We start from the raw sequence: 135,063 nt of genomic DNA, 5'->3' as shown, positions 1-135,063 counted from the left end.
TGTATTTTATTCCTTTTCAAACATGTGTTTCCCCCAGGTAGGGGGAGGCAACCCCAGCCAAAAAAACAGCTCTCACCTTCCCAATAGTTCTTCTATTCCCTGGGGACTGACTCTCATTGGTCCAGACTGGGTTTATGGGCTTATCCTTGCATCAGTCTGTGTGGCTATGTTTGGCTATCCCTGGGCATATGCCTACCCCAGAGGCCAGCATTGGGGTCATCCACATGCAAGCCTTGTATACTGAGAGTAATGGAGAGATGGTTCCCCCAAAAGGAAATTGAAGTATTGTGACCTGATGCTAGGTAGGCACTACACTTCCCTGTAAATATCAAATACATCCAGGGCCCAGCCAGCGTGGCTCACTGGTTGAGCATCGACCTATGAACCTGGAGGTCACAGTTCGATTCCCGGTCAGGGCACAAGCCCGGGTTGCAGGCTCGATCCCCAGTAGTGGGTGTGCAGGGGGCAGCTGATCAATGATTCTCTCTCATCATTGGTGTTCCTATCTCTCCCTCTCCTTTTCTCTCTGAAATCAACATATATTTTTTTAAAAGATCAAATACCTCCCCTCCTTGTGCTTGAACATGACTTCCTTCCACGCATGCTTATTTTTATCACAGAGCATTCCAGGCGGCCCCTGCCTGGAGAGCAAAAGGTAGGAACTGCTCTCAGGATCACCATTGTGACCCTATTAATAAGGTGGCAGGTCTCCCATGAGGTACGTTGGTATTGGTTCGGCTGTTATAATTTGTTCTCTGTTCTCAGTCCAGACGACTTCTCTTTTGAAACTATATATCTTGACTGATTTGTAGAGCACTTCCTCCGCTTCTGGAGTAAATTATTAATCCGTTAAATTAACTGCAAACATTATCTTGCCTTTAATTTAGCCCTCCCTTTTTCCTGTAGAGAAAGCCTCCACATTGCCTCCTGTCAGACACCCCAGCAGCCCACTCTGGCTTTTCAGGGAAGGTTGACTTCACTGATGATAATGGGGAGCAAGCTTCTGACTGCATTTGCTCTCCTTGACCCCTGGCACCAATTCCTATTCAGTTGGAATATAAAAACACAGGTTTCATCCGGCTGCTGGGGCTCAGTGATTGAGCGTCCACCCACGAACCAGGAGGTCACGGTTTAATTCCCAGTCAGGGTATATGCCTGGGTTGTGAGCTCAGTCCCCAGTAGGGGACATGCAGGAGGCAGCCAATCAATGATTCTCTCTCATCATTGATGTTTCTATCTCTCTCTCTCCCTCTCCCTTCCTCTCTGAAATCAATAATAATAAAAATAAAAAACACATAGGTTTTGCCCTGGTCCATGGCTCAGTTGGTTGGAGTGTCATCCCATACACCAATAGGTTGTGGGTTCGATTCCTGGTCAGGGCACATACCCTAGATTGGGGGTTCGATCCCTGGTCAGGGTTCTTTTTTTTAATATATTTATTATTGATTCCAGAGAGGAAGGAAGAGGGAGATGGAAACATCATTGATGAGAGAGAATCATTGATTGGCTGCCTCCTGCACGCCCCCCACTGGGGATCGAGTCTGCAACCTGGGCATGTGCCCTTGACTGGAATCGAACCTGGGACCCCCTCAGTCTGCAGGCCGACACTCTATCCACTGAGCAAAACCAGCCAGGGCACTGATCAGGGTTCTTATGGGAGGCAACCGATGGGTGTTTCTCTCTCACATCCATGTTTCTCTCTCTCAAAAATCAATAAACATATCCTCGGGCGAGGAAAAAAAACAAAAATAAACCAAAAACCGGTTTTCCTCCAGGAAGGACACATCTTTTACCCTGTTCTTGCACCGGACCCATTCCCCTTATCCCTCTGGCCAGCTTTACCCCATCCTCAGACAGCCCTACCCCCACCACACTTTTGCAAGCTGCAGTCCTCAATACAGCATGTGCCAAGCCGAGCCCTTTCACGTGTGCCAGCCTGCTTCCAGCAGGACCCCTGAACTCCACTTGAGACGGGCAGTTGCAAATGTTCCCAGACACCAAGTCCACAAGCAAATAGCTTACGACTTACTGGTCCTCTGAGACTCAAGAACAGCTTAGAGCTATGGCCTCTGAATATTTTCGATCACCCTCATCAATCCACCCCTCTTGAGCATGCAACCCCACACTGTGTATATATACATACGTATCATATGCACGTACTAATCTGAACTTTATAAAACAAATATGAAATTTTAAAATAAAATGTATTTATATTAAAAGCATTATAATTATTTATTTGAAAATGCAAATGAAAGTAGAGATGACGTGGGTTTTTTAGACATTCTCAACGATGTGTCTTGTGTGCCTCTCAGGGCAAGTACCTGCAACTTTAGGGGCCATGGCCTCCATCACAGCTGTGACAAGAGGTTCTTCCGGAGCAGTGGGTTGCCATTGACCCACTGGCCGACTGAATGCAATTGCCCTGCGCGCGGCCTTTGGGAACATGTAAATCCCCTTCGACTCTGCTGCTGTTCACTGTCTTCCCGTGTCCACCCTCATCACCTTTTTGCTCATTCTTATGCCACCGATTTGCATTTCTTTTCTGTGAATCCTCTGGACCTTGCTGGTGGCGCCAAATAGTGTTGAAAAGTGGACAAGTCCACTGGTGCCACGGGTCAAGGAGAGCAAACGCAGTCAAGAGGAAGGTGGAACTAGGCCGAGCCTCGGCCCTAAGGCTACAGGGCTGGGCGCCAGGAGAAGGAACAAGGTCCGAACCCGGACCTGAGGCATCCCAGCGGTGCTAACAGCTAAGCCTGTGGCCCACTGCCCACGAGGTCGCTGCGTGTTTGGGATGAATGGGGCCCCAGTCCTGAAAGGGTGCCCCTGGTGACGATCACAGACCACTCAACCCGGCTCGCGCGCCGCCTAAGACCACACCCAGCAGCTACCAACTGCGACCAAGAAGGCAGCCAGATCCACGCTCCTGCGCCAGTGCGTCGCTACCAGATGCGTCACATCCGGTGGGAACGGCCCCAGCCTAGAGCGTTGAGCAGGCGCTGCTGAGGGGGCGGGGCCGCGGGTGGGGCGGGGCCTCGGGGAGGGGCTGGCCCCTGCGGGCCCGAGCTCGCCAGCGTCCGCCAGGCCCGGCAGGGTCTGGCGCCAGCGCTGAGCTCCTGGGTTGTGGCGGCAGGTGAGAGCCTCGGGCCGGAAAGGGCGGGAAGGAGGCGACCTCTAGCACCGGCTCTGCGCTGGCCCTGTCAGGCCAGACGGGGAAGGGCCACCGCTCCGCGTTCATGAGGCCTGGCGCGGCTGCAGGGCCTGGGAATGGCGTGAGGCCCCCTCTCCCCCCGCCGCGACCCTGGAACCCTCAGACGGATCGCGGACCTGTCAGCTGCGGGCGCGCCTCTCCTTCCGTCCCTCCCTCCCTCCCGGGTTCGCTCCTGAGCTCTGCCTGTGCCCAGTGCGACAACTTTCTAGACTCCCAGGTAGGGAGAACCCCTGGGTCAGCACTGTCATCTGCTCTAACACCAAATACTCGGCCGGTGTGGGAAAAGCTGCCGGCCTCGGGGTTCCCTTCCCTGCCTTGGGGAACCTCTGCACAAACTCTTCCGACCCTTCAAGCAGAAATGGCGTGGGACCTGGGTCAGACCCCTCTTGCAGTGACTCAAAGCCGCCCGCCGTACTGGAAGGACAGGGTCAATGGCCTGTAGCCTCCTCTCCCTTCTGAACTGATTCATGCCACCCCCGTGATTTCAGTCCCCGGTGTCTTCATCTTTTCCTTGTGGCTCCTCTCCACTTTGCTCCTCACAATACCCCCTCTGGTTTTCCTGCCTCTCTCTTCAGTGGTGGGACGCAAGGCTGGACCAAAGCCTCCAGGGTAAGTGACCCAAACTTCAGCAGAGGCCATGGCATCCCAGGGCACTAGGGTAGAGACTTTCCCATGGGTGAGCCTTGGCTTAACCTGCCTTCCACCCACGAATTCCCCTGCTCCCTAGTCTCACATGAGGGAGACCAGGGCCAAAGACTAATAGGACCTAGAGAGGCAGGTGCCTCTTCCCGGACTGGGACACTGCAGGGCATGAGGTAACCAACGGTAGTGATGAAAAACCGCTGTGTCCCCATCCTGGTTGCCCCAGTTCCAGCAGGCGATGTGACAATAGGGTGGGGCCGCCCAGATAAAGAAATGGAAGGAGGTGTACCTCCTCCTTTCACCCTGAGGCACCCCACCCCCTAGAAACACTCAAGTCCCACTGGGAGTTCCAAGCTCAGGTAGGACTGCATGTGGGCACGGGGAAGAGTCGGAGCAGAGACCCTCAGACATGATACAGCGGCTCAAATTCTAGGACTGCCAGAGGAGTGGGAGCTCTGCTGGGAGGAAAAGACCCCCCCCAGCAGCTATGTGGCCCTATCTGAGCCCCTCCTGCTTCTCCTTCCAGCAACTTCCATGAGGAGAGGGGACCTGCACCCTTCCAGACCCTCCATCACACCACTGTCAGCAGGTAGGATAGGCCAGATATCCATGGCAACACCTTTTACAACTGCATATCGGTGGCGGACATCAGCTCTTGGGGCCTTTGTCCTGATGGTCACCTGCTGTCCACACCACTTTGCCGATTGCTTTCTGCCTGATAGTTGGCACTCAGACGCCCTAACCTGCTCTCTGATGGCCTCTTGGATCTGGCCTGAGCCACTATTTCCCGTCAGCACCCTTTCTTTCCTCAGGCTTGTCTCCTTGTCACCCCTGGGCAGCCTTTCTGAGATTTTATCCTGGTTGTGCAGCTGTGTCTTTTTAAAAACATATTTTTAATTGATTTTTAGAGAGAGAGAGGAAGGGAGAGGGATAGGGAGATAGAAACATCGATGAGAGAGGAGAGCCCCCACTGGGGATCGAGCCCACAACCCGGGCATGTGCCCTGACCGGGAATACAACCGGCAATATCTTGGTTCCTGGGTCAACGCTCAACCGCTGAGCCACGCCAGCCGGGCTCTAGCTGTGTCTTGAAGCCGGTGGAAATCAGGCTAGCGGTGACAGGATTGGGAGTGGCTCTCCCGAATCCCTTGATATCAGGGCATCTTTGCAGGGTCACCGTGCTGGGGGAAAGCCCAGGGAAATCAGCAGGTCTGGGCAGGCCGACTGGGAACTCCCCATCTGTAGGTGGCCCCTGTGGGTTAGGGATGGCAAGCTTGAGGCAGTTGCGCTAGGGGATGGGGCAGCCGAATGGCACTCAAGAGCCAGCACTAGACATTGCCTTTCTGTTCCAAGGTTTGGGGCAGGGGGCCCCGCTGAGTCTCTCAGCAGTGGACTTCCAGGTCCCCCATGCTCCTGGGATCACCAGTGCTCGCCCTCACCAGCTACTTCCCTGTGTCCCTTCTCTCCTTAGGAAGAGCTCTGTCATCAAGGAAGGCCCCACCCATGGACCCTTCTCAGGACAACCCAAAGGCACCAGCGAGGCTGCTCTCCTAAGCCACAGAGGGCCTAGGCACACCATCCTCTGCCAGGAGCCATGGTGTTGACGATGAGCAGCTCCCAGCTGAGGTCTGGCCCAGGAGGGGGCAGTGGCTGCAAAGGCTCCCTAGGCATGCTCAGGGCTGCCCTGCTGCTTGCCAGCCTGTCTTGGGGGGCACAGGGAACAGCCATTGCCAACCTCAGCACAGCTCTGGGCCACCCTGGGCCACTGCCAGGGGGCCCCTACTTGAGCATTGGGGATGGCTCCGTGGTGGAGTTTGAGTTCCCAGAGGATAGTGAGGGCATTATTGTGATCTCAAGCCAGTACCCAGGCCAGGGCAATGGTCTAGGGCCCACCCCCACGCTGAGAGTTACCTCCTTGGCCACGGAGGTGCTGACCATCAAAAACGTGAGTGCCATAACCTGGGGCAGTGGGGGCGGCTTCGTGGTGGGCATCCACTCGGGCCTGCCTGGGCTAGCCCCACTCCACATCCAGCTTCTGGACCCCAAAGAATCCCCACCCACGCTGATCGAGGAGCGGAAAGATTTCTGCATCAAGGTCTCACCTGCCGAGGATGCCCCCGCCACTGTTGGCACCGACCTGGTCCACTTCTCAGAGAACCCAATACTCTACTTGCTCCTGCCTCTCATCTTTGTCAACAAGTGTTCATTCGGGTGCAAAGTGGAGCTGGAGGTCCTGAAGGGGCTCCTGCACAGCCCCCAGCCCATGCTGCTCGGCCTGCTGGGCCAGTTCCTGGTAATGCCCTTCTATGCTTTCCTCATGGCCAAGGTCTTCATGCTGCCGCAGGCCCTGGCTCTGGGCCTCATCATCACCTGCTCGTCACCTGGTGGCGGGGGGAGCTACCTCTTCAGCCTCCTCCTTGGAGGGGATGTCACCCTGGCCATCTCCATGACTTTCATCTCCACGGTGGCCGCCACTGGTTTCCTGCCACTGTCCTCAGCTGTGTACAGCCGCCTGCTCAGCATCCACGAGACACTCCACGTGCCCATCTCCAAGATCCTGGGGAGCCTGCTGTTCATCGCCATCCCCATCGTTGTAGGTGTGCTGATCAAGTCCAAGCTCCCCAAGTTCTCGCAGCTGCTGTTGCAGGTCATCAAGCCGTTTAGCTTTGTGCTGCTCCTGGGCGGCCTCTTCCTGGCCTACCGCATGGGGGTCTTCATCCTGGCGGGCGTCAGGCTGCCCATCGTGTTGGTGGGCCTCACTGTGCCCCTGGTTGGCCTCCTGGTGGGCTACTGCCTGGCCATGTGCCTGAAGCTGCCCGTGGCCCAGCGGCGGACAGTCAGCATCGAGGTAGGGGTACAGAACAGTGTGCTAGCCTTGGCCATGCTGCAGCTGTCCCTCCGCCGCCTTCAAGCTGACTACGCCTCGCAGGCCCCCTTCATTGTGGCGCTGAGCGGCACCTCGGAGATGCTGGCCTTGGTTATTGGGCACTTCATCTATAGTAGCCTGTGCCCAGTTCCCTGAGGCCCCTGGGCCAAGCTTTTGCCACCCTCCCCTCATGCCCCTACCTGACCCCCACTGCCCCAACAGTTCTTGTGTACCAAAGGCCTTTAGTTTTCATGCACTATGCACTCAGAAAAATCCAGGCTTATTTTTGTTACTGGTTTTTTTATTCTCCAGCTTTCAGTGCCAAAGAGGCCATGCTGAGTTACGTAGGCAGGCACTGCCCAGAAAATATATTTCAATAAAAGAGAGAAGCAAGCTTGGGTCTCTTCCAGTCTCTGCCCTTTGGGGCCTGAGGGTGGGGGGGTAGAAGGGTGTTGACTGAGTAGGTGTGGGCCAGGGTGGAGGACTGGCTGGGGTTACACGGTGACCTCTGTACATACTTTCTCAGCCTTTCTTCCCCACGCTTCCCTTCTGTTAGAAGTGGTGGCCCTTTGCTCTAGAATGAGCCGTGGGAGAATGAGAGCAGAGACCTGGCTCCCCGCCTGCTGCCAAGTTTACCTGGCTTCCCGCCGCCAGACTGGGAAGGAGGAGGCAGAAGGCCTGTGGCCAGTGTGGCAAGCTTGCCAAGGGGGGCCCTTTGTGGACCAGAGAGGCAGACTGGGTGACAGCAGCGACCAGCTACTCCAGCGGCTGCTAATGCGGGGCGAGCCAGGCCGTTCGCGGGGCGGGGCGAGCGGGCTCTGGCCCTCCCTCCTTCCCACCCCCAGCTCTCCACGGAGCCCACCTGGCCCATCTCGGTCCTGGCAGACCCTCCTGCACGATCGCAGCGGCGGGTTTGTCACCCGGGGCGGTCCCTGGGCGGGGAGTAAGCGGGACACCGAAGGGACTCCTCCTCCGGAGCCACGAGAGCAGGGCGGGCCGGAGGCGGGGCCAGGGCGTCGGGCGCGCCCTCTCGCTGCTTCCGGTGGCGGCGGGCGGTTCCGGCGCGCGCCCGGGGCGGCGGCGCGCGGCAGGGGGCTGGGGGTGCGTGTTGGCCTGGATGGACGCCGCTGCGGCCGCCATGCAGCTGACGGTGAAGGCGCTCCAGGGCCGTGAGTGCAGCCTGCAGGTAGCGTCCCCAGGCCCGCGATCCCCTCCGTGTCCGGGGCTCAGGGCTGGGCTGAGGGTGGGGATCGGGCGGGCGGGCAGCCGCGCTGGGGAGGCCGGGAGAGCCGCCTGCATCGGGGGCCGCGGGCTCAACCTCTGCTCCCGCCCTCGGCCTGGCCAGGTGTCGGAGGATGAGCTGGTGTCCACGCTGAAACATCTGGTCTCGGAGAAGCTGAACGTTCCTGTGCGCCAGCAGCGGCTGCTGTTCAAGGGCAAGGCCCTGGCAGGTAACGGGGAGAGGAGGTGACCGGGGAGCCCTGCATGAAATCGTGGTCGGGTGTCCAGGCCGAGCTAGGGCTGGGGCATCGGCCACTTGACTCTCGAGGCGGTGGCTGACCCCCTCCTCAGCCAGATGCCACAGCAATCCCTGAGGCCGCCCCCACGCCGTTGGTCATGACTTCATCGATCTCTTTTTGGCAGATGGGAAAAGACTCTCCGATTACAGCATCGGGCCCAATTCCAAGCTCAACCTCGTGGTCAAACCTCTGGAGAAGGTGTTACTGGAAGAAAGCGCCACGCAGAAAGTGGCCGAGGCCCCGCCCCTGCGCCCACCGGCCTGGCAGCTGATCGCCAAAGTCTTGGCCCGCCACTTCAGTGCTGCAGATGCCAGCAGGGTCCTAGATCAACTACAGAGGGTGAGAAGGGTAGCCCCAGATGCCCACTCCTGTCCCAGCTGCTCCCACCTGCCTCTGGCCTGGTGTACCCCCATTGGCACCCCCCTGAATCCTCCTGGCATTCTCTCCTCAGGATTATGAGAAGTCCCTGAGCCGCCTGACCCTGGATGACATCGAACGTTTAGCTAGCCGCTTCCTGCACCCCGAAGTCACTGAAGTTAAGGAGAAGGGGTTCTCTAAATAAGATTCACGGAGTGTGGGGATGAGCCCGGCCAGGCTGCAAGCTGCATGTAGCATTAAATGTGTTCTCATGTTGCAATTTGGCTTATAATACTAGCTGGTGGGTACCCAGGAACTTGTACCCGGCTCTTGCGAGGTGCCAGGCACCGCTGAAAGCACTTGACCTGGGTTGGCTCCTCCACCTCGAACAAAAGGTGGGACGGCCAAGACTCCTTGCAGCGAAGTGAAGGAGCTCAAACCCGAGTCCAGCCAACTTCTCTAAGTGCCTCAGGATGAGAAAGAGAAAGGGGCTGTCTGGAAGATGCCGAGGGATGGGCTTGGGCATCTGGTGTTGAGCCCACTGAGACTAAACCCTCAAGTGATTCCTTTGCAGACCTCTGGCAGGTCCAGCCTGGGTGGGAGGCCGAGTGCCAGCCAGTCCTGGGCCCCCCAGCTGCTGCAGCCAGTGTGCACACGATGAAGGAAAAGCAGCTTGGGGAGTCGGGGGTGAACATCGCCCAGCTCTGTGGTGTGACCTCAGGCAAGTCCCTGTGCCATGTTGGTCCCCAGCCATTGACTCTGCCCAGTGAAGGCCACTCCTTAAACCTCACTCAGTTTCCTTCATCCTGACTCCAGACCTGGGGCGGGGTGGGTGTCTGCAGCGGCCCTCCCCTTTATGTTCCATAAACTGAGGCCAGAAGCCAAGCAATAGCCAAGCATGGCCCAGACATGGGGTGTCCTGGCCCTTCCTGTCAAGCTCTTCCCTGGGCACCCTCTGTACTTGACTCCCACTGGACACGGGTAGTTCCTGCTCCTTAAGGATGACAGGTGACTGGCTTGAGGTGACTCAGCAAGGCAGTGCCAGAGCCAGGCCTCAGCCGGGCCCCCATGCCATGTGCTCACCCACAGAATGGAAGCGGACCCTCCCCCCACCACGTGTGCACAAGGGCTTTCACTTTGCACGCCCCTCACTGCCCAAAAGGAAACCTCGGAGTGCCAGGGAGTGGGCAGAAGCACAGCCTGGTGGCACTGGTCCTCCCACCTGCCTGGTATGTGGGCACTAGAGTTCACCTAGGCACCTGCTCCTTGGAGGAGGTCACCCAGGGCACTTGAGGCTGGAAGGAAGCCGTGTGCACAGGAGGATGGATATCCGAGCCCTGCCACCCTCCCTGCCTGAGGCCCTGGGCTGGGAAGACGGACAGAGGCCATCTGGGCAATGGATTTGAAGAGCAGATGGAAGCCCCTGGCCCCACCTGAGAGCTGGGAATATCAAACAGCAAGGCCTGCGTGGGAGCCCGTGTGATCTAGCAGCTCACGTGACAGACTTGCCAACGCTCTCCTTTATTCTGAGTCAGGAATTTTATGTTGAAATTTTCAATAGCACTAAAGGTGAATGTGAGACTTTGATCCAAAAAGGACTATTTCAGCCAGGCTGCTTTTGGTTTCCAATCATTGGTTTAACCATAAAGGAAATTGGTTTAAACAATAAAGGAAACTTACCGGTTTACAAAACTGAGAAGTCCAGGGGTATTGGCAGCAGATGAACAATTTCACCAAATACCCAGTTTCTTCCTACCTCCCCTCTGCGCTCTGCACTGTCTGCTTCATCCCAGGCTGCCGCCTCAGGAGCAAAGATGGCTGCCTGCAGCTTCCACTGAACCCCTCGTTCATAGCCAGCACCTTCTCGCCCTGTAGCATAGCTTCTTTCTCACTTGCCTCCAGCAAATAAACTCATTTTTATTGGTCAGAACTGGGTCGTGCCTCCAATCATTTTGTCCAGGGGCGGGTTGCGGTGGGTAGTGGGAAGCCAGCCCCCCTGGGCACGCATGTGCTGTGGATGGGAGAGGGAATTCTCAACAAAAGCCAGGTCCTCGGGAAGGGGAAATGGCCCCAAGTGGCAACTGTCACTGTAGGGGAGTGACACGCAGATGCACGTTTCAGACAGACCCTAGAGGTGGTCTTTGAGTTCCTTGTGCCAGTGACTCCCAGCTTGGGGGTGACAGCCATCTGGTGGTTAGGAGACATCTGGGCAGTTGGACACGGGGGTCAGGAACTCAGCAGGGCGATCAGGCAGGATGTAGAGACAGGAGTGGAGTCCAGGGTGTGTGATGGGAGCCTCAGTAAAGGAAGAGCTGATGGAGCCAGGCCCAGTCTGATTCCAGAGCCATCTGCAGCCTTCTGTGATCGTGGGTTACCTGTGGACAGGACATCCTAGAAGCTGTGAAGACGGATGAGGTGGCTTCCCAGAGAGTGTGGCGTGAAAAGGGGAGAGGACTGGGCCTTGAGGAACTTCACCAGCTGGAGATGGAGTAGAGGCCGGGAACAACCCCACATGCAAGGCCACAGGGAGAGCTAGCTCAGTGTCAGACGCCAAGAATGCCCTTCCAGAGGGCTGCCAAGAGGCAAAGTGAGGGCAGGCCAGAGCCTCCGCTGCATTAGTAACCAGAAGGTCATTGGCGCCCTGGCCACTGTGGCTAAGTGGTTAGTGTCAGCCTGTGCACAAGAGGGTCCCGGGTTCTATTCCTAGTCAAGGGCACATGCCTGGATTTCAGGGGCACATGTGGGAGGCAACCAAATGATGTGTCTCTGTCACGTCAAAGTTTCTCCCTCTCTCCTCCTCCTCCTCCTCCTCCTCCTCTTCCTCCCCCCTCCCTTCCATTCTCTAAAATCAATGGAGAAAATGTCCTAGCTCCTCGGATGAGTTTTTTTTTTTTTTGAAAAAAAGGTCATTGGCGATTTTGGGGGAAGAGGGGGGCAAGAAGCAACTACTGTATGGGGAAGGGAGGAGATGGTGACAATAACTGGGGACCCCTCATTTTAGAAGCTTGTGTATGGCAAGACAGAGATGGGCAGGTTGGGGAGGGAAGGGCAGGCAGGAAAGGGAGGAAATGCTACAGCAGATGAGTGATGGGAGGCCCAGATGGGAAGGGACCAGGAGGCTCTGGTCCAGGCCCCATGCTGTCATGAGAGGAGACGGGACTCCATGTGAGGATGGAGCAGCCACAGGCCGCACTCTGCCTTTGCCCCTAGGGCCTAGAGTCTGGGGATGGCCCCATGGACACCTGCAGGCCCCAATGCTGAGATCCTTCAATAGGTGTCAAAATGTTTACTGCAGCCCGGCGTGGCTCAGTGGTTGAGCATTGACCTATGACCCAGGAGGTTACAGTTTGTTTTTTTGTTTGTTTGTTTGTTTTTACTTTTGACATTTAAATTTATTTACTTAATTAAATTTATTATTCAGGAGAGCACACGCTGGGCCTTCATTTTTTAAAAAATATATTTTATTGGTTTTTTTACAGAGAGGGAGAGGGATAAAGAGTTAGAAACATCGATGAGAGAGAAACATCAATCAGCTGCCTCCTGCACACCCCCTACTGGGGATGTGCCCACAACCAAGGTACATGCCCTTGACTGGAATCAAACCCGGGACCCTTCAGTCCACAGGCCAACGCTCTATCCACTGAGCCAAACCGGTTAGGGCTGGGCCTTCATTTTGAGGAGTTTTATAGACTGAGCATTAGAGGAGTATCTTAGTAGAATTCATCAGCTTTATGCTCCAGGAGGTTACAGTTTGATTCCCGACCAGGGCACATGCCCGGGTTGCGGGCTTGATCTCCAGTGTGGGGTGTGTACAAGGCAGCCGATCAATGATTCTCTCTTATCATTGATGTTTCTATCTCTCTCTCCCTCTCCCTTCCTCTCTGAAATCAATTTTTTTTAAAAGCTTATACTGCCATCCCCAATTTCAATCCAGCATCACAGTTCTTTGCCACCTTCCCTTATTCCAAAGTGAGAATTTTCATTCCCGGAAGCATGGATATATTTACTCATTGGCTCTACCAGATAGAGTCTGTCTTAAAGCACACCCAAAATAGCTTCACAGTCACCTCATCGCTGCCATTGCCGACAGCAAACACCCTAAGAGTGAAGCCAGTGCCTTTTGTCCTGAGAATATATCCCATGAAGGGAGCACAGTCAGACAGCTGAGTTTAAAAGACACTTGCATCCTTGTCGCTGTGTGGTTTTGTTATAAATTGGATAAGCAATTAGACTCATTTTTCTTTTTATTCAACTTTAGCATGCGATTTTCTCACTCTTTCAAATGTATTTTTGAGCATTTAAAATATTTACAGCCTGGCCAGCATGGCTCAGTGGTTGAGCATCAACCTATGAAACAAGAGGTCACGGTTCGATTCCTGGTCAGGGCACATGCCAGGGTTGTGGGCTCTGTCCCCAGTAGGAGGCGTTTAAGGAAGCAGCCAATCAATGATTCTCTCTCATCATTGATGTTTCTATCTCTCTCTTCCTCTCCCTATCTCTCTGAAATCAATAAAAATATATTTTAAAAATTTTACAATGCTTCAAAGTCAACAGTATATTCCAAGAAATCCTATACCCATGCCAACCTCCATAGGTGACTATTTTCATCAGTTTTGAATTTCTCCTTCCTGTGTCTTTTTTCCCAATAAGTATGTGTGTGTGTGTGGGGGGGTGTGGGTGTGTCCTTTGCACTCTGCTTTTTTTTCACATAACAATGTATCCTGTAAATCATCTCATTTAAAAATATTTTTTTAATTGATTTCAGAGAGAAAGGGAGAGGGAGAGAGAGACAACAACATCAATGATAGAGAATCATTAATCGGCTGCCTCTTGCACGCCCCACATTGGGGGTCGAGTCCGCAACCCAGGCATGTGCCCTTGACCAGAATTGAACCTGGGACCCTTCATTCTGCAGGCCGATGCTCTACCCACTGAGCCAAACCAGCTAGGGCTAAATCATCTCATTTTTATTAGAGATTTTCATTCCTTTTTACTGCTGCTTAGGACTATTGAATGAATGTACCAGAGTTTATTTCACCAGTTCCCTGCTGATGATGGACATGTACGTTGTGTCCAATAACGTTATGTTACCAATTATGTTACAGGGAGTAACTTTGTGCATGTCATTTTATATTTGTGAAGTAACTGCCTACAGGGGGATTGCTGGGTCCAAGACAGTGATCAGTTTTGTGCGTATGTAATTCTTTGTTTCATTCAACAGGGAACAAATGACCTACTCTCTAAACTGCACTGAACAAGAAAGGGGCATCAAAGATGATATATTAACAATATATAAGTGAGCAAATCAAGGTTATAATTTCAGGTGATTAGAAATGCTATGCAGCAAATTTAAATGGGCAAATGTGATGAAGCATGCCTAGGGGTAGTGTTAGACTGGTGATCCAGAAGTCCTCTCGGAGGTGACATTGTACTCAATATCGTAATGACAAGAAGGAATCAGCCATGGCAAAGTTTGGGGACAGTCTTCCAAAGAGAAGAGCAAATGCAAAGGGATAGGGGCAGGTCACCCCTGGTCAGAGCAGAGAAATGGCCCCAGAGGCTGCAGAGAATGAGGAAACAGGCAGGTGGGGGGAGAGGGTGAAGGAGTTGGGAGCCAGACCACCCAGGGCTTTTATAAGCTACAACGAAGAGTTTGGATTTGATTCCAAGGGAAATGGGAAATAATTTTAAGATTTTAAGCAAAGCCCTGTCAATGTTGCTCAGTAACCACCTATGAACCAGGAGGTCACTGTTTGATACCCAGTCAGGGCACATGCTGGGTTGTTCCCATGTACCCTTTTTTTGGGTAAATATGTTTTTTAATTGATTTCAGAGAGGAAGGGAGAGGGAGTGGGAGAAACAGAAATATCAATGATGAGAGAGAATCATTGATTGGCTGCCTCCTGCACATCCCACACTGGGGATTGAGCCCACAACTTGGGCATGTGCCCTGATGGGGAATTGAACTGTGACCTCCTGGTTCACAGTTCGAGGTGCAACCACTGAGCCATGCCTGGCTGGGCAATAAAAAAAATATTTTTTAAAAAGATTTTAAGCAGAAATTTGATATGATGTGGTTTATATTAAAAATGAAGACCTAACCCTAGCTGGTTTGGCTCAGTAGATGGAGCGTTGGCCTGCAGACTGAAGGGTCCCGGGTTCGATTCCAGTCAAGGGAACATACCTGGGTTGCGGGCTCAATCCCCAGTAGGAGGCGTGCCAGAGGCAGCCGATCAATGATTCCCTCATCATTGATGTTTCTATCTCCCTCCCCCTTCCTCTCTGAAATCAATAAAAATATTTTTTTAAAAAATGAAGACCTGGTTTTGCTGTGTGGAGAATAGGCTCTAGAGGAGCAGGTGTAGAGAAAACCAGGTAGAAAGCTGTGGAAGGAGTTCAGGGAGAGGTGGTAGCTCCCACTGGAGACTAGCAATGAAGAGGGAGAGAAGTGGGGTGCTTAGGCTCTGTTGAGATCCAATAGGATTTAAGGATACAGTTCAGCTTTTTGCCCTTCCTTATGATTATAAGGAGGAAAATAGAAAACTAGCATGATCATTACTTTAAAAACTTATTTTTTATTAAAAATTCATATAATCCCTAACCGGTTTGGCTCAGTGGATAGAGTGTCGGCCTGTGGACTGAAGGGTCCCAGGTTCGATTCCGGTCAAGGGCATGTACCTTGGTTGCGGACACATCCCCAGTAGGAGGTGTGCAGGAGGCAGCTGATCCATGTTTCTCTCTCATCGATGTTTCTAACTCTCTATCCCTCTCCCTTCCTCTCTGTAAAAAATCAATAAAATATATTTAAAAAAATAAAAATTCATATAAGGTCACTGTCAAAAATGTTTGGGAAAACACAAAAAGGAAATTATCATCCACAATGCCATCAAACAGAGATAAGAAGCATTTACTTCTTGGTGTATTGCTCTAGGATTTCAATGTATGTATTGAGTAGTTTACTAAGTTGGGATTTTAGTGATTTTAGATTTGCATTCTGATTTTTCACATATGACATTAGCCCTGTTTCCACTGCCACTACTTTATGTCAGGTCCCTATCATTTCCTTCCTTGCCTCTGTGCGGGCTTTCCTGTTGGCAGGCTAAATTTTCACACTTGCCTACTTAGTGGTCTTTTTTTTTTTAACTTTTTTTATTGATTTTTTACAGAGAGGAAGGGAGAAGGATAGTTAGGAACATCCATGAGAAACATGGATCAGCTGCCTCCTGCACACCCCCTACTGGGGATGTGCCCGCAACCAAGGTACATGCCCTTGACCGGAATCGAACCTGGGACCCTTCAGTCCGCAGGCCGACGCTCTATCCACTGAGCCAAACCAGTCAGGGCTTGCTTGCCTTTTTTTAAAAAAACTTTTTTAGTGGTCTCTCTGAAAGGCAAATATGATTGACTCATCGCCCCCTGTAAAGCCACTTTGGTTTCTCCATCTACATCGGCGACGGGAGCAGGGTGCAGAGCAATAGCCCTGTGGGCTATCCGACCCCACCTCCCTCCACAAGTCACTACAAGAACGTTGAGCCACATTTCTTGGGAACATTGGGCCCAGAGAAAGGACTGGGTGGGAAACTAGCCCACGTGTCTGGTCGCCTCACACGAGGTAGCGGGGGTGGGGAGTGGGGACGGTTTGCGCAGGGGCACTGAGGTCACACGTCGCTCTAAGGGGCGGAGCATCATGAGAGAGAGCGCGTAGGCTAGGCAGCCAACGAGGTGTCTCCCAGCAGTGGCAGGGCTGGCTGGGTGGGAACCAATCTCCCGCCCAACCGAATTGCGGGCGGGCGGGGCGGGGGGGTGTCTATGCTGGAGCTCTGGGAATCCCGTTTAACTTCGCGCTTAGGGGCGGAGCTTCGTGAGGGAGTCCGCCACGGGGTCTCCCGGACTCGCGGGTGGCAGGGCCAGCTTGGTGGAATTGACCCCACAACTGGGGGCCTCACTAGGGCCTGGTTACGCAGGCCTGAGGGGCGGAGTCAGCGCGAGGGGCGGGGCCCAACGTGAAGGGGCGGAGCCTGTGGCGAACGCTGGGGGTTAGAACGACGCTCCAGAGGCGGGATCGAAGGCGGAGCTAGGCGACATGAACGCGGCAGCTTCAGGCCTCACCCGAGCCCAGGTCCGGGAAGGTGCGGGCGCCGCAGGCGTTACAACCAGCGCAGATCCACGTATTGCGCGAGCACAGCACGCCTCAGGGCGCGGGGAAGACGCCGCACTCGCGGCCGGAAAGCCGGGAAACCAACATACGTTGTATCCTACCGCGGGGGCACAGCGGAAATACGCTGCGGGCTGTCTTCGGGACGGCTGTGTAGGCTGCAGAGGGACACACCGAGCGGGGCCGAAAGGGGAGCAGAGAGAACTAGGCGCAGCTTGGGTGTGTACGGGCCAGGGGTAGTCTGGAGGGGAAGAAATGAGAGCAGGGGAATAACGGGGTGGCTGGTGGGAATTAGGCCCAGGGGTGGCCTGGAGGGGGTGAGACTAGCCAAGGTGGCCTGGGAGGGGCCCTGAGACACAAAGTCGATGTGGAGGGTGCCTTAACTGAATCTCTACCAGCGCCCTCAGTGTGCCATTCCCGTCCCCCTTGGAGGCAGACATCGCCCGTGGATCCCTGGCCCCAGATGTGGAACCTCACCGAGAAGTGGTTCGGAAGGAATTCACTGTGAATGGCAGTGTCCTAGCGGTGTAAGCTCTACAAAGGGGGCGGGGAGGAGGCGGGGCAGCAGGTGGCAGGGCCAGTCTCCACCAAGGAGTGATTTGCTGGAGACAGGGAAACACCCAAGGGTTAGGTTTGGTGCGCTCTAAGGGGTGTTGTCATGGGGACAGCAAAAGATTCCGTGTAATGCCTGAGGAGCAGAGCAAGGAAGGGAGGAGTCATCATCTCTAACTTGAATTTCTTTTTTTAAAAAAAATATATATTCCCATTGATTTCAGAAAGGGAGGGAGAGAGAGAGATAGAAGCATCAATGATGAGAGAGAATCATGGATCAGCTGCCTTTTGCATGCCCCACACTGGGAATCTACCCGGCAACCCCCGCATGTGCCCTGACCGGGAATCAAACCGTGACCTCCTGGTTCATAGGTTGATGCTCAACCACTGAGCCACAGAGGCCAGGCTGATTTTCTTTTTTCCCCTCACTTTTAGCCGCTGGAGAGCAGAAGATTCTCGTCTCCTCCGAACTTCCATCATGAACTTTCTTGACCAGCTTTCCCTAGTGATGCGGACCATGCAGCGCTTCGGGCCCCCTCTTCCCCGTTAAACCTGGGCTAGGAAAAGGGGGCTGAGGCCCAACCTTCTATCCAGTCCTGGGCAGTGGATCCTTCCTATGGCGGTGATTCCTGCAGTAGTTACCATGTTATTAGAAGACCCTCATCTTTTCCCTGTACTGGCCCTTGGACAATTGTGGTCCACTTGTTTTGTTTGGTGCTTAAGTGTCTGTCACTACAGCAAATAAACGGAGCTTCTATTCCATGTCTCAGTTTCTTTTCAACTACAGCACCTCCTAATAATCTTGTCTTTGTCCCAGGGATGGAGGGGAGGTCTGGGGATCAGATATTTCAACTCTACAAGGAAGCTAAAGACAATTTAGGAAATGGAAAATGGGTCCTGCCATTCAGTATAAACTACTGTGAACATTTTGGAATCTTTCCTTCTTTTCATAGCTGTATTTATATAGTAAACATAACAATAACATAATGTATAATATTTTGCAAGGTTAGCATTTTTACTAATATTTTTCTTTTTTATTGTTTTGTGTGCGAGAGAAACATCCATTTGTTGTTCCACTTATTTATGCATTCATTGGTTGCTTCTTGTATGTGCCCTGACCAAGGATCAAACCCACAACCTTGGCATATTGGGACAATGCTCTAACCAACTGAGCTACCTGGCCAAGGCTTTACTAATATTTTTCATCTAACATGAACTTTTCCTCTTTTTTAAAAAAATCCTCACCCTAGGATATTTTTCCATTGGTTTTTAGAGTGGAAGAGAGAAGGAAAGACAGAGAAATATTGATGTGAGAGAAACATCAATTGGTTGCCTCCTGCACATGCCCCAACCAGGGCCTGGGCTGGGGAGGAGCCTGGGGAGGTACGTGCCCAGAACCCTTTTGTCCACAAGCTGATGCTCTATCCACTGAGCCAAACCAGCTAGGGCTGAACTTTTTCTCTTTCTAAAAATTCTTCAAAAGCATTATTGAATGGAGGTATAACATACATTATAATGTAATTATTGACTAAATTATTTTCAATTTCTGTCCTATTATAGGTAATGATTCAATGGAATTTTTATTTTATTTTTAAATATATTTTTATTGATTTCAGAGAGGAAGAGAGAGACAGATAGAAACATTAATGATGAGAGAGAATCATTGATAGGCTGCCTCCAGAAATCGAAACGTGGCCTCCTGGTTCATAGATCAACACTCTACCACTGAGCCACGCTAGCCAGGTGCAATGGAATCTTTAAAAAGTGTTGTTGTTGTTGCCCTAGCTGGTTTGGCTCAATGGATAGAGCGTCAGCCTGCGGACTGAGGGGTCCCAGGTTCGATTCTAGCCAAGAGCACATGCCTGGGTTGCAGGCTCGATCCCCAGTGGGGGACATGCAGGAGGCAGCCAATCAATGATTCTCTCTCATCATTGATGTTTCTATCTCTCTCTCCCTCTCCCTTCCTCTCTAAAATCAATTATATATATATAATTTTAAAAAAGTGTTGGTTTTAGAGAGAGGAAGGGAGAGGGAACGAGGGATAGAAACATCAATGATGAGAGAGAATCATTGATCGGCTGCCTCCTGAAGGCCTCCCACTGGGGATGGAGCTAGAATCGAACCAGTGCCCTCCTGGTGCATGGGACAACATTCAAGCAACTAAGACACACCAATCAGGCTGGAATTCTTGTATATAAATCATTGCATGAATGATTGTTTCCTTAAGATAGATTCCAAGAGGTGGACTTACTGAGTTAAATATTTATGATTTATTGTATAAAGTTCTCATTCTACAGTGCAAAATTGCACTACAGAAGCCCAGTTTGGCTCAATAGATAGAGCATTGGCCCTCGGCTTGAAGGGTCCCAGGTTTGATTCTGGTCAGGGGCATGTACCTCAGTTGCAGGCTTGATCCCTGGCCCAGGTCCAGGCACGTGCGGGAGGCAACCAATTGATGTGTCTCTCACATCTCTAGTCCTCTCTCTGTCTCTCCCCCTCCCTTGCACTCTCTCTGAAAGTCAATGGAGAAAAAATCCTCGGATGAGGCCAGAATGCTGATTTTCCACATCCTTGTCACTGTTTTGTCTCCTTGGCAAAAATTTGTTTTAAATCTAGTTTTCATGAAAAGAGCAAACAGCCCCAAAATATGAAAAGCAGAGCTTTGTGGGCTGACTGGCCTTGACCCACCCAGGTCAGTGAAGTAAAGTGCTGGGACAATTGGTTTAAGCCTTTCATTGGAAAGAATGAGCTCCCTGTAAATCATATTGCAGCTCTTGCTAAACTTACTTATTTTAGCAGCTCTTTTTATAGATGCCATCAGATTGTCTGCAAGATGATCATGTTTTCTTAGAATAAAGGCGGTTTTGCTTCCTTTTTCAAGTTGGATGCCTTTCCGTTGGTTAATATCCTTTCTCGTTATGAGGTTGTATTTTGGTGCTTCTCTGCATGCCTGGTTATTTTAGATTGGATGCCAGACATGATTTTCCCTTGAGTGCTGGATATCTCTTTTTAAAATATATTTTTATTGGTTTCAGAGAGGAAGGGAGAGGGAGAGAGAGAGGGAAACATCAATGAGAGAGAATAATTGATCGGCTGCCTCCTGCACGCCCCCTACTGGCGATGGAGCCTGCAACCCAGGCATGTGTCCTTGCCCGGAATCGAACCCAGGACCCTTCAGTCTGCAGGCTGACGCTCTATCCACTGAGCCAAACCAGATAGGGCAGTGCTGGATATCTATATAGTCCTAGCTTGTGGTCGGCAAACTGCGGCTTGCGAGCCACATGCAGCTCTTTGGCCCCTTGAGTATGGCTCTTCCACAAAATACCACAGCCTGGGCGAGTCTATTTTGAAGAAGTGGCGTTAGAAGAAGTTTAAGTTTAAAAAATGTGGCTCTCAAAAGAAATTTCAATCGTTGTACTGTTGATATTTGGCTCTGTTGACTAATGAGTTTGCCGACCACTGTCCTAGACATACTTTTTTGAGCGTTGCTCTGGATGCTAAGTGACTTAGAAATAGCTGAATACTTTAGAGATTTTGTGTGTGGGCCCTTTCTGTATAGGAGTCATTTTCCCCACACTATTGAGGCAAGACCCTGCTGAGCACCCTGCCCGATGCCTCCCGAATCATGAGGTCTGCCATCCTGGCCACTGGGGACAGCCACCACCCAGTCCCTGTCCTGCGTGAGCGCTGGGCAGCCATACCTTTCACCCCTTCCGTGGTTATTGCCCAGCCTCACGCAGTCCCCTCACGCACTTGTGCTGATCAGTGGTCAGTGGGACACTCCAGGGGGACCCTCTGTGGATACGCAGGGTTCTCGCCCTCTGCCACTCTTCCCTCTGGGCCTCAACCCCCCAAACTCCAGGTGCTGAGAACTTCAGTTCCTTCTCCTAAATGCGGGGTGGCCACTGGCCTCTGCCAGGAAACCCCCTCCCCACACAGACCTGGGGCTAAGGCAGGGCACACCTCCTGTTTCTCGTCTCCCACACAGCACTGTCCTTCATTGCTTGACGCCCATTTTCTTTACAGCCTGTGTTTCATATATTGTGTCTGGTTTGGGGGGGTTCTTTCAAGTCAGTGGCAGGGTCAGGGCAGTCCCTGTTACTCCACTTGTGTGAACAGTCTGCCACTGGAGAACTTGGAGAACATTGTGAGCTGGAGGGAGAGAGGTATGTCGATGGGGATACTGCTGGTGGTCATGACGACAATGAAGCATCTCACCTGACAGCGTGCAGCTGCTGTAGTGGCTACAGGGAGGGTGTCTTTTTTTAAAAATCAGATTTTCTTTTTAAATTTGTATTTATTTCAGAGAGGAAGGGAGAGGGAGAAATAGAAACTACAATGATGAGAAAGAATCATTGATCGGCTGCCTCCTGCAGGCCCCCCACTGGGGACTGAGCCTGCAACTGGGGTATGTGCTCACGGAACCCTTCGGTCCATAGGCTGACGCTCTATCCACTGAGCCAAATCAGCTAGGGTAGGGACGGTCTCTTTCTCTTTACCTTTTTTAAAAGAAATTCTTCTTTTTTTTTTTTTAGAAATCATTCTTAAGACCTTAACTATTGATGGATAGATGAGAATTCAGCTCTTTGACACCACTATCTACTGTGCTCTCCTCTTCCTTTACCCCAAATGATTTCGTTCAATTCTTGGGGTTTCTTCTTTCCGCCCGAGGTTAGAAATCACCTCATTGGCTTAGTTTCTGCAATTTCACAATGGTGATTTTAAAAATAGATACATTTTTATTGATTTTAGAGAGGAAGGGAGAGAACTAGAAACATTGATGATGAGTCATCAATCAGCTGCCTCCTGCACTCCCCCCACTTGGGATTGAGGCCGCAACCCAGGCATGTGCCCTGACCAGGAATCAAACCATGATCTCCTGGTTCATAGGTCAGCGCTTGTGGCGAGTCGGCACGGCTATGGCATACTCAGCCCCAGGGTGCCTTATGTGTCGCACCAGCTCAGCCAGGTTTGGTGAACCTGAGTGGGGGCGGTGAAGGATTGAGAAAAAATAGACAAGAGAAGGAAAGCTGGGACTTGGTGGGACGCTGCTTCCCTGATGGGGACCCAGCAGCGCCACCTACTACAAACCGTGTCTTTATTTTATAGCCAGATGCCACGAGGCAAAGTAATGGCATGGTCAAGATGTTTATAACATTCTCCTGGGTGTTGATCCTACTCAATTACATGCACCTGATCAAGATTTGTTTCCTTGCAGCCTATATCACTTAGGCATGTGAGGCCACATGTTCGGACCATAGGTTCAAGCTTACAACTATAGCTGTTGGCTGTAATTGTGCTGGGAGGGCTGCCCTCCAAGCTGGGACTTGCACATGGCCATGAGAGGACTGTGCCCGCTCATTAGTCCGAGGCTTGAACCTGTCCAAACACTGTAGTCGCTCTCCACAAACTGAGCCACGCCGGCCGGGCCCTGGCCACTCTATTTAAAATCGCATCCCACTTTCTCTGCACCTGCATCACTGTAACAGGTGCGTGTGGCGGGGGGTTAAGAGGTAGGTAGGCGTATCGTGAAGGAGATACAACTGGGACAGTAAGGAGTTGTCAGATATGAAGGAGTTTAAGTGCAATGAAGCCACTGAAGGGTTCTGAACAGAGCAGGACAAGACCCACCTTATATCTTAACAGGATGCCAGTGCCTCTCAGGTTGAGAATAGGCCGAGGGCGGGCAAGGCAGGCACGGGGATAGTCGGGCGTCCAGGCCAGAGACAGGGCGCTTAGACCAGGCTGGGGGCAGTAGAGGTGGAAAGAAGGGAGCAGATTCTGAATGGCTCTTGAAGGTAGAGCCACCAGCACTTGCTGATGAGCTGGACATGGCCCTGGATCTCGTTAAATCCCCAGGAACCCTGCAATGTGTTACCCTTCTCCCACAAAGGCATCCTGCAGTCCCCCGCCTGCTCCCCATGTTCCCTGCCTGCTCCCCATGTTCCCCGACCACCCACCTGCCCCGAGAGAAAAGCCACACGGACTCCATTTTCCCAATGTTTAATTAGGAAAAGAATGTACATGAACAAAGGAAAACTCATGCAACAAAAGAGGAGAGAGTGGGGTTTCCGGGACCTCGAGATGGGGGCCAGATTCCTCGAAAGAGGCAAAAACACAAAGGAGTAAGGCACTGCCGCCTCGGCCCCTTGGGGCGGGCGCAGAACAGGGCAGCTAAGGATGAGGGTCCAAGGCAAGTCAGACAACACTGAGGAGGTTTGGCAGTAGGGCCAGGAGAAAGTTCTGGAGCCCCAGGCCCAGGTCAGGCCCCGGAACGTCTAGTTACAGCTCTCAGGTGCTTGGAGAGAACGGGGCCCTGTGAGGATGCACAGTCCAAGTCCCAAGAGGTTTGTAGGGGGACGCTGTGGTCCGGCTGCAGGGGACCCCTTGGCACAACCACAGTCCGAGGGCACCTTAGGGTGCATCACCCCAAGCGCTGCTGGTGCCAAGGCCATGGCAAAGGGCGAGGTGCCAAGGCTGATGGTGTCACAGGGTCAGGACAACTCAAGGAAGAGAATGAGGTTGGCAACATCCCGGGAGAGGGGGGGTATTTACAGATGGAGGCGGTGAGGTGGAGATAAATTAAATAAATAGGTGGTTGGGGGTATAAATAGTAAGGGGGGCAGGGGCTGTCACACACCTGGGCACAAGGGCAGGAGGCTGGGGGTATTGCTGCTGCTGGGGTGGGGGGCTAGGTCCTGTCACCCCCTCCCCGCCTGCAGGGCCCAAAGCAAGGCACTAATGAAGGGGGTTCGGGGGCATATTGGCCCGGTGACCTGGCCTGTGCCACCCAATCCCGGGCTCAGCCCTGAGCCCCAGGCGTGAGCCCCCCCTCGACAGGACGACGACCCAGGACCGGGAAGCCCCCTCCTCACCGGCTCCGCCACCCTTAGCTGTTGCTGGACATGAGGCTGATGATCTGTTCCAGCTTCTGGCGCAGCTTATGCTTCCGACATGAGGCGTCTCTGTCCAGGGCGGTGAGAACCTGCGGGAGGGAGGCCCAGAGCTAGGTTCCAAGTGGGAGGCGGGTTGCTCCCGGGCAAAGCCGCTGCCCTGGAGGTCTTGAGCTCTTCCCTCCCTCCTGCCTTAGCGCATCCCTCCTCACCTGCAGCCCTAGGCGCATGGGAAAGGCTCCAATCTCTCACCTCTGAACACACCCTCATCTCCTCCACCCCAGATCTGCCTCAGCTGCAGAACTTTCTCCTCCTCTCTCTCCACAGCCAGAATGCGGCCCTCCCACAAGTGGTCTGGACTTTCCGTTCCTGATCTCCCTTTCTCATCCCCTTAATTCCTCCCCCGCAAAAAAAACCTCTCTTGTTCAGGTCTCCACGATCTTGTCACCAAAGCCGGCCAACATTCTCAGGCCCTCGCTCCTTGACCATCAGCAGCACCTGACAGCTGAGCGCTCTCTCCTCCCTGACCCTCCTCCATGGGGGGCGGGGTTTCTCATACATGTTCCGGGATCAGCTCTGTACTGTTGGGGTCCGTCCCAACCGCTGGCCACCCCCTCTTCTGTCTCCGCTACCTACTCCCTTTCTTCTCTGCCACCTCTGAGTGTCCCAGGGCCTCAGAGCTCAGTGCTCGGGCCACTCCCAGCTGCCCTGGCTGAGCTCATTCAGGCTCAGGGTCTTCAGGACCATGTCCTGGCTCACAAATCCTTATCTTCAGCCAAGAATACATCCCGAGGCCCACACCTCTATGTCCCTTGCCCCTCTGCACCCACTCCCAGCTGCCCTGGCTGAGCTCATTCAGGCTCAGGGTCTTCAGGACCATGTCCTGGCTCACAAATCCTTATCTTCAGCCAAGAATACATCCCGAGGCCCACACCTCTATGTCCCTTGCCTCCTGCCACCTCCAGTCACAAATCCCACAAGCCCTAGAAAGGGCTGTCCATGCCCACCTTCTGGCCCCAATCCCCTCAGCCTGTCCCTCCCAATGCCCCTGGCCCTCAACTCTTGCCCAACCAGAACTTTGTACTCTAGCCAGTGGCTTCTCTTCTGGGTCCTTCAAATCCCAGCATCAAGGCAAATGTCATGTGTGCTGGGTCTAGGGGCCTGCTTAGGGGAGTGATCGTGAGCAATCTAACAGATAGGCTCCTGCCTGGCCGGTGTGGCTCAGTGCTTGAGCATCAACCTATGAACCAGGAGGTCCTGGATTCGATTCCTGGTCAGGGCACATGCCTGGGTTGCGGGCTCCATCCCCAATGTGGGGAGTGCAGGAGGCAGCCCATCAATGATTCTCTCTCATCTTTGGAGTTTCTATTTCTCCCTCTCCCTTCCTCTCTGAAATCAATGAAGATATCTATATATATAAAAGCCTAAGCAACCATTACGGCAGAATGACTGGTCACAATGACGCATACTGAGCAGGCAGTCAGGAGAGCAGTTAGGGGTGAGCAGGCAGGCAGGCAGGCGAGCAAGCAGACAGGCAGGCAGGCTAGTGGTTAGGGTGAGTGGTCCCAGATTGCAAGAGGGCCCAGGCCGCGCTGAGGAACCCCCTTACCCTCCATGCAAGAATTTCATGCACTGGGCCTCTAGTATTAAAATAAAAGATGGGCTGCCTGTCCCCTCTGTCCCCTCCACATCCTTGTGGCACTCCTCGACTCCCACCAAGCCCCCTGCCTTTGTCACCCCGGGAACAGCACACACCTCCTGGTGGTACTTGGTGACATAGAAGTAGAGCTCACTGAGTGCACTTAGGACACTGAAGTCGCTGGCATGGAGGCGGGACTGCTCCACGAGGTAGGCATCCATGTCCTGGTCACTGATGGATGCCATCTTTGCAATGTCCCGGTAGTACCTGTTGGGACCCTGAGGTCACACACATGGGCAGGCGGCACAAAAGTCAAAGTCCCTGCCCTGGCTGCCAGGCCAGCCTCTGGGCCTTTTTCCTGTAGTTGGCCCACCTCAGAGAAGCCAGCCCACAGAGGGGCAGCTCCTGCCTCCCTCCACCCACGGCAGCTCCCTTGGACTGCTCGGTTCCACCTCCCCACAACCTGGGGCCACAGGGCAGGGCCCACCTCTCCACCCAACTCTTGTAGTTCGGGATGTCCTTGGCATAGAGCAGCTTATTAGAGGGCGAGTCCTTGCCCAGGCGGTGCTCGGATGTGGAGCAGGAGTCCATGAAGGTCTGGGCCACCACTGACAAGCAGGCATCCGTGATGCTGCTCTTGTGGATGTCGAACACAAACTGCGGATTCTTGATCACATTCACCCAGAAGCGCAGGGGCAGGCTGCATGGACGGACACACACCCGCAGCTCCGTCGTCTCCCAGAAGCACCCTCCCAGTGCCCTTCCCCTCCATGGTTCCTGGCTGGCCAGCCCACGTCTTGCCCAGAGCAGCAAGAGTGACACGTTTAGGGTTAACAGCCTTTTCTTTAAGTTTCTGCCAGAGACATAAAGAGCTACCACATGGGGCCCGGCAGGCTTGGCTCAGGGGTTGAGCATCAACCTATGAACCTGGAGGTCATGGTTTGATTCCAGGTCAGGGCACATGCCCGGGTTGTGGGTTCGATCCCCAGTAGGGGGCGTGCAGGAGGCGGCTGATCAATGATTCTCTCTCATCATTGATGTTTCTATCTTGCTCTCCCTCTCCCTTCCTCTCTGAAACCAATAAAAATATATTTCTTAAAAAAAGAGCTACCCCATGGGCTGAGTTACCAGCATCTCCATCCCAAGCAAGGCCCTGAGGGCTAAGGGCCACTGCTGGGTACTGGCCTCACTACCCCAGTCACATGCCCTACAGAGCCCACCTCCGAATTGCGCTCACTCGCCCTCTTTGCTTGCTTCCACCTTGGATGCTGGTCCTCTCCTGCCTGGATGACCACTCCAGCTCCCATCAGTTGCCCCGACTGAGTCTTGGCAAAGCCAGCAGCCTCTTCCGACCACCCACCCCTAGAGGGGCCGGCAGCAGGAGGGAACAGGGCAGTACCAGTTGCTCTTCCAGGTGTGGCGTACGTCAGGGTCACTGATCTGGCGCTGGTCGGCCTGCTCATCGAGGAAGTCGAACATGTACTTGATGGCCAGGGGCAGGGCCGAGCCCCGGTGCGCTGTGCTGAACACCGTCTCAAAGAGGTCATCCACAAACTTCTGCAGCGTGCCCTGCAGGGGGACAGCAAACATACAGGCCATGAGGGAGCCGGGTCGGGATGTCCCCACAGCGGGATAGAGGGGGATGGACGGGGACAGAGGCTTGGCAGTGAGCAGGGTGGCCCGGGGCAGGCCCGCACCTTGGTGGCCAGCAGCCGCGTCAGGTAGATCTCGGAGACCATCTTGCTGCCACGGTCCCCCTCGCGGTGGTCGGCGTGGTCGTGGTTCTTCACCAGGTGCCACAGCTTGGTGCCCGTCTCCTGATCAGGTGTGATCATGGGTGCCCGAGAGCGGAGGCTGTCGGGGCTGCTGGCCGTGCGAAGCAGGCTCTCTGGGGCAGAGGACCAGTTGGCCCCTTAGGCAGCGGGGCCCCACCAGCCACCACTGGGCGCGCTTGCCCCACTCTGTCCTGGGGGCCCAGCAGGCTGAGGGGACCTGTATGCTCTTGCTGGCCCACCCCACTACTAAGCTCTAAGGAACTGGAGACCTTCCAATGCCAAGGCCCAGGTCACAGCCTCATAGGGCACATGGAGGCCACCACACAGGACACCTACCGTAGCGGCTGAGGGAGCGGGTAAAGGTGAAGGAGTTGGCCATGTTATAGGCGGACACTTGTTTGGGCACCAGTGCCACCAAGGAACCATCTGTCACCTGGAGACCCCAGAGAGAAAGGGGGCAGTGCAGGCAGCTGAGGAGCCCAGGGGCCCAGGTCACCCCCCGTCCAGACCCTGTGGTGTGTACAGAAAAGCTCCCGAGGCTCCCTGAGGAGGAAGGGAGCCAGGACCCTGCTCCTGTGTCATCAGGGCAGGGCCACAGCTCCCAGGTGGCCCTGGGGGTGAGCGGGGCCCCGGCCCCTCACCTGGTAGTGGGCCAGCGAGTTGACCCTCTTCCAGTCACACTCGATCTTGGTGGTGACATCCTCATCCTGGAGGATGATGCGGGCCATGCGGCCCTGGCGCCACTCTGTGGGCCACAGACAGCCCTTGAGATCCTGTCCAGTGTCCCCCGAGACCCCGGGCCCACTCCACTCAAAAGACAGAGTCCAGGGAGGGAGGAGAGGGGAGGCCTCACCCAGGTCCATGTCCTCGGCCTTGGGACGCTGGGAGTAGGGGATGCCCTTGTACACGGCATCCAGCAGCTTGTCTTTGGCCTGGGTGATGCTGTCGCAGTTGAGAACCTTCACGGGGACCTGAGCGCTGCCCTCACTCTCCGGGCACACGCAGTACAGGGTCTGTGGGCGAGGAGAAGTGCAGGGTGGGTCCTGGGCTTCCCCCCACACCCAGAGCCCCACCCACCAGGCCCCCCATTCACCAGCGTCTTGTAGTCAATCTGCTGCCGAATGAGCTTATCCTCACTCAGGGAGTAGCGCGCCTCGCCTGTGATGGCGTCGATGGGGCCCTTCTCCATCTGCTGCTTGATGGCACAGTAGAGCAGGAAGAGCGGCTCCCCAGCGCACTCCTGCAGTGAGAGGCGGGCACGTGGCTGCCTGTCCCATCGCCAGCTGCCTCCCCACCTCCCCTGCCCGCAGCCCTCCTGCCCAGTGCACCTTCAGAAACTTATGCAGCAGGAACGTGAACCAGTTGGTAAGCATCTTCTCAGCCACTGACTCCGTCCTAGGGCGCAAAGGTTACTGGGGCCCCAGCCGGGCAGGGGATGGGGCGGTTCAGGGGGCAGGCTGGCGGAGGATAGGGCTGGGGTTGGGTCGTACCTGCGCAGCAACAGCTTTGGATGGTTCTTGCTCTCAAGGTTTTTCTCGATGAGGTCTGCCAGCAGTTGCTTGAGCAGCCCCGTGGCGTAATCGAGGCGGCTCTGTAAGGCCACCATGGTGAGCGAAGCCACGGTGCCGCGGTCCCGCATGGAGAAGCTACTCTGGGCCTCCAACGTGTGAATGAAGGTGAGCACGAAGGCGCGGCTGTGTAGCAGCTGCCCGAACAGGCGCAGAGCCTTCTCGACATTAGGGGGCGTCTGTGAGGGACAGGGGGCGTCAGACAGTGGCGCAGTGGCCCTGGGGATGGCAGGGCGCAGGCAGGCCAGGTAGGGGCTCACATCCAGCTCCTTGAGCACTGGGTGGGCCTCGATGCCTGGGAAGAGCACGCGCACAGCATAGGTCCGGTAGTCCAGGAACGGGATCTGCACCACGTCCATGTGGTTCGTCAGCTCGTTGATGTCTGTCTGCAGCTCGGCAAAGGCTGGGAGGGGCAGGGAGGAAGAGTGAGCAGACCAAGAGGAGGCCGGTACCCCGCACCCCCACCCCGCACTGCAACCCCACTCCAGGCACCTTCCTTGCATTCCAGAGCCACGCGGGACTCCAAGTTGTCCATCTGGAGCTGGAGCCGCTTGAGCGTGCGGTCTGCATCCTGAGTCTTGCGCTTGTAGGCGACCAGCACAGCGGTGATGGCCAGCAGCAAGAGCCCGCCCCCGGCCGCCAGCCCCACCATGGCCGGCAGGGTCAGCGCCCGCTCGGCTGTGATGTGTAGGGTGCCCAGCCAGAACTCCAGGCCACCCACCAGCACCTGCGGGAAGAGGCTCACCATGAGCTGACCCCCACAACCGCCCCCACAGGCCCCTGGTGGCCTTCCCACCCCCTACCCACCATGACAGGCTGCCGGCCCGTCTGGCTGGGTGAGTCACACAGGAGTTGCGTGTCCGAGACGGTGAGTGCACATGGCTGGCCCCCAATCAGCACGGTGTAGTTGAGGCGGGAGCTGCCCGCTGCCGCGGGGATCAGGTTTTTGCCCTGTGTGTGGAGGGCACAGTCAGCCAGGGCCCCCCCCCTGCTCCACCCCTCCCAGCCCCTGCGCCCCACCAGCACCTTCAACACCACGTGGGAGCCAGGTTTGACATCCAGGACGCCGGAGGGCCCAAGTGGCTCAAAGCTGGGGTCAGGGTAGTAGGTGAAGGAGGACCGGTTGAGGGAGCGGGCTGTCTGTACGTGGTCCAGCAGGAAGCCAAACTCATCAGGGTGCTCGCCCTGTGCCCGTGGCTGGGGCCGCCCTGGGAAGATGCCAGGGGCCTTACACAGCATGGCAGTGTCGTTGATAACCTGGCACGTCTGTGTGGACAAAGGCAGGCAGTCCAGCACATGAGACCATGCATGGCAGGGGCAGGGGCGGGGCGAGGGCAGCTGGCACTCACATTGGTGGTCTCGATGCCTCGGTACTTGGCCCGGACCCGGGGCTCTTGGACTGTCAGCAGGTGGGTCCCACTGACAGTGATGGCAGTGCTTCCGCTGGGGACAGGGAGGAGGGGCCTCAGACTCTGTCCCCCAATGCCCCCAGCCCAGCCCTGGAGAGCTATGAAGGCTGCAGTGGGAGCCTGGGGCCTCCCACACCTCAGGTCACTGGGCAGGTGCCAGGTGCTCTGTGTCAGGAGGACCCTGCCCCCTCTGCCAATAAGGGCTCAGATTTAACATAGTTTTATTATTTATTTCAGAGTGGGAGGGAGAGGGAGAAAGAGAAACATCAATGATGAGAGAGAATCATTGATTGGCTGCCTCCTGCGTGTCCCTTACTAGGGACCAAGCCCACAATCCAGACGTGTGCCCTGACTGGGAATCAAACCGTGACCTCCTGGTTCATAGGTCGATGCTCAACCACTGAGTCAGGCCAGCCTGGCTAAGGGCTCCAGCTTAGAGGAGGTGTAATTTGATGCCCAAGGGCCCAGCCATCAGGTAAGGCCCCAGGACAGGAGCTTGGGACTCGTTCTCTCTAGGATCTTACTTGATTATACTCCAGGTGGGCTCAAGGCGAGTGACAGTAGGGTCCTGGGTGTAGGTGTAGAGAACTCCGGGGCTGGAGATGTTAGCACGGTCAATGGCCAGGGTGATGGGGGCCTGGCTGGGGCCCAGGGTGGAAATGGGCGAGATACACACGATTGCTTCGGCATCCCTCCTACAGGGCAAGTGGAGAGCTTTGAGTAAGGGCTACTTACAGGGCCCTCACCGGGCAACCAAATGCCCATCCCAAGACTGGCAGGGCCCTACCCACCTCACAAACTGGCACTCGCCATCTCTCACGATCACTGTGACAGTGCTGCCGGCATCTAGAGAACTTCCAGAGATGGTGAGCCTCGTGCCCCCAGAAGCCGGGCCCCGACTGGGATGCACACGGTCGAATGTCGGGGTCTGTGGGAGAAGCAGCCCTGAGGGGAGGGAGGAGGCAGCCCAGTGCGGGTCGCGCGCCCTCAGAAGGGGTGGGTGTGGGAAGGGCCGGGCAGTTCACACACCACAAAGCTGTAGAACTGCTCTGATTGCGTGCGGAAGTCAGCAGAACAGTCGCCTACACACAGCTCCACGGGCCCCGGCGGTGGGCTGGGCACCAGCGACTCCTCCATCTCGCACACTATCCTAGGGGACAGAGAAGGTCAGGGCCAGCCTCGAAGCCAGCAGCCTGGGTCCCTGCCCAGCCACACTCACCTCTCGGCACTGATGTACTCAGCGGGAATGGAATTGCAACGCACACCGGCCACCCGAAGGCCTACCTCTCGGTAGGTGAGGCCTAGGTTCTCACCCTCGATGGTGACTCGGGTGCCTCCCTCCTTGGGCCCCATGAGTGGGTGAATCTGAAGAGCAGGACAGGAGGTGAGAGGGCGAGCCAGACCACTGGGTGCCTCGTATGCGGAATATGTGGGAGGCTAACCTGGGTGATGCGGGGGTGGCTACAGCGGGTGCCCTTCTGGCTTGGGTGCATCCAGTTGGTCTTGGGGGCTGGACAGTGGGCACGCAGCTGGCACCTGTGCTCCGAGACGCACCAGCCACAGTTGAAGCGGGGGTCGGCCTTGAGGCAGAGGCCGCAGCTGGGTCGCTGTGCCCAGCATTTATACAGGATAGCTGCGGATACAGGGGGCACTGCTGGGGGAGGCTATGGGGAGCCAGGGCCACTAAGGGTCCCCCTATTAGACCTGGCCCTAGCTTGTGCCAATTCTGCCCCAGGAGGCAAGCTCCTCCGCCCCACCTTTTTTTTTTTTTTAATACATTTTTATTGATTTCAGAGAGGAAGGGAGAGGGAGAGAGAGAGAGAGAGAGAGGAACATCAATGATGAGAATCATTGATCAGCTGCCTCCTGCACACCCCCCACTGGGGATCAAGCCCACAACCTGGGCATGTGCCCTTGACCAGGAATTGAACCGGGACCTCCTGGTTCATAGGTCGATGCTCAACCAGTGAGCCCACGCTGGTCAGGAACCTATGCCCCATCTTGCCCCTCACCTCGGAAGGTGGCAGGCTTGTCGATAGGGAAATCTCCATCCCAGACCACAGAGAAGTCCAGCTCGATGTCACCATACTCGTCACCTTCATAGGAGTACTGGGGGAGAGGGACCGCACGACCCCTCAGAAGGTGCCCTGCCACAGCTACCTCCCAGGCCGGTCAGTGAGCTGGGCACAGGCCAGGGAGAGGGGGTGCACAGGCCGGGGGAGTGGGGCACAGGTGGGGGTGCGGGGCACAGGCCGGGGGGGGGGCAGGGCACGGGGCCTCACCGAGGCGTTCTGGCACTGCACGCTGCTGCTGTTGAAGCGCACGGCGGGCACGCGCTGCTGCCGCCCCTGGACCCGGACCACACACTCATAGTTCTTCTGGCCTGACTGTGGCTGCGGCAGGTTCTTGGCCCGCAGAGTAAGGGGTTGCATGACACCCACTGGGATCAGGAGGTCCCCGCTGGGAAGGATCTCAGGGCAGCCCTTGGGGAGGAGGGAGAACGCCCATCAGCCACACACCAACTGCTGCCATCCTGGCCCAGCAGGGCACCGGCCCCGCATTGAGGAGGCTCCAAGGAACCAAGGAGAATCAAAGGCAGAGAAGCCAGAGGCCAGCCCACACGGAGCCCAGCCCCCTCGCGCGCGGCACCCGCCTCACCTCGGGGCTGTGGACCCTGCCCTCCTGGAAGGAGCACTCGTGGGGGTGGCTGGTACACACGTGGCGGTACTTACACCAGTGGCAGGGGTAAGGGCTGCCAACGCAGGACATGCACCTGGGGGCAGGGGGCGGAGAGAAAGGCTTCAGAAACAACAGAGAAGGCCAGGCTGCCCCCTCGCCACCCCTCCTAGGGGACATAGGGGAAACCGAAGGAAGAAGGCGCCAGGGCCCATCTGAGGCCTGCACAGCGCAGCAAGGGATGAAGCGACGTGGGGGCAGAGGTCAGCAAGGCCACTACTCACGACTGATGGACGCTGCAGTTGTAAAAGACAAAGTCGGTCCCGGCGAACCGCACACCTGTCTCCTTGGAGAGCAGCTGCAGCCGCACAGTGCGCGTGGCCCCTGCAGCAAGGCCAAGGGTGGCCGTGAGCCAGCCGGGGACAGAGAGTGCCCCCTCCCGAGCAGCCCAGCCACTGACCATGCCCCCTGGTGAGAGCCCGGAGTTCCTGGAGAGAGGGTGAGGGGCAGCGCAACTCCCCGGAGGGCAGCAGTACGGCCTCATTCTCCGCCACCTCCTCGAAGGCACAGCTCACGCCTGCGCTGAGGTCTGGCACATTGCGCATGGCCACGGTCAGCTGCGGAAGGCAGGGGACTCAGCAGGAGGCACCCCTCAACACGCACCTGGATTGGCCCCCACGCCCCACCCCACACCCCACTTGCTCGCCACTCCACTTACCTGCACCCCGGGCGATGTCACTGACACGTTGTTGGGCCGGACCCGCACCTGGACACACTTGCTCAGCTCTTCTGCAAAGCCATGTGGGGCTGAGGCGCCCGGACAGGCCCCTTCTCGACAGCATCTGCGTGGGGTCAGCCAGAGCCCATACCGCATCTGCCCTGGGAGGGCTCTGTCCAAGGCTCACTGGGAGCCTGGGGGAAAAGGGGACAGCTGGCCCAGCCCACAGTACCTTGGCCCATGGGGTGGAGATTCTGCTTGTTAGCTGGAGAGAGTGGAAGGGGAGGAAGGGGGAGGCCACAAGGGCCGGCCTGGGAGACGTGAACATGCGGGCAAGGGCAGGTACCGCCCTCCCCAACCAACATGCCTGGTGGCTTCTCCCAGGAGCAGAGCCTCCCTGAGCCATCGTCACCACCCAGCCCCACCCGGTCTCCCTCACCTGTGCTGCAGCACACACCAGCCACAGTGTGGGTCCCTGGAGCCCAGGCAGGCTGCGCAGCTCGAGTACTGCTCGCACGTCTCCACTGGGAGCTGGCTCACCTGGGGACAACCTTGTCAGCACCCGCCCCGCCCCCACACAGCCACCCGCCACCACCGCCTCGGGCCCACCTGCTTCTCACTCAGGAGGTAGATGTGCTGGTGGTCGGGGCTGAAGAGCAGGTCTCGGAGTATGGGGCTGCCGTCCACCACGGGCACTGTCTCGTACAGGTGGGCGTCCTGGGAGCCATCAACTCGGACCTGGGGCCACAAGACCAGGGAAGAGGGACGACAAGCCAGTCTGAGGCCACAGCAGCACCCCATGCACCCCCGGGCATCCTCCTCTAGGGCCAGGGACTTCCCAAGTTGTGGCTGAGCTGAAGCCAGGGCCTGGCTCAGCACTTGAACTTCCCCTGACCCCTTGATCCCCAGGGGCTGGGGATGGAGGGCTCAAAAGCCAGCCCCTGGAGGTCCTCGGGGGTGACTCAGCCAGCCAGAAAGCACTCCCAGGAGATAGAGACAGAGATATTATTGATGTCCAGGGATGGGGTACAGGGGTGACATCCAAAGGGGAAGAGGTTTTTAGGGTGATGACAATGTCTTGGAATGAGATGGTGGTGAGGGGTGGTTAGGGTTGCACAACTCTGCGAACTTACTAAAAGCCCTGGAATGTATGCTTTAAGTGGGGGAAGTGTATGGGATGGGAATTATACCCCAAGGGAGCAGGCTCACCCGAGACCTCAGCAGCTCCCTTCAAAAGCTTTCCCCCAGCCACCGACACCTCCCCTGTCCCCCTGGGGATAGCTCTGCAATTGCCTGGCAAACAGGATGAGGAGCGGAAGCCGCCCTGACTCCTGTCCCTTTAGAACACGCCAGAGGTCCCAGGGACTCATCTCCCCATGTCCCACCAGCCCCGGTCCCAGAACAGCAGCAACTGAGGCCCCGCTGCACAAGAACGGACAGGAGGGCAAAGACGATTACGTCCACATTCATTTGACTAAGGACCTAGCAACGATGGCTAAACCACAGCCACCTGCTCTCCTGGCAGGGACGCCCCAAGATAGGTCTGGTCTCTGTTCCCACAGCCATAGCAAGCAGGCGATTCAGGCCAAAGCTAGCATGGGTGCTGGTAGGGGTGGATGGCTGTGGGGGTTGCCCATGGATCCTGGCCAGGCTCCTGGGGCGCAGCCTGGGAAGTCCCCCTTCCCCTACGGGCTGTGTACTGTCCAGGGTCTCACAGGGCTCTTCTGCACATTCTTGTCCCTACCCCTCATCCCAGATCTCAGTCTGCCCCCATGTCTACATGCCAAGGGGGCCAGGGTGTACCTTCTTCAGACTGCCACTGCGCGTGCCAATGAAGACCACGGAGTGCTGGTGGTAGGTGTAGGCGGCCACACTAGCCATGCCATCAGTGCTGTCCGCCAGCAGGGGAAGCCCCTCGATCACGTGCAGGCCACCCAGCGGCTGGTTCAACACCAGCCCGCAGAAATTCCCATTTATCTGCATGGGCTGGGAAAACAGCAGGAATGCGTGTGAGAGTCGAAGCTTTGGCGGGGGGGGGGGGGGGGGGGTCAGCAGTTGGACAGAGGCCACGAGACCCCACATTAGGGAAGGGAGCAGGATCTGCAAGTTGTTCCCCACCAGCTAAGACCAACCCCTTGCCCTGGACCCCACAGGAAACTGGGGACTGAGGAGGTACTCATGCAGGAAGGAGATGGAGGAGGGAGACGGACGGTGGAAGGAGAGGGTGCAGGAGCAGGAACGTAGAGCGAGGCCTGGGCCTGCAAGGAGGTCATGGTTCAATTCCCGGTTAGGACACATACCCGGGTTGCAGGCTTGATCCCCAGGGTAGGGTATACAGGAAGCAGCCAATCAATGATTCTCTCTCATCATTGATGTTTCTGTCTCTCTCTCCCTCTCCCTTCCTGTCTGAAATCAATAAAAATGTGTGTATATATATATATATATATATATATATATATATATATAAAAGATGGGACAGGCTGGCAGACGTTTGCTAACTCAGTGAGGGACACCGAGGAGATGGAGCAAGAAGCAGCAAACTGGGGATGGGTAGAGGGGCAGGAAAAGGGGGGCGTGATCCACAAGCAGAGAGTGGCCGCCAAGAGAGCCGGTGAGAAGGCAGGCAAGGGGAGGAGGAGGAGGAGGAGCAGCAGATGCAGGGAGAGGACGAGAGAGGACAAGCGTCCCTGAGAGGGAGAAGCGGATGTGCCAGGGCTGAAGCCTGCTGTGCTCACAGTGTTGATGCAGGGCAGCTCCTTGTTGAGCAGCCAGGGCAGGGCCAGTGTGCCCTCCCCCCGATAGCATGACTGGATGCGGCGCCGGATGTGAGCATTGATGGTGCTGAGGGTGAAGAGGCAGAGCACGGTCTGCCGGGGCGGGCTGGCCCGGTTCTTCTGGCCCTGTGAGAAGATGGTGAAGAGGACGTCCTCGTCAGCCGGCACACCCAGGGCCTGGGCCAGCAGCAGGCCGGGCTTGGCCAGGTGCGCACTCTGCACCAAGCGGTACTCCACGCCGCGCCAGGAGCAGCCGATGGGAAACTCCACGTAGGAGTAGAACTCCGAGTCCCCAGCGCACATGCGCACGATCTTGGACGTGAAGAATTTCTCGCCCGCTGTGTCCAGCAGCGTCTGCTGGGTGTCCAGCTGCAGCGTCAAGAAATACACGAAGGAGGCGCTCACGAAGCCGTAGATGTAATAGATGTCAAAGGCGGGGTACAAGGACAGGGTGTCCGAGGGGATCTTGATCTGCGAGGAGACAAACTCATCCTGGTACACCTGGAGAGCAGGTCGAGGAGAAAGTGTGGAGTGAGACCTGGCTCTGTCACCTACCTCCCAAACTTTGGCCTCTCAGCTCCTAAACATGGCTCCCCTGGGGCTTCCCTCATGACCTCCCCTGCCCCACACAGTCATAGGAGCCCAGACCAGCCCCATCCTGTGCCTCAGCCCATCCTCCTGTCTTTAGGAGCTTGTCCCCTCTAGGACCTGGGCTCTCCTGGAGGTGGAGTCAGGACAGAGTGAAGGCAGGAGGGACACAGGTGCTGGCTCTCGAGGAGCAGGAGGAGAGGCGAGGGGAGGAGGGTGAACAGACAGGCAGGCTCACCCACCAGACTAAACATGTCGGCACTGTCCTCGTCGCTGATGAGCTTGCGGGAGCTCAGGGTGGGGAAGTACTCAGACTTGCCGTCCACGGCGGTGCCTACAAACAGCTTGCTGGGCCCCTGACCCTGCTCCACGATGACCCCGGCCATGGAGTCGGGCTCCTGGGCCCCCGAGAGGTAGTGCTCCTTGCGGTGGTGGGGCTCGCCCAGCTTGAAGAGGTCATCCAGGCGCAGAAACTGGCAGATGCCTTGCCAGATGCTGCCGCAGGCCACCAAGCGGCGGGCAGCGTAGTCTATGAGAAGCAGCTTGTTCACGTTGTCCACGGGCGCCAGGCGGTGGGTGCACACACGCATACTGGGGGGTGGGTAGCAGCGAGCATTGTCCTCGACGGGCCCCGTGACGTGGGCCCGCAGCTCAGTCAGGTTGGGGGCCAGCTTGAAGACTCGGTTCACTGCCCCCACAAATACCTCCCCGGTCACCCGGTGCACAGCCAGGTGGGTGAGTGTGGTGTCTGTCACTGAGAAGGCAGTGAAGGGCCTGCTGCCACCCAAGGCCCCCCCCATGGCAAGGAGGAGCAGCGGGAGGAGGCAGACAGTGGGCATGGCCGGCGGCTGCGCTCCCGGAAAGAGCCTGAGGAGAGATGGGGAGTACCAAGTAAGAGGCCCCTGGCCCAGGCTGCAAACTCTCTTTCTGCCTCGGGACCCCAGCAGGGTAAGCTCCATGCCACAGTGGGTGGGAGTCACTCATTCACCCACCACCATGCCAGAGCCAGAGCCCCAGGTGGTGACCTCGGCTGGGAGAGGAGGGGCCTCCAGCAGGGCGAGTGAGTGAGCAGTGAGCGCAGGCAGGCTTGGGGGCCATCAATCATCCCCCACCCCCCCAACCCTCTACCCCTGGAAAGGAGCCAGGAGGCCTCGCCTCAACTGGGCCACACCCAAGGGGGCAGCAGAGCCAGATGCTGGGAAAGGCAAGGCGGGAGGCCCTCCTGGAATGAGACCCGAACACCAGATCCCAGAGCTGAGGGCGGCTAGCCACACACAAGAGCCACAGTAGGCAAACCCCAGGCCACAGAGACGCCCCACGCCCAAGTTGGGGGAAGGGGAAAGGCAGGGAGAGAACAATCACAAGCGGGGGGAGGGTAGGGAGTGGGGGGGAACACCACTCCAGAGTGGCATTGCCACCAGGGGCCTCAGGACAGAGGTCTGGGGCATCAAGGCCTAAGATTGGACCCCGTACCACCACCACACTCCCACTCCTGGCCCCAGCTGCCTCCTCACCCCGAGGGCCTCTCTCAGCCGGCTGTCCAGGAGCCTGCTGTCTGGCCTACCGATCGCAACACAAAGCCAAGTCTCGCCTGCTCTCCCCCCCCCTCCCCAACCAGGCACCACCGAGACAGACATAAGTCAGGCTCTGCTCAGGCACAGCCAGATGGCCCAGGCAGCCCTGTGCGGCTCTCCTTCCAGATCCAGAGGTTAGCTGGAGAAGGAGAGGTGCCAGGGGGCCCAAGGAACCCCATGGAAAGGGATCATAGTCCCCAAATAGAGACTTTGGGGAAATGGGGTACGGGCTGTAAGGACAGTACCCAGCTTGCCTGGGTCTTCACCCCCAGGCCACACCCAGCTCTCCTGCCAAATCCAGGTGGCAAAGATTGCACAGCAGTGTCATAGCAGCCAACGGGGCAGCCAACAAGGCAGGGCTTAGCGCTACCCTCTCAGTGCCCAAGCCCAAGGGAGATGCAAGGTACCCAGCTTCAGGGAGGGGGAGGGCCGGGGATGTGTGTGCCAGGAACCAAACCAAGGAGGTGCAGAAGAGAGAACAGAAAAAAAATGCATTTGCTAGAACAAGGAGCAGGCCCAGCTTGAAACTGCAAAGTTTCAGCTCAGACTGATCACCTTTCCAGGGCTCTTTTGTCAGGTCGGCATCCTAGACCCCTAATGCAACAGCCAGAGAAGAAAGAAAGGCCAGAGAGAAGAGAGGCAGCAGCGCACCCTCACCTCCTCCACACCCCGCAGGAACACAAGCATAGGAATGGGGGCCGGGACAGGTCAGGAGGAAGACCTGGAGAGGCAGGATTTGCATCCCAAGCACCCCATTCCAACTTCCACCTGTAAGTGGGAGCCTGGGGCGTCACACGCACGCACACCCCTCTGCTACAGCCCAGGCAGCAGTGCCCGAGGAGGAGACCGCCCCTTGCAGAGACATGGCTCCAGCGCCCGTTCCCCAGTGCCCCAATGCCCCCACCGTGCTGTTCGCCAGGCTCGCCCTGCCCCCACCAGGGGCACCCCTCGGCCGACCCACGGGGACCCTAGTGGATGGAGGCGCCACAGCAGTCCTTGGAGAGGCCGCTCCTCCGCCACAAAGGGTCCCCATTGGGCAGGGGGGCTGGGCTCGGCGTGGCCGTCCCTACTGGAGCGGGGCATGGAGGACCAGTCAGGCCTGCGCCCAAGGAGCAGGAGGAAAGGCAGGGCCCCACCCCCTCAAGGCCGACGGAACCCTCGGGCTGCCCGAACCCCGGGCCGCGGAGCAGGCTGCCCCCCACGGGCGGCGGGGGATGGCGGCCACCTACCTGCCGTCCGCCGCCGCCTCTGGCTCCGGGTGGCCGCCCACCAGCCACGTGGACGGGTCCCCGAGCCCCACACCGGCTCCGATGGCGCGCCCCCGCCGCCGCGCCCCGCGCCGTGCGCCCTCTGCCCCAACCCGACCACCGCAGCCACCGCCGCCGCCGCCGCCGCCCACACACTGGGCAGGCCCCCGGCCGCCGGGGCCTTTTAAACCCGGACCGTACCACCGCGCTGGGCGGGGGCGCCCAGGGAGGGCCGGGCAGCGGGGCGCATGGGCCGGGGCCGCTCCTCTCCGGGGTCGGGGGAAGGCTCAGCGCACAGCCTGGGCCTCGTGAGCTGCAGGGATCCCCGCCCGACGAGCTGACCCCCCCACACTCGCACAATGGCCGCGTCCGCAGCGCGCGCCTCTCTTCCCCCCCCCCACCCCCGCTCCTCCCCACCCGCTGCCTCGGGCAACCCTGGGACCCGCGCGCGCCCACGCCACACCCCCTCGGGCCCGGGGCGTGCGCACGGCTGACTCGGGGACGCGCCGGCCCCGCCCCGCCCCGCCACGGCGCCCGGAGACGCACTGGGGTCACCTGCTGCCTCACCTGCTCCCTGACCCCTCAGGTGCACACCTGGCTTAGGACACGCTCCCCGCAACGGTCCATAACCTGGAGGGCCTGTGACTAATAATATGCAGAAGGCCAGCACAAGGACTCGAGGGCTGTCACCATTTATACTTGGCCCCTTCCCCAGCGGGGTGGGGGGGGAATCTGGGGATTTCATTCCCTTGCCCCCCCCCCTTTTTTCTTTTTAAACAGATTTGAGATATAATTCATCTATCATATAAGTCACACATTAAAAATGTGACAGTCTCCTGGTCGAAGGTTGAGATTTCTCTCTTCCAACATGGCTCAAGACAACTCTCCAAAGACAATGAATGGTAGAGGAAGCCACACCGAATCCACAGGAGATCAATTGAAAATTTTCATCAAAGCCCCAAGGGCGTGGCTCAGTGGTTGAGCGTTGACCTATAAACCAGGAAGTCACTGTTCTATTTCCAGTCACAGCTCTATTCCCAGTCAAGGCACATGCCAGGGTTGTGGGCTGGATCCCCAGTGTGGGGCGTGCAGGAGGCAGCCTATCAGTGATTCTCTCTCATCATTGACGTTTCTCTCTCTCTCTCTCTCTCTCTCTCTCTCTCTCTCTCTCTCTCCCCCTCTCCCTTCCTCTCTAATATATATATATATATATATATATATATATATATATATATATATATATATATATATATTTTAATCCTCATCAAAGCATTTAACCAAAAACCTTACCCAGCTTGCTTTAGAAATCAACACTGAAGAGTCCAGAATCCAGATTTGGTTTTAGAATCGAGCTAGGCACCGAATCCAGAGAAGATCACAACCTGAGGAGGACTTAGAAACAAGACTCAGAGGAGAGAAGGTAGACAGTGTTGACCAGCTACACTTCCTCCCAATTACACACCCTCAGCATGGCACTGCCAGCAACCTGTGTCCCAGGATTGATTCCAACAACTTGCTAAGGAAGTTGGGGTTCCAGAGTCAAGAGTCCAAATTTGGTTTCAAAATCGAATATCTAGGTTAGGAAGAAAAAAATCCTGAGGATGACTCATAAAGACCCACATGATCTAACCCCTAGCTCTCTATCTTCATCTCCTGCTATACCGTCCCTTACTATCTATACTCCAGCCACATTTCTAGTTCTGTACATTTGCCCTATTCCTTCTTATCATAGGCCCTTTGCTCAGGCAGTTTCTCTACCATACATTTGTACGTAGGTAATGCCTATTCATTTTTAAAGTTTCAATTTAAGCATAATTTCCTCTAGAAGGCTTCCCTGGCATCTCTAAACAAGAAAAAAGAATCCCACTCATCTAGGGGAAATAATAACATAAACTGATGAACAAAAACAGACCCGGAGACAGGGAAGCATCCATCAGACTGTCAAACCTCAGAGGGAAGGTAGGGGAGGGTGGGGGTAAGGGGGAGAGATCAACCAAAGGACTTGTATGCATGCATATAAGCCTAACCAGTGATCACGGACAACAGGGGGGTGGGGGCATGTGTGGGGAGGGGTTTGGGATGGGAATGGGGGGATGAGGACAAATATGTGATACCTTAATCAATAAAGAAATTAATAATAATAAAAAAAGAAAAAAGAATCCCTTCTTACCTACATATTCCCAAATACATCTCCTTTGTAATTTCACATAAAGCAACCACTTGTTTATATGATGGTGTTTTTTTAAAAATATATCTTAATTTCAGAGAGGAAGGGAGGAGAGAGAGATAGAAACATCAATGATGAGAGAGAATCATTGATCGGCTGCCTCCTGAATGCCCCACACTGGGGATCGAGCTCACAACCCGGGCATGTGCCCTGACCAGGAATTGAACCGTGACCTCCTGGTTCATAGGTCAATGTTCCACCACTGAGCCACTGAGTCAGGGTTATGTGATGTGTTTTTTTTTTAAATATACATATATTTTTACTGATTTCAGAGAGGGAGAGAGAGATAAAAACATCAATGATGAGAGAGAATCATTGACTGACTGCCTCCTCCCCCCCCCCCCACTGGGGATCAAGCCCGCAACCCAGGCACATGCCTTTGACTGGAATTGAACCCAGGATCCTTCAGTCTGCAGGCCAACACTCTATCCACTGAGCCAAACCAGCTAGGGTTTGTTTCAGACTGTCTCCTTCACTGACCCAGCTCCGTATGCCTGATTTGGTTCCATTGTATCAGACAAACTGTCTGGCACACCAGGAGACCCTCAGCATACATTTGCTTTTGCTGCATAATTGTTCACCAGATGAACTCGGGCTTTCACCAGCTCTGCATCAGGTCTGTGCAACTATTAATAAAGTGTTTTGACTCCTAATTATCTAGTGTTTCCTATATTGCTTCCACAGGAAGCTAATAGGAAGGAATACTGTGACATAAAAATGTGAGCATTTCTGGGATGAAAAGGAAAAAAAAAATTGAAGAGCTAGATTCCATGTCCGGGGGGTGGGAAAAAGAACCTGATGAGCCTTTAGAACAGAAACAAGACTGGGAACAAGATCTCTGAAATGAGAGAGTTCAAGGTACAGAAACTACACACCATGGCACCGATCTCATTAGCAACTGTCTTATTTCTCTGAAGCCAGAATAGAATGGACCAAGAGACAAATCAGTGCATTTGATGCCATTGGCCTGGGCTCCGAATCTCTCTCACTCTTCCTGGGGACATACCCTTCTAAAGATACGTCCAGCTTCTCCAGAAGCTGAGCCTTCTGGAGATGGTAAACAGGACGTCAGGAGGCAGATACAAGGCACCACACAGCCCTACCAATGAAGCCTGGCTCCATAGTTCAGCAGATGTCAGGGACCACGAAGACAAAATTATTCATATCATCCTATATAATAAGAGAGGAATATGCTAATTATCCCTTAGGCCTTGAGGAGTAACGACCAACCACATAATGACCAGATCACGGATATGCAGGAGGGTGGGGCAGCGAACCACAAGTGGGCGGTGAAGGAGGGGGCAGGTCAGCAAGCTATGAGGGGGGAGCTACAGGAGGGTGGGGCAGCGGGTGGAGAGCTACAGGAGGGCAGCAGAGAGCTACTGGCGCACAGATTCGTGCGCAGGGCTACTAGTTTTTAAAATAAAAGTGTAGCCTGGTCAGTGTGGCTCAGTGGTTGAGCATCGACCTATGAACCAGGAGGTCAGGGTTCGATTCCTAATCAGAGCATATGCCTGGGTTGTGGGCTCGATCCCCAGTGTGGGGCATGCAGGAGGCAGTCAATCAATGAGTCTCTCTCATCATTGATGTTTCTAGCTCTCCCTCTCCCTTCCTCCCTGAAATCAATAAAAAATATATTTCAAAAAATCAATTGACAATAAATTTATGGGTTTATTGCTGGACTTTGAATTCTTCTTTTTTAAAATACTAGAGGCCCGATGCACAAAATTCGTGCAAGAGTAGGCCTTCCTTCCCCCAGCTGCTGGCATCAGCTTCCCTTTGGCACTCGGGACCCCCTGGGCTTTCCTCGCAGCCCTGGCTTTGTCCAGAAGGTTGTCCAGAAGGATGTCCAGTGTAATTGGCATATTATATTTTTATTATTAAAGATATTTTTATTAATTTCAGAGAGGAAGGGAGAGGGAGAGAGAGAGATAGAAACATCAATGTTGAGAGAGAATCCTGCACACCCCACACTGGGGATTGAGCCCACAACCCAGGCATATGCTCTGACCAGGAATCGAACCCTGACCTCCTGGTTCATAGATTGACACTCAACCACTGAGACACACCAAACTGGCTGGATTCTCAATTCTGTTCCATTGATATATATGTTCATCTTTATGCCCTGTCTTTTTTTTTTTTTTTAATCCTCACTCGAGGATATTTTTCCATTGATTTTTAGAGAGAGTGGAAGGAACAGGGAGAGACAGAGAGAGAGAGACATTTCGATTGGTTGCCTCCGGCACATGCCCTGACGAGGCCATTGAGCCTACAATCCAGGTATGTGTGCTTGACCAGAATTGAACCTGTGACCCTTCAGTCTGGGGCCTGAGGCTCTATTTACTGAGCCAAACCAGCTAGGACCATCCTACAGTGTCTTCATCACTGTAGCCTTGTAGTAAGTTTTGAAATCACAAAGTGTGAGTTCTCCAAATTTGTTCTTTTTCAAGAGTGTTTTGGTTATTCAGGGTCCCTAGCAGTTCCATGTGAATTTTAGGATAAGCTTGTCAGTTTCTGCAAAAAAAAGCCAGTGGGCGTTTAATACGGATTGAATTGAATCTCTAGATCAATGTGGAGAAGGCTGCTATCTTAACAAGATTAAGTCTTTCCATCCATGAACATGAGATGTTCTGATGATTAATGTTGTGTTTATTAATTTCAATTTGTCTCATCTGTAGTCCCTGGTTATTTAATAAAACAATTACCTTGGTGTTGTTGTGAAGGCATTTTGTAGATATGATCAACATCAACAATCGGTTGACTTTAAGTAAAGATTACCCTCCATGACATGGGTGGGTCTCGTCCACTCAGTTGAAGCCCTTAACAACAAAAATTGAAGAAGTAGAAATTCTGCCTCAAGACTATGACATTGGCCGAAACCGGTTTGGCTCAGTGGATAGAGCGTCGGCCTGTGGACTGAGGGGTCCCAGGTTCGATTCCGGTCAAGGGCATGTACCTTGGTTGCAGGCAAATCCCCAGCGGGGGTTGTGCAGGAGGCGGCTGATCGATGTTTCTCTCTCATCGATGTTTCTAACTCTCTGTCCCTCTCCCTTCCTCTCTGTAAAATATCAATAAAATATATTTAAAAAAAAAAAAAAAAGACTGACATTGAAAGCTTGCCGGAGTCTCCAGTCTGCTGGCCTGCCCTACAAATTTGAGACTTCCCAACTCGCCAGTCCCCACAATCACATGAGCTAATTCCTCAAAATACATTGTGTGTGTGTGTGTGTGTGTGTGTGTGTGTGTGTGTGTGTGTACACTGTTCTATTTCTCTGGAGAACTGACTTAAGCAGAAGTCTTCCTATTTATTTAGGTTTTCTTCCATTTTTTTCAGTGATATTTTGTAGTTGTCAGTGTACTTCTTTTGTTAAATTTATTCCTAAGTATTTTATTCTTTTTGATGCTGTTTGTCAATGGAATTGCTTTCTTGATTTCATTTTGGATTTTTCATTGCTAGGGTACAGAAATGCAGTTGCTTTTGGGTAATGAATGATCTTTTATCCTGCAACCTTGATGAACTCATTTATTAGCTCTAATAGTTTTTTAGTGGATTTCTTAGGATTTTGCATACACAAGATTATGTCATTTGAGAAAAGAGATAGTTTTACTCTTCCTTTCCAATCTGGATGACTTTTATTTCATTTTATTGCCCCATTGCCCTGGCTAGAACCTCCAGTCAAATGTTGGATAGAATTGGTGACTTTCTTTTTAATTTTACAATTTGAAGTTATTTCAAACTTACAGAAAAGCTGTAAGAATAGTAGAAATAGCTCCCATGTACTCTTTTTTCTTGGTAAATATATATTTTTTATTGATTTCAGAGAGGAAGGGAGAGGGAGAGATAGAAACATCAATGATGAGAGAGAATCATTGATTGACTGCCTCCTGCATGCCCCACACTGGGAATTGAGCCCGCAACCCAGGCATGTGCCCTGACCCGAAATTGAACCATGACCTCCTGGTTCATAGGTCTACGCTCAATCACTGAGCCATGCCAGCTGGGCTCCTGTGTTTTATTTAGATGTTATTTAGTTTTAGCTTTTACTTTTAGGTCTATAACCCATGTGAAGTTCGTTTTTCTGGATGGTGTGTGTTTCCTGTGGCTGCCATAACAAAATTCCACAAACTGAGTAGCTAAAACAACGGACATTTCTTCTCTCCTAGTTCTGAAGGCCAGAAGTCTGAAATCGAGGAGTGGGCCCTATCCGGTTTGGCTCAGTGGATAGAGCATCAGCCTGTAGACTGAAGGGTCCTGGGTTCAATTCTGACCAAGGGCACATGCCCGGTTTGCGGGCTCGATTCCCAGTAGGGGGCGTGCAGAAGGCAGCCGATCAATGATTCTCATCATTGATGTTTCTGTCTCTCCCTCCCTCTCCCTCCCTTCCTCTCTGAAATCAAGTAAAAAAAATAAATGAAATCGAGGAGTGGGCCAGCCCATGCTCCCTCCATAGGCTCTAGGGGAGGGCCCTTATTGTCTCTTCCAGCTTCTGAGCGGCTGGCAATCCTTAGCATTCCTTGGCTTGTAGATGCCTCACGCCAGTCTCTCTTGTCAAGTTGCATTCTCCCTGTCTGTCTCCTCTCCCCTCCTCCTCCTCCTCCTCCTCCTCCTCCTTCTTCTCCTCCTCCTTTTTTTAAAATATATTTTATTGATTTTTTACAGAGAGGAAGGGAGAGGGAGAGAGAGTTAGAGAAACATCAATCAGCTGCCTCCTGCACACCCCCCACCGGGGATGTGCCCGCAACGAAGGTACATGTCCTTGACTGGAATCGAACCCGGGACCCTTGAGTCCACCTCACCCGAGAATATTTTCCCATTGATTTTTTTAGAGAGAGTGGAAGGGAACGGAGAGACACATCAATTGGTTGCCTCCCCCATGCACCCTGACTAGGGCCAGGGATTGATCCTGAAACAGAGGTACGTGACCTTGACCAGAATCAAACCCAGGACCCTTCAGCCCGTGGGCCAACTCTCTATCTACTGAGCCACACCGGCTAGGGCTCCTCTCTTCTTAGAAGGACACTAATCATATTGGATTAGGGCATACCCTTCTCCAGTCTGGCCTCATTTTAACTGGATCACATCTGCAAAGACTCTGCCTCTACATCAGGTCCCATTCACAGGGAAAGAGGACATAGACATATCTTCCCAGGGGACACAATTCAACCCATAACATCAGGGTTAAAGTCCACTTTTTCCATCCAGATATCTGACTGCTCCAGCACCACTTATTAAACATCATAAATGTAAGGATTTATATCTAGAATCCTAATTCTGTGCTATTCACCTCTATGCCCATCCTTGCACCTGTACCACACTGCTTTGATTCCTGTAGCTTCATAGTAAGTTTTCAATTCAGGTAATGTGATCCCTCCAACCCTGTTCTTTTTCAAAACTGTTTTGGATATTCTAGGTCCTTTGCATTTCTTTATCATTTGAGGGTCAACTTGTCAATTTCTACAGAAAAGCATGCTGGGATTGGGGTAGGGATGACATCGAACTCAAAGATCACTTGGTGGCGGGGGGGCGAGTTGTCATTTGGGGACAGAATTCTAAGATGACCCCAAGGTTCCTGCTTCCTAGTGTACAGACCTATACAATTCCCTTCCCGTGAGGCAGAGCAGAACCTCGACACAAGCTCCCATGGTTAGGTTACTAACCAGCTGACTTTGAGTTCATCAAAGGGGAGATTATCTGGGTGGGCCTGGCCTAGTAAGGTGAGCCCTTAACCAAGACTGGGACCTTCCTGCAGGGATAGATTTGAAGCATGAGAGGGGCTATGGAGGGGACCAGGTGGTAAGGAACTTTAGGTGGCCTCTAGGAGCTGAAAGCATTATCTAGACAATAGCTAATGAGAGAACAGAGACCTCAGTCCTATAGTCACAGGAACTGAATTCTACCCAGAACCATATGAGCTTGGAAGAGGACACTGAGCCTCAGATGAGAGGGCAGCCTAGCCAACCTTAATGGCAGCCTAGGGAGACCCTGAGCAGAGGATCCAGGTCAATCATGCCAAGACTTTTAACCTGTAGAAACTGTCAGGTAATAAATGAGTATTGTTTTAAGCTACTGAATTTTTGTTAATTTATTACACTGCAATAGAAACTTAATACAGTCATCCTGACAGCATTGAGTCTTCCAATCCATGAACATGGGATGTCTTTCCATCTATATAGATCTTTAATTGTATAATTTCATTTATGTGAAACTTCCAGAACAAGAAAAAAAATTTTTTACCATTTTAAAATTTTATTTAATCTGTAAAACCACATTGTAAAACAGATATTACCATATAAGTTTTATGGATGAGGAAATGTAAGACACAACAACATTAAGACACTTGTTTAAAGTCTGCCATTCCTTAAGTAGCAGTACTGGTATTCAAACCCATGTCTCTATAGCAGAACAAGAAAATTTATACAGGTAGAAAGTAGATGGTTGCAAAAAAAACAGGAGAAAACCAAGATGGCGGCATAGGTAAACACCTAAACTGCTGCCTCGCACAACAATATCAAAACTATAACTAAAAGACAAAACGGACACCATCCAGAACCACAGGAAAGCTGGCTGAGTGGAAATTCTACAAACTAGAAGGAAAGAGAAAAGCACATTGAGACTCAGAGGCACTGCAAAAGGCTGAGGTACGGAGACATGCGCGCGGAGAGGACGGGCAGCTGAGTGCACGGGAGGCTGAGTGCGCGGCTGGCTTTCTAAAGCGGGAGGGAGACGGAAGCTCCCAACTGCACTGAACTCCAGTTCCGGGCGAGTTTCTGGGAACCCCGACTTATTTGGGGAGAAACTGGACTGTCTGGCAGCGGGCAGAACTCGAGGGTGGCTTTCTCTCAGAGGTGCTTGCAGCAATTACCATGAGACACTGAGACACAGGGGCCTCATAGGGCAGGGCTGACAGGAAGCCAAGGCTGTCTGCTCTGCCCTGAAACTCTGCCCCAACCAAGCTGAGCTCAGAGGCTTTTGCAATTTTGAAAGTCTTATAAGGCTGTCTCCAGCACAGAAGTTCTCCCAGCGTAGACACAGCTGATCCTCCCAGCCAATTGGCCTGGAGGTCAATTCCTCCCAGTGATACCAACAACAATCAAGGCTTAACTACAACAAGGCTGAGCACACAGTCCACAAAGGGGTGCACCAAGAGTGTCCTCCTCTGGTAACTGGGGAGGCTGAGCCACTGTGCCCTAGAGGACACCTAGCACACAAAGCTACTCTACCAACTCAGGGAAGCAGCCAAAATGCAGAGACAAAGAAACAGATCACAAATGAAAGAAATGGGGGAAAGCAAACAACTGGATATAGAGTTCAAAACCATGGTTATAAGGTTTTTCAAGAATATCCTAGAAAAGGCCGATAAATTTAGTGAGACCCTCGAGGATATGAAAAAGGACCAACTAGAAATTAAGCATACACTGACTGAAATAAAAAATATTATACAGAGACCTAACAGCAGACTAGAGGACCGCCAGAATCAAGTCAAAGATTTGAAATACAAAGAAGCAAAAAACACTCAACTGGAAAAGCAAAAAGAAAAAAGAATCCAAACATATGAAGATAGTGTAAGGAGCCTCTGGGACAACCTCAAGCGTACCAACATCAGAATTATGGGGTGCCAGAAGAAGAGAGAGAGCAACATACTGAAAACCTATTTGAAGAAATAATGACCGAAAACTTCCCCCACCTGGTGAAAGAAATAGACTTACAAGTCCAGGAAGTGCACAGAACCCCAAACAAAAGGAATCCAAAGAGGACCACACCAAGACACATCATAATTAAAATGCCAAGAGCAAAAGACAAAGAGAGAATATTAAAAGCAGCAAGAGAAAAACAGTTAATTACTTACAAGGGAGCACCCATACGATTGTCAGCTGATTTCTCAACAGAAACTATGCAGGCCAGACAGGAGTGGCAAGAAATATTCAAAGTGATGAATAGCAAGAACCTGCAACCAAGATTACTCTACCCAGCAAAGCTATCATTCAGAATTGAAGGGCAGATAAAGAGCTTCACAGATAAGAAAAAGCTAAAGGAGTTCATCACTGCCAAACCAGTATTATGTGAAATGCTGAAAGGTATTCTTTAAGAAGAGGAAGAAGAAGAAAAAGGTAAAGATAAAAATTATGAACAACAAATACATGTCTATCAACAAGTGAATCTAAAAATCAAGTGAATAAAAAAATCTGATGAACAGAATAAACTGGTGAATATAATAGAATGAGGGGCATAGAAAGGGAGTGGACTGATAATTCTCAGGGGAAAGGGGTGTGGGGGGGTGCGGGAAGAGACTGGATAAAAAGCATACACCTATGGATGAGGACAGTGCGGGGGAGGTAAGGGCAGAGAGTGGGGTGGGAACTGTTGCCAGGGACTGTTTAATGCGTATGGAGTTTCCTTTAGAAGTGATGAAAATGTCCTGGAATTAGACGAAAGTGATGGTTGCATTACATTGTGAATGTACAAAATGCCACCAAATGTGCATTTTTAAATGGTTAATGGTTATTTTTGTTATATGAAATTTTCCTCAGTTGGAAAAATAGAAATATTGTTTTGATCGCTTACTGACTCCAGTGACCACACTAAGAGACCACATGTCCCATCTCAGGTTGCATATATTCCCTGGTGGGAAGTAACAGTACCCTATAGGTGAAGCTCAGGGGAGCCATGATTCTCTCACCTGCTGGTGGGGCTGCAAAATGGGTCAGGCCCCAGGGAAAAGAATTTGCCAATATCTGAAAAATTAATTATGCCGCTTTAAAAAAAGAATGAAGAGGCTCTGCATGCACATATATAGAGAGACATGTTGGAGATTCAAATATATTAAGTGACAAGTACAAACGCTTCTTTGTTGGGGGCATTGTGAGAACTGGGCCAGAGAGCTGGGCAGAGGTGAGGCATCAGCAGGTCCACCCTTTGATGCTGATGTGTGGACCAGGTGAATTTCTGGCCTCTGCAGAACAGATCAAGGTAAACAAGAAAAGATCAGCATCCCCCCTTTTGCTCAGCTACCTCTGTGATGTTTCCTCCCTGCCTCTCCTTCCCCTCCTCCTTCCTTCCCTCCATTCCAGGCCCTGCTCACCTCATGTCTTTGCAAGTGGATCACTCCCTACCCAGTTTTAGAATGGCTGACTTGTCATTCTTGTCAGCTTCGATGTCATCTTTCTATTTCCCTATTGGTTGTTTATTTTTATATATATATTTTATTGATTTTTTACAGAGAGGAAGGGAGAGGGATAGAGAGAAACATCGATGAGAGAGAAACATCAATCAGCTGCCTCCTGCACACCCCCTACTGGGGATGTGCCTGCAACCAAGGTACATGCCCTTGACCGGAATCGAACCTGGGACCCTTGAGTCCGCAGGCCGATGCTCTATCCACTGAGCCAAACTGGTTAGGGCCCTATTGGTTGTTTATACACACACACACACACAAAAAAAAAAAAAAAAAATGAATGAAGCCTGGGCAAGCAAGGTACAGCTGGCCTTCATCTCTCTCTTGTGTCTTTGGGATCTAGCCCAGCACTGGCTTTGGCACACTGGTTTCTAGAAATACTGTTTTGATCGTTTACTGACTCCAGTGACCTCATGAAGTTAGAACATCAGATAGCAGCTCCACAACTGCTCTCTGCAGCCGCCCAACCTTGCCTCTGAGCCTCACATTCATAAGAATCGTAGGTCCCAAGAAGAGAACCCTGGGCTAGACAGTCCCCTCTCCTGGCAGAAACTCAGGGGACAGCTGCAAGAAGCTTGCTCCTGCCGGGCAGGCATGGCTCAGTGGTTGAGCATCATCCTATGAACCAAGAGGTCATAGTTTGGTTCCCGGTCAGGGCACATGCCTGGGTTGCAGGCTTGATCCCCAATGTGGAAAGTGCAGGAGGCAGCTGATCAATGATTCTCTCTCATCATTGATGTTTCTCTCTCTCTCTCTCTCTCTCTCTCTCTCTCTCTCTCTCTCTCTCTCTCTCTCTCTCTTTCCTTCTCCTTTCCTTTCTGAAATCAATAAAAATGTGTATTTTTTAAAAGAAGCTTGCTTTGCCAATGCTCTTCCAGTTTGGCCTTCTGGGCTGCTGCCACAGTCCTCACTTAGGACAAGGGGTCTTCCCTCAGGCCGCCCCCCCCCCCACTGTGGTGCAGCCTTTCCCATCTCTTCACTGGCCACAAGGAAGTAGGTCTCCTTCCCTGACAGTCCTCCTGCCCCTTGATCCTGACCCCAAAGGGCTCCCTTCCGCCTCAGCCCAACCTCCCAGGAACTTAGAGGGGCTTCCAGAAACCAGCTCCTTCTCTGCCAGGACCCAAAATTGGGTCTTAAGAAGCTGGTTTTCCTGAAGGTACGAGGCTGAAGGTGGAAACATCCGCCATTGGATGAGGTGGCTGAGAGGGGCTCATTTCCCTGGGAAGCCTGCTCTTCTGGTGGCTTCTCAAAGAATGCAGGAGGGGGTTGGTGCAGAAGGCCAAACAATCCCCTCTCTAGGGTTCCTGGAACCAAACAAAAGGTCCCATTGAGGTTGCCCAGACTTGTTCATGACCTGAGGTCAGGCCTGGCCACCCCCTCCCGGCTGTGCCCGAGGTGCTCTGGTCTATTTCACCCTCCTCCCTCCTCCAAGTGACCCCAGATGGCCACATCCCAGACCCAGGGCCTGGAAGCCGGAGTGAGAGCCGCTAGCTACCAGCCAGGCCTCCCCAGGCCTTAACTGAACAGAACACAGGGTCCTGCCCTCAGGAGAAGCGCATAAGAGTCTCTGCACCCAGCAAAGCCCACAGGGAGGTGGGGCCAGACCCAGAGCTGGGAAGCTCCCTACCAGCCAACCGCTGTCTCCTTCCCTCTCTCTTTTCTTAAAATAGATTTTTATTGATTTCAGAGAGGGAGAGAGAGGGAGAGAGAGATAGAAACTTCAATGATGAGAGAGAATCAAGGATCGGCTGCCTCCTGCATGCCCCCTGCTGGGGATCAAGTCTGCAACCCGGGCATGTGTCCTGATCAGGAATCAAACCATGACCTCCTGTTTCATAGGTCAAAGCTCAAGCACTGAGCCACGCCGGTAGGGCTCCTGTCCCCTCTCTTGGTGTCAGGCAAGGGGAAGAAGGGCAGGAGCAAGGAGTGGTCAGTTTGCTTTCCTCAGCGTCCTGGAGCCAGGTATGTCTGCCTCAGTTTATCCAAGGGGAATGGGGGAGCAGCCATCTCTAAGCCAGATTCCCACCTTGGGGCCGTGAAAGCCACCCGCCCCAGGGCAGAGCAGTCTGAGCAGGACACTCATAGCAGCCTTCTCTCTTTAATATGTACACTGAGTGGCCAGATTATTACGATCTCTGAACGCGTAATAATCTGGCCACTCAGTGTATATCCTATATAACAAAAGGCTAATATGCAAATTGTCCCCTCGACCAGGAGTTCAACCAGCAGGCAGGCCGGCCAACGGCCCGTGTCCCCTCCCCCTGGCCAGGCTGGCTGGACCCCACCCATGCACGAATTCATGTACTAGGCCTCTAATATATATATACACTAAGTGGCCAGATTATTATGCGTTCAGAGATCATAATAATCTGGCCACTCAGTGTATATTTAAATTGATTTCAGAGAGGAAGGGAGAGGGAGAGAGAGAAACATCAATGATGAGAGAGAATCATTGATCAACTGCCTCCTGCACCCCCCACACTTGGGATCGAGGCCACAACCCAGGCATGTGCCCTAACTGGGCATTGAACTGTGACCTTCTGGTTCATAGGTTGATGCTCTACCTCTGAGCCATGCCAGCCGGGCTCATAGCAGCCTTCTCATGTCGGGACTCAGGAGAGATGCTGGGAAGGGCCCAGAGCAAGGAAGGCCAGGGTGGGTTTGCATAGCTGTGGTAGTGATGTAGGGTAGCTGGGAGCCACAGAACAGCCCTGTCCCATATAGAACAAGCAGCTTAGAGACACAAAAGAAGCCCCAGGGCCTGGGAGGGAGGCCTGGAGTGGAACACCCCTTCCACTCACAGTAAAGAACAACAATGCCACGTTGGTGCCTTGGGGAGGGTGGGCTGGCCGCAGGGACAGCTGGACCTGCCCAGGCTCCTGTGGCTTGTAAATGCCCCCCTTCTCCCTCCACAGACTCACATTCCTGCCCAATCCTCTTCCACCCTCCCATCCCCACCAAACACACACTTTCTTGCCAGACACAAAGACCACAAATACTGTATGATTCCATTTATGTGAAATTTCCAGAATAGAAAATCCACACAGACAGAAAGTAGAGTAGGGTTGCCAGGGGCTGGGGGAAGAGACGGCTAATGGATATGGGGTCTCCTTTTGGGGTGCTGGAAATATTCTGCAACTAGATAGAGGTGATGGTTGCACAACATTGTCAGTGTATGAAATACCCCTGCATTGCACACTTGCAAATAGCTAAAATGGTGAACTTTATGTTATTGTGAATTTTATCTCAAAAATGTATTGTTTTTCTTTTGTTTTTGTTTTTTAAATCCTCACAGGAGGATATCCCTCCATTGATTTTTTAAAATATATTTTATTGATTTTTTACAGAGAGGAAGGGAGAGGGATAGAGAGTTAGAAACATCGATGAGAGAGAAACATCGATCAGCTGCCTCCTGCACGCCCCCTACTGGGGATGTACCCGCAACCCACGTACATGCCCTTGACCGGAATCAAACCTGGGACCCTTCAGTCCGCAGGCTGATGCTCTATCCACTGAGCCAAACCGGTCAGGGCCTTCCATTGATTTTTAGACAGAGTGGGAGGGAGCGGGACAGACACACAGAGAGAGAAAAACATCAATGTGAGAGAGACACATTGATTGGTTGCCTTCTGCACATGCCCCAAACAGGGCCAGGGATCGAGCAACCAGGGTCTGCAACCGAGGCATGTGCCCTTGACCGGAATCGAACTCAGGACCCTTCAGTCTGGAGGCCGATGCTCTATCCACTGAGCCAAACCGGCCTGGACAAAAAAATGTTTGTTTTTTTTTAATAAATCTTTATTGTTCACATTATTACAATTGTTCCTCTTTTTTCCCCATAGCTCCCCTCCACCCGGTTCCCACCCCACCCTCTGCCCTTGCACCCCCCCACTGTCCTCATCCATAGGTGTACGATTTTAGTCCAGTCTCTTCCCGCACCCCCACACCCCTTTCCCCCCGAGAATTATCAGACTACTCCCTTTCTATGCCCCTCATTCTATTATATTCACCAGTTTATTCTGTTCATCAGATTTTTTATTCACTTGATTTTTAGATTCACTTGTTGATAGACATGTATTAGTTGTTCATAATTTTTATCTTTACCTTTTTCTTCTTCTTCCTCTTCTTTAAGAATACCTTTCAGCATTTCACATAATACTGGTTTGGCAGTGATGAACTCCTTTAGCTTTTTCTTATCTGTGAAGCTCTTTATCTGCCCTTCAATTCTGAATGATAGCTTTGCTGGGTAGAGTAATATTGGTTGTAGGTTCTTGCTATTCATCACTTTGAATATTTCTTGCCACTCCCATCTGGCCTGCATAGTTTCTGTTAAGAAATCAGCTGACAATCGTATGGGTGCTCCCTTGTAAGTAATTAACTGTTTTTCTCTTGCTGCTTTTAATATTCTCTCTTTGTCTTTTGCTCTTGGCATTTTAATTATGATGTGTCTTGGTGTGGTCCTCTTTGGATTCCTTTTGTTTGGGGTTCCGTGCACTTCCTGGACTTATAAGTCTATTTCTTTCACCAGGTGGGAGAAGTTTTCGGTCATTATTTCTTCAAATAGGTTTTCAGTATCTTGCTCTCTCTCTTCTTCTGGCACCCCATAATTCTGATGTTAGTACGCTTGAAGTTGTCACAGAGGCTCCTTACACTATCTTCATATTTTTGGATTCTTTTTTCTTTTTGCTTTTCCAGTTGAGTGTTTTTTGCTTCTTTGTATTTCAAATCTTTGACTTGATTCTGGCGGTCCTATAGTCTGCTGTTAGATTTCTGTATAATATTTTTTTATTTCAGTCAGTGTATGCTTAATTTCTAGTTGGTCCTTTTTCATATCCTCAAGGGTCTCGCTAAATTTATCGGCCTTTTCTAGGATATTCTTGAAAAACCTTATAACCGTGGTTTTGAACTCTATATCCAGTCGTTTGCTTTCCTCCATTTCTTTCATTTGTGATCTGTTTCTTTGTCTCCGCATTTTGGCTGCTTCCCTGAGTTGGTAGAGTAGCTTTGTGTGCTAGGTGTCCTATAGGGCCCAGTGGCTCAGCCTCCCCAGTTACCTGAGGTGGACACTCTTGGTGCACCCCTTAGTGGGCTGTGTGCACAGTCTTGTTGTAGTTAAGCCTTGATTGTTGTTGGTATCACTGGGAGGAATTGACCTCCAGGCCAATTGGCTGTGAGGATCAGCTGTGTCTACTCTGGGAGAACTGCTGTGCTAGAGACACCCTTATGAGACAAGGCTTGCAAAAACCTCTGAGCTCAGCTTGGATGGGGTGGAGTCTCAGGGTGGAGCAGACAGCATTGGTTTCCCATCAGCCCTGCCCTAATAGGCCCCTGTGTCTCAGTGTCTCATGGTAATTGCTGCAAGCACCTCTGAGAGAAAGCCGCCCTCAAGTTCCGCCCGCTGCTAGACAGTCCAGTTTCTCCCCGAATGAGCCTGGGTCCCCAGAATCTCACCCGGAACTGGAGTTCAGTGCAGTCGGGAGCTTTTGTCTTCCTCCCGCTTGAGAAAGCCAGCCGCATACTCAGTTGCCCACCCTCTCCACACACACGCGCCTCGGTACCTCTGCCTCCTGCAGCTCGTCTGAGTCTCAGTGTGCTTTTCTCTTTCCTGACAGTCCAGTTTCACCCCGTATGAGTTTGGGTCCCCAGAGTCTTGCCCGGAACTATAGTTCAGTGCAGTCGGGAGCTTTTGTCTCCCTCCCACTTGAGAAAGACAGCCACATACTCAGTTGTCTGCCCTCTCCACGTGCGCACCTCGGTACCTCTGCCTCCTGCAGCTCCTCTGAGTCTCAGTGTGCTTTTCTCTTTCCTGACAGTCCAGTTTCACCCCGTATGAGTCTGGGTCCCCAGAGTCTCGCCTGGAACTGGAGTTCAGTGCAGTCAGGAGCTTTTGTCTCCCTCCTGCTCAGTACCTTTGCCTCCTGCAGCTCCTCTGAGTCTCAGCGTGCTTTTCTCTTTCCTGACAGTCCAGTTTCACCCCGTATGAGTCTGGGTCCCCAAAGTCTCACCTGGAACTGGAGTTCAGCACAGTCGGGAGCTTTTGTCTCCCTCCCCTTGAGAAAGCCAGATGTGCACTCAGTTGCCAGTCCTCTCTGCGTGCACGTCTTAGTACCTCTGCCTCCTGCAGCTCCTCTGAGTCTCAGTGTGCTTTTCTCTTCTTCTAGTTGTAGAATTTCCACTCAGCCAGCCTTCCTGTGGTTCTGGATGATGTCCGTTTTGTCTTTTAGTTGTAGTTTTGAAATTGTTCTGCGAGGCAGCAGTTTAGGTGTTTACCTATGCCGCCATCTTGGTGTCTCCTCAAAAATGTGTTTTTTAAATAAAACACAGTATAGGTGCTCTGACTCTGACATGTGCATTTCTTTTTTTTTCTTTTTCTTTTTTTAATATATTTTTTATTGATTTCAGAGAGGAAGGGAGAGGGAGAGATAGAAACATCGATGAGAGAGAATCACTGATCAGCTGCCTCCTGAATGCCCCACATTAGGGATCGAGTCCACAACCTGGGCATGTGCCCTGACCAGGGATGGAATTGTAACCTCCTGGTTCATAGGTCGACATTCAACTACTGAGCCATACCGGCTGGGCACAACTTCTTTATTGCAAAGGAAAAAGCAGTAACTGACAGCATCAGGGGCAGGGGATGATCGGTGACATCACAGGATGGGGGAGCTGGGCTTCTCGAGTCCTGGAGACCTGGGCAGTGGGGAGACTGGAGGGGATTGAGGGAGCAAGCCTGCTCCACCTCTGCATTCACCGGATCTGGTGTAAGGACAAAGGGACAGAGAAGGGAAGCCGAGCTGAGTGGGGTGGGCTGGCCTATCGCTGTGGCCCCCTAGCAGAACAGTGTAGCCCACCCCAGCCAGGCCAGCACCCAGCCCCCAGCTCCCACTGACCAGCCCAGTACCAGGCCACCCCGGCGGGGCTTTCTTACTGTGTATTTGTCCCACTTCTTCTCGGGGTCATAGGGTTCCCAGCGGCTGGCAGGGAAGATGTGCTTGTTCTTCTCGTACCAGCTCCTTAGCACCACCTTGCCCGCATGTGACTGAGGAAGGGAGAAGGGTTAGCCAGGCCTTGTGCTCAAGGTCACCCAGGGACCTCACTTCTCTCTCTCTTTTTAATATTTATTGTTGAAAGTATTACATATGGCCCCTATTTTTCCCCATTGACCCCTTCTAGCCGCCCCCCCCCGCCCCAGGTCTTCATGACCCTATTGTGTGTGTCCATGGGTTATGCATATATGCATACAAGGTCTTTGGCTGATCTCTTCCCATCCACCCACCCTCCCCAACCTGCCCTCCAATATTCTGAAGTATATTCTATGCTTCCATGTCTCTGGATCCACTCCATTCATCAGTTTATTTTGTACATTAGATTCCACATATGAGTGAGAGCATGTGATACTTGTCTTTCTCTGACTGGCTTATTTCACCTAGCATGATACTCTCCAGGGCCTGACTTCTCCACTTCTCTTCCATCCACTGCTCCTCCCTCCCCTGGCCCAGCGCCCCTGCACCCCCGTACCTCGTCCTTCTCCACAGTAGCATCGCTGAGCAGCCGCACATCATCGTGAACATCGAAATTGAAGAGTGGGCCTACGGGGAGAAGCAGCCAGCCCACCTTCAGGCTGCTGCCCTGAGATGTTCGGGCGAGTTGCTGGGGAAGGTGAGGGGCTGGGCCGGGTGCACTCACCACTCTTCCCTCGGGCCTTGGTGACGATGAAATCGTAGAAGCTGTGGTGCTAGGAGCCAAGGACAGGAAAGACATGGCTGATGACCCATCCCAGCCTCTCCCACATGCAGGCTGGATGCAGGCACAGCTATCAACACTGCGCTCCCCAGCCCGAGCCAAAGCCCAGAGCAGAGCAGACTGTCCTACAAAGCCCCCAGGCAGGCCAATGCCCGCCACCCCTCCACATGCCAGGGCTGTGGGAAGAGAGGGGACTCACGTGGGGTATTATGAGGTCCTCCTTGATGTACATGAGTTGCTCCACCCCTGCTGACCTGAGGGAGAAAGGCAGGAGGGCACGGATGGATGAAGCAGCAGCCAGCCAAGGAGACCAGTGCTGGAGCTGGGAGGCAACCCCGACTGCTTTGAGGCTGGCTACTAGGTTTGGTGAGCCCAGGAGTAGCACCCACTATCCCCCACATCTGGGCTAAAGAGCAAAGGCCCATGCTCCCACCTAAGCTATGTGTGGTGAAAGGGATGGAAAAAGAATCCTGTCCGGCCAGCGTGGCTCAGTGGTTGAGTGTTGACCTATGAACCAGGAAGTCACGGTTCAATTCCTAGTCAGGGCACATGCCTGGGTTGTGGGCTCCATCCCCAGTGTGGGATGTGCAGGAGGCAGCCAATCAATGATTCGCTCTCATCATTGATGTTTCTCTCTCCCTCTCCCTTCCTCTCTAAAATCAATAAAAATATATTCAAAATAGCCCTAACCGGTTTGGCTCAGTGGATAGAGCGTTGGCCTGCAGACTGAAAGATCCCAGGTTCGATTCTGGTCAAGGGCATGTACCTGGGTTGCGGGCACATCCCCAGTGGGAGGTGTGCAGGAGGCAGCTGATCAATGATTCTCTCTCATCGATGTTTCTAACTCTCTATCCCTCTCCCTTCCTCTCTGTAAAAAATCAATAAAATATATTTAAAAATATATATATATATATTCAAAATAAATTTTAAAAATATCTATATATATAAAAGCCTAAGCGACTGACCACCAGAAAACCTGAACAACCAAACGACAGGTTGTTATGATGTATACTGACCACCAGGAGGCAGATGCTCAATGCAGGAGCTGCCCCCTGGTGATCAGTGTGCTCCCACAGCGAGAACACTGCTCAGCTGACAGAGGGGCACCAAATGCAGGGCTCACGGCTGGTGAGCGCCAGGCGAGCACCACTGCGGCGGTGCAAGCCTCTCCTGATTGGGACTGACTGGGCGCGAGCACGTGGCAGGCACAGCGGGGCTGACATGAACAGGAGCCACAGGCAGGAACGGCAGGTGGCCTTGGACTGCTGGTTTCAGCCCGATCCCTGTAGGCCACACTGAGGGACCCCACTGGTGCACAAATCCGTGCACCGGACCTCTAGTATATATATAAAGAATCCCGACCCTCTTTTCAGTAGCACAGTGCCGCATGCCACTTTTGTACACAGGGAGCAGTCATCCTGGTGAGCCACAAGCAGCAGACACCACTTGGGGCTTCTGGTACCAGGGCTGGGACAGCAGGCACATACATGTTCACACATGCACACACACATATACATGTTCACACATGCTCACACCTGCACATACACCCTACCTGAGCTCACTGAAGTCTTTGCGCAGGATCTCAAGCGCCTTCTGCAGGAACTGCTGCATAGTGTTGCCTTTTTTCATCTGCATGAGGTCAGAGCCGGCACCCAGGATACCAGAGAGTTGGAAGGGAAAGATGGGACCCCGGAGCTGTCACTATCGCAGGTGGCCAGGCCCTCTTCCCTGCTCCCCCCAGGATACCCAGGGGCCACCCACAGGAAGGGACCTGCAGGTTCCAAAACCAGGATTGCAGCTCCTCCTCACTGAATCTGAGGAGCACAGGGCGTGGGCTGCAGGCCCCACACTGCCCACCTTGACTGTCCGCCGGTGCCCAGAGCCATCCCAGTAACTGAAGGTGATTTCAATTTCCTCACCTACAAAGCAGAATTGCCACTTAGTCTCCAGAACCATGAGTTTCCAGCCCCCGCAAGCTCCCTGGGGCTTAGCCTCCAGCCCAGGGCTCTCACTGGCCCAGCACCCCAGGCTGGGCCATGCAGGTCCCACTTGGTGAGCACTCACTCTTTTTGTTTGTTTGTTAATCCTCAATGAGGATATTTTCCATTGATTTTTAGAGAGAGTGGAAGGGAGGGGGAGAGGCACAGAGAGAGAAACATCGATGTGAGAGAGACACATCAATTGGTTGCCTCCCACATGCGCCCTCACCGGGGCTGGGGATTGGGGATCGAGCCTGAACCGAAGTACATGTCTTTGACCGGAAATGACCCCACAATCCTTCAGTTCCTGGGCGGATGCTCTATCCACTGAGTCAAACCAGCTAGGGCATGAGCACTCACTCTTGATCTTCTCCTGCTTGGCTTCCCACTCTTGCCGCAGCTCTTCCCGGAGCCGATTCTCCTCCTCCTGGGAGAAGAAAGGTATACAGGGAGGATGCCCCAGGCTGCTCAGAGGGCATGCAGGACCCCACTCCTTGAGCAAAAGCCTCTGCCAAGGTCAGGGCCAGGGCTGGGGTCAGGCTGCTTGTACCTCGCGGTCGCGGTCAGGCAAAAAGCTTGTGTCCACATCTGGGTTCTTCCCCAATTTCCTCTTCTTCGTGGGGATCTCTGGAGCCAAAGGAAACACAGAGGTCAGCTACGCGATGGGTCCTGGACCTTTGTTGCTTGGGGCCCAGCTCAAACGCCACCTCCTTGGAGGCTTCCTAGACCACCCTGGCTGGGACACATTGCCCTCTGCTCCCAGCCTCAGCAGCCTGCACTGCCAGCTGGGACTACAGGTTCCACATGCATATGCACACACATGCGCATGCACATATACATGTACTATGTTCTTGTTCCATCAGCTGTGACCTGATGGCATTTGGGCCAGTGTCTGAGGGAGCAAAGGCTCCACTGCATTGGATGGGTAGGGCATCCACAGAGGAGTGGGTGCTTGGGGGAGGGCCCCCTCTGTTCCAGGAGCTGCGCTCATCACAGTCACATATCTTTTTTTAAATTGATTTTTTGAGAGAATGAGAGAGAGAAAGGGAGAGGGAAAAAGAGAAAGAGAGAGAGAGAAACATTGATTTGTTGTTCCACTTATTTATGCATTCATTAGTTGATTCGTTTTTTTTTCTTTTTTTAATATATTTTATTGATATTTTACAGAGAGGAAGGGAGAGGGATAGAGAGCTAGAAACATCGATGAGAGAGAAACATCGATCAGCTGCCTCCTGCATACCTCCTACTGGAGATGTGCCCGCAACCAAGGTACATGCCCTTGACCAGAATCGAACCCGGGACCCTTCAGTCCGCAGGCTGACACTCTATCCACTGAGCCAAACCGGTTTCGGCCAGTTGATTAGTTTTTTAAAAAGTATTTTTATTGATTTCAGAGAGGAAGGGAGAGACAGAAACATCAATAATGAGAGAGAATCATTGATCGCCTGCCTCCTGCACGCCCCACATTGATGATGGAGCCCGCAACCCGGGCATGTACCCTGACCAGCAATCAAAGTGTGACCTCCTGGTTCATAGGTAGATGCTCAACCACTGAGCCACGCCAGCTGGGCCATTAGTTGATTCTTGTATGTGCCCTGATAAGGCATCGAACCGACAAGCTTGGTGTATCGAGATGTCACTCTAACCAACTCAGCTATCTGGCCAGGTCCCACAGCCACATATCTGTTGTCTCATCTAATCCTCACAACAGCCCCCAAAGTGCATGATATTCCTTTTTCCCATTCACAGCTAACTGGGAGAAGGGAAGGAAAAGCCAGCCTTGCCAACATCCTGGACTCTGGGACTCAGATTCCCCAACTGGGACGTGAACTAAAACGGTGGTTCTTCAACCTGCTGGTCTTAGCACCCTTGACACTCTTACAAGAGTGACCTCCTGGTTCATAGGTCGACGCTCAAACAACTGAGCCACACCGCCCAGGGCAACAGTGCCCTGCTTTTGTCCGCCTGTCTTGACCCTGGCCCGGCATGGAGCAGGTGCAGGGCACATGGGGCCCCCATGCTGGCTTTGTCCTTGTTCCCCAGCCTTTCTAAGTTGTCCCTACAGCCCCTCATTTCCTCAGCTGAGACCTGCACTGCCCCATAAGTAGCCACTGAATTTCTGTGGCTGTCAATTTACATTGAAATTAACCAAACACAATTTAACAACTTAGTACCCCAGTCACACAAGCCACACGCTCAATGGCCACCTGGCAGCACAGACATTTCCATCTATGTTAATAAAAGCCTAGGTGGTCCTCACGCCCTCGCGTGCGATGCTGCCACAAAGATGGCCTCATGCACAGCAGAGGCGGGGCCCAGCGGCCACTCAGCGCAGGGAGGCCTGGGGGTCCCGTGGCTCCATGTGGTGTGGAGAAGGCCGGTCCCGGCAGAGGAGGCAGGTCGTGGCAGGGGAGGGCAGTTGGGGGTGATCAGGCTGGCAGGGGAGGGCAGTTAGGGGCAATCCGGCCAGCAGGGGAGCAGTTAGGTGTCAATCAGGCCAGCAGGGGAGCAGTTAGGAGGTGATCAGGCTGGCAGGCAGAAGCAGTTAGGGGCAATCAGGCAGGCAGGCAGGCAGGCAAGCGGTTAGGAGGCAGTGGTCCCAGATTGTGAGAGGGATGTCTGACTGTCGGTTTAGGCCTGATCCCACAGGGATCCCTGAGGGGTCCCAGATTGGAGAGGGTGCAGGCCGGGCTGAGGGACAAACCCCCCTCCCACCCACCCCACCCCCGTGCACAAATTTCGTGCGCCGGGCCTCTAGTCATCACAGAAAGTTCTACCAGCCAGCCTGATCTAGACCATTCTCTCCCATCCTTGGTCCATCCTTCATGGTACCTACAGCAGCTTGCTCTGGCAGCGTCTTGCACTGAAGACCCCATGCCCCTGTACAGGCTCACACGACTGGCTCTGACTTACTGCCATTGAAGGCAAGCCCCCACCCCAACTCAGCTTTTTAAAAAATATTTTTAAATATATTTTTAAAATTGATTTCAGAGAGGAAGGGAGAGGGAGAGAGAAACATCAATAATGAGAGAGAATCACTGATCAGCTGCCTCTCGCAGGCCCACAACACGGGCATGTGCCCTTGACTGGAATTGAACCTGGGACCCTTCAGTCCACAGGCTGACGCTCTATCCACTGAACCAAGCAGGCTAGGGCTCTACACAGTGCAGACTTGGCTCTTTCTCTCCTGCCCTGACATGTGAAGTTCGGGACCATAAACACAATGGGCAATTGAAGCTGGGTGGTGGATGTGCTGCTTCACTCTAGAGCTAGAAACCTGGGACAGAGTGCTGCAGGCAGGGCGCCTCCCTGGTGCCCCTAGCCTGCCCTCACCTTCTCTTTCCAACTCCTCCTCATCCATGGTCTCTTCCTCCTCCTCTTCATCCAATTCCTCCTCTTCCTCCAGCGTGAAAGACAAGCTGGAGATCTTCCGCTTGGCCTCCTTCTTGCGCTCCTTCTCTCGCAGCTTCTCCAGCTTCCTGTGAGGCATGGATAGCCATCATCACCACATCCTCACCTGAGGCCCCTTCCATGAGCCAGAACCACCTATGGGCTCAGTGTAGGCCCATGGGGTACAGACCCTGAGGAGTCCTACTGCCCTGGGTCACTTCAAGTTCATGGGCAGTGCTCTGATTAGGACACAAGGGTCCCTGTTCAAGATGCAGGAGCCAGCATGACCCAATTCCATGCGCTAGCTACACCTCGGCAGGGGGCTGCCGGCACAGAGGACTCACAGCTGCAGCTCCTTTGACTGCTCCTTCTTGGCCAGCTGCTTCTCCCGTTCCTTCACCAGTGCCTCCTGCTTGGCCTTCATGTCATTCAGGGTCACAAGTCCTGTGAGGCCAGGAGACACGGGGGTAAGGATCGGCCACCCAGAGCCAGCAAAACAACAGTCCCCTGGGTCCAGGAGAGGGTGACACTCATGTTTTGCTTACCCACAGTGCTAGACTTGAGCTCTGCCTCTACCGCATCGTAGTGCGCAGAGAACTTCTTGTCAATGTTGGATTTCATTATGTTCTCCTGTAGGGGAGGGAGAGTGGCGGTGAGGGCCACCCACCACGCCACGGTGGAAGTGGGGACCTGGGCCTGGGTTCCAGTCCCAGATCTGCTCCTGGCCTATAGTGTGACCTTGGCAAAAACACGTCCCCTTTCCTCAGTGGATGGAACTTTCCACAGGGCTGCGAGAGGCTCTTTCAGTGCTGAGGGAGCTAAATGGGGTTGTTTTCCTGTGACCTCTGAGCTGCTCTGGCCCCTCCAGACCTACCCTTGGGGACCAGAGCTCCCTCAGTACCCTAGATCCATGGGTTCTACCTGCCTTTTTAATTTTTTTTTTTTTTTTGATTTTAGAGAGAGGGAGGGAAAGAGAGAAACATCTATTAGTTGCCTGCTGCATGTTCCCCAACCAGGAATCAAACCCTCAACCTAGGTATGTGCCCTGTCCAGGAATCGAACCCCCCACCTTTGGGTGTACAGGGCAATGCTCCAACCAACTGAGCCACATCAGCCAGGGCCATACCCAGCTTTTAAAAAATATATATATTTTTTAATGATTTCAGGGTGGAAGGAGAGGGAGAGAAACATCAATGATGAGAATCCATTGATTGGCTGCCTCCTATACTCCCCACACTGGGGATCAAGCAACCTGGGAATGTGCCCTGACCGGGAATGGAACCGTGACCTCCTGGTTCATAGGTCGATGCTCAACCACTGAGCTACACTGCCCGGGCGATACCCAGCTTTTTTTTTTTTTTAATATATTTTATTGATATTTTACAGAGAGGAAGAGAGAGGGATAGAGAGCTAGAAACATCGATGAGAGAGAAACATTGATCAGCTGCCTCCTGCACACCTCCCCCCGGAGATGTGCCCGCAACCAAGGTACATGCCCTTGACCGGAATCGAACCCGGGACCCTTCAGTCCGCAGGCCGACGCTCTTTCCACTGAGCCAAACCGGTTTCGGCGATACCCAGCTTTTCAGATGAAGCTCTGGAGACCCAAGTCAAGGGGTGACAGGAGTGTGAAGAGTGGCCAAGAGACCTCGTCCCTCACTGAGCAATATGGCTCCCTCTCAGCTCCAGATGCTGCCAACAGCTTCCCATGAGGCCTCCTCGCTCCAGCTCAGCCCCATCCCACATAGGTCCCTCTCTCTCTAGCCAGTGGCCTCCGGAGGAGGTGGCCAGCAGAGAAATGTATCTCTGGCTGGCCAGAGAGTCAGCACTGAGTGGGGCATGAACAGAGAGGCCTCAGCATAAGGGTTTTTGCTTGGGCCCGGCTTCCATGGTAAAGAAGGTAGGAGCCTGCTTGCCCCTCATGTCCTGAATTCCAAAGGAAGAGGCTACTGCAAAGGCCCAAAGGCGGGGGTGGAGGGAGAACAACTCCTTCCTTCCTGACCTCCCACTCACTGAAGGCCTTTGTGACCTGCTAGCACCCCTGATGCTTGAGCCTACCTTTGTTGCAGGGCAAAGGGCTCTGGAAAGAGCCTCACCAACTGGTGGATTGGCCTGGACCTGCGGGGCCTGCCCTTCCTGGGACCCATTGGCTCAGGGCACAGACCTAACTCTCAGGGCTGAGGGGCCAGAGCCAGGATGCTCTGTGCCTGCGAGGGGCTCCCCAATGTGACCAATAGAACCACTGTCTGTTGGAGGCTTGTCACAAGCTAGGTCGGCTCAGCCTTCTGGGCCCACTTTACAGATGAGCAGACAATCGCCGGCTCGCTTCTAACCCTTGCTGGAGGTCAGCAAGCAAGGGTCTCCCTCCCGGGGTCGCGAGGGGCCCCAGGGGGCCGGGGCAGTGTGCAGCGCGCATGCTCTGTGGCGGCCCCGCCCAGCCCGCACCTCGGTGATCCGCTGCTTCATCTGCTCCATCTGCTCCCGCTGCTTCTCCCGCTTTTTCATCAGGTGCATGGCGCGGCCCGCCTCGCTCGCAGCGCCCTTGTACTGAGCCATGGTGGCAGCGGCAGCAGCAGCAGCGAAGACAGCGACAGTAGCCTGGCAAAGTCGCCGGCTGCCGTGCAGTCAGCAGACGCCCGCGCGCGCTGTGACGTCTCCCAACAGGGAACGCACGGGCGCCCCGCCACGCCCAGAGCAGCGCCAGCCACCCCCACCACGTGACCCCCGGAGGCCCACCCTCACCCCCCGCGCACACTCCCTCGGTTCCCCGTCCATTCCTCGACGTTAACCCCAGGCCCAAGGCTGGGTTTCCCGGTCCTACTGCCTCCTGTTTATCCCAAGGCTAAGCACCACCCCCAGCCCTCTGAGAACCCCACTTCTCTGATGATCCGGCCCAAGGCCAGACTCCCCCTTGCTACTCCCTTACCTGAGGCAGCCCATTTCCCCTGCTTCCACCAGTTTGACTGGCACCCAGACTGGGCCCCAATCCCCCATTTCCCCAGACCCGGGTCCTGTCGGCCTCCTCTTCCTTGACTTGGAGGCAAGGACCCTGCTCCTCTGCCTCAACCCCACCTCAGGCCAGACCCCTCTCCCAGTTCCTTTCACATTGACCCCCAGGGAAGGTTTATGTGACCCCTTTTCCGCTGCACAGGCCCTTTCAGTTCAGGAGCTCTTTAATTCCCTGATGAAGAAAGTGACCTGTTTGTAGCCATCTGGAGCCAACCTAAGCCAGAGTCCCAAACTCACAGGGATAGCATGACATCCCAGGAAAGCTGAGGCCCTAACCAGTGCCCAGTTTTGGGGAAATAATGCTAAAGACCTGGGCTCAGGTTTCCACACAGTTTTATTGGGAGGTTTTGTTTTCTGTGAAATACACTAGAGGTTGGGGAAGGGCACACATTCACTTTGAAAGATAAGGGTTTCCCACCACTAAGGGAAAGGGTGGGGGCAGGGCACACTGGGGGTCTAGATCCATTTTCCCACCTCCTTCTGCTTTGCTCACATTTCTCTCAGTACCAAAGGACACAAATACAAAGACACAAAGAAACAAAAACAGCAAGATCAACCTCCAATGGGGCCACACCCAAGCCCTTCCCCGTCCCAGGCCGCCCAGGTAGCCAGGGGAGCTGCTCCACAGACCTAGGCCGCACCAAGACTGCAAGGGAGGGGTACAGAACTCTCTTCTCAGACAGGGTAGGCAGAAGTTAATAAATTAGAATAAATTAACGGGTGGGGAGGGATGAAGGATGAAACTTTGTGCTGGGAGGGCCCCTTCTCTCCAACACACAAGAGGTGGTGGGGGGAGGCAGGGGGCATCTCCAAAGGCCACTACAGTGGGAGTAAGAGCAGTGGGGGCAGAAGTCAGCTTTTCCTCCGTGTTCTTCCCATACAGAGCAGAAGAATTCGGGGTAGGGGGAAGAAACACAGACAAGGAGAGGAACCCTCTTTTCCCAGGATAAGGAAGGGCCAAGAAAGAGGATACTAGCCAACCCCCCGCCCATCTCCCAAACCATCACTAAGATTAAGGATTTGGTCAGTGAATCAATGAGGTGGGTGACAGGAATGTGGTGGGGGAAGCAGAGGATGCTGGAAACAGGGGTGCCCAGCCATGCCCATCTCCCGAGCCCTGGAGGAGAACAAGGGAGGGGCATCTGGGGCTGGGGGAGGGTCAGCAATCACTGGTCAGCTTCTCCAAAGACATCATTCTGTTTGCGCTTCATGTTCTCAAAGTCAAAGGCGGAGCCTGCCATACGCTTGTAGATGTCTTTGATGTCATTGCAGGTTGTCTCAAAGTGTGTGGTGGCATCATAGGAGCAGGAACAGAACACCTGAAAAAGCCAGAGCCAGGGCCCAGGGTGAGTTGGGTAGGCGCCCTGGGCAAGCAGCCAGGGGCTGGGGCCAGGACAGGCTGCTCACCTGGCTCTCAGAACCATCGTCGATGGGCTCATACAAGTCACTGATGGCCACAAACCTGAAGGGCAGATGGAGGGGAGGGGACAGGTCTCACAACCAGCCTTGCCTCCATGGTACCCGTCCCCTAGTCCCCCAGTTCCTTGGTTCCGTTTCCTCCCCGTCCCCCCACCCCAAGCCCCTCACTTCTGGTCAATGGGTTCCAGTAGCTCCAGGGCCGGCTCAACCTCCTTTTCGGGCTCCGAGGTCTCCACCGTGGTGCTGGCAATGGCGATGTACTTGCCCTGAGCAGCCACGTTGTGTGCGTAGGAGATCATGCACACGTAGATGTCTGTCCGCAGGAAGCGCTCCATTAACATGGGCACACAAAGGGCTCTCGGGGGTTGGCTCAATTTGGGCCTGCCTGACCCTCCCCAGCTCCACACAGTAGGCAGCATCCAAGCTGCCACCTTCATGAAGGGGGAAGAGTCCAAGCCTCCCAATCCCTAGGGCCCCAAGTCATGGGGACTGTGATGCGGGTCCCTATTCTTCCATGGAGGGATCAGGCAGAGCCCCTAGCCTTATGAGGACAGGCAGAGTCACCCCAAAGACAACACCCTAGAGGAAGTCACATGGAGCTTAGCCCACCTGACTTCCTGTTGACCTGGTTCTGGGGGATGATGATTTGGCAGGAGTTGGCATCGTTGGTGTTCTTGATGGGGTGGCTGAGGATACAGATGATTCGGATAACCTGGCCAGCCTTCCGCACACGGTCTGGAATGTAGCTGGGATCACAGATCAGCTGCTTGCATCGGGCCACCTGTGAAAGCACCAAAAGGCCTTGTCCCTATCGAACACTCCCCTAGGTAGTCATGGAGATGGGCCCACGGCTAGTGCTGGCAGCTCCGGCAGGCAAGGCACTCCTCTGAGCTGTAGCCACTGCCCCTCCTGTATGTAGCAAACAGCTTCATCCTGCATCTCCGGGAAGTACGCCCACTATGCCGAGCTGGGCAACCCCCTTTGCTGACACTGATCAGGAACACTCCCTAGACCACTGACACAGCACATGGGCCTGGAGAGATACCTCTTGCCAACAGGAATGGCTATGTAGACTTCTGGAGCTCCAGTGCCCAACCCAAGGCCCTCAGAGCTGAGAAGCAGCAAACCCAGCAGAGCCAGGGTCACTGGGAAGAGAACCTCTAAGGAGAAGAACAAATTCCACCCACACCATCATGACTGCACCATAGGGAAGGCTTACCTCTCCCTCAGACTTCACACCCACCACCTTGCCATTCTCCATGATGATGTCATCCACAGGTTTGTTCAGCATATATGTCCCCCCATAGATGGCACTCAATCTATGGTGGGGAGAGTGATGGTGAAGTACCCACCCAGAAGAAACAGGGACCAGTGCCACTGCACCCTCCCCCCACCAGCCCTGGGGTACAGAGAAGGCTGCCCCAAACAGGCAGAGCTCAGGAGACCCAATGGTTCTACCCAGATCTGTCATCCAGAATATCCTGTAAAGGGCTACTGTAAGGGTGGCATGAGGGCATAGCTCCTCACGGAAGTGGTCTGAGGAACAAAATTAAGGGCTCTGGACAAGCCCTGACTCAAGGTTCCAAGGACCCCGGCCCAGTCCTCCCACTACCTGACAGGCCAGGAGCCAAGCAAGCCCCGTCTGCAGTGTCCTGCCCCTTCAACTCTGCACTTCAACACATTGCTGCGGCACCCTGGCACCCAAGGAAGATGCAAAGTAAATGAAGACCAAAGGGGCAAAGTACAGGATGCTATGAAAATGCTCAAGGGGCCATTCCCATTCTTAGCCTTAGTCCTGTTCAGTACTGCCAACTGAAAGAGGCTATGCTCTCACCTTGCAAAGCCCTGAGGCAGCTCTCCAAGGCCATAGAGTGGGTATAAATATGGGCTCTTGCCATACCGGGCCAGGGACTCGCTGTACAACTTGATGCGGTTGATGGTCTCGAGACAAGGCTGGTCCAAGTAGCTGGGGGTGGGGGGGGAGACAGGGTCAGAAGAAGAGGCTCCAACAGCAGAACCCCCAGCTCACCCCCACCCAGGCACCTGGCTAGCATTCCCCCGCCCTCAATGGCCTGGGGAAACTTATGGGTTAAACACAGGGAAGGAATGGAAAAGCAACAGGTGAGGGTGTGGCTGAGGACAAGAGATGTGCACAGTGGACCAAGGGAGCAGTAGGCAGGGGTGGGGAGGGCAGGGCTCAGGCCAGGTGAGGTGCAATGTGCCATGACAGCTTCCCCTCACTCATCAGTGCGGTAGAGCGCCAGGGCATGGCCAGTGAAGTCAATGACGTCCTGGCCCAAGTCAAACTTCCGGTAGACTTCGCGCATGCTGGTGCTCTGGGGGTCGACGCCCTCAAAGGTCTTGGGATCATTCTCATCAAAGTTTGCCACAAACACTAGGAACTTGCGGAAGCGCCGTTTCTCAAACATCCCCATCAGATCTGCAGAGACGATGCAAGGAAAGCCTTCACACCATAGAACATGAACCTCTCCTTTCCACTAGGCAGGCCAAGGAAGCAGGTTCCCTAGCTCCCGGCTGAGTTATCTTGCTCACTACCATGTGACCTTAGATTAACCCCTCTGCCCTTCTCAGCCTCAGTTTCCCATCTGGAAAGGCTGTGAGGGCCCTCCTGGCTCTGACACTGGAGGATGTTTCACTGCTCAGGTGCAGCCCCTATCAAAAGCTGAAGTCTTGCCTGGCCAGTGTGGCTCAGTGTGGCTGAGCATCGACCTATGAACCAGGAGGTCATGGTTCAATTCCCGGTCAGGGCACATGCCCGGGTTGTGGGCTTGATCTCCTGTGGGGGGTATGCAGGAGGCAGCTGATCCATGATTCTCTCTCATCATTGATATTTCTATCTCTCTCTGAAATTTTTTTAAAAGGCTGAAGTCTTTCATGGAGTCCCCCCTCCACATCCCCTGTGTACATGGACTTCCCTCCTGGCAACCAGTGTGAGGGACAGCCCAGGGCGGTAGAGAAAAGATAGAGCAAGGGACTTCTGGTACTGCATGGGGAATGTGACCTTGGGCAAGGGACGCCCTATTCTGGATGGCTGCCCCCATCCCCAAGATTCTCTGGCTCAGGGGACCCGTACTCACTAGAAGCCAAGGCTTCAGTCTCAGTGGATGGCACTTTGTAGATCTTGCCCCCCTTGTAGACAAAGCTGCCTTCCACCACCTTGAAGTCCAAGTAGCGAGTCACTTCTGTATACAGTAGCATCTTTACCAGCTGCCCTGCAGGGTGGTGAGGGAAAGGCAACAGTATCAGCATGGCTCCCTGAGAAGCTCTAGCTGCTCTGGCTGCCCCTTCTTTGGAGCCTGACCCCTCTCTGGTTGTCCCAATCACCCCCCCCCACCCGCAATATGTCCTGCGTCTCCCTCACCATTGGCCATGAGGAATTTGGGGATCAGATCAACATTCCAGTCTCGGCCCCGGCCCATCGACTCAGGTGGCCCCTCCAGCAATTGAAAACGCTTATACAGCTGTAAGCAGGAAGGAGAGAAAGAGAGGCACCTCTAAGACCACCCCTCCCTCCCCGGCCCCTCCTGCCCAGAAAACCTAAGGAGCTGCTTCAGCACTCTATGCAAGAGGTTAATAAGGGATGGGCCTGGGCTCAGGCGGCCTCACCTCCTCCAGGGGTGTGATGGAGGAGCTCTCACCCCCATAGTAGGGGTTCCGGTCCATGTGCAGCACCTTCTTCCCATTCACAGACATGATGCCCGACAGGATGCATTCCTGCAGAAGGGATGACATTTGCTGCACTCCCACCTGCCCACATTCCCGCCAGCAGCTCTTACTGGTTCCCCACCCCAAACGGGAGAGGACAGCAAAGCTAGAAAGATTCCGCACCAATGGACAGCTCCTTTCACCATCACCATCACCATCACCACCACCACCACCACCCCCTGCTGGCCGAGTGGCCTAAAATTAGGGGGCAATGGTTTAATCTGACCACAGTCTCCTTTATAACCTTGCGGGGCAAAGAGATAAAGAAATAATGGGATTATAGCAGGAGAGTATCCAGCAGACACATGGATGGTCTATCCAGCAACTCCCATACCAAGAAAGTCATCTATCTACACCAGCTCTGTACATAGAGCTGCAAGAAAAGACAGATAAGATACAATGAGCCACAGAGGAGACCCAGCTGGATGGTGAAGGACCCCCGGAAGGGAAGTGAAGAAAGGCTTAGCATGGTCCAGGAATTGCAGACCCCACCCTGGGCTGCTGGGTCTTCCAAGTGGCTCCTGACCCGGAGTCTTCCCACAAGGGGAAGGGCTCCTGCGCCACAACGGAGGGAAATGTCTCTCAGAGGAGCAATCCAACAGGGTTTGAAGGAAGGGGGAAGATAAACACCCCACCATTCACTGTCACTAACCCAAAGACAAAGGCTGCAGACACTAGTCAGCCTGAGGTATCCATGGGAAACTGGAGGGGGGAGGGAAGGATAGGAGGAGTAGCGGGAATGTGGCCACTGCCCCCACTACTGCTCCTTCTGGAACATTCCCTGGGTCCCCGGTCCCCATAAAAAGCCGAGAAGGCAAGATGAGGGTCCACCCTGGCCGAGGGCCCCTGACCCAAGGTCCTTATATTTCATCCTCACCAGGATTAGCGCAAGATGAGAGGGGATGCTGAACGGGCTGGTGTCGGGCGAGGGGCTCTGGGGGGTATAGGGCTGAGTGGAGGGGTATAGGGCGGGGGGCTCTGGGGAGTACAGGGTCGAGTGGGGGTGTAGGCTGGGATGGGGAGAGCAGAAGGGGCCGGCTGTCGGGGCCCGGGGAGTTGAGGGGGCAGAAAAAACGGGGGCCATTTCTTAGAGAAGGAGCCAAGGCAGTGGGTAAAGGCGACATCGTGGGGGTGGGCACGGGGTTGTTTTTTTCGGGGACCAGAGAGCCAGCCGGGGATGGCAGCGCTGCTGATGGCAGTGACAGGATGGGGTCGGGGGCGGCAGCACTACGGGGAGGATGGGGCGATGTGGTGCTCCGAGCACCCGGGGCCGCACTTACGGTGAGGCCGGTGCCCAGCACGATCACATCGTATTCTTCATCCATGGTCAGGCCTCGATGCCAGCGCCGTCGGCTCCTCCTCCTGCTTCACCACAGCCGCCGCCGCTGCCGCCGCACTGGACCAAAGATGGCGGCGCGTCAGCCGGCCCCGCTCCGATCCCTCCGCCGCGTCAAAGAGTCCGTCCCTCCCCACGCTCCGCCGCGCACGGCCGGGGCCACCGCCTCCCGGTTCACCTCCCGGGAGGGCTGCCAGTGCCCTGGCCTCAGCACCAGCGCAGGCTCCGCGGGTGGCGCCGCTCGCCGAGAGCCCTGAGGGAAGTGGAGCGGGGCGGGGCCGGGCGGGCGGGGCCGCCGGTAGCGGTGCTGCGACCGAGGATGGGGATCAGTGCGCGGGAGCCGGTGCGCCTGCCCCGCCCTTTGGGATGCTCAACGCGGCCCCGGCCCGGCACACACCCCTGCAGCAGCCCGGGCGGCCCCTGGGGGACTTGAGGGCTGCCATTGTCACAGCTGTCATTTCCAGACTCTGACCGCCCTGGCCCTTCCTGCCTGTGCACTGCGGCCCCCTCCCTACACTAGCTACTTAGGGGTCCAGCTTGCTAAAGACCCTCTGGATCTCCCGGGCTCCCAGGCAGCCTGAGGACCCCTGCAGCCCTTCCCGCCTCCCCTTGGGCCTCACTTGGCTACAGCTACACCTGGGCGCCTCCCCGTAAGCCCTCAGCCAAGCACATCCCGCATATCCAGTGCAGAAATGAGCGACAAGAAGCCGAAGCATGGTGACCCATCTTTATTTTATTAGGAAGGAAACCCACCAAGCCTGCCAGAAACCCAGTGAGCACACCCAGCCTACCTGCCGTGGAGGTCCCTTCCTTCTCAGGCCACAAAAATAAACCCGTGTACTGCTTATTGTTAGCACATCACCAAAAACAACACTAGCCAAGCAGGACAGTTAAATGGTACTTTCACCCCACCCACCCCCAACTCAGGGAATCTCCAGCTCCTGGCTGCTGCAGGGAACCCCATAAAACACTGGCTACACAAAAGCACTATAAACAGCAAGGGGTGAAGGTGGATATATGAAAATAAATAAGGAGAGAGGGGGGAAGAGAGAGAGGCTCTAGAATTCATGTCCCCTCCCTTTATAATCACCAACCCTGGGAGATTTGTCTACTATCTACACAGAATATGTACACCTGTTGATAGAGATGGGGGGGTGGGCAGCCCCAGGGAAGTCCCTCACAGGGTTGAATAGGAACAAAACAGGCTGAGGGGAGTTGGGGGTTCATGCTATGGTAGGAAGAGAAGGAAGTCCTTCAGTCCAGCATGCCTTGAGGTGAGAAAGTGACAACCTGGACACCATCACACCCTTAACCCCCAGTGGGCACAGGGTCACACAATCAAAGTGATGGTGGGGCCCTTGTGGTCGTCAAAGCGGTCCATGGTCTTGAGGCTGAGGATCATGTGCAGGCCGTAGGTGAAGATGAAAAGCATGAACAAGGAGGTGAGCAGCCCCATCCAGATGGCCGGGGAGAAGAAGCCCGCACAGTCGGTGGCATAGGAGAACTGCTCGCCTGTCACGTTGAAGGCCTGGATCTGGGGAACAGAAAGGACCACGTGGCCCCACGGAGAGGGAGGCCCAGTAAGGGTTGAGGTGCCCAAGTTAGTGGGAAGGGAGCATCGTGGGGACAGGGCTCTCAACTACGTTCCTGAGCCCAAGCCCAAAGGGTATCAACCCGGCGTGGCTCAGTGGTTGAGCATTGACCTATGAACCAGGAGGTCATGGTTCGATTCCTGGTCAAGGCACATGCCCAGGTTACGGGCTCGATCCCCATTGTAGGATGTGCAGGAGGCAGCCGATCAATGATTCTCTCTCATCATTGATGTTTCTCTCTCTCTCTCTCTCTCCCTTCCTCTATGAAATCAATAAGAATACATTTTAAATATATATATATATATATATATATATATATATATATATATATATATATAATTTTTTTAAAGACTTCAGGCCTCTGCTTCCTCCCCTCTACCCAGACCCTGCTACTTCCAGGCTGGGCTCCTCCCTGCTTCCTACCTGGAAGTCCTCAAGAGTCATCTGCCAGAGAAAGGGCTGCGTGTCAGGCACAAGGATATTGCCCTTGTTGCTAAGACTGCTGACGTACTGGCAGTGGAAGGAGTAGATGCTGGGCCCTGTGATCTGGGAGACGTTGAAGTAGGCTACAGAGCCATTGCTGTGGATTTCGAGGCGCTCCATAGTAAACCAGTGCCGGGCCGACACTGGATAGAAGCGGTTCACCAGAGTGAACCTGGGGGAGACCACAGGGGTGTCAGGTAGCTGAGGAAGCCAGAGCCACACCAGTCCACCCACACCTCCACCGCCCCTCGGACTCACTTAAATGTCACTGTGGCACCAAAGAGTTGTTCATAGGTCAGCGAAAGCCTGTAGGACCAGAGAGGCAAGTCAGGCTCTGAAAGGGTCTTAGACCACATTGCTCAAGTCTGCTCCTACGGAAGCTGCCTGGGTCCTTGCAGCCACCTGAAGAGGCAATGCCCCCATTTGACAGATGGGAAAACTGAGACCCTGTCACATTCTAGGTCAGGAACCAGCATGCGGGTCCCCCACCTCCAGCTGAGGGCTCCTTCCTCTGGCTCCCCTGAACCCATTGCCCCTCCTCCTTTAAGACACCCCCCGCCTTGGGATTATTGAGGTGCCCAGGTTGGGTTTTGGGAGTGAGGGCGATCTCTCTCACTGCACAGGGAAGGTATGGGGGCCCCAGAACTTGCTCGGGCATGGTATGCGCCATAGTGCAGTCGCCTTGAGGCCACTCAAGGGGGAGGCGTCAGGTTCCCAGGTAACTGGGGAGTAGTAACAGCCAAGGTCCCAGTCAAGGACTAGAAGGCATGGGGGAGCAGAACTCTGAGCAACCCCCACTCCAAGGTCCCTCCAATAGCAACCCCCCCCCCAGCATTCCCATGGTGAACACACACCACCAGCACATATACCCACCCGAAGTGACAGGTCCTTTGCCCTCACCTGGCAATGGAGTCATTCCAGAAGGAGCCGGTCAGGTTGAGAGACTGGGCCTCAAAGGTCCTGGCGGTCAGGTCTTCCCAGCTGTCCCTATAAGCCACTGAGAAGTTCTGGGCCCAGAACAGGATCCGGGGGGCAGTATCGTTATAACTCACAGGGGGGTGAATCACAACGGACACGGGCTGTTTCGGAGTTGTTTGCAGCAGCTGCCGACCTAGCCCCCCGGCCACCATGGCTGCATCGCGGGCCACCTGCAGAGAAAGCCCACAAGCCTTCTCTCAACGGCCCTGGGAGCAGGTCCAGACCAAGTGGCCTGCCCTCGCTGTCCCTCTCCACCATCTGTGGTCCCACCGGTCATACTCAGAGGCACTTCCTCTGGGAAGCTTTCTCTGGCTGGCCCCTAAACCTCTGGGGTAGTCCTAGTCCCACCAATTAGGGAACATTTGGACTTAATTGTCCGAGCATTTGCCAGCCCGTAAGACTGACAGGATGTTCAGAAAGCTGCACCTGGCAGGAGTAAGCAGGTTCGTATTCGTCCCCCCTGACATGGGCCCAGGGGAGAAGCTGGCCCCCACTGAGGCCATCAGAGCCATACACCCCTCCAGGCCCATGCACCACGTGGCCTCTGCCCACACCTCCCAGAGCCCCTGTGGCAGGGCACATACCCTGGAAGGGCGGACCGCTGTGAGGGCTGCTGTGTACGGGACATCTTCCGACTTGAGCATGCTCAGCACCTGCCCAATGACCTCATCTGAGGGGCAACGGAGAGAGCAGAGAACCAGGTCACAGGTGGACGCCTAGAGCAACGCTTCCCACCGCCTGACCTTCACACGGCAGAAGCCAGCAGAGGCAAGGTTGTGCCCTTGCACACCCCACACATCAGTGCCCTCTTGATGGAGCTCAGGGAAACCCTCTCACCGAGGTGGCGACCACCAGGGGTCTGCACTGTGAAGTCCTCCCACCCCCAGAAACTAACATATCCTCTGCGGTGTGACACTGAGACCCCTGATGAGTCAGTCGGCTCCTGTCAGCCTTCAGTAGTGTTTTCAGTTTCCATTCAGGATCCCTAACAGCAGCTGCTGTTCATCCTGCCCACCCCCAGCTTCCCCTGGGCCACCTGTGGCCTCCATTGTCAGCTCCCTAATGCCCAGGCCTAACTAAAGGGAATGAGAAAAGACAAAGAGCCCTGGCCGGCTTGGCTCAGTGGATAGAGCGTCAGTCTGCGGACTGAGGGGTCCCAGGTTCGATTCCAGCCAAGGGCACATGCCTGAGTTGTGGGCTCGGTCCCCAGTGGGGATCGTGTGGGAGGCAGCCGATCGGTGATTCTCTCTCATCATTGATGTTTCTATCTCTCTCTCCTTCTCCCTTCCTCTCTGAAATCAATAAAGAAATATTTAAAAAAAAGAGAAAAGACTAAGATATATGCAACTTTATATGCAACTTCGAACCCACCCAGTGGAAGGTTTCCAGTGACCTTTCCAATGGGAATGACTGACTGTCCGTTATAGCAAAAAGAAGACAAGTGGCCCTGACCGGTTTGGCTCAGTGGATGGAGCATCGGCCTGCGGACTGAGGGGTCCCGGGTTCGATTCCGGTCAAGGGCATGTGCCTTGGTTGTGGGCACGTCCCCAGTGGGGGGTGTATCAGGAGGCAGCGAGTCGATGTTTCTCTCTCATCGATGATTCTACCTCTCTATCCCTCTCCCTTCCTCTCTGTAAAATATCAATAAAATATATTTAAAAAAAAAGAAGAAGAAGACAAGTGATGGCTGGCCAGTGTGGCTCAGTGGTTGAGCATCGACCTATGAACCAGGAGGTCAGAGTTCAATTCCCGGTCAGGGCATGTGCCTGGGTTGAGGGCTCGATCCCCAGTGTGGGGCATACAGGAGGCAGCTGATCAATGATTCGCTCTCATTACTTATGTTTCTATCTCTCTCCCTTACTCTCTGAAATCAATACAAAAATATTAAAAAAGGAGCCAAAACCGGTTTGGCTCAGTGGTAGAGCGTCGGCCTGCGGACTGAAAGGTCCCAGGTTCGATTCCGGTCAAGGGCATGTACCTTGGTTGCGGGCATGTCCCCAGTAGGGGGTGTGCAGGAGGCAGCTGATCGATGTTTCTCTCTCATCGATGTTTCTAACTCTCTATCCCTCTCCCTTCCTCTCTGTAAAAAATCAATAAAATATATTTTAAAAAAAATATATTAAAAAAGGAGAAGACAAGTGTTCGGAACTGTTTTTTGAAATGCTGCCGGTCTCTTAAACCCACACTAAAGGATTCAGGCTGCCTCAGTGGAAACTTGCTCACAGGCTCCCGCAGAGAGGACCCCTAGACATCCCCAAATCTCTACGAGGCAGGCCCAACGGATGAGGCCCGAGGGCAGCATTTCCCTGATCAGCTGCCAGTTGCTCCAGGAAGCAGGAAGCCACGCTGGGGGTGAGGAGGAGCCGAGGAGCTGAGGACCACTCTGCAGGGAGGGCTGGGTAGGGATGGAGAACGTGCCCCCTCCCTAACCCACTCACCATTGCCTGTGAGGACTTCCCGTGGTGCCATCAGACCCGAGCTATGGAAAAGACAGAGTGTTAGAGCCCCACAATCCAAATAGCTCTCCACCATCCCCAGCCGCACAGCCCTAGTGTGTCCTCCACTCAACGCCAGCATCCTTCCCCATGAGCCCCTTTCACCTAGCACTCTAGCTGGGGCTCTGAGAGCCACGCTTCTTCTATTTAAAATATATACTTTTATTGATTTCAGAGAGGAAGGGAGAGGGAGAAAGAGAAACATCAATGATGAGAGAGAATCATGGATCAGCTGCCTCCTGTATATCCCCACACTGGGGATCGAGCCCGCAACCCAGGTATGTGCCCTGACCAGGAATGGAACTGTGACCTCCTGGTTCATAGGTTGACGCTCCACCACTGAGCCACACCAGCTGGGATCCCTCTACATCTTTGCTCACCTCAAGGCCCTGCCTGGAATCCCTTGCCCCTCCCCCCACCCTCCACTTCATGGTCCCACTCATGTCCCTGCTACCTGCTGTGTGAACGGGTCCTGGCAAGGCGAGTTGGCTCCCTACCACCAGAGCCTATGTCCACCTTGTCTCTGGAAGCCCGCGAGGCCCAGTTCAGTGCAGGGCACTGACTTGTGAATCACAGCCTGGCCAGAGGCCCTTCCAGTCTCTTCTGGCGATACAGGGCACCTTCTGGAAGGGCTTCAGGGTTCTGAACGGAAGGACTGTCATCGTTGACTGGGTTGTGCTACCAGAGCCCAGAGCCTTGTGGCTGGAGGCCGGGCCATACCTGGCTGTGTAGGGCAAGCGGATGAGCAGCAGGGCCGGGAGGCTGGCATTGAGCTTTAGCTCCCGAAGGGTGGCCAGGTCCACGTGCAATGGGCTGGCCCCTAGCTTCTCCTGAAGGTACGTGGTCAGAGTGCTGACTGCATACCAGTCAACAGCAGGAAGCACAAGAGAGGAGGGGGCCAAGTCCAGGGCATTCTGGGGACAAAGGAGACGTGGAGGATTAGTTAGCAAAAGGGACCTGGCCTGAGCCAGCCCCTCACTCCGCTCTGGCAGCCCTCCCCTGCAAGCCACACCCACACCCACACCCACAGGATTGAGTCTCATTCAGGGTCAGAAAGAAAATGCCCCGCACCCCTGGCCCCTGACACTCATGCCTTTCTACCCCCAAAGCCAGCAGCTCTGGTTCCTAAGGAAACAGGTTGTGTGGGGGTTTTTTGGTGTGTTTTTTTTTTTTTTGGTTACTCCTCACCCGAGAATATTTTTCCATTGACTTTTAGAGAGAGTGGAAAGGAGGGTGAGACAGAGAAAGAAACATAGATGTGAGAGATACACATAGATTGGTTGCCTCCCGCATGGGCCAGGGATCGAACCTGCAACCAAGGTACGTGCCCTTGACCAGAATCGAACCCAGGACCCTTCAGTCCATGATCCGATGCTTTATCCATTGAGCCAAACCAGGTAGGGTTTTAAATATGTCTTTTTTTTACTCTTTTTTTTTTTTTAAATCCTCACCTGAGGAGTGAGGATATTTTTTTCCATTGATTTTTAGAGAGAGTGGAAGGGAGAGAGTAGGGAGGGAGGGAGAGAGAGAGAGAGAGAGAGAGATGTAGAAAGAGACACATCAATTGGTTGCTTCCCGCACACACCCTGATGGGGTGGGGATTGAACCTGCAACCAGGTACATGCCCTTGACTGGGCATCGAACCTGCAACCCTCTGGTGTGCAGGCTGACACTCTAGCCACTGAGCCATGCCAGCCAGGGCTGTTTTTTGTTTGTTTGTTTTATTTTTAGAGAGAGAGGAAGGAAGAGGGATAGAGAGATAGAAACATCAATTACAGAGGATCACTGATCAGCTGCCTCGTGCACGCCCCACACTGAGGTTCGGGAAACAGTTCTTTATTGTGCTATATGGGGTGGGGGGGTGGGACAGCCCCCATGCCCGCAGCTGGGAGAGGACTCTTACCTCCAGGTTAGAAAAGGTGCTGTCCTGCTTGTTTCCAAACACACCACCATATGCCGTGAAGTCCTCAATGCTCAGCTAGTAGGGAATCAGGGAAGACAGCCTCAGAAGTGGCCAGGGCCAGGGCCAGGGCAGGGGGCAGACCCCTTCCCCGTGCATTTGCAGGGCCAGCAAAATCTCACTTAGAATCAGATTTGGTTTGGTCAGAAAAGCAAGCAAGGGCAAGTTTGGGGTGGGGGGTGGGATAGAAGGTTCTTTCATATATTAGAGGCCCAGTGCATGAAATTTGTGCCCTCGGTGGGAGTCCTTCAGTCCAGCCTGTGCCATCTCACAGTCCGGGAGCCCTTGGGGGATGTCCGACTGCCGGCTTAGGCCCGCTCCCCACAGCAATTGAAGTGCAAGCTTCTCGCGTGGAAAGGCAGGTCCCAGCTGACGTCTGGGGCCTGGGCAGCACCTGGGCCCCAAGCCCCCATGCGCCCTCCTCCACCTGAGTCATGGTGCCCAAGTCCCCACGCAAAGATGCGAAGAGTGCGGCTGGACGCCACAGGCCGGGGCACAGCATGGGCCTCTCACGGAAGCCAGGCGGGCAGTGCACTCTCTCTCAGCTGGCCTCACAGACCTGCTCCTGTGAGAACCCACAGGGAACCCAACCAATCCCTTTGGTCCCAGTGGCTGCAGCCCAGCTCACCCGGAAGAGGCCGCACAGATGTGCGACAAGCTCCTCATGGGCGCCCGGCACCTGAGCGCACGAGTTTCCTGGGGCGCGCGCCCGCTCTGGCATCCAGGAGGAGGGTAGCAGGGGGAGTGAAAGCCAGCTCAGAGGACACCCCGCATTCTCACCGCACCTCTGTCCAGTCACCCCCACACCAACACCAGCCATGTTCTGTGCTGCCCCCTGGTGGTCAGCACACGTCACAGTGAGCAGTCCAACTCCCAGTATCCTGGTCCAACTCCTGGTCGAATGACCATCCAAGAGGGCAATTTGCATATTAGGCTTTTATTATATAGGATATATATATGTATATTTTTAATTCTCAACCGAGGATATTTTTCCATTGAGTTATTTTAAAAATATATTTTTATTGATTTCATAGAGGAAGGGAGAGGGATAGAGAGATAGAAACATCAATGATGAGAGAGAATCACTGATTGGCTGCCTCCTGCACGCCCCCTACTGGGGATCGAGCCTGCAACCAGGGCATGTGCCCTGACTGGAATCAAACCTGGGACCCTTCAGTGGGCAGGCCAATGCTCTATCCACTGAGCCAAACCAACTAGGGCGAGTTGTTGTTGTTTTAAAGAGAGTGGAAGAGAGAGGGAAAGACAGAGAGAAACATCCATGTGTGAGAAACATATCAATTGGTTGCCTCCTACACTCGCCCAGACCTGGGCCTGGCCCGGGGAGTAGCCTGCAACCACACTACATGCCCTTGACCAAAATCGAACACGGGACCCTTCAGTCCACAGGCCGACACTCTATCCACTGAGCCCAACTGGCTAGGGCTCTTTCTTTTCTCTAGCACCCTCCTGGCAGAGTGGGGGTGAGGGTGAGAAAACATGGAAGGCAGTCATGGGGTTGGGAGGATATGTGCGGGCAGCTGACTTGTGGTAAGTTCAGGAGTAAGAGTCAGCTGCCTGCCTTCGACAACAGGAACTGGGTAGGGAAGAGGGAAGCTAGGGGAGGGGCTGGGGCAGTTAGAAGCATTTACTGTATGCCCACCCCCCTCAAGGGAAGTAAAAAAAAAAAAGGAGAACCTGCATACCAGTTGCAACAGTTAGAACCAATGGGACTTTTTTTTTTTAATATATTTTTCATTTCACAGAGGAAGGGAGAGGGAGAAAGAGAGAAACATCAATGATGAGAATCATCGATCAGCTGCCTCCTGCACACCGCCCCCATTGGGGATCGAGCCCGCAACCTGGGCAAGTGCCCTGACCAGCAATCAAACCATGACCTCCTGGTTCATAGGTTGATGCTCAACCATTGAGCCACACTGGCCAGGCATGGATGGCACCTTTTGTAAAGGAGCGTGAGAAGTCCCCCTCCTCACCTGGTTTTGGTGGAAGGGGAGAAACAGATGAAGATCTCGAACATGCTAGAGAAAGCACTGAAGTCTTCTGAGGCCTCCAGACCACAGTAACCGGATGCATATCCCTTTTCCTCTCCAACCTAGAGATGCCCTTCAACTCCTGCCCCTCCATCCCATCACCCAGCTTTCTCCGGCTTTTCCCCATCAGGCCCGGAGGCGATCTTAATCAGCTTCTGTTTAGTATACACACTTGGCCAGCTTCCTCTCCCTCCTGGGCAGGAATCCTGACCTTGTTTGGACACCTGGGCTCTCCTTCGGAAAGCCCAGAAACCGCCACTCTCTCCTCCTCCTCGCGGCACCTCCTGCTTGAAGTCACCTGAGGCTTCCTGTCACGTTTATTTATTTATTTTTAAATATATTTCTATATTTCTTTATTGATTTCAGAGAGGAAGGGAGAGGGATAGAGAGATAGAAACATCAATGATGAGAGAGAATCATTGATCGGCTGCCTCCTGCACGCCCCCCACTGGGGATCGAGCCCACAACCCGGGCATGTGCCCTTGGCCGGAATCGAACCTGGGACCCTTCAGTCCACAGGCCAACGCTCTATCCACTGAGCCAAACCAGCTAGGGCTCCTGTCACGTTTAGAACTGCAACCAACCTTTTTCCTCCTCATCTACTGGCAACCTGACTAACCATCCACTACCCCAGTGGTCGACAAACTGTGGCTCGCGAGCCACATGAGGCTCGCGAGCCGCGGTTTGCCGCTCTGTTGACTAATGAGTTTGCCAACCACTGACCTACCCCTTGCTCTCACTCACTACTGTATACTCCAGCGACAGCAGCTCTTCTGTCTTGCCCAGGGCCTTTGCACATGCTGTACCTTCTTCCAGGAACATCCTCCCCCGATAGCTACACAGCTCTATAGGGACCTCCATTCAGGTCTCTGCTCAGTGAGCCTTGCCTGATCAGCTTTCCCTTAAATAGGGTTGCCAGTCACTCTGGCAATGATTAGCTGCATTTGGTTAGCCTGTTTCTTTCTTCTCTAAACACAATAGCACTGACATCATGTCATATAAGAACTCAGCATTGACTTGTCATGCTCACATGACTATCAGCTTCCTAAGGGTAGGGGCTCGGGTTATTCTGCTCATTGCTATGTCCCCAACACTTAATAACTGGCACAAAGTAGACAGTTCATATTTGCTAAATGGGTGAATGCCATCAGACAGGGATCCAGCGAGGATCCGTGTTCCGTGGATTTTAAGAATTGCTCCTCACAGCCCTCTGATGAGGTGGTATCTGAATTTTACAGATGCAGAAACCGGCATTCACAGACCAAAGGCTGGTAAGTAGTAGAACTAGAATTGAGTTCCAGTCTGACTACATTATTTACCGCCTCCTGGAAGGACTACAGGAGAGCATGCCCGCCACAGGCTACCCACAGAGTAATGGAGCAAGACCATGAGGGGAATGAACCATACAGGCCACGAACAAGGAAGGGGCAAGCAGAGGCTCGATAACTTCCCAAACGCCAAAACTACACTGCCCTAGAGTCTTTTCATGGGCTGAATGCCTGGTTGGAAGGCAGAGAGATCTGGAAGGGAGGGAAGCACAAACCCAGTTATGAGCACAAACTGGCCTGGGGGGGAAGCGCAGGGAGGGTTCTGATAGACTCAGGCTGGAACCAATTGTGGTGTGCACAACCTAGCCAATCACTGCACCTCTACAAGCTTTAATTTCCTAGCTTTAGTTTCCTTGGTAGTAAAACCAAGACAATTACATCAGCTTAGCACAGTGCCCATGAAGCACTCGGTAAGTGGTCATTTTTTTCTCTCTCTATTATGATCATTACCATTAGAATCACAACTCGGCCACCCATTAGCTGTGTGACCTTGAGCCATTCACTTCCCCTCCTTGGGCATTTGTCTGCTCATCCGCCAACAATCATCCCCACCATATAGAATAGGTCAGACAAGTTCATGGTACTCTGTAGACTTCCGGCCTCTGACCACTTTCTCCCCCCAATCAAGTTGGTGCCATTTCTGGGCCCTCACTATAGTCCCACTGAACCTTCTCCTACGGGCCTTCCCAAGAGAGGAGCCACACCTCCCTGCAGTTGGGACAAGGTCACTGAAGCTTCCCTTGGGGAATGGGTCTCCTTATCCTGGGGGGAGGGGCCTGCCTGCCTCCTGATGACTGAGGGACAGAGGGCTGGGACAGGCGCACCTTGTCCTGCAGGAACAGCAGCACGTTGCGGGGGCCCAGCTCCAGGGCGGGGTCTAAGTAAGTAGAGAGCTGCATGTCGCTGGTGATGTGGCCCTCATGGGTGTCGGCCGCAGGAACCCACAAGTCCCTGTCAGTGGACAGAAAAGGTGCTGTCAGGTGGGGGCGCATGGCTTACGATCCGAAACCCACGGGCTCCCAGCTTGATGTGTGGGTCCCGGAGATCCGATCCGGCCGATTCGCTATAGGCCGCCAAGCAAGGAACAGTCCCCTCTAGGCCTCGCAGCTTCTCGCTGAGAACAGCCCAGGAGCCGAGCGAGGGCACCCCAACCGCCACGGTGCGCCGCACAGCCCGCCCCAGCCCACCACCCCGCTCACCGATCGCTCGACCACAGCACCAGTGGCACCTGCTGCTCCGCCGCCGCCGCCGCCGCCACCACCAGCAACAGTAGCAGCCACTTCATTTGACAAAACGCTGGGGCCCTGCTCGTCACCGCCCGCACCGGAGCCGCCACTGTCGCCGCCATCACAGCTTCAGTCTCCACGGCCTCAGCCACCGCTGCCGCCGCAGATCAGGTGACCGTCGCCCCCGCCCGAGCTCCGCCCCGCGCCACCATTGGCCAGAATGCAGGCCTGGGGCCAGGACTTCAAAAGATTGAAGGAAGCGCATGCCACTCACGGCCGCTCCTTTTCCCTGATTGGCCAAACGCTTCTCACGGCGCGCACGCTCCTTGTAGGACTGGGACAGACTGGTAGAGCTCTGTCAGTTTCCACTACCACCCAGTAGATACAGCTGGCACTGACAGGATAGGACAGGCGGGGCGGGGCGGGCTCCGCTCCACAGGTCCCCACACCCAAGGCTTCGCCCAGGTTTCATCTTCTGCTTAAAACTGCAAGCGGTAGTGGAGACCAGGGAGAGTGGAGTGCCTGGAGGGCTGGCGGGGGAGCCCTCGGTGGCGCCGCGCCCCTTCCCCATACTTTGCCCTGTGCATCGCTTCCATCAGGCTATTCCTGAGTTGTGCAAGAGGGGAGGTGCTGGCCATTCAGATGTGCCCGAGAGAAGCCGTGAAATACTTTCTTTAAGTGAGACGCTACTATGTAGCAGAACTGTTGGAATGATCTCTGCGCACGGGGGTTCCAAAAGTTGCTAAAAAGTGGCAACTGTGCCCTAACCGGTTTGGCTCAGTGGATAGAGTGTTGGCCTGTGGACTCAAGGGTCCCCGGTTCGATTCCGGTCAAGGGCATGTACCTTGGTTGCGGGCACATCCCCAGTGGGGGGTGTGCGGGGGGCAGCTGATCGATGTTTCTCTCTCATCGATGTTTCTAACTCTCTATCCCTCTCCCTTCCTCTCTGTAAAAAATCAATAAAATATATTTTAAAAAAAAGTGGCAACTGTACTAGTACTAGTACACATTCAAACTTCACTTCTGCACCGCAGGTGTGATACAAGCTTTGTCTGCAGAGGACAGGGGATAACATTTAAAAGGAAAAGCTCTCCTTGCTGCTCACCTGCATGATTTTCTCCAGTGCCAAGCCTGCCAGTCAGAGTTTTCACCACACTGTCTCCAGCTCTCAACTCACACAGCAGCAGTGTGTACAAGGGCCCCAGACAACTCGAGTCTGCACCCCAGCGCAGGTCACTGCTTCCCACACCATCTCCTCAGCCCTCAGCCCTGGAAGTGCACATGCCGAAGGTCCTGTGGGGCTGGCCACCCAGAGCCACTCTGGCCACTCAAAGAGACTCTGGCTCAAACTGTACACAGAAGTGTGCTGAGTTTCAGCAGAAGAGGGCCTCTCCAGCTCCCAGTTCTAGCAGTGCCTGCCCAACAGCCTGGGTGCCCATCCATCAACCACAGCTTGCTTGCTCTCCAAAGAGTTGTTCCTGCAGGTCTGGTGACTGTGAGCCAGTCATGAACTTCTATACCAACCAAAGGTCTGGAAGTACATTTTTTTAAAAAAATATATTTTATTGATTTTTTACAGAGAGGAAGGGAGAGGGATAGAGAGTTAGAAACATCGATGAGAGAGAAACATCGACCAGCTATCTCATGCACACCCCCTACTGGGGATGTGCCCACAACCAAGGTACATGCCCTTGACCGGAATCGAACCTGGGACCTTTCAGTCCGCAGGCCGACGCTCTATCCACTGAGCCAAACCGGTTTCGGCTGGAAGTACATTTTTAAATATATATTTTTATTGATTTCAGAGAGGGAGAGAGAGATAGAAACATCAATGATGAGAGACAATCTCATTGATTGGCTGCCTCCTGCATGCAACCAAGACATGTGCCCTTGACTGGAATCGAACCCAGGACCCGTCAGTCCGCAGGCTGGCACTCTATCCACTGAGCCAAACCTAGGGCTGCTGTCTACGAAGATATGTACACATGTAATACCTTAATCAATAAAAAATAAAAAAGTATTTTAGAAAAAATAAAAAATAAAGTTACTCTTTTATTATTACTTAGTAATTTTCACATTAAATATTCCCTATTTATATTACCATGTGTTAAGAGACAATTATCCCTAAATTTCTTGGTGTTCCCTGCACAGTTGGGGCCTTTTTTTTTTTTTCCTCAACTGAGGACATTTTTTCATTGGTTTTTTAGGGAGAGGGAAAGACAGAGAGAAATATCGATGTGAGAGAGACACATCGATCGGTTGCCTCCCGCATGAGCCCAGACCAGGGCCCGGGCTGGGGGGGATCCTGCAACCGAGGCACATGACCTCGACAGGAATCGAACCCAGGACCCTTCAGTCCACAGGCTGGCACTCTATCCACCGAGCCAAACCAACTAGGGCTTTTTTTTTTTTTTTTAATCCTCATCTGAGACTATTTTTCCATTGATTTTTAAAGGGAAGGGGAGAGACAGAGAAAGAGAAACATCGATGTGAGAGACACATCTCAATTGGTTGCCTCCCGCACAGACAGGCCAGGGATGGGGGTTAAGCCTGCACCCAAATTACGTGCCCTTGACCGGAATTGAATCTGGGACCCTTCAGTCCGCAGGCTGATGCTCTATCCACTGAGCCAAACCAGCTAGGGCTAGGGCCTTCTTAGCAAAGAAAATTGATAAGCTATGATAAATATAACCCTCCCTTCCTGGAGACTTTCCAAAATCATTAAAAATTCCCTTCATCTTTCTAGAGATTTGCTTTTAGCTTACATTTATGGTAATAAACCTAGAGATGCCTGGCCCCTCCCTGGGGAGGATTTGCTTAATTCCAGAGTAAAGATGAGGTGTGTGTGTATATATATCTTGGATGGCAGATGTGCCAGAAATGCTACATGAGCTCTCAGTGTCATAATTTCAGGGTTCCTCTCCTGGGGGGCATCCCTGCTACATGGGCAAGGTCACCAGCACTAAAATGTTCTGTGAGTAATAAACTCTGTTCTATGAAAAAAATTGCAAGAGTGGTTTTCTTTTCCTGCAGATGGACCCTCTGGAGGAAGAGAAGAGGGCCCAGGATAGGATAATATCTGGAGGAACAGCAGCACGTACAACAAGCATGTCAAACTCGCGGCCCACGGGCCGCATGCAGCCCACAACGAATATTTTTGCAGCACAGCCAATATAACAGTATGTAATAAACATTTTAATAAAAATTTTATAACTTAATTTTTACAATATCCTGTTATACATAATTATTAATAACGAACTACAACGTTCGCTAATGACTGATGATTATAATCGTGTTGCATTCATTTCCCTTATGCACCTTAGGCGCAGGCGCACCATTTCTCTCCACTAATACTAGCAGCGAATATTTTAGCAGCCCATGGCCACGTCTTTAGTCTTGGACTGACTTGTTTGGTGTGCAGAACAAGAAATATTTCACTTTCGGAGAACAAGAAAAATAGTTTTATTTGCTTGACGCTTATTAATTTGTGCAGTTATTCAGTGTCTGGTAAGTTAATGTTCAATAAAAATATTAATTTTTATTAAAATGTTCCATTATTTTATGTTAATGATGACTCATTTATTTCAGCCCTTTGTATTCAGCATGTCTCTATCGAAATAAACCTACGTTTCTATGAAAATTGAAGCTTTTGTTTTTTTGTGGCCCACATACACTTCAACCTTATTTATTTTGCCTGTGTTAGCCTTTGAGTTTGACATGCTTGACGTACAATGAGCAGGTAGGAAGGTCCAGAAGAGAAACGGGAGAAGCATCAAAGAGGAGGGGAAAACCCAGGGAGAAGCTTGGTTTCAAAGACTCTGTGATGAACAAAGTCAGTGTCAACTGCTGCCAGGAAGCAGGTAAGATGAGGACAGAAAACTTTCTTGGGCCTGGCCAGCATGGCTCAGTGGTGGAGCATCGACCTATGAACCAGGAGGTCACGGTTCGATTCCGGGTCAGGGCACATGCCTGGGTCCCCGGTAGGGGCCATACTGGAGGAAGCCAATTGATGATTCTCTCATCATTGATGTTCCTATCTCTCATCATTGATTTTCCTATCTCTCCCTATCTCTTCCTCTCTGAAATCAATAAAAATATATATTTTTAAAAAGAAAGTAAATTTTTAAAAAATACAAATTAAAAATAAAAACGTGCAAAACAATGTTTATATATTATAGAAATGAGTATGTAGTTGAAACATAAGATGAAAATATGCAACATGCTATCACTTGCACCTATACATGCATACTGACCAACTGTTTTTACCTATATTTACTTACAAGTGTTTCTTTTTTTACACTGAAGTGATTTTTTTTCCCTTCTGGTCATTTAAAAAGCTTTTTGTTTAAAACTACACAGTTGCAGTTCTGACCATCTTTAAATCTTTTCTTGTTGGCTCCATCTTTTTTAGTGGTTCTATCTTTTCTTTCTTTCCTGATTTTTAAAAATATGTTTTTATTTATTTTAGAGGAAAGGAGAGAGATAGAAACATCAATGATGAGAGAGAATCATTGATCAGCTGCCTCCTACATGCCCCCCACCGGGGATTGAGCCTGCAACCCGGGCATGTGCCTTGACTGGTAATGGAACTGTGACCTCCTGGTTCATAAGTCGACACTCAACCACTGAGCCACACTGGCTAGGCTCTTTCCAGATTTCTATTATAGTATTTTTCATATTCTGCCTGACACTGTCAATTTCAGAAGTCCCCAAGGGTTTCAATCTGTTCTTGTTTCTACTGACATAAGTATGGGGCTCCCTTTCCTTACATGTTTGGTGATCTTTGTGAGGTCTTTTTGGCTAGTCTTCATCTTGGGTGAACTGGAGGCCTAAACTGAGCTTGCTTTTCTCTAGAGAGGATTTGCTTTCCGCTTCTGCCAGGAGCGCCACCACCCCGGATCCGCTATTGTTCCCACCCAGGGTCCCAAGCTCAATCTAGGCGTTCCCCTTCCCACCTCTCTCTTTTAAAAATATATTCTTTTTAATTTCAGAGAGGAAGGGAGAGAGATAGAACCATCCATGATGAGAGAGAATCGTGGATCGGCTGCCTCCTGCACACCCCACACTGGGGATCGAGCCCACAGTCTGGGCATGGGCCCTGACCGGGAATCAAAGCGTGACCTCCTGATTCATAGGTTGACACTCAACCACTGAGCTATGCAGGCCACGCCCCTTCCCACGTCTCAACACAGCACATGCTGCTCATGAAGGCCCACTGGGGCCTTCAGCAGCCTCCTCCCTCCTGGGCAGCAGAGGGGGAGGATTGAGCTGCTCCTTGCTTCTCCCTACTTTGCTATGGGCTTTGAAGCAACTCCCTCAGCCTTGCTCCGCCTCCTTTGCAAAATGAGATTAATTCCTACTTCCACAAGGTTGTCATGGGGATGACTGAAGTCAATGGCTGGTGCACAGGGAGAGCTCGACACCATCTGTTCCGGTGCTATGGCTGCACCCATGGCTCTGAGGGTCCATCAATGATGAGAGAGAATCATTGATGGGCTGCCTCCTGCACGCCCCCTTCCTGCCCAGCGGGTGACTTCCCATCCCCACCCGTACAGAGAGGCCAGAGGTAAAACAGCACAACACAGATACTTTATTTTTTATAAAACATAGAAATCCAGCCTCAGGGGGCTTGAGTGATGTCGGGGACACAGAAAGGAATAAGTTGGTGGGCCCCAGCATGGGACGACTGGCCAGGTCTGGGGCCCTTGCTGCAGGCCCCGCTTGTGGCAAAGGGCGGTTCTCCTGCCTACAGTGGGGGGTGGGGGTGGGGAGGTGGCTGCCGGAAGCTCCCAGGCCTGTCGGAAGCCTGGGCAGAAGGAAGCACTGGCCAAAGACTGTCCCTGATGAGGTGGTGAGCAGCTCGAGGCCAATGGCCTTGTGGGCCCCTCCCTGAGCCCCAGTCTAGTCGCCCATCCCCCCTTCAACTGCTCTCCCTCCAGACACCAGCCCTGGGAGACCACACATGGAGGCAAGGAGGAGGCCACTGCCTACATCTTCCCCTCCCTTTGTGGCCAAGCGACCCTTTTCAACTGCAAAAACCACAGATGAGCTGGAATGCTCATCAACTAGGGGAGGGTACCCTTTAAGGATGATGAAGAACTCTGTCTAAAAACCCCATCTGAGCTCACAGCATCAGTCCAGTCCAGCCCAGCCCTGCCGTGTGCAGGGACGAGAACCCAAGGCAGCACTGCGAACCTGGCAGCTGGGGACCAGGTCCTGGGGCTGCCTCTTCCCCAGGCCTCGGGGGCCTCACAGGACTGTGAGCCAGCCGGGCTGGGTCTGCGCAGGGCAGGGCCTATCTGTTGGGCTGCAGGTGGTTGTGGAGTTGCTCCGCCTGGGTCTTCAGGCCCTGGAATTCCTGCTGGATGAAGTCGGTCAGGGTTTTGCGCATCTCCACCTGAGGGGAAGGACCAGGCTGAGAGGGAGCCCTCCGGGAGCTGCGCCCAGAGGCTGTGGGAAGCCGAGGGGCGCCGGGAGGGGCGAAGGACAGCCAGGGTCAGGCTGGGAAACTCACCGTGGACTTATTCTCTGCCCGGAGCCGCTCGAGCACAGGCAGGACGCTGAAGGGCTTGCCTATCAGCACAGTGATTTTCTGCAGGGACACCGGCCACAGGGTGATTAGAACAGGGGGAGTGCCCACAGCCCCAGCCCAACTGCCCTGGGGGACCAGAAGTAGAGTCCTGCCCCTAACTTGCCAGGTGCTCCCTCTGGCCACTCTCCCTCTTAATTTTTATTTATTTTTAATTACATTTTAATTGATTTCAGAGAGGAAGGGAGAGGGAGAGAGAGCTAGAAACATCAATGATGAAAGTGCATCATTGATCGGCTACTTCCTGCACACCCCCTACTGGGGATCGAGCCCACAACCCGGGCATGTGCCCTGACCGGGAATGGAACCGTGACCTCCTGGTTCATAGGTCAAAGCTCAACCACTGAGCCACGCTGGCCGGGCCACTCTCCCTCTTTAGAAGGGGGCTCAATGGCTTGCAAGAGCCATCTCAGTCCCAGGGTCCATGCTCTAGAGCAGGGGTCCTCAAACTTTTTAAACAGGGGGCCAGTTCACTGTCCCTCAGACCGTTGGAGGGCCGGACTATAGTTTAAAAAAAAAAACTATGAACAAATTCCTATGCGCACTGCGGGCCCGGTACGAGTCGGCTGCTAAGCAGGACAGGCAGCGGCACCTGGCGGGGCGGATAAATGTCCTCGGCGGGCCGCATGTGGCCCGCGGGCCGTAGTTTGAGGACCCCTGCTAAGTCCTGTCCTGTCCTAACCCCAGGGACCACCCCTGCCACTGCCTGATTTCATTCACTCTCCTTCTCTGGGGCTTGGTGCCCTATAGGAAGGCCCTGTCGGTGTCCCACTTGGACCCCTGCCTCAGCCTCGAGCTCAGCTCCTCCTGAACCTGGCTCCCGGAATGCGGAGTGGCAGCCAAGGGCCAGATGGCAGGCAGGCAGACAGACAGACAGACAAAGGCCAGCAGCCCCTACCTACCTGTCCGATTCGGGGAACGTATGGCGGTTTATTAGGAAGGACATCGTTCATTCCTGCAGCACAGGGAACAGAAGGCTGGCATCAGGCGTGGGTGTAGCGGGGAGGCCCCGGCCCTCAGCCTGGCCACCCTCTCCCTGGCCCCTAGGAAAGCCCCTCTCCTTGCCCCCAGCCCCAGGCCACAGGCCTGCTCCAGTGGGAGGCTTACCCACATGCCACAGCGGCAGGATGACGGGGTCGAGATGACACTCGGCGATCAGGCGTCCGATTCCTGCCCGCAGGGAGGCAGAAATGTTGGGCGAAGCAGCGCTTCAGGGCTGGCCTGCAGCGGGGGCCACCCTGCCTACCCCAGTTCACACTGGCTCCCCTGGGCCAGCCCTTGTCTCAGCACCTGGCCCCTGGCTGCTGTTACCAACACGTTCAGCTGCCCCATGTACCGTGGTCCACCAGGGCCGCAGAGGGCCAGTAGCCCTTACCCCACTTGAAGCGCAGGAACTCGGAGGTCATGTTCACTTTTCCTGGGAGGGGCGAGACAGAGGGGAGGCTTTGGAAGGGGCAGGGCCTCGTCCATATTCCTGGGAGCATTGCCACCCTGCCAGCCCCACTGACCTTCTGGGAAGATGTGCACCCAATCCCCATGGTTGAGCTTCTCCAAAATAAAGTCCATTCCCTTCTGGTAAACACCGTCTCCTGCCAAGAAAAGGACTCTGCCCATCAGTCCCCACTCGCCTGGGCCTCTCCTTCCCTCTCCCGCAGAACAGAACGAAGCAGCAGCTCAGGACGGTCCTCTTCCTCCCTGCACAGTCCACACAGACACCCTCCAATGACTGTCTCTCCCAAGCCCACTCAGTCCTGGCTGCACCACTTCGCGGCCCTTGACATCCTTTGTTAAACAATCTCCTCTAGCCTGGCTGCCGTGGCTCAGTGGTTGAGCATCAACCTAGGAACCAGGAGGTCGTGGTTTGATTCTGTGGTCATGGTTGTGGGCGTAGTCCCCAGTGTGGGATGTGCAGGACGCAGCCAATCAATGATTCTCTCTCATCATTGTTGTTTCTCTCTCTCTCCCCCTCTCCCTTTCTCTCTGAAATCAATAAAAATATATTTAAAAATAATAAAAAACAATGCTATGCTTTGGGTGCAACTCTTCATAATGTTTAGCTTTCGCAAATGGTCTTTCTACTCACTTGTAGAGCTTGTGCAAGCTCACTCCGATACTTCATGCATATCACAAGGCCTATGCTTGGGGGAAAAGGGAATTTTTTTGGAACACAGAAGCAAAGTATGCCAGATAGTTCCTTTGCTTCAACACGTTACATCTTTGCTGTCCATCAAATGCATTTGATAAAAGGCTTGTCCCTGCCCACTTTCTCTCACTGAAGGTGCTTAGGATTAAGATTTTGCTTTCTGGCTTTTAGGGGGTTTTTTGCTTTCTGATTTTAGCTGTGCAATAAATCTTAGATGCAGGTCAAAGAGACAGGAAGTGGACACGGGCTGCTTCTGTCTGAGGTTGCAGAAGGGAGGGAACTGAGACTCAGGGACGGGGTATAAGAGCAGAGTCCCCATCTCAGAACAGGGTATGACAGACAGCTCCATGGTCACCAGCCATGACACTGTAGCGTCTGCTTGTGCGTTAGAGAAAAGAGGCAGCCTCCCAAGCAGCCAAATGAGAAAGCATTATAGGCACTGTCTCTGGGGAGTGAGTCATCTGTGGATTTGGAGGTGTGGGTGCTGCAGCTTTTCATTTATTTGAGTTATTTTATTGGACTTTACCATGCTTTACTTTGACCAACTAGAAATAATAATTTAAAAAAACTACCTCTTGCCCTGGCTCGTTTGGCTCAGTGGATAGAGTGTCAGCCTATGGGTTCAATTCCAGGCAAGGGCACATGCCTGGGTTGCAGTCTCGATCCCCAGTGTGGGGTGTGCAGGAAGCAGCCGATCAATAATTCTCTCGCATCACTGATTGTTTCTATCTCTTTCTCCCTCTCCCTTCCTCGCTGAAATCAATAAAAATATATTAAAAAACAAACAAATAAAACCTCCCCCTTGACACCACTAACACCTTTTGGTTACTTCTTTTTTTTTTTTTCTTAATATATTTTATTGATTTTTTACAGAGAGGAAGGGAGAGAGATAGTGAGTTAGAAACATCGATGAGAGAGAAACATCATCAATCAGCTGCCTCTTGCACACCCCCCACTGGGGATGTGCCCACAACCAAGGTACATGCCCTTGACCGGAATCGAACCTGGGACCCTTCAGTCCACAGGCTGACGCTCTATCCACTGAGCCAAACCGGTCAGGGCTGGTTACTTCTTTTTTTTTTTTTTAAAAAAAAATGTTTTTATTAATTTTCTAAAATTTTTATTTTTTTAAAATATTTTTTATTGATTTCAGAGAAGAAGGGAGAGGGAGATAGAAACATCAATGATGAGAGAGAACCATTGATCTGCCTCCTGTACACCCCACACTGGGGTTAAGCCCACAACCCGGGAATGTGCCCTTGACCGGGAATCGAACCATGACCTCTTGGATTGTAGGTTGTCGCTCAACCACTGAGCCACTCCAGCCAGACTATTTTTATTGATTTTTAGAGAGAGAGGAAGGGAGAGGGATAGAGAGATAGAAACATTGATGAGAAAAAAACATCATCTATTGGCTGCCTCCTGCATGCCCACCTACTGGGATCAAGCCTGCAACCTGGGCATGTGCCCCAACCGGGAATCAAACCAGTGACCGCTTGGTTCACAGGTTGATGCTCAACCACTTGGCCACACCAGCTAGGCCATTTTTTTATTTAAATACTCACCCAAGAATACATTTTTATTGATTTTATTTTTTAATTAATTTTTATTGATTGCAGAGAGTAAGGAAGAGGGAGAGAGAGAAGCATCAATGATGAGAATCATTGATCGGCTGCCTCCTGCATGCCCCCCACTGGGAATCAATGCCACAACCTGGGCATGTGCCCTTGACTGGCATTGAACCTGGGACCCTTCAGTCCACAGTCCAACGCTCTATCCACTGAGCAAAACTGGCTAGGGCCATTTTTATTGATTTGAGAGAGAGAGGAAGGGAGAGAGAGAAACATCAATGTGAGAGAGAAACATTGATTGATTGCCTTCTGCAATGATCAGGGATCAAACCCACAACCTAGGTATGTGCCCTGACTGGGAATCGAACCTGCAACCTTTTGGTATATGGGATGACGCTCCAACTAACTGAGCCACCTGGCCAGGGCCATTGGTTACTTCTTCCTCTTTCTGCCTCACCACCAACCTCTGGAAGGAGTGGCCACCACTGCTGTTTCCCTTCCCTTCCCCCTCTCCTGCCCCCAGAAGCTCCTATGGCTTTGCTTACTTCCTCTGTGGCCATTGCTTCCTGCTGCCTCAGAGACTGTCTGTCCTTCTGTGCTCTGAGGTGCTGTCCTGGGCCCCTGCTCTCTCCCTGCTCTTCCCCTCTGCAATCTCGCCTCTATGTTTGTGAGTTTGTGGTTGAGTCTCCAGTATCTTTATTCCCAACTGTTCTTTTTTTTTAAAAAAAATGTATATATTCTTATTGATTTCAGAGAGGAAGGGAGAGGGAGAGATAAACATCAATGATGAGAGAGAATCATTGATTGGCTGCCTCCTGCACACCCCTACTGGGGATCGAGCCCACAACCAGGGCATGTGCCCTGACCGGGAATCCAACCATGACCTCCTGGTTCATAGGTCAACGCTCAACCACTGAACCAGGCCAACTGGGCTGCAACCTGCATTTTCTACCCTTATCGATGACCTTTCTAGTGCCTGGCACATGCATCTAGAATGTTTTTCCTTTCACATTCTGTCGGGAAATATTCTATTTCCCCAGAGAAAAGAGCACCCTGGATTTGAATCCTGGCTTTGCCACATCTCGCCCAATGACCTTGGGCCAGCAGCTTAATCCTTCCTTACGTGGAGAATGGGTACTAGAATGGCCCCTACCTCCCGAGGCTCTTCAGAGGTGCCAAGTAGTCATTCAATGTTACACACCTCCCTCCACAAGCAAGTTTGTTTTCCCTGCAGCCCGCAGCACAAGCCACCAGTGATTTCTTTTTTTGTTTGTGTTAATCCTCACCTGAGGATATTGTTCCATTGATTTTTAGAGAGAGTGGAAGGGAGGGGGAGAGACACAGAGAGAGAAACATCGGTGTGAGAGAGACACATCGATTGGTTGCCTCCCACACGTGCCCCAACCAGGGGTGAGGATCGAGCCTGCAACAGAGGTACATGCCCTTGACGGGAATCGTACCCAGGACCCTTTAGTCCGTGGGCCGATGCTCTATCCACTGAGCCAAACCGACCAGGGCATGCCTCCTTGACTTCTAATGCCAGAGCCCCAGGTTCGCACAATCCTCAGGCCTGTGCAGAGAATCGAGCTCTCTCTGAGGAACCAGCACCCCTCCAGCAATGGAGCTGGGCCTCAGGCTAGTGGGCAGCACTCGCTGGCTCCCTGGCCCCCTTCTCCCAGGCTGCCTGTCCCACCTGCGTCTCTCCACTACCAGTGTTGCCAAGCCAGAGGCACTGGCCACCAGGCTCCCTGCTCCAAGCCCAAGCCAGAGAAACCTGCAGAAGAGTCTCCCTGCATCCACCAGCCCACCGGCCCACAGGCCCCTCCCGGAGGAGTAACTCACCTCGGCAAACAGGCACGCACTTGCCCAGGCTGAAAAAGTGAGAATGCAGCTCCTTGGTGAAACAGATGTCTGCAGCTGCGGGGGTCCTGGAGTGGGGACAGACACAGTCATCTCCGCCTCCCCTGCGCCCTGCTTCCCAACCCTCCCCCCGGCGTGATGCCTGGCACCGTCAGCGAAGTGAAATGTAGGCACAGAGGACCTGCGGCGCCCCACCCCATGCCCTGCCTGGGCTGCTGGATGCCGCCTCCTGGTCAGAGCAGGAGGAAGGCAAATGTGGGCAGAGACGGGTGAGTCCTGCCGGGCCCATTGGGAGGGGCTCATTCCTCCTCACCAACGCATCAACTTCAGGTTCCAGATATGGCGGAGTTTCAGGATCCCTGGAGGAAAAGAGGAAAGCTTTCATGCCTCAACTTACCTTGTTCCGGGAAGCACCTTTTTCTGTCACCCCACTTCAGGGAATGAGGGACAAGGGTAGCAGCACTACCATTTCCCAATGGCCCGAAGTGGCATCTTCTGGAACCTTGGGCCGGACTCCCAAGTTCTCACTGGCTCCTTGCTCTGTCCCACTCCCCATGTTTTATTAGTCACCATGTCTGGTCTGCCTAGCTCCCCAATATATTTTGATGCTGCCTATTCTATACCTTCTGTCTCCAGTTTCACCACCACCACCTTAGTCTAGGCTACTGGAATGCTCTCCAGCGGTTGCCAACCTTTCGGACCTCACAGACCACCAGTGGCCTGTGGAGCACCGGTTGGCGACCACTGCGCCTCCTTCCTGCCCAGCTGGAGTGTCTCAGGAGTTGAGCATCAACTGTGAACCAGGAGGTCATGGTTCGATTCCCAGTCAAGGGCACATGCCCAGGTTGCAAGCTCAGTCCCCTGTGTAGAGCATGCAGGAGGCAGCCAATTGATGATTCTCTCTCATTATTGATGTCCTATCTCTCTCGTCCTCTCTGAAATAAATACAAATATACACTGAGTAGCCAGATTATTATGATCTCTGAACGCATAATAATCTGGCCACTCAGTGTGTGTGTGTGTGGGAGGGGCCTGTGGGCCTGGTGCATGAATTCGTGCATGGGTGGGGTCTAGCCAGCCTGGCCAGAGGGAGGGGGACATGGGTGGTTGGCCAGCCTGCCTGCTGGTCGAACCCCTGGTCGAGGGGACAATTTGCATATTAGCCTTTTATTATATAGGATATACACTGAGTGGCCAGATTATTATGCATTCAGAGATCATAATTATCTGGCCACTCAGTGTGTATATATATAGTTTTAAAGCCTCCTGGAATCTGGCAGTGGCACTCACAGACCATTCTCTGCCCAGCAGCCAGGATGAGTTCTGAAAGTTTGATTTTACCAGGTGGTTGTCCCTGAGCTGTAGGAGAGTCTAACCTCCTGCAGTCAGCAGTGAAAGCTCTGGACACCCCTCCACCCAGCCATCCAGGTTATTGCAGCCAAGCAAGTCCCTGTGAAGTCAGTAGGGCAGGAACTTGTAGGTGGGGAACCGGGCTCCCAAATAAGGTTGGCTGAAGGGTACAAACCCAGCCTGGGGCAAACCTGGAACCAGGATACAGGTCTCTCGGGTCTCTCAGCCCCTAACCCAGAGTTTCCTTGATGGGTCCTCGGATTTGTTCCCAAGACTCCAAGACTCTGTGGGACCTTCCACGATTTAGAAAACAGGTTCCACAGGCCTGCTGCAACAGAGTAAATGGTCAGACCTTGCCCTGTGGCCATTTCCTCGCTTCCTCATTCCCTCCAAACTTCTGAGGCCCTCTCCAAATCACCTTCCCTGAGAGGATGCTGGAGGGGTCACACTGGGTCTGGATGTCCCGGAAACAGTAGTCCCAGAGCTCTGAAGAGCCCAGTGGGAAGTGAGTTTGTTCTGCTTCTGTTTGGTCCTTTCCGGGGTTCTCTCCCTGCCTCCCTGTGCCCAGCACACAGCCCGTGTACCCCAGAGATGAGGGTCATCCATGCAGGACTGGTGATTGGAGACCGTGATGAGGGGCGTGGCTGGGCCGCGGTTCTCGATGAGCTCATACAGCACTTCCTTGTTGTGGACGGTGAGGCGGTTCATGCACTCTGGCGGGGAGAGAAAGAGCGTGGGGGTCTTGGCCTTCTCTCCTGAGGCCCAGGTTTTCCCCCCAGCCAAGCCCACTCACTGGTCCAGAAGCAGCTGTAGGTGCCCACCAGGCCCATGACGACACTGCTGGCCAGGGTCCAGGTGACCGGCGGCACGGCGGGGAACGGCCATTTCACATGAAGGGGCATCCCCCACCACACTCCACCGCTCCCGGCGGCCCGGCCGTTCCCCTGCCCCAGGGCAGCCGGTGGGGTGTCCTCAACTGCCCCACAGCCGGGTCCCTAACAGGCCTACGCCAGCAACGCGCGCCGCGGCTCAGCGCGACAGGGGACTCGAACAAGGTCACCTCGCGGGGCGGGCCAGAGGCCGGCCGGCCCCCCTTGCCACCGACCAGCCCACCGTGATCAGGAGTCGGGGATCGCGGTGAGGAACGACAGGAGTTAGAGCTGGAAACCGCGCGCCCCACGCCCACCCGGGGAAAAGCGAAGCGGTCAAAGCCCCACGTTCCACCGCCGCCTGTCGCAAAAGCGCTCGGGCCGCTTGACGGCAGCGGGGCACCTCCCCCGACCCCGCCCAGCCCAGCGCAGCCTCAGTGCCCGGCGCCCGCCTGCTGCGCGCTCCTTTTGTCTCAGTTCCTCCCCAGAAAAATCGTGGGTTGCACAGTGGCATTACCTGACACCACTCAAAGTCGGGGCTAGCGGAGCATTTCTACTTTAGTGTTTTTCCCTCTTTATTTTTATTGAGGTAGAATTCATACAACATAAAATTAAACCATTTTATGGTATTTTATTTTTTTATTATTTTTAAAGTCTTTTATTGTTATTATTTTTTTATTATTTTTTATTTCAGAGAGGAAGGGAGAGGGATAGTGAGATAGAAACATCAATGAGAATCATTGATTGGCCGCCTCCCGAATGCCCCCTACTGGGGGGGGTGGAGCCCGCAACCTGGGCATGTACCCTAGGCCGGAATCGAACCTGGGACCCTTCAGTCCCCAGGCAGACACTCTATCCACTGAGCCAAACCAGCTAGGGCTATGGTATTTTATAATATTTTATTTTTTAAAATGTATTTTATTGACTTTTTACAGAGAGGAAGGGAGAGGGATAGAGAGTTAGAAACATCTATCAGCTGCCTCCTGCACACCCCCTACTGGGGATGTGCCCGCAACCAAGGTACATGCCCTTGACCGGAATCAAACCTGGGACCCTTCAGTCCGCAGGCCGACGCTCTATCCACTGAGCCAAACCAATTAGGGCTATAATATTTTAAGTTGTATATTTTATATATACAACATACAGTGTTGTCAACCACCACGTCTAACTAGTTCCAAAACATGATCGCCCCCAAAGGAAAGCCCTGTACCCCTCAAGAGGTCTATCTTTTATTTTAAATCATTTTATTGATTTAAATTTTTTTCCAACCTACTCATCACCACCCCCAACCCTGGCAACGCCACACTGTCCTGATGACCGCTCCACAACCAGCCAATGCAGACCCACCTCCTACCCTAGACGCCGCCGCCAGAGTTCCCCAGTTGTTCCAACAGAGACAGGGCCGGCCCCCACGCGGTGCTGAGCTACCAGCTCTCGAATCCCCTTCTCTCAGGGACAGTTCTCAGTCCGCTCTGTGCAGCCACAGTGGACCCGGCCGGAGGACGTGGAGAAAAAGCTCTCGCGCCCCTACGTCGGGCACGAGCTCCAGCCTTTGCATCTTCCCTCCCCAGATGCTGCCTGGGAAAGTCCAGGGGCTGAGCGCCTGGCCTGGGAGAATGCACCTAGGGGTTTGCACTCAGGCGCCAGCATTTCGCCGCCCTCGGCACAGGCAACCATTCATTAACGAGCTGCTGCCGCTTGATCACTGTGACTCACAGGTCTGACATCTGCCCACAGCCCGGGGCCTCCGCCCTGGCTCCGTCCCACGCCCGCAGCGGGAAGGCGGGGCCTGGTGGGAAAAGTGGGCGGGCCGGTCCGCTGTCCTCAGGCCAGGCGCCCGCCTGGGCGGGGCAGGAACCAGGCCGGCCAGGGCCTGGATGAGTGGGGTAGAAGACATCCTGTTCCTCTTCTCTCCGGTCCCTGTCAGGCAGCTGCTGCGATTCCATGGGGTGTCTCGATCCGCTTACAGCCGAGGCAGGTGTGTAGACAAGCTGGTCTGCGCAGGTATGGAAGCCTTCTGGGCAGATGGAGGGACAAAGTTGCCCCTCACCCCGGAGGTGGGGGGTAGTGAGAGGGGAAGGGAACCCCAAGGCTAGGGCCAAGGCCAAGTGTTGGGAGCCCAGGTTTGGGCTGAGGCCAGGTACAGTCACTCTGGTTCTTCTTGTCCTGGACCCGCCGGGGGGGGGGGGGGGGGGGGGAGGGGGCCCTGGCCCTAGACTAGAGCCTCCAAGCCTGCCCTTGCCAGCTCAGGGCTGCCTAACACACACATCCATCCCAGAATAGGCACCAGGGCGGGAGACCCAAACTAGCATGAGTGACAGAGCAGGTGACAAGGGAGGAACAGGCACCATGCCCAGCCAGGAGAGTGGAGATAGGCAGAGAAGCCATGAGAAATAAACGGACAAGAGAGGCCAAGAAAAACAGAGGCAGGAAGAGCCTGAGAGAGGCAGAAAGTGAGCCCCAGGAGGAAGGTGACAGAGGACAGCAGGCAGACAGAGGTAGAGGGACTTATGATGTCACTGAATGAGAGCCACATGGACAGGGTGGATCAAGGAGCTGAACCCGAAAGAGCAAAGTCTGGGTGCGTCTAGGACAAAAATACACTGAGACCCTCAGGAAGAAGAGGGCTGCAGCTGATAAGACGAACAAGAGGGGCTCACCAGTGATGTGGGGAATGGAAAAGGCCATCACACACTGCAGTGGGGTGATTGGTGTATCTGAGATCATTTTATTTTATATTTAATATGTTCTTATTGATTTCAGAGAGGAAGGGAGAGGGAGAGATAGAAACATCAATGATGAGAGAGAATCATTGATCTGCTGCCTCCTGCACGCCCCTTACTGGGGATTGAGCCCACAACCTGGGCTTGTGCCCTTGATGACAGTCGAACCTGGGACCCTTCAGTCCGTAGGCCAATGCTTTATCCACTGAGCCAAACTGGCTAGGGCATAGCTGAATGAACAGAAAGCAGAAGCTCAAGAGAACCTGTCATTTTAAAAATCCATTTTTAATGCATTTATGAATTATAATAAAGGTAACTATACACTTAAAGAAAAGCTCAGAAGCGGAAAGAGAGAGATATTCATGAAGATGGTGCTCGTAATGGTGGTGAAAAGCTGGGGTCAACCCTGAGGTTGAACCCTTGTGCACTGCTGCTGGGAATGGACGCTGGTGCAGCTGCTATGGAAGACAGTAGGGCACTTCCTCAATCAATTAAGCAGAGTTCCCATAAGGCTCAGCAATTCCACTTCTGGGAACATACCCAAAAGGATTGAAAGGAGGAACCCGAAAGACATCTGTACTCCCATGTTTGTAGCAGCATCACTCACAGTAGCCAGAAGGTGGTCGCAACCCAAGTGTCCATTCATAGAGGAATGGATGAGCAGCACGTGGGCTGGCCATGCAGTGGAATATTGGTCAGCCTTAACAAGGAAGCAGACTTTGTCTGTGGCCCTACCACCCTGAGCACTCCTGATCTCGTCTGACCTTCTAAGCTAAGCAGGGTCAGGCCTGGTTAGTAGTTGGATGGGAGACCACCTGGGAATACTGGGTGCTGTGGGCTTTAAAAAAAAAACAAAGGCCCTGGACGGTGTAGCTCAGTTGGTTGAACATCGCCCTGTGCACCAAAAGGTTGCCGGTTCAATTCCTGGTCAGGGCACATGCCTATGTTGCGGGTTGGGGAGGCAACGAATCTATGTTTCTCTCTCACATCAATATTTCTCTCTCTCCCTCTCCCTCTCCCTCTCCCTTTCTCTTCCTCTCTCTAAGATCAATAAAAACATCTTTTGTTTAAAAAAAAAAAAAAAAAAAGGAGGGCCCTACCCGGTTTGGCTCAGTGGATAGAGCGTCAGCCTTCAGACTAAAGGGTCCCAGGTTCGATTCCAGTCAAGGGCATGTACCTTGGTTGCGGGCGCATCCCCAGTAGGGGCTGTGCAGGAGGCAGCTGATCGATGTCTCTCTCTCATCGATGTTTCTAACTCTCTATCCCTCTCCCTTCCTCTCCATAAAAAATCAATACAATATATAAAATAAAATAAAAAGGAGGGACATTTTGACACACATTACAACATGGATGAACCTGGAGGACATTATACTACAGGAAATGAGCCAGACACTGATTCCATTCTGTGAGGTCCCTGGAGTAGTGAAGCTCAGAGAGACAGAAAGGAGGGTGGCTGGTGCCAGGGCTCTGACGGGGAAATGGGGGGTTAGTGTTTAATGTGGACAGAGTTTCCGTTTAGAAGATGAGAAAGTCCTGGGTTTGGATGGTGGTGATGGTTGCACAATATGAATGTCTTTGACGCCACCCACCTGGTTAAGAAGCTCAGTTCCATGCTATGTGTATTTTATCAGCATGAAGAGAATGAGGCCGAGCCATGTGCCCACATCAGAAGGTGTCCACAGAGAGAAAAGGCTGCAGTCTTCGAGGCTGGCAGCTCTGGGGGCTGGTGCTGGGCAGCAGGGTGAGCATCCCTTTCTCTGTCCATAACCCAGGTCCTTCTGAAACCACAAGCAGGCCCAGCTGGGACGCCACCTTGGATTCCTGCAGAGGGTCCCCACAGCCCAAACACAGCCATGCGCTGCCCAGCTGTGCTCCTGCTCCTGGTGGGGGTGGCCCAGGCCTTTCGCATCTGTGCCTTCAACGCCCAGAGGCTGACGCTTGGCAAGGTGGCCAGGGAGGCGGTGATGGACCCCTTAGTTCGGGTAGGTTCGTCACTGTAGGGAAGCTGCACTCCTGAGGACCAGGAGCCAAAGCCCCCACCCAGCCCTACCTGACCCGGGGCATGTCCCAGAGAAGGGGACATCGAGAAAGCCCAGCCAGCGTGCCTCTGTGGTTGAGCGTCGACCTATGAACCAGAAGGTCACGGTTCGATTCCCGGTCAGGTCACATGCCTGGGTTGCCGGCACGATTCCCAGTGGAGGTCGTGCCGATCAATGATTCTCTCATCATTGATGTTTCTATCTCTCTCTCCCTCTCCCTTCCACTCTGAAGTCAATAAAAACATATTTTAAAGAGGGAAATCAAGAAACACGGGTGCAGAGACATGGAGCACATTCCTCCCGTCACTGGCCTGAGTCTCTTCCTCTGTAAAATGGGTGCAGTGAGGGTGGCAATGGCATTCAGCTTTCTCCCAGGTTTTTTTGTTTGTTTGTTTAATATATATATATATATATTTAAAAATCAATGATGAGAGAGAATCATTGATTGGCTGCCTCCTGCATGCCCCCTACTGGGGATTGAGCCCACAACCCAGGCATGTGCCCTTGGCCGGAATCGAACCTGGGACCCTTCAGTCTGCAGGCTGACGCTATATCCATTGAGCCAAACCAGCTAGGGCTGTTTAATATATTTTTATTGATTTCAGAGAGGAAGGAGAAGGAGAGAGAGAGAAACATCAATGATGACAGAGAATCATTGACCAGCTGCCTCCTGCACGCCCCCCACTGGGGTTCGAGCCCACAACCCAGGCATGTACCCTGATCGGGAATCGAACCATGACCTCCTGGTTCATAGGTCAACGCTCAACCATTGAGCCATTCAGCCACACTGGCCGGGCCCACCCAGGTCTTTTCTGGGCCCACACCATGCGACTCTTGCCCACATCAGTGGCCAGTGCCAGTTTCTCAGGGGCTCCACCCCTCCTGGGGCAGCTGGCACTGAGTGGGGCCGGCCTTGCTGGTGTCCTGCAGATCCTGGCTCGCTGTGACATCACGGTGCTGCAGGAGCTGGTGGACTCTTCTGGCAGCGCCCTCTACCTCCTGCTCCGAGAACTCAATCGGTGAGCTGGGCTCTGGGGGTCTAATCCGGGGCCCCCTGGAGCCTCAGGGTCCTTACCCTGGGCTCCCCTTTCTTGGCAGATTTGATAACTCCGGGCCCTACAACTCCCTGAGCAGCCCCTTCCTGGGGCGCAGCACATACGTGGAGAAGTATGTGTACATCTACAGGTAAGTACACACGGTGGCCAGGGCGGACTTGGCACTTGGCCCACTGTGAGATGGCCCAGTAGTCCCAGACCCCTTCCTCCCAGGGCAGCCCTCACCTTCTCTCACACTTTTTCTCCTCGGCCCTTTTATTCTGGGCTCTGCCTTTTCTCTAGCCTTGCCATCTTCCGTGTTCACCTGCCCCTGCAGTAGGCCTTCTCCACGCACAGACATCAGGCCCCTCTGCCTCTCCCGTGGAAGCCAGTGGGGCTCAGGGCGTGTCTTGCCCCATTTGGGAGTGGCTGACTGCAGCTGCTGGGAAGAGGCTCAAACAGGGCCTGTCGTGGGCCTCTGGTGGACACGGGTTCCAGAAACAGCCCTCAGATCGTGGGAGGACAGCCTCGGGGGAGCCCTTTGTGCTCAGGATCGAGAGGGAAAGCGAGACTGCCGGGGAAGGAGACCTATTTTTTTTCTTAAATATTTTTTATATGTTTTTATTTTTTTTTTAAATATATTTTATTGATTTTTTACAGAGAGGAAGGGAGAGGGATAGAGAGTTAGAAACATCGATGAGAGAGAGACATCAATCAGCTGCCTCCTGCACAGCCCCCACTGGGGATGTGCCCGCAACCAAGGCACATGCCCTTGACCGGAATCGAACCCGGGACCCTTCAGTCTGCAGGCCGACGCTCTATCCACTGAGCCAAACCGGCTAGGGCTATATGTTTTTATTGATTTCAGAGAGAGGAAGGGAGAGGGAGAGGGAGATAGAAACATCAATAATGAGAGAGAATCATTCATCGGCTGCCTCTTGCACTGGGGATCGGGCCCACAACCCAGGCATGTGCCCTGATCTGGAATCGAACCATGACTTAATGGTTCATAGGTCGATGCTCAACCACTGAGCCACACCGGCGGAGCACCTATTTCTTTATATAGATGGAAGTATATAATGTCTAGAATTCACTCCAAAATAATGGGGGAGCCCGGCTGGTATGGCTCAGCAGTTGAGCATCGACCTATGAACCAGGAAGCCACAGTTCGATTCCCGGTCAGGGCACGTGCCCTGGTTGTGCGCTCTATCCCCAGCGTGGGGCGTGCAGGAGGCAGTCAATCAACAATTCTCTCTCATCATTGATGTTTCTCTCTCCCTCTCCCTTCCTCTCGCTCTTCCTCTCCCTTCCTCTCTGAAATCAATAAAAATATATTTTAAAAAAGTAATAATAATGGAGGAACAATGTCCACACAGGAATGCTCATAGCAGCATCAGTCATAACACCTCAAAGTGGGAATGACCCAAGTGTCCATCAGCTGATGGCTGGACAAATAAAAGGCGGTCTCTCTCTCTCCAACAGAATATGATTCAGCCAAAAGAGGGAATGAAATACTGGCCCATGTTCCAACATGGGTGAACCTTGGAGACGATGCTAAGGGAAAGAAGCCAGATACAGAAGACCACATATTATTTATTAATTTATTTAAAAATATATTTTATTGATTTCTTTACAGAGAGGAAGGGAGAGGGATAGATAGAGAGTTAGAAACATCAATGAGAGAGAAACATCGATCAGCTGCTTCCTGCACATCCCCTTCTGGGGATGTGCCTGCAACCAAGGTACATGCCCTTGACCAGAATCGAACCTGGGACCCTTCAGTCCGCAGGCCGACACTCTATCCACTGAGCCAAACCGGTTAGAGCCACATATTATTTTTTTAAAATATCTTTTTATTGATTTTAGAGAGAGAGAGGAAGGGAGAAACATCAATCAGTTGCCTCCTGCACGCCCCATACTGGGGATTGAGCCCTAAACCCAGGCATATGCCCTGATCAGGAATCAAACCAGCAACCTCCTGGTGCATGGGATGATGGTCAACCACTGAGCCACACTGGCCAGGGCAAGACCACATATGATTTGATTACATTCACACGGAATGTCCAGAATTGGCAAATCCAGAGACAGAAAATAGATGAGTGGCTGCCAGGGGTGCCGGGGGAGGAGAATGGTAAGTGGATGCTAATGGATACAGTTTCTTTTGGGGATGATAACAATGTTCTAAAACTGATTGTGGTGATGGTTCTACAACCTTGTGAGTGTAACAAACGCCACTGGAATTTTATGGTATGTGAATTTTTTAAAAGATATTTTATTGATTTCAGAGAGGAAGGGAGAGGGAGAAATAGAAACATCAATCATGAGAGAGAGTCATTGATCGGCTGCCTCCTTCACACCCCCTACTGGGTATTGAGCCCGCCACCAAGAATCCAATCAGGACCAGGTTCATAGGTCAACACTCAACCACTCGGCCACACCGGCCGGGCTTATGGTTTGTGAATTTTCTCTCAATAAAATTCTAGGAAAAAGGCTAGGAAGAGAGAGAAAAAAAAAAGGCTGGGGAGGCTGTGCCCATATGGAACAGAGCTGCTGGCAGAGGCCCCCTCCCTGAGTGCCAGCTCTGATGTGGCACTTGCGAACCAGAATCAGTGATGTGGGGCCACTGCTTCCCATCCCTCGGTCCCCCAGGTCACACAAGATGCAGGTCCAGGATTCCTACGTGTACGATGACAAGGATGACCTCTTTACCCGGGAGCCCTTTGTGGCCAAGTTCACTTTGCCCAGCAAGGGTAAGAGGGGAAGAAGGCTGGCCCTGCTGTGGGGCAGCAGGAAGGGGGGGACTGGCTGGCTCTGCTGGGGGCTCGGTCACCCAGAGGGGACTGCGCGGAGAAGAACCAGGAGTGGGTGGGAGCTCTCTATCCCTGGGGCCTTGCAGACCTTCCCAGCTTGGTGTTGGTCCCCCTACACACCACTCCGAAGGCCGTGGAGCAGGAGCTGAATGCCCTGTATGACGTGTTTCTGGATGCCTCCCGGCGCTGGAAGAGCGAGGTAGGGCTGGGCAGGTTGCATGGGAGAGAGGGGGACCGGATGGCGTGGTGGCCTGACACAACAGCTGCGCCCTCTCCAGGACATCATCCTGCTGGGGGACTTCAATGCTGACTGTGGTTCACTGGCCAAAAAGCGCCTGGGGGAGCTGATGCTGCGGACTCAGGCTGACTTCTACTGGGTGATCCCCGATGATGAGGACACCACGGTGCGCACCAGCACCCACTGTGCCTATGACCGCATCGTGCTGCACGGGGAGCGCTGCCGGAGGCTGTTGCATGTGGCCTCTGCCTTCAATTTCCCCCGGAGCTTCGGGCTCACCGAGGAGGAGGTAAAATGAGGCAGCGGGAATGGCCACGGGGAAGTCCCTTGGCCCTGACACTGTCTTTCTGTCCACCCCAGGCCCTCAACGTCAGTGACCACTACCCCGTGGAGGTGGACCTGAGCCTGAGCCTGAACCGGGCGGGGCACGGGACCCGGCCCCTCAGCCTGGCTGCTCTGTTGCTGTCCCCGCTGCTGCTCCTGCTGCTCCTGCCCCCACAGCTGGGCCTGGGGGCCTGAGCCTCACCCACCCTGGTGTCTGCTGCCTGCGGATGTGATGACTGACTACACTGCCCTTGGCACTCAAACCCCAGCCTCTCCAGGCTCTCTGCCCTGGGGCCAAAGCGACTCCTGAAGGGCTTCAACTGCAGCCCAGCCTGGCCCTGCCCAGCCCTGCCCTGCCTTGCTCTGCCCTGCCCCGCCCTGCCCTGCCCTATCCTGCCCAGCCGGGCCCTGCCCAATCCTACGCAACCCAGCCCTGCCCCGTCCTGCCCAACCCAGCCCTGCTCTGTCCTGCCCAACCTGGTCCTACCCAGCCCTGCCCTATTGGACTGCAACCCTCTGCCTTTTCTTTGGTTTGGCCTGTGCTCTTTTGCTGGGCCTGTGCCTGGCATGAGCATGTGTAAGAGGAAGGCAGGGGCCCCGAGGCTGGGGGCGGGAAAGGGGGCTTAGAAAAGGGAATCACAACATATGAAAAATGATGACAAAAAGGAAACACATACAAACTGAGAACAAAAAGCTAGATAGGAGGGACACTACATGCGTGGAACAGATATGTCACTGGGCCACCTGTATTGTACATGGGATTCACGTGAATTAGCGTGAAGATCCCAGTAGATACAAAAATGGAGATAAGCAGTTCACACACACACACACACACTCACACACACACACACACACGAAAAAAATGGCAGATGCATTGGAACTCGTGTGATCTAATGAAAATAGCTGCAAACACAGTCAACACCTGTGGCGAAGCCCATGAGGTGCAGTCATTCCACGTTGGCACATTCATAGGGTGTGGCCCCAGGCAGAGTGGTTACCAAGGCTACGGATGCACAGAACATATATGAACCGGCTGTCATGTAATGACAGAAATTAACTGTAAGAAATTCTGTTTTTTAAGCATGATGTTTGCTTTGTGGAGCAGTTGTATTAAATGATGGTCACTGTGTCCCTATGTTACATGCCCACAAATGGGACACGCAGGTTTCCTTGGGGTGTGTTAGGACAGTCCCTCAGTCAGTGTGGGAGGGCGTACACAGGTGGCCTGCAAAGGACATGAAGTCAGAGAGGGAACAGAGCTCAGTAAAAGCAGCTAGTGCCCTGGCTGGGTACCGCAGTTGGTTAGAGCATCATCCTGATACACCGAGGTTGCAGGTTTGATCCCCAGTCAGCGCACATACAGGAATCAACCAATGAATGCATAATTAAGTGGAACAGTAAATCAAGGTTTCTCTCTCTCTAAAATCAATAAAAATTCTTAAAAACAGCCCAGTTGGTGTGGCTCAGTGATTGAGCTTCAACCTATGAACCGGGAGGTCACAGTTCGATTCCCGGTCAGGGCACATGCCCTGGTTGTGGGCTCAATCCCCAGTAGGGGGTGTGCAGGAGGCAACCGATCAATGATTCTCTCTCATCATTGATGTTTCTATTTCTCCTTTGCTCTCTGAAATCAATAAAAAAATATATTTTTTTAAAAAGGAGTGGAGCAAGATATTCATGAAGATGGTGCTCGTAATGGTGGTGAAAAGCTGGGGTCAACCCTGAGGTTGAACCCTTGTGCACTGCTGCTGGGAATGGACGCTGGTGCAGCTGCTATGGAAGACAGTAGGGCACTTCCTCAATCAATTAAGCAGAGTTCCCATAAGGCTCAGCAATTCCACTTCTGGGTACATACCCAAAAGGATTGAAAGGAGGAACCTGAAAGACATCTGTACTCCCATGTTTGTAGCAGCATCACTCACAGTAGCCAGAAGGTGGTCGCAACCCAAGTGTCCATTCATAGAGGAATGGATGAGCAGCACGTGGGCTGGCCATGCAGTGGAATATTGGTCAGCCTTAACAAGGAAGCAGACTTTGTCTGTGGCCCTACCACCCTGAGCACTCCTGATCTCTGACCTTCTAAGCTAAGCAGGGTCAGGCCTGGTTAGTAGTTGGATGGGAGACCACCTGGGAATACTGGGTGCTGTGGGCTTAACACGTTAAGCGCCCAGCCTGTTTTGTCTTCCGGACAGCAAGTATAGCGTCAGTCACCGGTGACTGACTGGGCGCTTAACATGTTAAAAAAAAAAAAAAAAGGAGCCCTAACCGGTTTGGCTCAGTGGCTAGTGTCGGCCTGCAGACTCAAGGGTCCCAGGTTCGATTCCAGTCAAGGGCATGTACCTTGGTTGCAGGCACATCCCCAGTAGGGAGTGTGTAGGAGGCAGCTAATGGATGTTTCTTCTCATCGATGTTTCTAACTCTCTATCCCTCTCCCTTGCTCTCTTAAAAAAAAAATCAATAAAATATATTTTTTAAAAAAAGGAGGGACATTTTGACACACATTACAACATGGATGAACCTGGAGGACATTATACTACAGGAAATGAGCCAGACACTGATTCCATTCTGTGAGGTCCCTGGAGTAGTGAAGCTCAGAGAGACAGAAAGGAGGGTGGCTGGTGCCAGGGCTCTGATGGGGAAATGGGGGGTTAGTGTTTAATGTGGACAGAGTTTCCGTTTAGAAGATGAAAAAGTCCTGGGTTTGGATGGTGGTGATGGTTGCACAATATGAATGTCTTTGACGCCACCCACCTGGTTAAGAAGCTCAGTTCCATGCTATGTGTACTTTATCACCATGAAGAGAATGAGGCCGAGCCATGTGCCCACATCAGAAGGTGTCCACAGAGAGAAAAGGCAGCAGTCTTCGAGGCTGGCAGCTCTGGGGGCTGGTGCTGGGCAGCAGGGTGAACATCCCTTTCTCTGTCCATAACCCAGGTCCTTCTGAAACCACAAGCAGGCCCAGCTGGGACGCCACCTTGGATTCCTGCAGAGGGTCCCCACAGCCCAAACACAGCCATGCGCTGCCCAGCTGTGCTCCTGCTCCTGGTGGGGGTGGCCCAGGCCTTTCGCATCTGTGCCTTCAACGCCCAGAGGCTGACGCTTGGCAAGGTGGCCAGGGAGGCGGTGATGGACCCCTTAGTTCGGGTAGGTTCGTCACTGTAGGGAAGCTGCACTCCTGAGGACCAGGAGCCAAAGCCCCCACCCAGCCCTACCTGACCCGGGGCATGTCCCAGAGAAGGGGACATCAAGGGACACGGGTGTAGAGACATGAAGCAAGTTCCTCCCATCATTGGCTGAGACTCTTCCTCTGTGAAATGGGTGCAGTGTGGGTGGGGACAGCACCGTTTTCTCCCAGGTGTTTTTGTTTTCTAATATATTTTTTATTGATTTCAGAGAGGAAGGGAGAGAAACATCAATGAGAATCATTGATTGGCTGCCTTCTGGACACCCTCACTGGGGATCGAGCCTGCAACCCGGATATGCACCCTTGACTGGAATCGAACCTGGGACCTTTCAGTCCAAAGCTCTATCCACCGAGCCAAACCAGCCAGGGCCCAGGTCTTCTTTTTTTTTTTTAAATATATTTTATTGATTTTTTACAGAGAGGGAGAGGGAGAGTTAGAAACATCAATGAGAGAGAAACATCAATCAGCTGCCTCCTGCACACCCCCCACTGGGTATGTGCCCACAACCAAGGCACATGCCCTTGACCAGAATCGAACCCGCGACCCTTGAGTCTGCAAGCCAATGCTCTAACCACTGAGCAAACCCGGTCAGGGCTAAAATATATTTTTATTGATTTCAGAGAGGGAGAATGATAGAAACATCAAGAGAATCATTGATAGGCTGCCTCCTGCACATCCTCCACTGGGGATTGAGCCAGTAACCTGGGCATGTGCCCTTGACTGGAATCAAACGCAGGAGTCTTCAGTCTGCAGGCCAACGCTCTATCCACTGAGCCAAACCAGTTAGGGTTCCCAGGTCTTTTCTAGTCCCACTGCTCCGCGGGCCATCAGCATACCATACCACTATTCCCCCTCAGTGGCCAGTGTTTCTCAGGGACTCCACCCCGCACCTGGGGCAGCTAGCACTCAATGGGGCTGGCCTTCCTGGTTGCAGATCCTGTGTGCAGCCCCAGGGAGAGTGGTTACCAAGTCTACAGATGCAGAAAATACATGAGCCAGCTCTCATGTAACAAATAGTTGCAACTGTAAGAAGTTCTGAACTTAAGCATGTTTCCTTTGTGACAGCTTGAGGGCATGAACAGGACACAAATCAGAGAAGGGCCTAACTCCAGGATTGCTACATTTTCCAGAGAACAGAGCACAGTAAAAACAGCTAGTGCCCTGGCCAGCGAGCCCAATCGGTTAGAGTAATGCCAAGATTGTGGGTTTGATAGCCAGCCAGGGCACCTGTAAGAATCAACCAGTGAACGCTTAGAAGAGTAGATCAATTGATATGCCTCTTAAAAAGTCAATAATTAGAACAGCTAGCAAGACATTAGGGGCAAGTTCAAGTTGAGGTCATGTTTATGGTCTGGGGCTGCACACTATTTGCCCAAAGGTCAGCTCTTGCCAACCCCTGTGGCACATTTCAAAGGGGGGAAAACTGGGGGACTGTTAAAACATGGCTGTGAATACACCTAGAAGGATCCAAACTCTCCCCATTCCGTTGCTGACACCAGAGCAAGGGCCACCTGATGCCACAAGTCCTTTATCAGGACCCACGGGAAGGGCACTTTATAAAGGCAGCACTTGAGGCATTAGGACTTAACCATGACATGAAGCTTCGAACCTAGAAACCCTGGTCTAGGCAGTTGGAAGCCAATGTCCTATCTGGGCTGCTGTGCTGGGCTTATTTGTTCCCTGGCCCTGATCTGTTGTCAGCCTTTTCCTGGAGGACAAAGGGCAGTGATCCTAGGGTTCCCAGAGGCTCCCCCATCCCCCATGAATCCAGATGCAAAGACATGGATGGAAAGTTGATTTATTGGTGGGTGTAAGGTGGGGGCAGCACTGAGACTCTCACGAGTGCAGGGCTCGCCATTTGTCCAGGGGACCACGATTAGGGATGTATTTGACCCCACAGCCATCTGGGATGAGGCGCTTCTCGGCCACCATGTCTTCAAACTCATCCGCATTAAACTTAGTAAAGCCCCACTTCTTGGAGATGTGGATCTGGGGAAAAAAACAAAGAATTGAGTCTATATTGGGGGATCTGGGCAAGGAAAGGAGGGACCAAAGGTTGCCGCACTTCTTACCTTCTGGCGGCCAGGGAACTTGAACTTGGCTCTGCGTAGGGCCTCAATCACATGCTCCTTGTTCTGCAGCTTGGTGCGGATGGACATGATGACTTGGCCAATGTGGACTCTGGCCACTGTGCCTTGGGGCTTTCCAAAGGCACCCCGCATACCTGTTTGGAGCCTAGATTGAGGGCAGCATGAGTTCAGACACGAGTGTCCACCAGAAAGGGCTGTATCCAAGGTCCCTTATGGCAACCCATACTAGCAACAGGTTGCGTACACTACCAAGGATGCTGCTGTTTGCAGCCATTGCACACCAGGCCCCCATGGGGAAAAGAGCATGGTCGGCTTAATTGGCTGCAGCGAACCCCAAGACAGACTCAAACAGAATCTTTGCCAAGGTGCCCCCCCCCCCCCCGGGCTCATTTGAAAGCCCTCCAACGTGCAACTGCCCTAGCAATGTGCTTGCTGGCAGATGGCTGTCACCAGGCTCAAAGCTACTTCCTTCACCTGCTGCCCAGAGGCTAAGCCCTAGTCATGATGCCCTTTTTGTCTCTGCTCATCTGCAGAGTAGCAGAAAAATTAGTGCCCATGATATCTTGCCAGCAATTAGGCTGGCTTTGCCATGGATGGTTGAGTGTTTATGTGGGGCCATTTCTTTGCTCTACTACTATAATCAAGCCCAACAGAGACCCTCAAGCTCACCTGTCAGCCCCAGCACAGGACAACATCTTGTTGATGCGGATGACGTGGAAGGGGTGGAGCCGCACTCGGATGTGAAAGCCATCTTTGCCACAACTTTTCACCATGTACTTGTTGGCACAAATACGGGCAGCCTCCAGGGCTAGATGGGGGGAAGGAAGGCAGCAGAGTAAGGATGGCACAGAAGCACTCATCATGGCTCACAATTGGGTGTTCATGACTAAGGAACTGGAACTGGTAATTCCAGTCCAGTGAGCTCCGGATTTGGCTGGGGGGGCACGTAAGAATAGGTGTGACTAATCCGGAATCCTGCATCTCACCTTCGGAGGAGAGCTGCTCATATTCGTCTGACACCATGTGGCCACAGAGTGGGAACTCATCCACTTTCGCCTTCTTCCGCCCCAGGTCAAAGATTCGGATCTTAGCATCTGAAAAAATCCTTGCGTCAGTTGTGTGTGGGGTGCCCTCGACAACTGAGTCGGTGCAGCCAAACCAGTTGGGGAGCTCTTCTGCAACTTACCAGGGACACCTCGGCAGAAGCGAGACTTTGGGTACGGCTTGTTCTTACAATACCGGTAACTGCGGGGAGGGGGGGGGGGAGAAACCCAGGTTTGCAGGGATTCACAAGTTAACTGGTCAATAGGCACTTCAGCGCTCCCTCCACGACCAAAGGAGGGGATGGCACAAGCCAATCTGTAAGCTACCTCCATGTCTGGCGTGGCGCTAAAGCAAGACACAGTCACATCTAGGTGGCCAAAAGTTAAGAGGACAACCATGTAGGCAAAAATCTTTCCTGACCCCTTACTGGGTTTCCAACTTCTTACAGGGCCAATCCTTTGAAACAGACTTTCCCAGTTGAAAAACACCTCTCACTTCCAGGCACTGTATACTACATATTTGCTGCATAAAAAGCAGCACAGTTCATGCTGTCCACCTGGGCACGTGGCATTTGGCCTCCAAGCCATGTTGAAGGACTCCCAACGCCCTCTGCAGGCCACACAAGACTTGAGCTCTCTGGACACGCAGCCCGGAAATAAGAAGGGCAAGGCACACAAAGGCCCAGAAGGCATTGAGCCTCAAAAGGCGGCGAATTTCCAGGACAAAGGGCGGGATACAAGGTGGACGTCGCTTCCAGCCTGAAACTGGCTCGGAAATGCAGGAAAGGGTCAATACAACACCCCAACAAAACTGTGGAAGCGCTTAAAGAGCGGCATCAAGTTTTAAGTAAAAGAACCACATGATCCGCGATCCGGAAGGTATAGGGGAGAACGATGGAGTCCATTGCCAAAATAGGAAAAGCTGGATGTACTAGAGAGGTTCCACCCCACGATTGCCTTAAGCAGCCAAATGCATCTATTCCTCTTCCCAGCAGCGAAATTACATGGATTCAATACTCACCACCGGGCGGGGCGGCGACCCATGGCGACACCAGGATCTTCAGTGGCTACAATGAAACAGAAAAAGTCAGAACAGAAGACGATGGCAAGGTTCCAACCACGGGAGGGAAACGGCAAGGGCACGGCGGAAATCTGCAACCGTCACTACTCACCACGCCGAAGGGAAAGAGACGCTCCCACCCCTGCGCATGCATTATATAGGCCGCCTCTCTTCGCGCGTAGGAACCATAGAGTCCTCGCGAGGGCGGGAGGACATTCTATCAGACTTGCAAGACCATAGATGCGATGGCGTTCTGCGCCTGCGTGCAAGCAGCCGCGTTCATGCGCAGAACGGGAAAGAGGAGGAGCGCCTGACCGCAGTGGACAGCTAGCGAATGGGTGCTAGCCACATCAGCACGGGAAAGCCTTTTCCAACTGGCCATCTTGGGCGTAGAATCTGGCCCGAGGCTTTGCTGTAACTATGAAAAACTTTTCTTCTTGAGTTGAAAAGTGGGAAGTACCCCCGAGTGGGGCTCAGGCTGCGCGCTTGTTCCAAAGTTTCACTTTGTCCCTGACACGCTCTCTGTGCCTCCCTCTGGGCTTCAGGGCCCGCAGGGGACGCGCCATGCTGGAGCCTCGGCTTACATTCCTTTGTCGATAGGGAGGCCAGAGGCCGAGGCACGCCCCCACTCCCCGCGATAACCTAAAAGTCCGCAGCCTGTGCCTATATGGGGTGGTCTTCGCCCACCCAGGGGGAAAAGGCAGAAATCCAGGTTCCAGGAGACCCCGTGAGCACCGTTAGGTCCTCCCTGCCCACCCTCTTGGGGCAGAGAAAAGAGACGCTGTGCTCCTGATGGAGAAGAGGAGAAAGAGGGCTGCGATGCCTTGGCAGAGGGCGCGGTCACTCTTGTCTCCGGCCCCATCCAGACTAGGCCTCTGAGAGCAGCGTCCACCCTCCCAGGGCCCAGAATGTGCGCCGCCGCCCGCCCCCCCACCCCCCCCACCCCCCCACCCCCCAACCTCCCGTCCGCAACACACACACTCCTTACCAAGTCCCACCATGTTCCAATGCCGCCTGAGTGTGTCTGGGCGGCTCTCCATAAGCATTGTTTCGGCCTGGCCAGCTTGAGTCAGTGGTTGAGCATAGATCTATGAACCAGGAGTCACAGGATCGATTCCAGGTCTGGGCACATGCCTGGGTTGTGGGCTCAATACCCAGTGTGGGGCGTGCAAGCGGCAGCTGGTCAATGATACTCTCTTATCATTGATGTTTCTATCTCTCCCTCTCCCTTCCTCTCTGAAATCAATTTAAAAAATAAAAATAATAAAGCATGGATTCTCCCCCCACCCCAGGAGCCCAGTAGCCAGGGAGAGGTGGGCAGAGCTGGAGACAGTCACCCAGGAATGTGCTATCCACCAGACTTGTCTGTCCAAGCTTCTGGAGATGGGGAAGGCGAGAAGTAACAAAGTATTCTTAGTGTTACTTGGCTGAGGGGTGTGTGTGTGTGTGTGTGTGTGTGTGTGTGTGTGGCCCTCGAGGGAGGGAATCCTGCTCAAGCATACCTGCTCTTCTCGGGGATAACCTGGCACTGTAGTAAATGGCTTGGAAAGATGGTGGTGTTTTTTTAGGGCAAAAAGGCTGGAATGTGAGGTCTGATCAAATAATTGAATCGATACCCCCTCCCCTGGCAACTAACAACCGACATTCCCTTTTGCTCCTTAGACCACGTTCCACTTGCTAAGACCATTATCCTTCTCCGGACCTTCCCAGGATCCAGACCCGCCCAGAGAATTCCCAGCTGAAAAAGCCCACCTAGAATCCTTTAAAACCTCTGACTCCCCATCCCTGGGTGCTGGTGCCATCTGGTTTTCCAGATGACCTAATAAATTCATAATTCTTTACCCCCTTTGGCCTCATGTGTTCCTCCTTTGGCGACCCTAACAGTGTGCACGTCCAACAGTGGTGCAGAGACCTTCCCAGGGGACCCAGCCCTTCTATCCAGGGGCTCTGGGTCTGGAAACTGGGTTAGAGTCTGTGACCCTGTTCTGTGACAACTCCAGTCAGGTGTTTGGCTCCCAGGCCTAGAGAAGTGGTTGGCAAACTCATTAGTCAACAGAGCGGCAAACCGCGGCTTGCGAGCCACATGCGGCTCTTTGGCCCCTTGAGTGTGGCTCTTCCACAAAATACCACGGCCTGGGCGAGTCTATTTTGAAGAAATGGCATTAGAAGAAGTTTAAGTTTAAAAAATTTGGCTCTCTCTCTTACCCTAACTGGTTTGGCTCACTGGATAGAGTGTCGGCCTGCGGACTGAAGGGTCCCAGGTTCGATTCCGGTCAAGGGCATGTACCTGGGTTGTGGGCACATCCCCAGTGGGAGGTGTGCAGGAGGCAGCTGATCGATGTTTCTCTCTCATCGATGTTTCTAACTCTCTATCCCTCTCCCTTCCTCTCTGTAAAAAATCAATAAAATATATATATTTAAAAAAATTTGGCTCTCAAAAGAAATTTCAATTGTACTGTTGATATTTGGCTCTGTTGACTAATGAGTTTGCTGACCACTGGCCTAGAGCATTTCGGGCTGTAGAAGGCTGCCTATTTCCCAGAGACACTGTGGTCTTTCCAGAGCTTTTCAAAGACACCTGTGTCTCGCCTCTAATGGCTCTCAATGCCTCACTGAAAACAGCTGCTTTCAGGCCTTCCTGTGGAGCACGGTTTCGGAGTGGAGTGTTCAGGTGAAATGTGATACATCTACTCCAAAATTCCTCTCTCCCCGAGCCTTGGGATCCCCTCCTCCACCACTTGCCAGGACAGCTCTGGTATCAAAACCCATGAACTACAGGCCACCAGTGTGTCCAAGTTCAGTCAGCCAACAAAGTGAGATGCTGGACTTCTCACCAGCTGTATGCACTAACGTTCAAACTGGAATTCTAGTAAGGGCACCCCTATCAGTGAATCCGGCCCCAGTGGAATGTTATAGCTCACCTCCTTAGTCTAACACCCTGAAAATACACTCCCACAAGTGTTCAATTGGGTTTAGCTGTTAGATATCAATCAAGTCAAGGAAATATTTATTATGTATTTATTTTTAATATGTTTTTATTGATTTTCTTTTTTAGAGAGAGGAAGGGAGATGGATAGAGAGAGAGAAACATCAATGAGAGAGAGGGATGTCATTGATCAGCTGCCTCCTGCATGCTCCCCTTTGGGGATCAGGCCCACAACCCCAAGCATGTGCCCTGACCACGAATCGAACCAGAGCCCTCTTGGTTCCTGGATCGATGCTCAACCACCAAGCCACACCATGTGGGCTGGAAATTTTTTAAAAATATTTTTTGCCCTAACCGGTTTGGCTCAGTGGATAGAGCATCAGCCTGCGGATTGAAGGGTCTCAGGTTCGATTCCGGTCAAGGGCATGTATTTTGGTTGCGGGCACATTCCCCAGTAGGGAGTGTGCAGGAGGCAGCTGAATCAATGTTTCTAACTCTCTATCCCTCTCCCTTCCTCTCTGTAAAAACTCAATAAAATATATTAAAAAAAAATTTTTATTGATTTCAGAGAGGAAGGAAGAGGGAGAGAGTTAGAAACATCAATGATGAGAGAATCATTGATTGGCTGCCTCCTGCACACCCCCCACTGGGGATTGAGCCCACAACCTGTGCCCTTGACCGGAATCGAACCCGGGACCCTTGAGTTCACAGGCCGACACTATATCCACTGAGCCAAACCAGCCAGGGCGGGCTGGAAATTTTTATCGATGTGTGAGCTATTTCCTCTTGGGTTAGACTTCGTGTCTGTTCCCTGGAGCATATAGGTGTTTGACACTAGTTATGGGTCTAATGTCAAGGGGATGGTTGCAATGGGTCTCAAGGACAACAAGTGTCCCCTTGAAAGGCACCTGCCCAAGTGAGTTAATGACACAGTCCTCCAGCAATGGAGCACCAGTCCCCCAGACATGAGAAGGCAGGCTACTCACATCAGCAAGGGAGGCTCAGAGGGACTGGGGGCTTCCCGATAGTCAGCTTCAATTGAGGGTGACCAGATGTCCCAGTTCCAGGTTTCAGGGCCCTGCTCCTCCAACCACTGCCCTACCTTTCACATGACAAACATGGAGAGCCCGGCTGGCGTGGCTTAGTGGTTGAGCGTCAACCTATGAACCGGGAGGTCACGGTTTGATTCCTGGTCTGGACACATAGTCAGGTTGTGGGCTTGATCCCCAGTAGGGGGCGTGAAGGAGGCAACCAATCAAAGATTCTCTCTCATCATTGATGTTTCTCTCTCTCCCTCTCCCTTCCTCTCTGAAATCAATAAAAATATTTTTAAAAAAAGAAACATGGAGAGACTGGAAATTCAAGTGACATTGGGATTCTGTAACCCACACAATTAAACACTGTGTTTGATTTTCAGTTCTGTCAGCCCTGCAGATACAGGAAGTAGAAGAAGTTCTCTGCTGTCATACTATAAGGAGCTAAGAGATAAGGACCTGGAGCTTGAATATAAGGGGTTGGCTACTCGGGGTTTGGAAGACTGAATGTGCAAAACGGGATACCGCAGTAGCAGAGATAGCACAGGAAGAAGCTGCCGCCCCCAGAGCAAGGGGAAGAAGAGAAGTTGGTGTCATCAGAAGCCTAGGAGCCAGGGTGAGGGGCGTTGAAGAGCCAGAGCCTGGATCTCTGAGGAGGAGCTGCTGCCGTTTTTTCAGGGAAAGCAGCAGCAGCAGCTAAGAGGGAGCAAGGCAGGAGGTCATTTCCAAGGCACCGTCTTCAGTCACTGATTCTTTGGTGGCATCTCTTTGTGGCTTAATCCATTGGCTGAGATTTTTATTTCAATGACTATGTGTTTGTACTTCTAAAGTGGTTTTTTAAGTTTGCCTAGGCTTTTAAAATTTATATATATATATATATATATATATATATATATATATATATATATTTATTTATTTATTATTGGTTTCAGAGAGGAAGGGAGAGAGAGAGAGAGAGAGAAACATACATCAATGAGAGAGATATTGATTGGCTGCCTCCTGCACGCCCCCTACTGGGGGTCAAGCAGCAACCCGGGCATGTGCCCTGACTGGGAGTTGAAGTAGCAAACTTTTGGTGCATGGTAGGATGCCCAACCAACTGAGCCACACCGAGCTCAACTGGTATTTTCTTTCTTTTTTTTTTTTTTAAATATATTTTATTGATATTTCACAGAGAGGAAGGGCGAGGGATAGAGAGCTAGAAACATCGATGAGAGAGAAACATCGATCAGCTGCCTCCTGCACACCTCCCACTGAGGATGTGCCCGCAACCAAGGTACATGCCCTTGACCGGAATCGAACCCGGGACCTTTCAGTCCGCAGGCCGACGCTCTATCCACTGAGCCAAACCGGTTTCGGCTCAACTGGTATTTTCTAGCATGTCATGACACCATTATAACCATTGTCAGTCTCAATACCACAGTCCAGTTCTGTACGTTGGCGGGCCTGAATAATGAAAAGGTTGGGTTTTCAGTTAGACTTCTGCAGTAATCCCCTCTGAAAAAAACGTGTTAATTTTCTCAGGTCAACATTTGTTCCAAAAATTATTCCTTCATCATCATGGCTTAGAAGCATGCAAATAAAATTTACTATGATCTTTTTTAGAAACACTGCATACCAGTTCCACCACAATTTCTTCCCATGTAAGATCATTTTTATTCCTGACTTCATATTGCAAATTCGGGAATGTTTCCCTGAGGTTTGCTGCATCTACTTCTGTACCATACTGAGATGCCATTCCAGCCAGTACTTTTATGAAAGTTCTTATTATTGACTAGAGGCCCGGTGCACAAAATTCGTGCACTGGGGGGGGGGCTGTCCCTCAGCCTGGCCTGCTCCCTCTCGCAGTCTGGGAGGCCTCAGGAGATGTCCAACTAAGCTGGCTGTTGGACAACCTTAGTGCTGCTGCAGGGGCAGGAGAGGCTCCCGCCACCCCAGCTGTGCTCACCAGATGTGAGCTGGGCCTCTGGGTGAGTGGCACTCCCCCTGTGGGAGCGCACTGACCATCAGGGGGCAGCTCCTGCGTTGAGCATCTGTCCCCTGGTGGTCAGTGTGAGTCATAGCAACCTGTCATTCCGCCGTTGGGCCGAAACCGGCCCTCCGACATCCCCCGAGGGGTCCCAGATTGCAAGAGGGTGCAGGCCAGGCCAAGGGACCCCACTGGTGCAAGCTTGGGGCTGGGAAGGGACGTGGGAAGTTGGCCAGCTGGGGAGGGACCGCAGGAGGGCTCAGTCCTGATCTGCTGGATGCCAGCAGCAAGTTAACCTACTGGTCAGAGCGTCTGCCCCCTGGTGGTCAGTGCACATCATAGCGAGCAGTTGAGCAGCTTTAGCATATCATTAGCATATGCTTTGGTTGGTTGATGGCCAACTGGACGACAGAACAATTAGCATATTAGGCTTTTATTATATAGGATGATTATACATAAACCCATTTTAGAATGACCCATTTTGTAACTATTGAGAAAGGATATCCCAGAGTCCATTGATTTGCTTTTTTTTTAATCCTCCTGGGAGGATATTTTTCCATTGAATTCTTCAGAGACAGTAGAAGAGAGAGGGAAAGACAGAGAGAATTATCGATGTGAGAGAAATACATCAATTGGTTGCCTTCTTCCTGCACCTGCCCTGACCAGGGCCCAGGCTAAGGAGAAGCCTGCCTGCGACCGAGGTACGTGACCTTGACCTGGAATCAAACCCAGGACCCTTAGGTCCGCAGGCCAACACTCTATCCACTAAGCCAAACCGGCTAGGGCTATTGATTTGCTTTCATGTAACAGCTTTATTTCTGAATTTTTAATGGATTTTGAATCCACTGAGTTGTAAGTGCTCTCCATGGATACTTGGTTAATGCACAGCCTCCACACAGCAGCCACCTGCTCACCTCACACGGAGCCAACTTTTTTTCTGCAGGATCCTCAGACCATATGTTGAGCTCTGGAGCAGGCACTGCCTCTGCTCAAAATGTTTAACTTCTTCACAGGCAAAACCAGTCTAGTCTTTTAAGACAAAAGACAGGCTTGGCGCGCGTGGCTCAGTGGTTGAGGGTTGACCTACGAACCGGGAGATCGAGGTTCAATTGGCAGTTGCTGGCTTGATCCCCAGTGTGGGGTGTGCAGGAGGCATCTAATCAATTTCTCATCATGATGTTTCTATGTCTCTCTTCCTCTCTGAAATCAATAAAAAATATGTTTTAAAAAAGACAGTCTGAGGAAAAATGTTTTTTCTCAGATATGCCTCAAGTTTATTAAAGATGCCCTATACCCGTGGTCGGCAAACTGTGGCTCCCAAGCCACATGCGGCTCTTTGGCCCCTTGAGTGTGGCTCTTCCACAAAATACCACGGCCTGGGCGAGTCTATTTTGAAGAAGTGGCGTTAGAAGAAGTTTAAGTTTAAAAAATTTGGCTCTCAAAAGAAATTTCAATCGTTGTACTGTTGATATTTGGCTCTGTTGACTGAGTTTGCCGACCACTGCCCTATACACACATTTGCTACTAAAAATTGAAATAGTACCTAAAAAATGTGTTAAAATTTAAATGAGTACAAGAATACACTGTATTCCTAAAATGACCCCATGTCATAATTCTCAGCAATACCAGAAGAAGAACCTGGATGTGAGAGGCAATGGCTACAGCCACATTGAAATACAGGTTCGTTGCTATTCTTCTTGCGGTTTTGAATAGCCTCATTCCTTCTCCTCAGCCGTATTGGAAACAGTCCTTTGAGGTCTCTTTTAAGACTTGCCATTGTCCTCACTCCACGTCTCCTCCTGTAGACCAGTCCGTAACTCCTTCCCACTAGATACCCCGTGAATTCTTCTTCTCTGTCCTGCTGTTGGGGTGAACGTTTTCGTGGAAGGGAAGGGAATTTGATACTAGGGTTGAGAGTCAAGTTACTAAGGTTCTTTGCTAGTGCTTCTGAGACAGCTTGAGTGTCAGCTGAATCTCCTTCATCGGACATCTGAGAAAATGACCCAGTGGAGGGGGTGTTAAGCTTCGTTGGTGAATCCATTGCAAGTCTAGTCACAGCCTGAAGTTCCTCCTAGAACCCGTCTGCAAAGAGTTCAAGCTGAAGGTGATGCGCAAAACTCACAAGCTGCTACAAAGTAGTCTGGAAAAAAACAGCATGAGCCGAAACCGGTTTGGCTCAGTGGATAGAGCATCGGCCTGCGGACTGAAGGGTCCCGGGTTCGATTCCGGTCAAGGGCATGTGCATTGGTTGCAGGCACATCCCCAGTGGGGGGTGTGCAGGAGGCAGCTGATCGATGTTTCTCTCTCATCAATGTTTCTGGCTCTCTATCCCTCTCCCTTCCTCTCTGTGAAATATCAATAAAATATGTTTTTTTTAAAAAAAACAGCATGAAATGTGGAAAGAGCTAAGCTAAATAATCTGAGGAAAAATATTTGCAACATATAGAACAAAGGACTAACAGCCCTAGTGTATGACAAGGAGGGTCTTTTGGGGAGACACTTATGTAGTGTCTATTAACATGTTAGCTCTAGCCAGTTTGGCTCAGTGGATAGAGAATGGTCCCATGGACTGAAGGGTTCCAGGTTCGATTCTGGTCAAGAGCACGTACCTCAGTTGCAGGCTCCATCCCCAGCCCCGGGTCAGGGTGGGTGTGGGAGGCAAACAATTGATATTTCTCTCTCACATTGATGTTTCTCTCTCCCCCGCCCTTCCACTCTAAAAATCAATGGAAAAATATCCTCCAATGAGAATTAACAACAAAAACATGTTAAAAAACAAACATGTTAAATGCCCATAGATAAATTCTACTTATTGGAAATTGTCCTAGGAGATTGACACATGTTCAAAGCTGATGGTTACAGCATTAATGTGAATAGCAAAACAAGAGAGAAAATGTGACAGTACATCAATTGGGGATTCATTATATAAATTACAGTACATGTATTTCATCAAATACCAAGCAACCAGAGATGAAGTGAGCTAGACATTTGTGTACTGACATGGAAAGATCTCAAAGATATATTACCAAGTAAAAGAAAATCACAATCAGCCCTAGCTGATTTGGCTCAGTGGATAGAGTGTCGGTCTGTGGACTGAAGGGTCCCAGGTTCGATTCTGGTCAAGGACACATGCCTGGGTTGTGGGCTCTGTACCCAGTAGGGGGTGTGCAGGAGGCAGCCGACCAATGATTCTCCCTCATCATTGATGTTTCTATCTCTCTCCCTCTCCCTTTCTCTCTGAAATCAATAAAAAGATATAAAAAAGAAAATCACAATCAAATGTATAAAGTGCATGTTTTTTAAAAAAACATTTTTATTAATTTCAGAGAGAAAGGGAGAGGGAGAGAGAGAGAGAAACATCAATGATGAGGGAGAATCATTGATTGGCTGCCTCCTGCACACCCCACACTGGGGATCAAGCCCGAAACCCAGGCATATGCCCTGACCAGGAATCAAACTGTGACCTCCTGATTTATAGGATGTCACTCAATCATTGAACCAAGCTGGCTGGGCTAAAGTGTATGTTTTTAAAAATGAATAACTATGTTGGTGATTACATAGAAAAATGTAGTTAGAAAATTGTTAACAATCTTGCTTAAAAAAATCTTGCTTAAAATAATGTTTTGTAAAAAATCGATTATGTACTTGAAAAGTGTGCAGCCCTAGCTGGTTTGGCTCAGTGGATACAGCATCAGCCTGTGGACTGAAAGGTCCTGGGTTTGATTCCGGCCAGGGGCACATGCTGGGGTTGCGGGCTCGATCCCCCCAGTGCGGGGCATGTAGGAGGTAGCCGGTCAATGGTTCTTTCTTATCATTGATATTTCTATCTCTCTATCCCTCTCCTTTCCTCTATGAAATCAATAAAAATATATTTAAAAAAATAAAAAAATTAAAAGTGTGCAGGGTGGTAATGTAAAATGGTATAGCCAATGTGGAAGGCAACTCAGCTGTCTTTTTTTTTTTTAACCTATTTTTATTGATTTCAGAGAGAAAGGGAGAGGGAAAGAGAAAGAGAAACATCCATGATGAGAGAGAATCATTGATCGGCTGCCTCCTGCCTGCCCCCTACTGGGATGGAGCCTGCAACCAGGGCATGTGCCCTTGACCAGAATCAAACCTAGGACCCTTCAGTCCACAGGCTGACGCTCTCCAGCCTTGGGCAAACTACAGCCCGCGGGCCGGATCCGGCTGTTCTATCCGGTTCTCTTGCTCTCCCCTCCACTCCTTTACTTTGAATTTATATTAGTTCACACAAACACTCCATCCATGCTTTTGTTCCGGCCCTCCGGTCCAGTTTAAGAACCCATTGTGGCCCTCGAGTCAAAAAGTTTGCCCACCCCTGCCTAGCCACTGAGCCAAACAAGCCAGGGCTCAGCTGTTTCTTTTAAAGCTACACATCCATCTCCACAGGACCCAGCCATTGCACGCTTGGGCACGTAGGCCAAAGAAGTGGAAACTTGTAATCACAGGAAAACCCGTGCTCCAATATTCAGAGCGAGTTATTTGTAGAAGCCAAAGACTGGGAACAAGCAAGCCTCCCTCAGTGGGTGAATGCTGGAAGGAACACTGGTTGATCCTCACCGAGGACTACAGCCAGCAATGCAGAGGAAAAACTAGCAATGTGTGCAACAGCCAGGATGGCCCTCCAGGGCACCGCGTGAGTGGAAAAGGCTCGGCCAGTTACACACTGCAAAATTCCACTCATGTAACTAATGGCCTTCAAATGACAAAACTGTAGGGATAAGAAAAGAATACTGGCCCTGACCGGTTTGGCTCAGTGGATAGAGCCTCAGGCCGTGGACTGAAGAGTCCCGGGTTCGAGTCCAGTGGAGGGCATGTACCTTGGTTGCAGGCTCGATCCCCAGTGGGGAGTGTGCAGGAGGCAGCTGATTGATGTTTCTCTCTCATGGATGTTTCTAACTCTCTATACCTCTCCCTTCCTCTCTGTAAAAAAATCAATAAAATTTAAAAAAAAAGAAGAAAAAAGAATAGAATACTGGTTGCATGGGTTGGCGGGAGGAGGGGAGAGGCTGTGGCTATGAAAGGTCAACCGGAGGGATCCTTGTGAGGGAACAGGCTGGACACTGATGGCAGTGGCGGTCACTTGAATCTACACGTGTGATGAAAGTGCACAGCGCTATGCGTGAGTCCGCGTACACATACACACGGGTGTAACCCGGAGCAGCTCTCCGCTGCCATCAATGCCATTTCCTGGTGTGCGACTGTACTAAGTGTGCAAGATGCGGACACTAGGGAACTGTGGGAGGGGCCCGGCGTCTTGAACGTTTCTATGTAACTTCCTGTGAACTTAATTACTTCAAAATACAAGATCACACGAAAAGTACACAAGCAGACTAGCGTACAGACAGGACGACTCCCACAGCTCTGCGTGGAGAGTCGCTGCACTCCCCGCGGGGATCTCTAGGTCCCCACTGTCCACAGCTGGCCTGGCCCACGCCCAAGACAAGCGCTCCCGAAGGCGGAGGCTAGAGGGGAGTAGCTAGAGAACGCCTAGCTTTTATTGGTCAAAGAAGTGTCTGTCAGCCTCCTCTGACGGTGTGAGGGCGGGTCTCCTGAGAAGAAGAGCTTTGTCATTGGCTGATCTGTCCGGAAGAGGTGGCAGGAAAGTGGAGCTCAGCTACCTATGGGGCGGAGTTTCCGGTGGGCGTGTTGAGATGATTTGAGAAGACCACTGTACACGGGCGCAGGGCGGGGCCTCACGCGCGCGGACCACGCCCTGGACACCAGTCTCCTTCTTCCTCCCCTCCGGGTGCTGGGCTTGGCCAGAGGCCTGAGGATGTCTGCCCATCCCCCACAAAGAAGAAACAACTGAGTCCAGGCCCCGGGAGATTCTGGGGTCTCAGTCAGGTGGCCCATCCCCGGCTCCCCGCAGGACTTCCCCCACCTTCCTGAGGGTGCCTGGCCCTCCCGATGTCCAGAGACAGTGTATTGGGGCCCCCAGGAGCCTGAGGAAAGGAGGCCGGCGACCCCACCCAGATGGCAAAGGGCAGGGTCACTCCGTCTCCAGCCCCGCCCAGTCCTGGCCAATGAGAGTGGCCTTGCTCCGAGCTCTTGGGAGCTCCCATCCTCCCAGGGCCCCAAATGTACCCCTCACCCGCGCCATCCACTCCCCACTCGCCCCACACAATCACATACACACTCATTTCCGGGCCCTCTGTGTTCCAGCGCCTCCCGAGTGTATCCAGACAGTTTCTGTAAAGCATGGACTACAAACAAAATCACACAGGAGCCTGGTACCCAGGGAGAGGGGGACAGCGTTGAGGCCAGTCACGGGGAATGTGCTGTCCGCCAGAGGGACGAGGTGAGAAGGCAGGAAGGAACAGTCTTCCCCGTGGATCCTGGCAGGGGGGGTCCTGCGGGAGGGAGTCCTGCTCAGACAGGCCTGTTCTTCTCCAGGAGCCCCTGCGCTGCCGCCATCAGCTGTGCCCGCCTGCCTCTCACCTGGACAGGCCAAGGTGAGCCCTGCAGAGAGAGCTGGCGGCTTCTCTGGAAGGAGGTGTGATCAGGAACATGCATCCTGGTGGTGCTCACTCTGGGGGGGAGGGGTGCAGGTGCATGGCAGCCCCTGCAGGGCTTGTTCACACCCAGGTCACTGGCCTACCCTGGGATCTCTGATGTTGCAGATCGGACCTGGGGCCTGAGAATCGGCGATCTCACACTCTCCCTGTGATGCTCCTGCTGCTGGTGCAGGGATCCCGCTGTGAGAAGCTCTTCTTTGAAGGCCTGAAGCCTCTAGGTGTGTGCCCCCTGCCCTACGTGGGGCTGGCTCCTCTGATGGTCCCTGCAGGTCTGGGAGATGCTAGGAGGCCGCTAGCCCTCCGGAGTCCAGGGGCCTCCTGTTAGCAGCATCACCCTTCCGGCCTGGGTGGAGTGCAGGGCACCGTGCACAGCCCAGGCGGGGAAAGGGGTCGGTGTGCAGGGGCTCAGCAGTCCCCAGATTTGATAACGACATCTGGGCATGTAGGAGAGAGACAGATCAGACTGGGGCCTGGGGTGGGGCTGGACAGAACTCTCCGAGGAGGCAGAGGGAAGGCCCAAACCCCAGCTCGGAGACGGGAGAGGAACCTGGCCCAGAGAGCAGGAACGTGGATGTGGGGGCACATAGCGCCCAGAAAGTGGTTTTCTGCCTGGGAACAGGTGTCAGGCCTGGGGGTGTGGCCGGCCCTCTAGCTGCTGGGAAGCCTCCACCTTTCCTGCAGAATGCTCCTCACCAGGAGGGTGTCCCAGGTCCTGGGGCCAGTGCCCAGCAGCACCCTCCTTCAGTCAGAGGCCAGTCCTATTCGGCGCCACCGTGGCCTGTCATCTCACTGGAGCGGCAGGTGACGTGCATGGCCAGTCACTGGCCCCCGTTGGCCCCTCAGAGCCCAGCACCTGAGCGTATGCTGGCTGTGGGAACAGAGGGTGGAGGAACCTTTGGCTTTCGTTTTCCACGCTTCCCCGCCTGGACCCCCTCTTCCTTTTTTTTTTTAAATATATTTTATTGATTTTTTACAGAGAGGAAGGGAGAGGGATAGAGAGTTAGAAACATCGATCAGCTGCCTCCTGCACACCCCCCACTGGGGATGTGCCCACAACCAAGATACATGCCCTTGGCTGGAATCGAACCTGGGACCCTTCAGTCCACAGGCTGACGCTCTATCCACTGAGCCAAACCGGTTAGGGCCCCCTCTTCCTTTTGGGTTGTCGGGCTGTGCCCTGTGCCCTGTGCCCTGTGCCCTGTGCCCTGGGTCAAGCTCTCTCTGCGTTAATGATAGGAGCCCTGACTCACATCTTGTCACTTTTCCCCCTCACTTTGTCACTTGTCTGCTGACTTTGTGGTTTGGGGTTTGTGTTTGGTCAGGCAGACAACTGTAGTTTCCATGCCATCAGACTCTCCAGGCTTTTCCTCATGGCCTCTGGGGTTTCTTGTTGGTTGGTCTGCTTCAGACTCACTTTGAGTCCCCGTTTCCATTTAAAATTGTGTATTAGTCCCCTGTTGCTGATAACAAATGGCCCCAATCGTAGCGCCCTGATGCGACTAACACGTGATCTCCCAAGTGTCTGAAGGACAGGATGCCCAAGGGCCTGGCTGGGGAGTTCTGGCTCCGGGTGTGTCCCAGGCTGCAGTCAAGGCACCAGCTGGGCTGCAGCCTCGGGCCTCCCTGGTGGGACAGGGGCTCTGCCTCCAAGATCACTCAGGCGACGGTGACAGGGGTCTCAGTGCCTCCCCACAGGGCCTGGCCACCGGGCTGCTCAGGCAGGGCTTCCCCAGAACCAGGGGAGAGGGGTGAGCGGCCCAAGATGGAAGACACAGTCTTTTTATCACTTGATCTGCAAGTGACATTCCCTCACCTCTGCCGTATTTTTTTTTAATATATATTATTGATTTTTTACAGAGAGGAAGGGAGAGGAATAGAGAGTTAGAACATCGATCGATCAGCTGCCTCCTGCACAATCCCCACTGGGGATGTGCCCGCAACCAAGGTACATGCCCTTGACCGGAATTGAACCTGGGACCCCTGAGTCCGCAGGCCGACGCTCTATCCACTGAGCCAAACTGGTTAGGGCGCCTCCTCTGCTGTATTTTTATGGGTCACACAGGTCAATGCCTGAACAGGGCTGGAGGGGAGATGGGGCTGAACTGTGTTCTGTTCACAGCAAATGAGAAGGCTGCGAGGAAGGGCCTTGCTCCCAAACCTGGGGGTCCAGGCGTGAGGACTCCTGGCCCCGCACAGAACAGGCCCCTCCAGAATGTGTCCCTTGTCTCAGGGAGGGTGGCCAGTTCTAGCCCCGGTGCCAAGCCAGGCAGGGCCCGAGCTTACGGGGCAGGGGGGCTCTTTGTCTTTAAAGGGCTGTGACCGAAACACACAAAGAGAAAGAGAGAAGAAAGTGCCTCAGAGCCCCCGTGTGCCCACGGTGTGTGCTCTCTGCCCTTCGCTGGGGACTTGGCAGCCCTGATGGCGGTCCCAGCCCCTGGAGCAGCTCTGGGCACAGGGCAGGAAGCTCCTCCTCATCACAGCAGCGCTGGTCAGCGCCTTGTCATCCCCACCCAGGCTGGGCCACAGGATGTCCCTGACCTCCTGTGTCCTCACACACTGGCTCAGTCTTGCCTCCATTCCTTCTCCATCCCCAGGGGCAGGGGCAGGGGCAGCTGCCCTGCCTAAGGCAGGGGTGACCTCTGGCTGCACACAGGCAAGGTCATTCCCCTCCCCACTGCTGTCCCCTCCAGCCTTCCTCCATGCAGCCTGAAGGGTGGGGGCAGGGAGTGGAGAGGTGCAGGCAGCATTGGGGAGGGGCGGGCCCAGGAGCCCTTTTTCTTCAAGGAGGGTGTCAGGTAGCCCTGGGCGGGGTTCTGGCGGGTTGGGGGGTGAGGATGGCAGGTGCCAGTCTGGGAGGGGGGGCGGGGGCAGCCGAGCGTCCAGTTGTTCAGGGAGGAGCTGTCACTGTGGCTGAAGGAGGCCCTTTGCATCTCGTTTCCCTGGAGACGTGCCCGCCCCAGCCCCGTGGTTCCTGGCTGGGGCCCAGAGGTGACTTCCCGATGACGCATTTGCTGGCTCTGAATGTGTCACACAGGTTCTGTGGGCGGTGAGTGCTTTTCTTGTTGGCTCTCGCTGCTGGGCAACACCGAGCCCTCGGTGACAGCTCCTGGCGCCGTCCCAGGTGCTGTGCGTTTCTTGAACCCCGGACAGCAAGTTTCTGGGGAGCCAGGCTCCGTTTCCCGGCAGCAGGTGACACTGGCGTGCCTCGCCTCAGGGATCCTGGCCCTGACTCCTGGGGACAGTCAGCCAGGGTGTAGGGACACAGGGTGTGGGGCTCCCTGGAGATGCTCAGGCCTGGTGCAGCGCTGGCTCCTGGGCCACCTGTGCCCCGCCTGTGCCCGCGCTGAGCCCCCTTCCCATCCCTTGGCACTGGGCAGGAGCCACAGTGAGGAGTGCACTGCCCTGTGGTCTGCCCTGGGGCCGCTGGGCCAGGAAGCTGTGGAGGGCTGGGCGGTGCTGGGCGGCACTGGGCCCCCCCTTTCCCGCTGCAGGGCCCCTTTCCTGGGGAGCTCCTCCTAGTGGCCTGCCCTGAGGATGGGCACAGTCACAGCCGCAACCAGAGCCTGTCCTCAGTGACCGCTATGGCCTCACCCTCTGCCCGAGGACCCGGGTCCTGACCCATGAGCACGGATGTCTGTGCCCCCTCGTCTCCAGCAGCTGTGCTGACCCCAGGGTAGCCTCTACCCCGCCCGCTGCTCAGCGATGTCCTCACCCTGCTCCCCTTGCTGCAGCCTCGCTGGGCCCTGGAGACCTGCCCTGACCCCGTGCTGGTCACGGAGGTGGCCGGCAGCAGCCTGACCTCCAAGCAGCGCAGTGTCCTCCTGCAGGGAACGGCCTCCCTGGGGACGCCTGGGCCTGAGGAGGAGTCTGTGTGCATGACTGGCCCTGCCTCTGGGGCCCTGTGTGCAGCGGGATGGCCCAGGCCCTGGAAGGGGATGAGAATGTCCTGAGCCACTGAGCGCACCCGAAGGCCCCAGGTCAGCACCAGCACCGCACATGCTCGCCACCCTGACTTGGTGTCTGCCCCCCTCGGCTCCTGGCTCCCTCCAGGTTCCCAGGGGGCTGCCCTGGAGCACCGTGGCCCCAGGCCCTGGATGGGGTGGGGCTGCCTGAGCTGGAGGGCCCAGCGGGAACCCCAAGGGCCCCCAGACGAATGTTCCCCTTGTTGACATGCTGGACTCCCTCACTGTGGGGGAGGGGGTGGCAGCCCTACCCTGAGAGCCCAGTGCTCCCCTTTCTCCTCCTGGGCCCCCAGCCTCCTGCGGGGATGGGCAGCAGGGAGGGGCAGGTGCAGAGGTGTGGCTGGGGCGGGGTGGAGGCTGACTGTGGGGTGGGGGTCAGCTCAGCCCTCCCCCTGCCCTGCCCTGCCTGCACTCAGGGCAGACAGGACCTGCGGGGCGGGGCCAGGTGCCCCCAAGAGGGTGACCAGCCATCTCCTCCCCATTTAGTAGGTGAGGTGGGGGAGCCTGGGAAGGCATGTGGCCGGGTCCTCCCCTCTGCTCCTGGCCCCTACTGGTGAGCAGGGCTGGGGCGTGAGGCTGGGTGACCACCTGTTGGCTCTGGGCGGGTGGCCAGGCCCCCACCCCCCGTGTGTGACCCTGGCTCATGGCCTGGGCCTTGCCCTTCCCCGTGTCGTCCCAGCAGCCAGGATGTCGTCTGGGATTCGCTCAGTGGCTCAGCCGGGTCCCAGGCCATTTGCCCCCAGTGGCATGAGGTCCTGGTGGCTCTCTTTTTCCTGGTGCCAGCTGCTGGCCCTCCACTGGGGCCTCTCCTGCCTCTGCCCGGCAGGGCTCAGGCTCAGGCCTGGTGTGTCCTGCAGACTCAGTCCAGGGTGGTCCCCAGGGGCCTGTTCCCCCCAGGTGGGCATTTCCCATCACAGCTGCCCCACGTGTCACAGCTGCCTGGGTGGGACATGGCCTCTGGGGAGGGGACAGGGCTCCTGGTAGCTGGGAGCCATCTCCGTGGGGCGCCCACCAGGCAGGGATCTGGGAGAGGCTGGGCAGGACTGTCTCCTCTTAGAGCGGCCAGCCTAGGGGGAGGCAGGAGGCTCTGGTATCTCAGGGGAGGGAGGTGTGTGCTGTGTGTGCAGAGTCCTGGGGGTCCACGGGCCGAGGGGAGAAGGGCTGCCTCGGGGGGATCTCTATTCCCCTACTGGTGCTGCAGGTCTCTGGGCCTGGCTCTGCCTCCTCCTGTTCCCTCTCCAGCTGGGTAGCTTCTAGAAGCCTCCAGAATACACCTGCCTGTGAGGACAGTGGGAGAGAGAAGAGCTGGGCCAGGGGGTGGGGCCTGACTTTATTCAGGCGTGTCCAGCATCCCCTGGGGCAGAGTGTAGTGTGGAGACTGGCCACCCAGAGCCTAGGCAGCAGTCCAGCCCCAGGGGCAGTAACAGCGAGG

General features: G+C 53.5%; 10 protein-coding genes across 20 annotated transcripts; 4 read left to right on the top strand and 6 right to left on the bottom strand.

Annotated features, from left to right (window-relative positions):
• The first annotated feature begins 3,009 nt into the window (after positions 1–3,009).
• On the top strand, positions 3,010–7,102 carry SLC10A3 (solute carrier family 10 member 3). Of its 4 annotated transcripts, none has more exons than XM_080653729.1 (3): positions 3,010–3,817; positions 4,377–4,439; positions 5,322–7,102. In XM_080653729.1, the coding sequence occupies exon 3, from the start codon at positions 5,445–5,447 to the stop codon at positions 6,870–6,872; it is 1,428 nt and encodes a 475-aa protein (XP_080509855.1). In that variant the 5' UTR covers positions 3,010–3,817; positions 4,377–4,439; positions 5,322–5,444; the 3' UTR covers positions 6,873–7,102. The 4 variants fall into 4 exon arrangements, with proteins under 4 accessions (XP_080509855.1, XP_080509856.1, XP_080509857.1 ...); XM_080653731.1 differs by having other exon boundaries at positions 3,027–3,425; XM_080653730.1 differs by lacking the exon at positions 4,377–4,439 and having other exon boundaries at positions 3,016–3,817.
• Positions 7,103–7,743: 641 nt separating this feature from the next.
• Positions 7,744–10,523, top strand: UBL4A (ubiquitin like 4A). Its single transcript, XM_080653728.1, has 4 exons — positions 7,744–7,902; positions 8,062–8,167; positions 8,361–8,575; positions 8,688–10,523. Exons 1-4 carry the CDS (start codon positions 7,834–7,836, stop codon positions 8,796–8,798), a joined length of 501 nt encoding a protein of 166 aa, XP_080509854.1. The 5' UTR covers positions 7,744–7,833; the 3' UTR covers positions 8,799–10,523.
• A 6,040-nt stretch (positions 10,524–16,563) lies between these two features.
• On the top strand, positions 16,564–18,062 carry LAGE3 (L antigen family member 3). The gene is made up of 3 exons (XM_080652114.1): positions 16,564–16,843; positions 17,147–17,275; positions 17,736–18,062. Exons 1-3 carry the CDS (start codon positions 16,677–16,679, stop codon positions 17,848–17,850), a joined length of 411 nt encoding a protein of 136 aa, XP_080508240.1. The 5' UTR covers positions 16,564–16,676; the 3' UTR covers positions 17,851–18,062.
• Positions 18,063–23,288: 5,226 nt separating this feature from the next.
• Positions 23,289–40,274, bottom strand: PLXNA3 (plexin A3). 3 transcript variants are annotated; one of them, XM_080653624.1, is made up of 33 exons: positions 40,144–40,274; positions 37,583–38,207; positions 36,714–37,253; positions 35,782–35,964; positions 34,588–34,716; positions 34,418–34,518; positions 33,979–34,102; positions 33,721–33,877; positions 33,545–33,644; positions 33,243–33,357; positions 32,867–33,067; positions 32,597–32,693; positions 32,027–32,217; positions 31,804–31,949; positions 31,614–31,734; positions 31,376–31,512; positions 31,109–31,279; positions 30,525–30,618; positions 30,202–30,441; positions 29,983–30,126; positions 29,668–29,902; positions 29,436–29,578; positions 29,098–29,354; positions 28,936–29,002; positions 28,701–28,847; positions 28,461–28,620; positions 28,249–28,352; positions 27,944–28,040; positions 27,530–27,720; positions 27,232–27,401; positions 26,320–26,532; positions 25,949–26,099; positions 23,289–24,285 (listed from the first exon to the last, which is right to left on the bottom strand). In XM_080653624.1, exons 2-33 carry the CDS (start codon positions 38,177–38,179, stop codon positions 24,190–24,192), a joined length of 5,619 nt encoding a protein of 1,872 aa, XP_080509750.1. In that variant the 5' UTR covers positions 38,180–38,207; positions 40,144–40,274; the 3' UTR covers positions 23,289–24,189. The 3 variants fall into 3 exon arrangements, 2 of the variants coding, with proteins under 2 accessions (XP_080509750.1, XP_080509749.1); XR_013959805.1 differs by having other exon boundaries at positions 23,295–24,285; positions 27,530–27,649; XM_080653623.1 differs by having other exon boundaries at positions 29,098–29,578.
• A 17,681-nt stretch (positions 40,275–57,955) lies between these two features.
• On the bottom strand, positions 57,956–67,322 carry FAM50A (family with sequence similarity 50 member A). The gene is made up of 13 exons (XM_080652100.1): positions 67,119–67,322; positions 65,219–65,303; positions 65,018–65,117; positions 64,617–64,762; positions 61,834–61,910; positions 61,644–61,710; positions 61,162–61,223; positions 60,857–60,933; positions 59,504–59,558; positions 59,248–59,296; positions 59,080–59,150; positions 58,490–58,600; positions 57,956–58,317 (listed from the first exon to the last, which is right to left on the bottom strand). The coding sequence occupies exons 1-13, from the start codon at positions 67,227–67,229 to the stop codon at positions 58,309–58,311; spliced, it is 1,020 nt and encodes a 339-aa protein (XP_080508226.1). The 5' UTR covers positions 67,230–67,322; the 3' UTR covers positions 57,956–58,308.
• Positions 67,323–67,998: 676 nt separating this feature from the next.
• Positions 67,999–74,427, bottom strand: GDI1 (GDP dissociation inhibitor 1). The gene is made up of 11 exons (XM_080653486.1): positions 74,108–74,427; positions 72,729–72,836; positions 72,484–72,583; positions 72,200–72,334; positions 71,343–71,541; positions 70,936–71,067; positions 70,321–70,420; positions 69,711–69,882; positions 69,270–69,414; positions 69,090–69,144; positions 67,999–69,001 (listed from the first exon to the last, which is right to left on the bottom strand). Exons 1-11 carry the CDS (start codon positions 74,150–74,152, stop codon positions 68,849–68,851), a joined length of 1,344 nt encoding a protein of 447 aa, XP_080509612.1. The 5' UTR covers positions 74,153–74,427; the 3' UTR covers positions 67,999–68,848.
• Positions 74,428–74,876: 449 nt separating this feature from the next.
• On the bottom strand, positions 74,877–86,459 carry ATP6AP1 (ATPase H+ transporting accessory protein 1). Its single transcript, XM_080652558.1, has 10 exons — positions 86,247–86,459; positions 85,872–85,998; positions 81,615–81,689; positions 80,432–80,625; positions 79,655–79,695; positions 77,801–77,886; positions 77,139–77,386; positions 76,497–76,544; positions 76,179–76,410; positions 74,877–75,697 (listed from the first exon to the last, which is right to left on the bottom strand). Exons 1-10 carry the CDS (start codon positions 86,393–86,395, stop codon positions 75,494–75,496), a joined length of 1,404 nt encoding a protein of 467 aa, XP_080508684.1. The 5' UTR covers positions 86,396–86,459; the 3' UTR covers positions 74,877–75,493.
• Positions 86,460–91,840: 5,381 nt separating this feature from the next.
• TAFAZZIN (tafazzin, phospholipid-lysophospholipid transacylase) lies at positions 91,841–102,377 on the bottom strand. 3 transcript variants are annotated; one of them, XM_080652731.1, is made up of 10 exons: positions 102,003–102,377; positions 100,371–100,499; positions 98,750–98,795; positions 98,419–98,504; positions 94,371–94,451; positions 94,238–94,279; positions 93,970–94,032; positions 93,765–93,817; positions 92,788–92,865; positions 91,841–92,670 (listed from the first exon to the last, which is right to left on the bottom strand). In XM_080652731.1, exons 2-10 carry the CDS (start codon positions 100,492–100,494, stop codon positions 92,569–92,571), a joined length of 675 nt encoding a protein of 224 aa, XP_080508857.1. In that variant the 5' UTR covers positions 100,495–100,499; positions 102,003–102,377; the 3' UTR covers positions 91,841–92,568. The 3 variants fall into 3 exon arrangements, with proteins under 3 accessions (XP_080508857.1, XP_080508858.1, XP_080508856.1); XM_080652732.1 differs by having other exon boundaries at positions 102,010–102,245; XM_080652730.1 differs by lacking the exon at positions 102,003–102,377 and adding an exon at positions 100,580–101,023.
• A 64-nt stretch (positions 102,378–102,441) lies between these two features.
• On the top strand, positions 102,442–111,476 carry DNASE1L1 (deoxyribonuclease 1 like 1). 2 transcript variants are annotated; one of them, XM_080652687.1, is made up of 8 exons: positions 102,442–102,659; positions 105,151–105,360; positions 106,348–106,436; positions 106,516–106,602; positions 109,101–109,201; positions 109,348–109,460; positions 109,540–109,788; positions 109,860–111,476. In XM_080652687.1, exons 2-8 carry the CDS (start codon positions 105,232–105,234, stop codon positions 110,016–110,018), a joined length of 927 nt encoding a protein of 308 aa, XP_080508813.1. In that variant the 5' UTR covers positions 102,442–102,659; positions 105,151–105,231; the 3' UTR covers positions 110,019–111,476. The 2 variants fall into 2 exon arrangements, with proteins under 2 accessions (XP_080508813.1, XP_080508814.1); XM_080652688.1 differs by having other exon boundaries at positions 102,499–102,633.
• Positions 111,477–114,786: 3,310 nt separating this feature from the next.
• RPL10 (ribosomal protein L10) lies at positions 114,787–118,325 on the bottom strand. Of its 3 annotated transcripts, none has more exons than XM_080652197.1 (7): positions 118,190–118,325; positions 117,163–117,208; positions 116,285–116,343; positions 116,085–116,192; positions 115,768–115,906; positions 115,081–115,243; positions 114,787–114,997 (listed from the first exon to the last, which is right to left on the bottom strand). In XM_080652197.1, exons 1-7 carry the CDS (start codon positions 118,245–118,247, stop codon positions 114,845–114,847), a joined length of 726 nt encoding a protein of 241 aa, XP_080508323.1. In that variant the 5' UTR covers positions 118,248–118,325; the 3' UTR covers positions 114,787–114,844. The 3 variants fall into 3 exon arrangements, with proteins under 3 accessions (XP_080508323.1, XP_080508325.1, XP_080508324.1); XM_080652199.1 differs by lacking the exon at positions 118,190–118,325 and adding an exon at positions 117,314–117,434; XM_080652198.1 differs by lacking the exons at positions 116,285–116,343; positions 118,190–118,325 and adding an exon at positions 117,314–117,438.
• Positions 118,326–135,063: the final 16,738 nt, after the last annotated feature.

The sequence above is a fragment of the Plecotus auritus genome (assembly GCF_963455305.1).
Source record: "Plecotus auritus genome assembly, chromosome: X".
Taxonomy (NCBI): domain Eukaryota; kingdom Metazoa; phylum Chordata; class Mammalia; order Chiroptera; family Vespertilionidae; genus Plecotus; species Plecotus auritus.
The sequence above is the reverse complement of the archived record's forward strand: the minus strand, read 5'-3'. Positions and strand labels throughout refer to the sequence as shown.

What these genes read in the sequence shown, in the direction of transcription:
- RPL10 (XM_080652197.1), bottom strand. Translation starts at nt 118,247, where the DNA reads ATGCTTATGGAGAGCCGCCCAGACACACTCAGGCGGCATTGGAACATG. An exon ending in TGAGCAGCTCTCCTCCGAAG is followed by an intron (nt 115,907 to 116,084) that starts GTGAGATGCAGG and finishes CCCCCCATCTAG; the next exon opens with CCCTGGAGGCTGCCCGTATT. An exon ending in TCCTGTGCTGGGGCTGACAG is followed by an intron (nt 115,244 to 115,767) that starts GTGAGCTTGAGG and finishes CCCTCAATCTAG; the next exon opens with GCTCCAAACAGGTATGCGGG.
- LAGE3 (XM_080652114.1), top strand. Translation starts at nt 16,677, where the DNA reads ATGAACGCGGCAGCTTCAGGCCTCACCCGAGCCCAGGTCCGGGAAGGT. An exon ending in CCGGGAAACCAACATACGTT is followed by an intron (nt 16,844 to 17,146) that starts GTATCCTACCGC and finishes AATCTCTACCAG; the next exon opens with CGCCCTCAGTGTGCCATTCC. An exon ending in AATGGCAGTGTCCTAGCGGT is followed by an intron (nt 17,276 to 17,735) that starts GTAAGCTCTACA and finishes CCTCACTTTTAG; the next exon opens with CCGCTGGAGAGCAGAAGATT.
- DNASE1L1 (XM_080652687.1), top strand. Translation starts at nt 105,232, where the DNA reads ATGCGCTGCCCAGCTGTGCTCCTGCTCCTGGTGGGGGTGGCCCAGGCC. An exon ending in CCCGGCGCTGGAAGAGCGAG is followed by an intron (nt 109,461 to 109,539) that starts GTAGGGCTGGGC and finishes CGCCCTCTCCAG; the next exon opens with GACATCATCCTGCTGGGGGA. An exon ending in TCGGGCTCACCGAGGAGGAG is followed by an intron (nt 109,789 to 109,859) that starts GTAAAATGAGGC and finishes TGTCCACCCCAG; the next exon opens with GCCCTCAACGTCAGTGACCA.
- ATP6AP1 (XM_080652558.1), bottom strand. Translation starts at nt 86,395, where the DNA reads ATGGCGGCGACAGTGGCGGCTCCGGTGCGGGCGGTGACGAGCAGGGCC. An exon ending in GTGCTGTGGTCGAGCGATCG is followed by an intron (nt 85,999 to 86,246) that starts GTGAGCGGGGTG and finishes GTCCACTGACAG; the next exon opens with GGACTTGTGGGTTCCTGCGG. An exon ending in CGCTTGCCCTACACAGCCAG is followed by an intron (nt 79,696 to 80,431) that starts GTATGGCCCGGC and finishes TCTTTTCCATAG; the next exon opens with CTCGGGTCTGATGGCACCAC.
- PLXNA3 (XM_080653623.1), bottom strand. Translation starts at nt 38,179, where the DNA reads ATGCCCACTGTCTGCCTCCTCCCGCTGCTCCTCCTTGCCATGGGGGGG. An exon ending in GCTCCCACGTGGTGTTGAAG is followed by an intron (nt 30,127 to 30,201) that starts GTGCTGGTGGGG and finishes CTCCACACACAG; the next exon opens with GGCAAAAACCTGATCCCCGC. An exon ending in CACACCTGGAAGAGCAACTG is followed by an intron (nt 26,533 to 27,231) that starts GTACTGCCCTGT and finishes CCGTCCATGCAG; the next exon opens with CCTGCCCCTGCGCTTCTGGG.
- UBL4A (XM_080653728.1), top strand. Translation starts at nt 7,834, where the DNA reads ATGGACGCCGCTGCGGCCGCCATGCAGCTGACGGTGAAGGCGCTCCAG. An exon ending in GCCGTGAGTGCAGCCTGCAG is followed by an intron (nt 7,903 to 8,061) that starts GTAGCGTCCCCA and finishes CGGCCTGGCCAG; the next exon opens with GTGTCGGAGGATGAGCTGGT. An exon ending in CAAGGGCAAGGCCCTGGCAG is followed by an intron (nt 8,168 to 8,360) that starts GTAACGGGGAGA and finishes TCTTTTTGGCAG; the next exon opens with ATGGGAAAAGACTCTCCGAT.
- FAM50A (XM_080652100.1), bottom strand. Translation starts at nt 67,229, where the DNA reads ATGGCTCAGTACAAGGGCGCTGCGAGCGAGGCGGGCCGCGCCATGCAC. An exon ending in CAAGCAGGAGAAGATCAAGA is followed by an intron (nt 61,224 to 61,643) that starts GTGAGTGCTCAT and finishes TCTGCTTTGTAG; the next exon opens with GTGAGGAAATTGAAATCACC. An exon ending in AGGACCTCATAATACCCCAC is followed by an intron (nt 59,297 to 59,503) that starts GTGAGTCCCCTC and finishes CTTGGCTCCTAG; the next exon opens with CACCACAGCTTCTACGATTT.
- GDI1 (XM_080653486.1), bottom strand. Translation starts at nt 74,152, where the DNA reads ATGGATGAAGAATACGATGTGATCGTGCTGGGCACCGGCCTCACC. An exon ending in GTGTGAAGTCTGAGGGAGAG is followed by an intron (nt 69,883 to 70,320) that starts GTAAGCCTTCCC and finishes GTGCTTTCACAG; the next exon opens with GTGGCCCGATGCAAGCAGCT. An exon ending in ACGATGGTTCTGAGAGCCAG is followed by an intron (nt 69,002 to 69,089) that starts GTGAGCAGCCTG and finishes TGGCTTTTTCAG; the next exon opens with GTGTTCTGTTCCTGCTCCTA.
- SLC10A3 (XM_080653729.1), top strand. Translation starts at nt 5,445, where the DNA reads ATGGTGTTGACGATGAGCAGCTCCCAGCTGAGGTCTGGCCCAGGAGGG.
- TAFAZZIN (XM_080652730.1), bottom strand. Translation starts at nt 100,688, where the DNA reads ATGCCCCTTCATGTGAAATGGCCGTTCCCCGCCGTGCCGCCGGTCACC. An exon ending in GTGCGTGCCTGTTTGCCGAG is followed by an intron (nt 94,452 to 98,418) that starts GTGAGTTACTCC and finishes TTTTCTTGGCAG; the next exon opens with GAGACGGTGTTTACCAGAAG. An exon ending in ACGTTCCCCGAATCGGACAG is followed by an intron (nt 92,866 to 93,764) that starts GTAGGTAGGGGC and finishes GTGTCCCTGCAG; the next exon opens with AAAATCACTGTGCTGATAGG.